Below are 124,594 nucleotides of genomic sequence, written 5' to 3' on the forward strand. Positions count from 1 at the left end.
ACTGAGTGACTGGGTGATAATAACAATATAACATGTCATTATACTGTGTGACTGTGGGAGGTAATAACAATATAACATTTTACACTGTGTGACTGGGAGGTAATAACAATATAACATGTCATTATACTGTGTGACTGTGGGTGGGAATAATAATATAACATGTTATTATACTGTGTGACTGTGGGAGGTAATAACAATATAACACGTCATTATACTGTGTGACAGTGGGAGGTAATAACAATATAACACATCATTATACTATGTGACTGTGGGAGGTAATAACAATATAACACGTCATTATACTGAGTGACTGTGGGTGGGAACAATAATATAACATGTCATTATACTGTGTAACTGTGGGAGGTAATAACAATATAACATGTCATTATACTGTGTGACTGTGGGAGGTGATAACAATATAACACGTCATTATACTGTGTGACTGTGGGTGGGAATAATAATATAACATGTCATTATACTGTGTGACTGTGGGAGGTAATAACAATATAACACGTCATTATACTGTGTGACTGTGGGAGGTAATAACAATATAACACGTCATTATACTGTGTGACTGTGGGAGGTAATAACAATATAACGTCATTATACTGTGTGACTGTGGGTGGTAATAACAATATAACATGTCATTATACTGTGTGACTGTGGGAGGTAATAACAATATAACACGTCATTATACTGAGTGACTGTGGGTGGGAATAATAATATATCATGTCATTATACTGTGTGACTGTGGGAGGTAATAACAATATCACACGTCATTATACTGTGTGACTGTGGGAGGTAATAACAATAGAACACATCATTATACTGTGTGACTGGGAGGTAATAACAATATAACACGTCATTATACTGTGTAACTGTGGATGTGAATAATAATATAACATGTCATTATACTGTGTAACTGTGGGTGTGAATAATAATATAACATGTCATTATACTGTGTAACTGTGGGTGGGAATAATAATATAACATGTCATTATACTGTGTAACTGTGGGAGGTAATAACAATATAACATGTCATTATACTGTGTGACTGTGGGAGGTAATAATATAACACGTCATTATACTGTGTGACTGTGGGAGGTAATAACAATATAACACGTCATTATACTGTATGACTCTGGGAGGTAATAACAATATAACACATCATTATACTGAGTGACTGTGTAATAACAATATAACACATCATTATACTGTGTGACTGTGGGTGGTAATAACACTATAACATGTCATTATACTGTGACTGTGGGTGGTAATAACTATATAACACATCATTATACTGTGTGACTGTGGGTGGTAATAACTATATAACACATCATTATACTGTGTGACTGTGGATGGTAATAACAATATAACACGTCATTATACTGTGTGACTGTGGGAGGTAATAACAATATAACATCATTATACTGTGTGACTGTGGGTGGTAATAACAATATAACACGTCATTATACTGTGTGACTGTGGGAGGTAATAACAATATAACACGTCATTATACTGTATGAATCTGGGAGGTAATAACAATATAACACATCATTATACTGAGTGACTGTGTAATAACAATATAACACATCATTATACTGTGTGACTGTGGGTGGTAATAACACTATAACATGTCATTATACTGTGACTGTGGGTGGTAATAACTATATAACACATCATTATACTGTGTGACTGTGGGTGGTAATAACTATATAACACATCATTATACTGTGTGACTGTGGATGGTAATAACAATATAACACGTCATTATACTGTGTGACTGTGGGAGGTAATAACAATATAACGTCATTATACTGTGTGACTGTGGGTGGTAATAACAATATAACACGTCATTATACTGTGTGACTGTGGGAGGTAATAACAATATAACACGTCATTATACTGAGTGACTGTGTAATAACAATATAACACGTCAAAATACTGTGTGACTGTGGGAGGTAATAACAATATAACATGTCATTATACTGTGTGACTGTGGGAGGTAATAACAATATAATATGTTATACTGTGTGACTGGGAGGAAATAACAATATAACATGTCATTATACTGTGTGACTGTGGGAGGTAATAACAATATAACATGTTATTATACTGAGTGACTGTGTAATAACAATATAACATGTCATTATACTGTGTGACTGTGGGAGGTAATAACAATATAACATGTCATTATACTGTGTGACTGTGGGAGGTAATAACAATATAACATGTCATTATACTGAGTGACTGTGTAATAACAATATAACACATCATTATACTGTGTGACTGTGGGTGGTAATAACAATATAACACATCATTATACTGTGTGACTGTGGGTGGTAATAACAATATAACATGTCATTATACTGTGTGACTGTGGGTGGTAATAACAATATAACATGTTATTATACTGTGTGACTGTGGGTGGTAATAACAATATAACACGTCATTATACTGTGTGACTGTGGGAGGTAATAACAATATAACACATCATTATACTGTGTGACTGTGGGAGGTAATAACTATATAACATGTCATTATACTGTGTGACTGTGGGAGGTAATAACAATATAACATGTTATACTGTGTGACTGGGAGGTAATAACAATATAACATGTCATTATACTGTGTGACTGTGGGAGGTAATAACAATATAACATGTTATTATACTGAGTGACTGTGTAATAACAATATAACACGTCATTATACTGTGTGACTGTGGGAGGTAATAACAATATAACATGTCATTATACTGTGTGACTGTGGGAGGTAATAACAATATAACATGTCATTATACTGAGTGACTGTGTAATAACAATATAACACATCATTATACTGTGTGACTGTGGGTGGTAATAACAATATAACACATCATTATACTGTGTGACTGTGGGTGGTAATAACAATATAACATGTCATTATACTGTGTGACTGTGGGTGGTAATAACAATATAACATGTTATTATACTGTGTGACTGTGGGTGGTAATAACAATATAACACGTCATTATACTGTGTGACAGTGGGAGGTAATAACAATATAACACATCATTATACTGTGTGACTGTGGGCGGTAATAACAATATAACACGTCATTATACTGTGTGACTGTGGGAGGTAATAACAATATAACACATCATTATACTGTGTGACTGTGGGTGGTAATAACAATATAACATGTCATTATACTGTGTGACTGTGGGTGGTAATAACAATATAACATGTTATTATACTGTGTGACTGTGGGAGGTAATAACAATATAACGTCATTATACTGTGTGACTGTGGGTGGTAATAACAATATAACATGTCATTATACTGTGTGACTGTGGGAGGTAATAACAATATAACACGTCATTATACTGAGTGACTGTGGGTGGGAATAATAATATAACATGTCATTATACTGTGTGACTGTGGGAGGTAATAACAATATAACATGTCATTATACTGTGTGACTGTGGGAGGTAATAACAATATAACACATCATTATACTGTGTGACTGTGGGAGGTAATAACAATATAACACGTCATTATACTGTGTAACTGTGGATGTGAATAATAATATAACATGTCATTATACTGTGTAACTGTGGGTGTGAATAATAATATAACATGTCATTATACTGTGTAACTGTGGGTGGGAATAATAATATAACATGTCATTATACTGTGTAACTGTGGGAGGTAATAACAATATAACATGTCATTATACTGTGTGACTGTGGGAGGTAATAACAATATAACACGTCATTATACTGTGTGACTGTGGGAGGTAATAACAATATAACACGTCATTATACTGTATGACTCTGGGAGGTAATAACAATATAACACATCATTATACTGAGTGACTGTGTAATAACAATATAACACATCATTATACTGTGTGACTGTGGGTGGTAATAACACTATAACATGTCATTATACTGTGACTGTGGGTGGTAATAACTATATAACACATCATTATACTGTGTGACTGTGGGTGGTAATAACTATATAACACATCATTATACTGTGTGACTGTGGATGGTAATAACAATATAACACGTCATTATACTGTGTGACTGTGGGAGGTAATAACAATATAACGTCATTATACTGTGTGACTGTGGGTGGTAATAACAATATAACACGTCATTATACTGTGTGACTGTGGGAGGTAATAACAATATAACACGTCATTATACTGAGTGACTGTGTAATAACAATATAACACGTCATTATACTGTGTGACTGTGGGAGGTAATAACAATATAACATGTCATTATACTGTGTGACTGTGGGAGGTAATAACAATATAATATGTTATACTGTGTGACTGGGAGGAAATAACAATATAACATGTCATTATACTGTGTGACTGTGGGAGGTAATAACAATATAACATGTTATTATACTGAGTGACTGTGTAATAACAATATAACATGTCATTATACTGTGTGACTGTGGGTGGTAATAACAATATAACACATCATTATACTGTGTGACTGTGGGTGGTAATAACAATATAACATGTCATTATACTGTGTGACTGTGGGTGGTAATAACAATATAACATGTTATTATACTGTGTGACTGTGGGTGGTAATAACAATATAACACGTCATTATACTGTGTGACTGTGGGAGGTAATAACAATATAACACATCATTATACTGTGTGACTGTGGGTGGTAATAACAATATAACACGTCATTATACTGTGTGACTGTGGGAGGTAATAACAATATAACACATCATTATACTGTGTGACTGTGGGTGGTAATAACAATATAACACATCATTATACTGTGTGACTGTGGGAGGTAATAACAATATAACATGTCATTATACTGTGTGACTGTGGGAGGTAATAACAATATAACATGTTATACTGTGTGACTGTGGGAGGTAATAACAATATAACATGTCATTATACTGTGTGACTGTGGGAGGTAATAACAATATAACATGTCATTATACTGAGTGACTGTGTAATAACAATATAACACATCATTATACTGTGTGACTGTGGGTGGTAATAACAATATAACACATCATTATACTGTGTGACTGTGGGTGGTAATAAGAATATAACATGTCATTATACTGTGTGACTGTGGGTTGTAATAACAATATAACATGTTATTATACTGTGTGACTGTGGGTGGTAATAACAATATAACACGTCATTATACTGTGTGACTGTGGGAGGTAATAACAATATAACACATCATTATACTGTGTAACTGTGGGTGGTAATAACAATATAACACATCATTATACTGTGTGACTGTGGGAGGTAATAACAATATAACACATCATTATACTGTGTGACTGTGGGTGGTAATAACAATATAACACATCATTATACTGAGTGACTGTGTAATAACAATATAACACGTCATTATACTGTGTGACTGTGGGAGGTAATAACAATATAACACATCATTATACTGTGTGACTGTCGGAGATAATAACAATATAACACATCATTATACTGAGTGACTGTGTAATAACAATATAACATGTTATTATACTGTGTGACTGTGGGAGGTATTAACAATATAACACGTCATTATACTGAGTGACTGTGTAATAACAATATAACATGTCATTATACTGAGTGACTGTGGGAGGTAATAACAATATAACATGTTATTATACTGAGTGACTGTGGGAGGTAATAACAATATAACACATCATTATACTGAGTGACTGTGTACTAACAATATAACATGTCATTATACTGAGTGACTGTGGGAGGTAATAACAATATAACACGTCATTATACTGAGTGACTGTGGGAGGTAATAACAATATAACACATCATTATACTGAGTGACTGTGGGAGGTAATAATAATATAACATGTTATTATACTGTGTGACTGTGGGTGGTAATAACAATATAACACGTCTTTATACTGAGTGACTGTGTAATAACAATATAACATGTCATTATACTGAGTGACTGTGGGAGGTAATAACAATATAACATGTTATTATACTGTGTGACTGTGGGAGGTAATAACAATATAACACGTCATTATACTGAGTGACTGTGTAATAACAATATAACATGTCATTATACTGAGTGACTGTGGGAGGAAATAACAATATAACATGTTATTATACTGTGTAACTGTGGGAGGTAATAACAATATAACACATCATTATACTGAGTGACTGTGTAATAACAATATAACACGTCATTATACTGACTGACTGTGGGAGGTAATAACAATATAACACATCATTATACTGAGTGACTGTGTAATAACAATATAACACGTCATTATACTGAGTGACTGTGGGAGGTAATAACAATATAACATGTCATTATACTGTGTGACTGTGGGAGGTAATAACAATATAACACGTCATTATACTGTGTGACAGTGTAATAACAATATAACATGTCATTATACTGTGTGACTGTGGGTGGTAATAACACTATAACACATCATTATACTGTGTGACTGTGGGTGGTAATAACAATATAACATGTCATTATACTGAGTGACTGTGGGAGGTAATAACAATATAACATGTTATTATACTGTGTGACTGTGGGAGGTAATAACAATATAACACGTCATTATACTGTGTGACTGTGGGAGGTAATAACAATATAACGTCGTTATACTGAGTTACTGGGTGATAATAACAATATAACATGTCATTATACTGTGTGACTGTGGGAGGTAATAACAATATAACATTTTACACTGTGTGACTGGGAGGTAATAACAATATAACATGTCATTATACTGTGTGACTGTGGGAGATAATAACAATATAACACGTCATTATACTGTGTGACTGTGTAATAACAATATAACATGTCATTATGCTGAGTGACTGTGGGAGGTAATAACAATATAACGTCATTATACTGTGTGACTGTGGGTGGTAATAACAATATAACATGTCATTATACTGTGACTGTGGGTGGTAATAACTATATAACACATCATTATACTGTGTGACTGTGGGTGGTAATAACTATATAACACATCATTATACTGTGTGACTGTGGGTGGTAGTAACAATATAACACGTCATTATACTGTGTGACTGTGGGAGGTAATAACAATATAACATATTATACTGTGTGACTGTGGGTGGTAATAACAATATAACATGTCATTATACTGTGTGACTGTGGGAAGTAATAACAATATAACGTCATTATACTGAGTGACTGTGGGAGGTAATAACAATATAACACGTCATTATACTGTGTGACTGTGGGTGGTAATAACAATATAACACGTCATCATACTGTGTGACTGTGGGTGGTAATAACAATATAACATGTCATTATACTGAGTGACTGTGGGAGGTAATAACAATATAACGTCATTATACTGTGTGACTGTGGGTGGGAATAATAATATAATATGTTATTATACTGTGTGACTGTTGGAGGTAATAACAATATAACACGTCATTATACTGTGTGACAGTGGGAGGTAATAACAATATAACACATCATTATACTATGTGACTGTGGGAGGTAATAACAATATAACACGTCATTATACTGAGTGACTGTGGGTGGGAACAATAATATAACATGTCATTATACTGTGTAACTGTGGGAGGTAATAACAATATAACATGTCATTATACTGTGTGACTGTGGGAGGTGATAACAATATAACACGTCATTATACTGTGTGACTGTGGGAGGTAATAACAATATAACACGTCATTATACTGTGTGACTGTGGGAGGTAATAACAATATAACGTCATTATACTGTGTGACTGTGGGTGGTAATAACAATATAACATGTCATTATACTGTGTGACTGTGGGAGGTAATAACAATATAACACGTCATTATACTGAGTGACTGTGGGTGGGAATAATACTAAAACATGTCATTATACTGTGTGACTGTGGGAGGTAATAACAATATAACACATCATTATACTGTGTGCCTGTGGGAGGTAATAACAATATAACACATCATTATACTGAGTGACTGTGTATTAACAATATAACACGTCATTATACCGAGTGACTGTGGGAGGTAATAACAATATAACATGTCATTATACTGTGTGACTGTGGGAAGTAATAACAATATAACACGTCATTATACTGTGTGACAGTGTAATAACAATATAACATGTCATTATACTGTGTGACTGTGGGTGGTAATAACACTATAACACATCATTATACTGTGTAACTGTGGGTGGTAATAACTATATAACACATCATTATACTGTGTGACTGTGGGTGGTAATAACAATATAACACGTCATTATACTGTGTGACTGTGGGTGGTAATAACAATATAACATGTCATTATACTGAGTGACTGTGGGAGGTAATAACAATATAACATGTTATTATACTGTGTGACTGTGGGAGGTAATAACAATATAACACATCATTATACTGTGTAACTGTGGGTGGTAATAACTATATAACACATCATTATACTGTGTGACTGTGGGTGGTAATAACAATATAACACGTCATTATACTGTGTGACTGTGGGAGGTAATAACAATATAACACGTCATTATACTATGTGACTGTGGGAGGTAATAACAATATAACGTCATTATACTGAGTGACTGGGTGATAATAACAATATAACATGTCATTATGCTGTGTGACTGTGGGAGGTAATAACAATATAACATTTTACACTGTGTGACTGGGAGGTAATAACAATATAACATGTCATTATACTGTGTGGCTGTGGGTGGGAATAATAATATAACATGTTATTATACTGTGTGACTGTGGGAGGTAATAACAATATAACACGTCATTATACTGTGTGACAGTGGGAGGTAATAACAATATAACACATCATTATACTATGTGACTGTGGGAGGTAATAACAATATAACACGTCATTATACTGAGTGACTGTGGGTGGGAACAATAATATAACATGTCATTATACTGTGTAACTGTGGGAGGTAATAACAATATAACATGTCATTATACTGAGTGACTGTGTAATAACAATATAACACATCATTATACTGTGTGACTGTGGGTGGTAATAACAATATAACACATCATTATACTGTGTGACTGTGGGTGGTAATAAGAATATAACATGTCATTATACTGTGTGACTGTGGGTGGTAATAACAATATAACATGTTATTATACTGTGTGACTGTGGGTGGTAATAACAATATAACACGTCATTATACTGTGTGACTGTGGGAGGTAATAACAATATAACACATCATTATACTGTGTGACTGTGGGTGGTAATAACAATATAACACATCATTATACTGTGTGACTGTGGGAGGTAATAACAATATAACACATCATTATACTGTGTGACTGTGGGTGGTAATAACAATATAACACATCATTATACTGAGTGACTGTGTAATAACAATATAACACGTCATTATACTGTGTGACTGTGGGAGGTAATAACAATATAACACATCATTATACTGTGTGACTGTCGGAGATAATAACAATATAACACATCATTATACTGAGTGACTGTGTAATAACAATATAAAATGTTATTATACTGTGTGACTGTGGGAGGTATTAACAATATAACACGTCATTATACTGAGTGACTGTGTAATAACAATATAACATGTCATTATACTGAGTGACTGTGGCAGGTAATAACAATATAACATGTTATTATACTGAGTGACTGTGGGAGGTAATAACAATATAACACATCATTATACTGAGTGACTGTGTACTAACAATATAACATGTCATTATACTGAGTGACTGTGGGAGGTAATAACAATATAACACGTCATTATACTGAGTGACTGTGGGAGGTAATAACAATATAACACATCATTATACTGAGTGACTGTGGGAGGTAATAACAATATAACATGTTATTATACTGTGTGACTGTGGGTGGTAATAACAATATAACACGTCTTTATACTGAGTGACTGTGTAATAACAATATAACATGTCATTATACTGAGTGACTGTGGGAGGTAATAACAATATAACATGTTATTATACTGTGTGACTGTGGGAGGTAATAACAATATAACACGTCATTATACTGAGTGACTGTGTAATAACAATATAACATGTCATTATACTGAGTGACTGTGGGAGGAAATAACAATATAACATGTTATTATACTGTGTAACTGTGGGAGGTAATAACAATATAACACATCATTATACTGAGTGACTGTGTAATAACAATATAACACATCATTATACTGTGTGACTGTGGGAGGTAATAACAATATAACACATCATTATACTGAGTGACTGTGTAATAACAATATAACACGTCATTATACTGAGTGACTGTGGGAGGTAATAACAATATAACATGTCATTATACTGTGTGACTGTGGGAGGTAATAACAATATAACACGTCATTATACTGTGTGACAGTGTAATAACAATATAACATGTCATTATACTGTGTGACTGTGGGTGGTAATAACACTATAACACATCATTATACTGTGTGACTGTGGGTGGTAATAACAATATAACATGTCATTATACTGAGTGACTGTGGGAGGTAATAACAATATAACATGTTATTATACTGTGTGACTGTGGGAGGTAATAACAATATAACACATCATTAAACTGTGTAACTGTGGGTGGTAATAACTATATAACACATCATTATACTGTGTGACTGTGGGTGGTAATAACAATATAACACGTCATTATACTGTGTGACTGTGGGAGGTAATAACAATATAACACGTCATTATACTGTGTGACTGTGGGAGGTAATAACAATATAACGTCATTATACTGAGTGACTGGGTGATAATAACAATATAACATGTCATTATACTGTGTGACTGTGGGAGGTAATAACAATATAACATTTTACACTGTGTGACTGGGAGGTAATAACAATATAACATGTCATTATACTGTGTGACTGTGGGAGATAATAACAATATAACACGTCATTATACTGTGTGACTGTGTAATAACAATATAACATGTCATTATGCTGAGTGACTGTGGGAGGTAATAACAATATAACGTCATTATACTGTGTGACTGTGGGTGGTAATAACAATATAACATGTCATTATACTGTGACTGTGGGTGGTAATAACTATATAACACATCATTATACTGTGTGACTGTGGGTGGTAATAACTATATAACACATCATTATACTGTGTGACTGTGGGTGGTAGTAACAATATAACACGTCATTATACTGTGTGACTGTGGGAGGTAATAACAATATAACATATTATACTGTGTGACTGTGGGTGGTAATAACAATATAACATGTCATTATACTGTGTGACTGTGGGAAGTAATAACAATATAACGTCATTATACTGAGTGACTGTGGGAGGTAATAACAATATAACACGTCATTATACTGTGTGACTGTGGGTGGTAATAACAATATAACACGTCATCATACTGTGTGACTGTGGGTGGTAATAACAATATAACATGTCATTATACTGAGTGACTGTGGGAGGTAATAACAATATAACGTCATTATACTGTGTGACTGTGGGTGGGAATAATAATATAACATGTTATTATACTGTGTGACTGTTGGAGGTAATAACAATATAACACGTCATTATACTGAGTGACTGTGTATTAACAATATAACACGTCATTATACTGAGTGACTGTGGGAGGTAATAACAATATAACATGTCATTATACTGTGTGACTGTGGGAAGTAATAACAATATAACACGTCATTATACTGTGTGACAGTGTAATAACAATATAACATGTCATTATACTGTGTGACTGTGGGTGGTAATAACACTATAACACATCATTATACTGTGTAACTGTGGGTGGTAATAACTATATAACACATCATTATACTGTGTGACTGTGGGTGGTAATAACAATATAACACGTCATTATACTGTGTGACTGTGGGTGGTAATAACAATATAACATGTCATTATACTGAGTGACTGTGGGAGGTAATAACAATATAACATGTTATTATACTGTGTGACTGTGGGAGGTAATAACAATATAACACATCATTATACTGTGTAACTGTGGGTGGTAATAACTATATAACACATCATTATACTGTGTGACTGTGGGTGGTAATAACAATATAACACGTCATTATACTGTGTGACTGTGGGAGGTAATAACAATATAACACGTCATTATACTATGTGACTGTGGGAGGTAATAACAATATAACGTCATTATACTGAGTGACTGGGTGATAATAACAATATAACATGTCATTATACTGTGTGACTGTGGGAGGTAATAACAATATAACATTTTACACTGTGTGACTGGGAGGTAATAACAATATAACACGTCATTATACTGAGTGACTGTGGGTGGGAACAATAATATAACATGTCATTATACTGTGTAACTGTGGGAGGTAATAACAATATAACATGTCATTATACTGTGTGACTGTGGGAGGTGATAACAATATAACACGTCATTATACTGTGTGACTGTGGGTGGGAATAATAATATAACATGTCATTATACTGTGTGACTGTGGGAGGTAATAACAATATAACACGTCATTATACTGTGTGACTGTGGGAGGTAATAACAATATAACACGTCATTATACTGTGTGACTGTGGGAGGTAATAACAATATAACGTCATTATACTGTGTGACTGTGGGTGGTAATAACAATATAACATGTCATTATACTGTGTGACTGTGGGAGGTAATAACAATATAACACGTCAGTATACTGAGTGACTGTGGGTGGGAATAAAAATATAACATGTCATTATACTGTGTGACTGTGGGAGGTAATAACAATATAACACGTCATTATACTGTGTGACTGTGGGAGGTAATAACAATATAACACATCATTATACTGTGTGACTGTGGGAGGTAATAACAATATAACACGTCATTATACTGTGTAACTGTGGATGTGAATAATAATATAACATGTCATTATACTGTGTAACTGTGGGTGTGAATAATAATATAACATGTCATTATACTGTGTAACTGTGGGTGGGAATAATAATATAACATGTCATTATACTGTGTAACTGTGGGAGGTAATAACAATATAACATGTCATTATACTGTGTGACGGTAGGAGGTAATAACAATATAACACGTCATTATACTGTGTGACTGTGGGAGGTAATAACAATATAACACGTCATTATACTGTATGACTCTGGGAGGTAATAACAATATAACACATAATTATACTGAGTGACTGTGTAATAACAATATAACACATCATTATACTGTGTGACTGTGGGTGGTAATAACAATATAACACATCATTATACTGTGTGACTGTGGGAGGTAATAACAATATAACATGTCATTATACTGTGTGACTGTGGGAGGTAATAACAATATAACATGTTATACTGTGTGACTGGGAGGTAATAACAATATAACATGTCATTATACTGTGTGACTGTGGGAGGTAATAACAATATAACATGTTATTATACTGAGTGACTGTGTAATAACAATATAACACGTCATTATACTGTGTGACTGTGGGAGGTAATAACAATATAACATGTCATTATACTGAGTGACTGTGTAATAACAATATAACACATCATTATACTGTGTGACTGTGGGTGGTAATAACAATATAACACAAAATTATACTGTGTGACTGTGGGTGGTAATAACAATATAACATGTCATTATACTGTGTGACTGTGGGTGGTAATAACAATATAACATGTTATTATACTGTGTGACTGTGGGTGGTAATAACAATATAACACGTCATTATACTGTGTGACAGTGGGAGGTAATAACAATATAACACATCATTATACTGTGTGACTGTGGGCGGTAATAACAATATAACACGTCATTATACTGTGTGACTGTGGGAGGTAATAACAATATAACACATCATTATACTGTGTGACTGTGGGTGGTAATAACAATATAACATGTCATTATACTGTGTGACTGTGGGTGGTAATAACAATATAACATGTTATTATACTGTGTGACTGTGGGTGGTAATAACAATATAACACATCATTATACTGTGTGACTGTGGGAGGTAATAACAATATAACACATCATTATACTGTGTGACTGTGGGTGGTAATAACAATATAACACGTCATTATACTGTGTGACTGTGGGAGGTAATAACAATATAACACATCATTATACTGTGTGACTGTGGGTGGTAATAACAATATAACACATCATTATACTGAGTGACTGTGTAATAACAATATAACACGTCATTATACTGTGTGACTGTGGGAGGTAATAACAATATAACACATCATTATACTGTGTGACTGTCGGAGATAATAACAATATAACACATCATTATACTGAGTGACTGTGTAATAACAATATAACATGTTATTATACTGTGTGACTGTGGGAGGTATTAACAATATAACACGTCATTATACTGAGTGACTGTGTAATAACAATATAACATGTCATTATACTGAGTGACTGTGGGAGGTAATAACAATATAACATGTTATTATACTGAGTGACTGTGGGAGGTAATAACAATATAACACATCATTATACTGAGTGACTGTGTACTAACAATATAACACGTCATTATACTGAGTGACTGTGGGAGGTAATAACAATATAACACATCATTATACTGAGTGACTGTGTAATAACAATATAACATGTCATTATACTGAGTGACTGTGGGAGGTAATAACAATATAACATGTTATTATACTGTGGGAGGTAATAACAATATAACACGTCATTATACTGAGTGACTGTGTAATAACAATATAACACATCATTATACTGTGTGACTGTGGGAGGTAATAACAATATAACACATCATTATACTGAGTGACTGTGTAATAACAAAATAACACGTCATTATACTGAGTGACTCTGGGAGGTAATAACAATATAACATGTCATTATACTGTGTGACTGTGGGAGGTAATAACAATATAACACGTCATTATACTGTGTGACAGTGTAATAACAATATAACATGTCATTATACTGTGTGACTGTGGGTGGTAATAACACTATAACACATCATTATACTGTGTAACTGTGGGTGGTAATAACTATATAACACATCATTATACTGTGTGACTGTGGGTGGTAATAACAATATAACACGTCATTATACTGTGTGACTGTGGGTGGTAATAACAATATAACATGTCATTATACTGAGTGACTGTGGGAGGTAATAACAATATAACATGTTATTATACTGTGTGACTGTGGGAGGTAATAACAATATAACACATCATTAAACTGTGTAACTGTGGGTGGTAATAACTATATAACACATCATTATGCTGTGTGACTGTGGGTGGTAATAACAATATAACACGTCATTATACTGTGTGACTGTGGGAGGTAATAACAATATAACACGTTATTATACTGTGTGACTGTGGGAGGTAATAACAATATAACGTCATTATACTGAGTGACTGGGTGATAATAACAATATAACATGTCATTATACTGTGTGACTGTGGGAGGTAATAACAATATAACATTTTACACTGTGTGACTGGGAGGTAATAACAATATAACATGTCATTATACTGTGTGACTGTGGGAGATAATAACAATATAACACGTCATTATACTGTGTGACTGTGTAATAACAATATAACATGTCATTATGCTGAGTGACTGTGGGAGGTAATAACAATATAACGTCATTATACTGTGTGACTGTGGGTGGTAATAACAATATAACATGTCATTATACTGTGACTGTGGGTGGTAATAACTATATAACACATCATTATACTGTGTGACTGTGGGTGGTAATAACTATATAACACATCATTATACTGTGTGACTGTGGGTGGTAGTAACAATATAACACGTCATTATACTGTGTGACTGTGGGAGGTAATAACAATATAACATATTATACTGTGTGACTGTGGGTGGTAATAACAATATAACATGTCATTATACTGTGTGACTGTGGGAAGTAATAACAATATAACGTCATTATACTGAGTGACTGTGGGAGGTAATAACAATATAACACGTCATTATACTGTGTGACTGTGGGTGGTAATAACAATATAACACGTCATCATACTGTGTGACTGTGGGTGGTAATAACAATATAACATGTCATTATACTGAGTGACTGTGGGAGGTAATAACAATATAACATGTCATTATACTGTGTGACTGTGGGTGGGAATAATAATATAACATGTTATTATACTGTGTGACTGTGGGAGGTAATAACAATATAACACGTCATTATACTGAGTGACTGTGGGAGGTAATAACAATATAACACATCATTATACTGTGTGACTGTGGGAGGTAATAACAATATAACACGTCATTATACTGTGTAACTGTGGATGTGAATAATAATATAACATGTCATTATACTGTGTAACTGTGGGTGGGAAAAATAATATAACATGTCATTATACTGTGTAACTGTGGGAGGTAATAACAATATAACATGTCATTATACTGTGTGACTGTGGGAGGTAATAACAATATAACACGTCATTATACTGTGTGACTGTGGGAGGTAATAACAATATAACACGTCATTATACTGTATGACTCTGGGAGGTAATAACAATATAACACATCATTATACTGAGTGACTGTGTAATAACAATATAACACATCATTATACTGTGTGACTGTGGGTGGTAATAACACTATAACATGTCATTATACTGTGACTGTGGGTGGTAATAACTACATAACACATCATTATACTGTGTGACTGTGAGTGGTAATAACTATATAACACATCATTATACTGTGTGACTGTGGGTGGTAATAACAATATAACACGTCATTATACTGTGTGACTGTGGGAGGTAATAACAATATAACGTCATTATACTGTGTGACTGTGGGTGGTAATAACAATATAACACGTCATTATACTGTGTGACTGTGGGAGGTAATAACATTATAACACGTCATTATACTGAGTGACTGTGTAATAACAATATAACACGTCATTATACTGTGTGACTGTGGGAGGTAATAACAATATAACATGTCATTATACTGTGTGACTGTGGGAGGTAATAACAATATAACATGTTATACTGTGTGACTGGGAGGAAATAACAGTATAACATGTCATTATACTGTGTGACTGTGGGAGGTAATAACAATATAACATGTTATTATACTGAGTGACTGTGTAATAACAATATAACATGTCATTATACTGTGTGACTGTAGGAGGTAATAACAATATAACATGTCATTATACTGTGTGACTGTGGGAGGTAATAACAATATAACATGTCATTATACTGAGTGACTGTGTAATAACAATATAACACATCATTATACTGTGTGACTGTGGGTGGTAATAACAATATAACACATCATTATACTGTGTGACTGTGGGTGGTAATAACAATATAACATGTCATTATACTGTGTGACTGTGGGTGGTAATAATAATATAACATGTTATTATACTGTGTGACTGTGGGAGGTAATAACAATATAACACGTCATTATACTGTGTGACAGTGGGAGGTAATAACAATATAACACATCATTATACTATGTGACTGTGGGAGGTAATAACAATATAACACGTCATTATACTGAGTGACTGTGGGTGGGAACAATAATATAACATGTCATTATACTGTGTAACTGTGGGAGGTAATAACAATATAACATGTCATTATACTGTGTGACTGTGGGAGGTGATAACAATATAACACGTCATTATACTGTGTGACTGTGGGTGGGAATAATAATATAACATGTCATTATACTGTGTGACTGTGGGAGGTAATAACAATATAACACGTCATTATACTGTGTGACTGTGGGAGGTAATAACAATATAACGTCATTATACTGTGTGACTGTGGGTGGTAATAACAATATAACATGTCATTATACTGTGTGACTGTGGGAGGTAATAACAATATAACACGTCATTATACTGAGTGACTGTGGGTGGGAATAATAATATAACATGTCATTATACTGTGTGACAGTGGGAGGTAATAACAATATAACACATCATTATACTGTGTGCCTGTGGGAGGTAATAACAATATAACACATCATTATACTGAGTGACTGTGTAATAACAATATAACACGTCATTATACTGAGTGACTGTGGGAGGTAATAACAATATAACATGTCATTATACTGTGTGACTGTGGGAGGTAATAACAATATAACACGTCATTATACTGTGTGACAGTGTAATAACAATATAACATGTCATTATACTGTGTGACTGTGGGTGGTAATAACACTATAACACATCATTATACTGTGTAACTGTGGGTGGTAATAACTATATAACACATCATTATACTGTGTGACTGTGGGTGGTAATAACAATATAACACGTCATTATACTGTGTGACTGTGGGTGGTAATAACAATATAACATGTCATTATACTGAGTGACTGTGGGAGGTAATAACAATATAACATGTTATTATACTGTGTGACTGTGGGAGGTAATAATAATATAACACATCATTATACTGTGTAACTGTGGGTGGTAATAACTATATAACACATCATTATACTGTGTGACTGTGGGTGGTAATAACAATATAACACGTCATTATACTGTGTGACTGTGGGAGGTAATAACAATATAACACGTCATTATACTGTGTGACTGTGGGAGGTAATAACAATAAAACGTCATTATACTGAGTGACTGGGTGATAATAACAATATAACATGTCATTATACTGTGTGACTGTGGGAGGTAATAACAATATAACATTTTACACTGTGTGACTGGGAGGTAATAACAATATAACATGTCATTATACTGTGTGACTGTGGGTGGGAATAATAATATAACATGTTATTATACTGTGTGACTGTGGGAGGTAATAACAATATAACACGTCATTATACTGTGTGACAGTGGGAGGTAATAACAATATAAAACATCATTATACTATGTGACTGTGGGTGGGAACAATAATATAACATGTCATTATACTGTGTAACTGTGGGAGGTAATAACAATATAACATGTCATTATACTGTGTGACTGTGGGAGGTGATAACAATATAACACATCATTATACTGAGTGACTGTGTACTAACAATATAACATGTCATTATACTGAGTGACTGTGGGAGGTAATAACAATATAACACGTCATTATACTGAGTGACTGTGGGAGGTAATAACAATATAACACATCATTATACTGAGTGACTGTGTAATAACAATATAACATGTCATTATACTGAGTGACTGTGGGAGGTAATAACAATATAACACGTCATTATACTGTGTGACAGTGTAATAACAATATAACATGTCATTATACTGTGTGACTGTGGGTGGTAATAACACTATAACACATCATTATACTGTGTAACTGTGGGTGGTAATAACTATATAACACATCATTATACTGTGTGACTGTGGGTGGTAATAACAATATAACACGTCACTATACTGTGTGACTGTGGGTGGTAATAACAATATAACATGTCATTATACTGAGTGACTGTGGGAGGTAATAACAATATAACATGTTATTATACTGTGTGACTGTGGGAGGTAATAACAATATAACACATCATTAAACTGTGTAACTGTGGGTGGTAATAACTATATAACACATCATTATGCTGTGTGACTGTGGGTGGTAATAACAATATAACACGTCATTATACTGTGTGACTGTGGGAGGTAATAACAATATAACACGTTATTATACTGTGTGACTGTGGGAGGTAATAACAATATAACGTCATTATACTGAGTGACTGGGTGATAATAACAATATAACATGTCATTATACTGTGTGACTGTGGGAGGTAATAACAATATAACATTTTACACTGTGTGACTGGGAGGTAATAACAATATAACATGTCATTATACTCTGTGACTGTGGGAGATAATAACAATATAACACGTCATTATACTGTGTGACTGTGTAATAACAATATAACATGTCATTATGCTGAGTGACTGTGGGAGGTAATAACAATATAACGTCATTATACTGTGTGACTGTGGGTGGTAATAACAATATAACATGTCATTATACTGTGACTGTGGGTGGTAATAACTATATAACACATCATTATACTGTGTGACTGTGGGTGGTAATAACTATATAACACATCATTATACTGTGTGACTGTGGGTGGTAGTAACAATATAACACGTCATTATACTGTGTGACTGTGGGAGGTAATAACAATATAACATATTATACTGTGTGACTGTGGGTGGTAATAACAATATAACATGTCATTATACTGTGTGACTGTGGGAAGTAATAACAATATAACGTCATTATACTGAGTGACTGTGGGAGGTAATAACAATATAACACGTCATTATACTGTGTGACTGTGGGTGGTAATAACAATATAACACGTCATCATACTGTGTGACTGTGGGTGGTAATAACAATATAACATGTCATTATACTGAGTGACTGTGGGAGGTAATAACAATATAACATGTCATTATACTGTGTGACTGTGGGTGGGAATAATAATATAACATGTTATTATACTGTGTGACTGTGGGAGGTAATAACAATATAACACGTCATTATACTGTGTGACTGTGGGAGGTAATAACAATATAACACATCATTATACTGTGTGACTGTGGGAGGTAATAACAATATAACACGTCATTATACTGTGTAACTGTGGATGTGAATAATAATATAACATGTCATTATACTGTGTAACTGTGGGTGGGAATAATAATATAACATGTCATTATACTGTGTAACTGTGGGAGGTAATAACAATATAACATGTCATTATACTGTGTGACTGTGGGAGGTAATAACAATATAACACGTCATTATACTGTGTGACTGTGGGAGGTAATAACAATATAACACGTCATTATACTGTATGACTCTGGGAGGTAATAACAATATAACACATCATTATACTGAGTGACTGTGTAATAACAATATAACACATCATTATACTGTGTGACTGTGGGCGGTAATAACACTATAACATGTCATTATACTGTGACTGTGGGTGGTAATAACTATATAACACATAATTATACTGTGTGACTGTGGGTGGTAATAACAATATCACACGTCATTATACTGTGTGACTGTGGGAGGTAATAACAATATAACGTCATTATACTGTGTGACTGTGGGTGGTAATAACAATATAACACGTCATTATACTGTGTGACTGTGGGAGGTAATAACATTATAACACGTCATTATACTGAGTGACTGTGTAATAACAATATAACACGTCATTATACTGTGTGACTGTGGGAGGTAATAACAATATAACATGTTATACTGTGTGACTGGGAGGAAATAACAGTATAACATGTCATTATACTGTGTGACTGTGGGAGGTAATAACAATATAACATGTTATTATACTGAGTGACTGTGTAATAACAATATAACATGTCATTATACTGTGTGACTGTGGGAGGTAATAACAATATAACATGTCATTATACTGTGTGACTGTGGGAGGTAATAACAATATAACATGTCATTATACTGAGTGACTGTGGGTGGGAATAATAATATAACATGTCATTATACTGTGTGACAGTGGGAGGTAATAACAATATAACACATCATTATACTGTGTGCCTGTGGGAGGTAATAACAATATAACACATCATTATACTGAGTGACTGTGTAATAACAATATAACACGTCATTATACTGTATGACTGTGGGTGGTAATAACAATATAACACATCATTATACTGTGTGACTGTGGGTGGTAATAACAATATAACATGTCATTATACTGTGTGACTGTGGGTGGTAATAATAATATAACATGTTATTATACTGTGTGACTGTGGGAGGTAATAACAATATAACACGTCATTATACTGTGTGACAGTGGGAGGTAATAACAATATAACACATCATTATACTATGTGACTGTGGGAGGTAATAACAATATAACACGTCATTATACTGAGTGACTGTGGGTGGGAACAATAATATAACATGTCATTATACTGTGTAACTGTGGGAGGTAATAACAATATAACATGTCATTATACTGTGTGACTGTGGGAGGTGATAACAATATAACACGTCATTATACTGTGTGACTGTGGGTGGGAATAATAATATAAAATGTCATTATACTGTGTGACTGTGGGAGGTAATAACAATATAACACGTCATTATACTGTGTGACTGTGGGAGGTAATAACAATATAACGTCATTATACTGTGTGACTGTGGGTGGTAATAACAATATAACATGTCATTATACTGTGTGACTGTGGGAGGTAATAACAATATAACACGTCATTATACTGAGTGACTGTGGGTGGGAATAATAATATAACATGTCATTATACTGTGTGACAGTGGGAGGTAATAACAATATAACACATCATTATACTGTGTGCCTGTGGGAGGTAATAACAATATAACACATCATTATACTGAGTGACTGTGTAATAACAATATAACACGTCATTATACTGAGTGACTGTGGGAGGTAATAACAATATAACATGTCATTATACTGTGTGACTGTGGGAGGTAATAACAATATAACACGTCATTATACTGTGTGACAGTGTAATAACAATATAACATGTCATTATACTGTGTGACTGTGGGTGGTAATAACACTATAACACATCATTATACTGTGTAACTGTGGGTGGTAATAACTATATAACACATCATTATACTGTGTGACTGTGGGTGGTAATAACAATATAACACGTCATTATACTGTGTGACTGTGGGTGGTAATAACAATATAACATGTCATTATACTGAGTGACTGTGGGAGGTAATAACAATATAACATGTTATTATACTGTGTGACTGTGGGAGGTAATAATAATATAACACATCATTATACTGTGTAACTGTGGGTGGTAATAACTATATAACACATCATTATACTGTGTGACTGTGGGAGGTAATAACAATATAACACGTCATTATACTGTGTGACTGTGGGAGGTAATAACAATAAAACGTCATTATACTGAGTGACTGGGTGATAATAACAATATAACATGTCATTATACTGTATGACTGTGGGAGGTAATAACAATATAACATTTTACACTGTGTGACTGGGAGGTAATAACAATATAACATGTCATTATACTGTGTGACTGTGGGTGGGAATAATAATATAACATGTTATTATACTGTGTGACTGTGGGAGGTAATAACAATATAACACGTCATTATACTGTGTGACAGTGGGAGGTAATAACAATATAACACATCATTATACTATGTGACTGTGGGAGGTAATAACAATATAACACGTCATTATACTGAGTGACTGTGGGTGGGAACAATAATATAACATGTCATTATACTGTGTAACTGTGGGAGGTAATAACAATATAACATGTCATTATACTGTGTGACTGTGGGAGGTGATAACAATATAACACGTCATTATACTGTGTGACTGTGGGTGGGAATAATAATATAACATGTCATTATACTGTGTGACTGTGGGAGGTAATAACAATATAACACGTCATTATACTGTGTGACTGTGGGAGGTAATAACAATATAACACCTCATTATACTGTGTGACTGTGGGAGGTAATAACAATATAACGTCATTATACTGTGTGACTGTGGGTGGTAATAACAATATAACATGTCATTATACTGTGTGACTGTGGGAGGTAATAACAATATAACACGTCATTATACTGAGTGACTGTGGGTGGGAATAATAATATAACATGTCATTATACTGTGTGACAGTGGGAGGTAATAACAATATAACACGTCATTATACTGTGTGACTGTGGGAGGTAATAACAATATAACACATCATTATACTGTGTGACTGTGGGAGGTAATAACAATATAACACGTCATTATACTGTGTAACTGTGGATGTGAATAATAATATAGCATGTCATTATACTGTGTAACTGTGGGTGTGAATAATAATATAACATGTCATTATACTGTGTAACTGTGGGTGGGAATAATAATATAACATGTCATTATACTGTGTAACTGTGGGAGGTAATAACAATATAACATGTCATTATACTGTGTGACTGTGGGAGGTAATAACAATATAACACGTCATTATACTGTGTGACTGTGGGAGGTAATAACAATATAACACGTCATTATACTGTATGACTCTGGGAGGTAATAACAATATAACACATCATTATACTGAGTGACTGTGTAATAACAATATAACACATCATTATACTGTGTGACTGTGGGTGGTAATAACACTATAACATGTCATTATACTGTGACTGTGGGTGGTAATAACTATATAACACATCATTATACTGTGTGACTGTGGGTGGTAATAACAATATAACACATCATTATACTTTGTGACTGTGGGAGGTAATAACAATATAACGTCATTATACTGTGTGACTGGGAGGTAATAACAATATAACATGTCATTATACTGTGTGACTGTGGGAGGTAATAACAATATAACATTTTACACTGTGTGACTGGGAGGTAATAACAATATAACATGTCATTATACTGTGTGACTGTGGGTGGGAATAATAATATAACATGTTATTATACTGTGTGACTGTGGGAGGTAATAACAATATAACACGTCATTATACTGTGTGACAGTGGGAGGTAATAACAATATAACACATCATTATACTATGTGACTGTGGGAGGTAATAACAATATAACACGTCATTATACTGAGTGACTGTGGGTGGGAACAATAATATAACATGTCATTATACTGTGTAACTGTGGGAGGTAATAACAATATAACATGTCATTATACTGTGTGACTGTGGGAGGTGATAACAATATAACACGTCATTATACTGTGTGACTGTGGGTGGGAATAATAATATAACATGTCATTATACTGTGTGACTGTGGGAGGTAATAACAATATAACACGTCATTATACTGTGTGACTGTGGGAGGTAATAACAATATAACACGTCATTATACTGTGTGACTGTGGGAGGTAATAACAATATAACGTCATTATACTGTGTGACTGTGGGTGGTAATAACAATATAACATGTCATTAAACTGTGTGACTGTGGGAGGTAATAACAATATAACACGTCATTATACTGAGTGACTGTGGGTGGGAATAATAATATAACATGTCATTATACTGTGTGACTGTGGGAGGTAATAACAATATAACACGTCATTATACTGTGTGACTGTGGGAGGTAATAACAATATAACACATCATTATACTGTGTGACTGTGGGAGGTAATAACAATATAACACGTCATTATACTGTGTAACTGTGGATGTGAATAATAATATAACATGTCATTATACTGTGTAACTGTGGGTGTGAATAATAATATAACATGTCATTATACTGTGTAACTGTGGGTGGGAATAATAATATAACATGTCATTATACTGTGTAATTGTGGGAGGTAATAACAATATAACATGTCATTATACTGTGTGACTGTGGGAGGTAATAACAATATAACACGTCATTATACTGTGTGACTGTGGGAGGTAATAACAATATAACACGTCATTATACTGTATGACTCTGGGAGGTAATAACAATATAACACATCATTATACTGAGTGACTGTGTAATAACAATATAACACATCATTATACTGTGTGACTGTGGGTGGTAATAACACTATAACATGTGATTATACTGTGACTGTGGGTGGTAATAACTATATAACACATCATTATACTGTGTGACTGTGGGTGGTAATAACTATATAACACATCATTATACTGTGTGACTGTGGGTGGTAATAACAATATAACACGTCATTATACTGTGTGACAGTGGGAGGTAATAACAATATAACATCATTATACTGTGTGACTGTGGGTGGTAATAACAATATAACACGTTATTATACTGTGTGACTGTGGGAGGTAATAACAATATAACACGTCATTATACTGAGTGACTGTGTAATAACAATATAACACGTCATTATACTGTGTGACTGTGGGAGGTAATAACAATATAACATGTCATTATACTGTGTGACTGTGGGAGGTAATAACAATATAATATGTTATACTGTGTGACTGGGAGGAAATAACAATATAACATGTCATTATACTGTGTGACTGTGGGAGGTAATAACAATATAACATGTTATTATACTGAGTGACTGAGTAATAACAATATAACATGTCATTATACTGTGTGACTGTGGGAGGTAATAACAATATAACATGTCATTATACTGTGTGACTGTGGGAGGTAATAACAATATAACATGTCATTATACTGAGTGACTGTGTAATAACAATATAACACATCATTATACTGTGTGACTGTGGGTGGTAATAACAATATAACACATCATTATACTGTGTGACTGTGGGTGGTAATAACAATATAACATGTCATTATACTGTGTGACTGTGGGTGGTAATAACAATATAACATGCTATTATACTGTGTGACTGTGGGTGGTAATAACAATATAACACGTCATTATACTGTGTGACTGTGGGAGGTAATAACAATATAACACATCATTATACTGTGTGACTGTGGGTGGTAAAAACAATATAACACGTCATTATACTGTGTGACTGTGGGAGGTAATAACAATATAACACATCATTATACTGTGTGACTGTGGGTGGTAATAACAATATAACACATCATTATACTGTGTGACTGTGGGAGGTAATAACAATATAACATGTCATTATACTGTGTGACTGTGGGAGGTAATAACAATATAACATGTTATACTGTGTGACTGGGAGGTAATAACAATATAACATGTCATTATACTGTGTGACTGTGGGAGGTAATAACAATATAACATGTTATTATACTGAGTGACTGTGTAATAACAATATAACACGTCATTATACTGTGTGACTGTGGGAGGTATTAACAATATAACACGTCATTATACTGAGTGACTGTGTAATAACAATATAACATGTCATTATACTGAGTGACTGTGGGAGGTAATAACAATATAACATGTTATTATACTGAGTGACTGTGGGAGGTAATAACAATATAACACATCATTATACTGAGTGACTGTGTACTAACAATATAACATGTCATTATACTGAGTGACTGTGGGAGGTAATAACAATATAACACGTCATTATACTGAGTGACTGTGGGAGGTAATAACTATATAACACATCATTATACTGAGTGACTGTGTAATAACAATATAACATGTCATTATACTGAGTGACTGTGGGAGGTAATAACAATATAACATGTTATTATACTGTGTGACTGTGGGAGGTAATAACAATATAACACGTCATTATACTGAGTGACTGTGTAATAACAATATAACATGTCATTATACTGAGTGACTGTGGGAGGAAATAACAATATAACATGTTATTATACTGTGTAACTGTGGGAGGTAATAACAATATAACACATCATTATACTGAGTGACTGTGTAATAACAATATAACACATCATTATACTGTGTGACTGTGGTAGGTAATAACAATATAACACATCATTATACTGAGTGACTGTGTAATAACAATATAACACGTCATTATACTGAGTGACTGTGGGAGGTAATAACAATATAACATGTCATTATACTGTGTGACTATGGGAGATAATAACAATATAACACGTCATTATACTGTGTGACAGTGTAATAACAATATAACACATCATTATACTGTGTGACTGTGGGTGGTAATAACAATATAACACGTCATTATACTGTGTGACTGTGGGTGGTAATAACAATATAACATGTCATTATACTGAGTGACTGTGGGAGGTAATAACAATATAACATGTTATTATACTGTGTGACTGTGGGAGGTAATAACAATATAACACATCATTAAACTGTGTAACTGTGGGTGGTAATAACTATATAACACATCATTATACTGTGTGACTGTGGGTGGTAATAACAATATAACACGTCATTATACTGTGTGACTGTGGGAGGTAATAACAAAATAACACGTCATTATACTGTGTGACTGTGGGAGGTAATAACAATATAACGTCATTATACTGAGTGACAGGGTGATAATAACAATATAACATGTCATTATACTGTGTGACTGTGGGAGGTAATAACAATATAACATTTTACACTGTGTGACTGGGAGGTAATAACAATATAACATGTCATTATACTGTGTGACTGTGGGAGATAACAACAATATAACACGTCATTATACTGTGTGACTGTGTAATAACAATATAACATGTCATTATGCTGAGTGACTGTGGGAGGTAATAACAATATAACGTCATTATACTGTGTGACTGTGGGTGGTAATAACAATATAACATGTCATTATACTGTGACTGTGGGTGGTAATAACTATATAACACATCATTATACTGTGTGACTGTGGGTGGTAATAACTATATAACACATCATTATACTGTGTGACTGTGGGTGGTAGTAACAATATAACACGTCATTATACTGTGTGACTGTGGGAGGTAATAACAATATAACATATTATACTGTGTGACTGTGGGTGGTAATAACAATATAACATGTCATTATACTGTGTGACTGTGGGAAGTAATAACAATATAACGTCATTATACTGAGTGACTGTGGGAGGTAATAACAATATAACACGTCATTATACTGTGTGACTGTGGGTGGTAATAACAATATAACACGTCATCATACTGTGTGACTGTGGGTGGTAATAACAATATAACATGTCATAATACTGAGTGACTGTGGGAGGTAATAACAATATAACGTCATTATACTGTGTGACTGTGGGTGGGAATAATAATATAACATGTTATTATACTGTGTGACTGTGGGAGGTAATAACAATATAACACGTCATTATACTGTGTGACAGTGGGAGGTAATAACAATACAACACATCATTATACTATGTGACAGTGGGAGGTAATAACAATATAACACGTCATTATACTGAGTGACTGTGGGTGGGAACAATAATATAACATGTCATTATACTGTGTAACTGTGGGAGGTAATAACAATATAACATGTCATTATACTGTGTGACTGTGGGAGGTGATAACGATATAACACGTCATTATACTGTGTGACTGTGGGTGGGAATAATAATATAACATGTCATTATACTGAGTGACTGTGTACTAACTATATAACATGTCATTATACTGAGTGACTGTGGGAGGTAATAACAATATAACACGTCATTATACTGAGTGACTGTGGGAGGTAATAACAATATAACACATCATTATACTGAGTGACTGTGTAATAACAATATAACATGTCATTATACTGAGTGACTGTGGGAGGTAATAACAATATAACATGTTATTATACTGTGTGACTGTGGGAGGTAATAACAATATAACACGTCATTATACTGAGTGACTGTGTAATAACAATATAACATGTCATTATACTGAGTGACTGTGGGAGGAAATAACAATATAACATGTTATTATACTGTGTAACTGTGGGAGGTAATAACAATATAACACATCATTATACTGAGTGACTGTGTAATAACAATATAACACATCATTATACTGTGTGACTGTGGGAGGTAATAACAATATAACACATCATTATACTGTGTGCCTGTGGGAGGTAATAACAATATAACACGTCATTATACTGAGTGACTATGGGTGGGAACAATAATATAACATGTCATTATACTGTGTAACTGTGGGAGGTATTAACAATATAACATGTCATTATACTGTGTGACTGTGGGAGGTGATAACAATATAACACGTCATTATACTGTGTGACTGTGGGTGGGAATAATAATATAACATGTCATTATACTGTGTGACTGTGGGAGGTAATAACAATATAACACGTCATTATACTGTGTGACTGTGGGAGGTAATAACAATATAACGTCATTATACTGTGTGACTGTGGGTGGTAATAACAATATAACATGTCATTATACTGTGTGACTGTGGGAGGTAATAACAATATAACACGTCATTATACTGAGTGACTGTGGGTGGGAATAATAATATAACATGTCATTATACTGTGTGACTGTGGGAGGTAATAACAATATAACACATCATTATACTGTGTGCCTGTGGGAGGTAATAACAATATAACACATCATTATACTGAGTGACTGTGTAATAACAATATAACACGTCATTATACTGAGTGACTGTGGGAGGTAATAACAATATAACATGTCATTATACTGTGTGACTGTGGGAGGTAATAACAATATAACACGTCATTATACTGTGTGACAGTGTAATAACAATATAACATGTCATTATACTGTGTGACTGTGGGTGGTAATAACACTATAACACATCATTATACTGTGTAACTGTGGGTGGTAATAACTATATAACACATCATTATACTGTGTGACTGTGGGTGGTAATAAAAATATAACACGTCATTATACTGTGTGACTGTGGGTGGTAATAACAATATAACATGTCATTATACTGAGTGACTGTGGGAGGTAATAACAATATAACATGTTATTATACTGTGTGACTGTGGGAGGTAATAACAATATAACACATCATTATACTGTGTAACTGTGGGTGGTAATAACTATATAACACATCATTATACTGTGTGACTGTGGGTGGTAATAACAATATAACACGTCATTATACTGTGTGACTGTGGGAGGTAATAACAATATAACACGTCATTATACTGTGTGACTGTGGGAGGTAATAACAATATAACGTCATTGTACTGAGTGACTGGGTGATAATAACAATATAACATGTCATTATACTGTGTGACTGTGGGAGGTAATAACAATATAACATGTCATTATACTGTGTGACTGTGGGTGGGAATAATAATATAACATGTTATTATACTGTGTGACTGTGGGAGGTAATAACAATATAAAACGTCATTATACTGTGTGACAGTGGGAGGTAATAACAATATAACACATCATTATACTATGTGACTGTGGGAGGTAATAACAATATAACACGTCATTATACTGAGTGACTGTGGGTGGGAACAATAATATAACATGTCATTATACTGTGTAACTGTGGGAGGTAATAACAATATAACATGTCATTATACTGTGTGACTGTGGGAGGTGATAACAATATAACACGTCATTATACTGTGTGACTGTGGGTGGGAATAATAATATAACACATCATTATACTGTGTGACTGTGGGAGGTAATAACAATATAACACGTCATTATACTGTGTGACTGTGGGAGGTAATAACAATATAACGTCATTATACTGTGTGACTGTGGGTGGTAATAACAATATAACACATCATTATACTGTGTGACTGTGGGAGGTAATAACAATATAACACGTCATTATACTGTGTAACTGTGGATGTGAATAATAATATAACATGTCATTATACTGTGTAACTGTGGGTGTGAATAATAATATAACATGTCATTATACTGTGTTACTGTGGGTGGGAATAATAATATAACATGTCATTATACTGTGTAACTGTGGGAGGTAATAACAATATAACATGTCATTATACTGTGTGACTGTGGGAGGTAATAACAATATAACACGTCATTATACTGTGTGACTGTGGGAGGTAATAACAATATAACACGTCATTATACTGTATGACTCTGGGAGGTAATAACAATATAACACATCATTATACTGAGTGACTGTGTAATAACAATATAACACATCATTATACTGTGTGACTGTGGGTGGTAATAACACTATAACATGTCATTATACTGTGACTGTGGGTGGTAATAACTATATAACACATCATTATACTGTGTGACTGTGGGTGGTAATAACTATATAACACATCATTATACTGTGTGACTGTGGGTGGTAATAACAATATAACACGTCATTATACTGTGTGACTGTGGGAGGTAATAACAATATAACGTCATTATACTGTGTGACTGTGGGTGGTAATAACAATATAACACGTCATTATACTGTGTGACTGTGGGAGGTAATAACAATATAACGTCATTATACTGTGTGACTGTGGGTGGTAATAACAATATAACACATCATTATACTGTGTGACTGTGGGAGGTAATAACAATATAACACGTCATTATACTGTGTAACTGTGGATGTGAATAATAATATAACATGTCATTATACTGTGTAACTGTGGGTGTGAATAATAATATAACATGTCATTATACTGTGTTACTGTGGGTGGGAATAATAATATAACATGTCATTATACTGTGTAACTGTGGGTGGTAATAACAATATAACACGTCATTATACTGAGTGACTGTGTAATAACAATATAACACGTCATTATACTGTGTGACTGTGGGAGGTAATAACAATATAACATGTCATTATACTGTGTGACTGTGGGAGGTAATAACAATATAATATGTTATACTGTGTGACTGGGAGGAAATAACAATATAACATGTCATTATACTGTGTGACTGTGGGAGGTAATAACAATATAACATGTTATTATACTGAGTGACTGTGTAATAACAATATAACATGTCATTATACTGTGTGACTGTGGGAGGTAATAACAATATAACATGTCATTATACTGTGTGACTGTGGGAGGTAATAACAATATAACATGTCATTATACTGAGTGACTGTGTAATAACAATATAACACATCATTATACTGTGTGACTGTGGGTGGTAATAACAATATAACACATTATTATACTGTGTGACTGTGGGTGGTAATAACAATATAACATGTCATTATACTGTGTGACTGTGGGTGGTAATAACAATATAACATGTTATTATACTGTGTGACTGTGGGTGGTAATAACAATATAACACGTCATTATACTGTGTGACTGTGGGAGGTAATAACAATATAACACATCATTATACTGTGTGACTGTGGGTGGTAATAACAATATAACACGTCATTATACTGTGTGACTGTGGGAGGTAATAACAATATAACACATCATTATACTGTGTGACTGTGGGTGGTAATAACAATATAACACATCATTATACTGTGTGACTGAGGGAGGTAATAACAATATAACATGTCATTATACTGTGTGACTGTGGGAGGTAATAACAATATAACATGTTATACTGTGTGACTGGGAGGTAATAACAATATAACATGTCATTATACTGTGTGACTGTGGGAGGTAATAACAATATAACACATCATTATACTGTGTGACTGTGGGTGGTAATAACAATATAACACATCATTATACTGAGTGACTGTGTATTAACAATTATACTGTGTGACTGTGGGAGGTAATAACAATATAACACATCATTATACTGTGTGACTGTCGGAGATAATAACAATATAACACATCATTATACTGAGTGACTATGTAATAACAATATAACATGTTATTATACTGTGTGACTGTGGGAGGTATTAACAATATAACACGTCATTATACTGAGTGACTGTGTAATAACAATATAACATGTCATTATACTGAGTGACTGTGGGTGGTAATAACAATATAACATGTTATTATACTGTGTGACTGTGGGTGGTAATAACAATATAACACGTCATTATACTGTGTGACAGTGGGAGGTAATAACAATATAACACATCATTATACTGTGTGACTGTGGGCGGTAATAACAATATAACACGTCATTATACTGTGTGACTGTGGGAGGTAATAACAATATAACACATCATTATACTGTGTGACTGTGGGTGGTAATAACAATATAACATGTCATTATACTGTGTGACTGTGGGTGGTAATAACAATATAACATGTTATTATACTGTGTGACTGTGGGTGGTAATAACAATATAACACGTCATTATACTGTGTGACTGTGGGAGGTAATAACAATATAACACATCATTATACTGTGTGACTGTGGGTGGTAATAACAATATAACACGTCATTATACTGTGTGACTGTGGGAGGTAATAACAATATAACACATCATTATACTGTGTGACTGTGGGTGGTAATAACAATATAACACATCATTATACTGAGTGACTGTGTAATAACAATATAACACGTCATTATACTGTGTGACTGTGGGAGGTAATAACAATATAACACATCATTATACTGTGTGACTGTCGGAGATAATAACAATATAACACATCATTATACTGAGTGACTATGTAATAACAATATAACATGTTATTATACTGTGTGACTGTGGGAGGTATTAACAATATAACACGTCATTATACTGAGTGACTGTGTAATAACAATATAACATGTCATTATACTGAGTGACTGTGGGAGGTAATAACAATATAACATGTTATTATACTGAGTGACTGTGGGAGGTAATAACAATATAACACATCATTATACTGAGTGACTGTGTACTAACAATATAACATGTCATTATACTGAGTGACTGTGGGAGGTAATAACAATATAACACGTCATTATACTGAGTGACTGTGGGAGGTAATAACAATATAACACATCATTATACTGAGTGACTGTGTAATAACAATATAACATGTCATTATACTGAGTGACTGTGGGAGGTAATAACAATATAACATGTTATTATACTGTGTGACTGTGGGAGGTAATAACAATATAACACGTCATTATACTGAGTGACTGTGTAATAACAATATAACATGTCATTATACTGAGTGACTGTGGGAGGAAATAACAATATAACATGTTATTATACTGTGTAACTGTGGGAGGTAATAACAATATAACACATCATTATACTGAGTGACTGTGTAATAACAATATAACACATCATTATACTGTGTGACTGTGGGAGGTAATAACAATATAACACATCATTATACTGAGTGACTGTGTAATAACAATATAACACGTCATTATACTGAGTGACTGTGGGAGGTAATAACAATATAACATGTCATTATACTGTGTGACTGTGGGAGGTAATAACAATATAACACGTCATTATACTGTGTGACAGTGTAATAACAATATAACATGTCATTATACTGTGTGACTGTGGGTGGTAATAACACTATAACACATCATTATACTGTGTAACTGTGGGTGGTAATAACTATATAACATGTCATTATACTGAGTGACTGTGGGTGGTAATAACAATATAACATGTCATTATACTGAGTGACTGTGGGAGGTAATAACAATATAACATGTTATTATACTGTGTGACTGTGGGAGGTAATAACAATATAACACATCATTAAACTGTGTAACTGTGGGTGGTAATAACTATATAACACATCATTATACTGTGTGACTGTGGGTGGTAATAACAATATAACACGTCATTATACTGTGTGACTGTGGGAGGTAATAACAATATAACACGTCATTATACTGTGTGACTGTGGGAGGTAATAACAATATAACGTCATTATACTGAGTGACTGGGTGATAATAACAATATAACATGTCATTATACTGTGTGACTGTGGGAGGTAATAACAATATAACATTTTACACTGTGTGACTGGGAGGTAATAACAATATAACATGTCATTATACTGTGTGACTGTGGGAGATAATAACAATATAACACGTCATTATACTGTGTGACTGTGTAATAACAATATAACATGTCATTATGCTGAGTGACTGTGGGAGGTAATAACAATATAACGTCATTATACTGTGTGACTGTGGGTGGTAATAACAATATAACATGTCATTATACTGTGACTGTGGGTGGTAATAACTATATAACACATCATTATACTGTGTGACTGTGGGTGGTAATAACTATATAACACATCATTATACTGTGTGACTGTGGGTGGTAGTAACAATATAACACGTCATTATACTGTGTGACTGTGGGAGGTAATAACAATATAACATATTATACTGTGTGACTGTGGGTGGTAATAACAATATAACATGTCATTATACTGTGTGACTGTGGGAAGTAATAACAATATAACGTCATTATACTGAGTGACTGTGGGAGGTAATAACAATATAACACGTCATTATACTGTGTGACTGTGGGTGGTAATAACAATATAACACGTCATCATACTGTGTGACTGTGGGTGGTAATAACAATATAACATGTCATTATACTGAGTGACTGTGGGAGGTAATAACAATATAACGTCATTATACTGTGTGACTGTGGGTGGGAATAATAATATAACATGTTATTATACTGTGTGACTGTGGGAGGTAATAACAATATAACACGTCATTATACTGTGTGACAGTGGGAGGTAATAACAATATAACACATCATTATACTATGTGACTGTGGGAGGTAATAACAATATAACACGTCATTATACTGAGTGACTGTGGGTGGGAACAATAATATAACATGTAATTATACTGTGTAACTGTGGGAGGTAATAACAATATAACATGTCATTATACTGAGTGACTGTGGGAGGTAATAACAATATAACGTCATTATACTGTGTGACTGTGGGTGGGAATAATAATATAACATGTTATTATACTGTGTGACTGTGGGAGGTAATAACAATATAACACGTCATTATACTGTGTGACAGTGGGAGGTAATAACAATATAACACATCATTATACTATGTGACTGTGGGAGGTAATAACAATATAACACGTCATTATACTGAGTGACTGTGGGTGGGAACAATAATATAACATGTCATTATACTGTGTAACTGTGGGAGGTAATAACAATATAACATGTCATTATACTGTGTGACTGTGGGAGGTGATAACAATATAACACGTCATTATACTGTGTGACTGTGGGTGGGAATAATAATATAACATGTCATTATACTGTGTGACTGTGGGAGGTAATAACAATATAACACGTCATTATACTGTGTGACTGTGGGAGGTAATAACAATATAACACGTCATTATACTGTGTGACTGTGGGAGGTAATAACAATATAACGTCATTATACTGTGTGACTGTGGGTGGTAATAACAATATAACATGTCATTATACTGTGTGACTGTGGGAGGTAATAACAATATAACACGTCATTATACTGAGTGACTGTGGGTGGGAATAATAATATAACATGTCATTATACTGTGTGACTGTGGGAGGTAATAACAATATAACACGTCATTATACTGTGTGACTGTGGGAGGTAATAACAATATAACACATCATTATACTGTGTGACTGTGGGAGGTAATAACAATATAACACGTCATTATACTGTGTAACTGTGGGTGTGAATAATAATATAACATGTCATTATACTGTGTAACTGTGGGTGTGAATAATAATATAACATGTCATTATACTGTGTAACTGTGGGTGGGAATAATAATATAACATGTCATTATACTGTGTAACTGTGGGAGGTAATAACAATATAACATGTCATTATACTGTGTGACTGTGGGAGGTAATAACAATATAACACGTCATTATACTGTATGACTCTGGGAGGTAATAACAATATAACACATCATTATACTGAGTGACTGTGTAATAACAATATAACACATCATTATACTGTGTGACTGTGGGTGGTAATAACACTATAACATGTCATTAGACTGTGACTGTGGGTGGTAATAACTATATAACACATCATTATACTGTGTGACTGTGGGTGGTAATAACTATATAACACATCATTATACTGTGTGACTGTGGGTGGTAATAACAATATAACACGTCATTATACTGTGTGACTGTGGGAGGTAATAACAATATAACGTCATTATACTGTGTGACTGTGGGTGGGAATAACAATATAACACGTCATTATACTGTGTGACTGTGGGAGGTAATAACAATATAACACGTCATTATACTGAGTGACTGTGTAATAACAATATAACATGTCATTATACTGTGTGACTGTGGGAGGTAATAACAATATAACATGTCATTATACTGTGTGACTGTGGGAGGTAATAACAATATAACATGTTATACTGTGTGACTGGGAGGTAATAACAATATAACATGTCATTATACTGTGTGACTGTGGGAGGTAATAACAATATAACATGTTATTATACTGAGTGACTGTGTAATAACAATATAACACGTCATTATACTGTGTGACTGTGGGAGGTAATAACAATATAACACATCATTATACTGTATGACTGTGGGTGGTAATAACAATATAACACATCATTATACTGTGTGACTGTCGGAGATAATAACAATATAACACATCATTATACTGTGTGACTGTGGGTGGTAATAACAATATAACATGTCATTATACTGTGTGACTGTGGGTGGTAATAACAATATAACATGTTATTATACTGAGTGACTGTGTAATAACAATATAACACGTCATTATACTGTGTGACTGTGGGAGGTAATAACAATATAACACGTCATTATACTGTGTGACTGTGGGTGGTAATAACAATATAACACATCATTATACTGTGTGACTGTGGGTGGTAATAACAATATAACATGTCATTATACTGTGTGACTGTGGGTGGTAATAACAATATAACATGTTATTATACTGTGTGACTGTGGGTGGTAATAACAATATAACACGTCATTATACTGTGTGACTGTGGGAGGTAATAACAATATAACAAATCATTATACTGTGTGACTGTGGGTGGTAATAACAATATAACACGTCATTATACTGTGTGACTGTGGGAGGTAATAACAATATAACAAATCATTATACTGTGTGACTGTGGGTGGTAATAACAATATAACACGTCATTATACTGTGTGACTGTGGGAGGTAATAACAATATAACACATCATTATACTGTGTGACTGTGGGTGGTAATAACAATATAACACATCATTATACTGAGTGACTGTGTAATAACAATATAACACGTCATTATACTGTGTGACTGTGGGAGGTAATAACAATATAACACATCATTATACTGTGTGACTGTCGGAGATAATAACAATATAACACATCATTATACTGAGTGACTATGTAATAACAATATAACATGTTATTATACTGTGTGACTGTGGGAGGTATTAACAATATAACACGTCATTATACTGAGTGACTGTGTAATAACAATATAACATGTCATTATACTGAGTGACTGTGGGAGGTAATAACAATATAACATGTTATTATACTGAGTGACTGTGGGAGGTAATAACAATATAACACATCATTATACTGAGTGACTGTGTACTAACAATATAACATGTCATTATACTGAGTGACTGTGGGAGGTAATAACAATATAACACGTCATTATACTGAGTGACTGTGGGAGGTAATAACAATATAACACATCATTATACTGAGTGACTGTGTAATAACAATATAACATGTCATTATACTGAGTGACTGTGGGAGGTAATAACAATATAACATGTTATTATACTGTGTGACTGTGGGAGGTAATAACAATATAACACGTCATTATACTGAGTGACTGTGTAATAACAATATAACATGTCATTATACTGAGTGACTGTGGGAGGAAATAACAATATAACATGTTATTATACTGTGTAACTGTAGGAGGTAATAACAATATAACACATCATTATACTGAGTGACTGTGTAATAACAATATAACACATCATTATACTGTGTGACTGTGGGAGGTAATAACAATATAACACATCATTATACTGAGTGACTGTGTAATAACAATATAACACGTCATTATACTGAGTGACTGTGGGAGGTAATAACAATATAACATGTCATTATACTGTGTGACTGTGGGAGGTAATAACAATATAACACGTCATTATACTGTGTGACAGTGTAATAACAATATAACATGTCATTATACTGTGTGACTGTGGGTGGTAATAACACTATAACACATCATTATACTGTGTAACTGTGGGTGGTAATAACTATATAACACATCATTATACTGTGTGACTGTGGGTGGTAATAACAATATAACACGTCATTATACTGTGTGACTGTGGGTGGTAATAACAATATAACATGTCATTATACTGAGTGACTGTGGGAGGTAATAACAATATAACATGTTATTATACTGTGTGACTGTGGGAGGTAATAACAATATAACACATCATTAAACTGTGTAACTGTGGGTGGTAATAACTATATAACACATCATTATACTGTGTGACTGTGGGTGGTAATAACAATATAACACGTCATTATACTGTGTGACTGTGGGAGGTAATAACAATATAACACGTCATTATACTGTGTGACTGTGGGAGGTAATAACAATATAACGTCATTATACTGAGTGACTGGGTGATAATAACAATATAACATGTCATTATACTGTGTGACTGTGGGAGGTAATAACAATATAACATTTTACACTGTGTGACTGGGAGGTAATAACAATATAACATGTCATTATACTGTGTGACTGTGGGAGATAATAACAATATAACACGTCATTATACTGTGTGACTGTGTAATAACAATATAACATGTCATTATGCTGAGTGACTGTGGGAGGTAATAACAATATAACGTCATTATACTGTGTGACTGTGGGTGGTAATAACAATATAACATGTCATTATACTGTGACTGTGGGTGGTAATAACTATATAACACATCATTATACTGTGTGACTGTGGGTGGTAATAACTATATAACACATCATTATACTGTGTGACTGTGGATGGTAGTAACAATATAACACGTCATTATACTGTGTGACTGTGGGAGGTAATAACAATATAACATATTATACTGTGTGACTGTGGGTGGTAATAACAATATAACATGTCATTATACTGTGTGACTGTGGGAAGTAATAACAATATAACGTCATTATACTGAGTGACTGTGGGAGGTAATAACAATATAACACGTCATTATACTGTGTGACTGTGGGTGGTAATAACAATATAACACGTCATCATACTGTGTGACTGTGGGTGGTAATAACAATATAACATGTCATTATACTGAGTGACTGTGGGAGGTAATAACAATATAACGTCATTATACTGTGTGACTGTGGGTGGGAATAATAATATAACATGTTATTATACTGTGTGACTGTGGGAGGTAATAACAATATAACACGTCATTATACTGTGTGACAGTGGTAGGTAATAACAATATAACACATCATTATACTATGTGACTGTGGGAGGTAATAACAATATAACACGTCATTATACTGAGTGACTGTGGGTGGGAACAATAATATAACATGTAATTATACTGTGTAACTGTGGGAGGTAATAACAATATAACATGTCATTATACTGAGTGACTGTGGGAGGTAATAACAATATAACGTCATTATACTGTGTGACTGTGGGTGGGAATAATAATATAACATGTTATTATACTGTGTGACTGTGGGAGGTAATAACAATATAACACGTCATTATACTGTGTGACAGTGGGAGGTAATAACAATATAACACATCATTATACTATGTGACTGTGGGAGGTAATAACAATATAACACGTCATTATACTGAGTGACTGTGGGTGGGAACAATAATATAACATGTCATTATACTGTGTAACTGTGGGAGGTAATAACAATATAACATGTCATTATACTGTGTGACTGTGGGAGGTGATAACAATATAACACGTCATTATACTGTGTGACTGTGGGTGGGAATAATAATATAACATGTCATTATACTGTGTGACTGTGGGAGGTAATAACAATATAACACGTCATTATACTGTGTGACTGTGGGAGGTAATAACAATATAACACGTCATTATACTGTGTGACTGTGGGAGGTAATAACAATATAACGTCATTATACTGTGTGACTGTGGGTGGTAATAACAATATAACATGTCATTATACTGTGTGACTGTGGGAGGTAATAACAATATAACACGTCATTATACTGAGTGACTGTGGGTGGGAATAATAATATAACATGTCATTATACTGTGTGACTGTGGGAGGTAATAACAATATAACACGTCATTATACTGTGTGACTGTGGGAGGTAATAACAATATAACACATCATTATACTGTGTGACTGTGGGAGGTAATAACAATATAACACGTCATTATACTGTGTAACTGTGGGTGTGAATAATAATATAACATGTCATTATACTGTGTAACTGTGGGTGTGAATAATAATATAACATGTCATTATACTATGTAACTGTGGGTGGGAATAATAATATAACATGTCATTATACTGTGTAACTGTGGGAGGTAATAACAATATAACATGTTATTATACTGTGTGACTGTGGGAGGTAATAACAATATAACACGTCATTATACTGTGTGACTGTGGGAGGTAATAACAATATAACACGTCATTATACTGTATGACTCTGGGAGGTAATAACAATATAACACATCATTATACTGAGTGACTGTGTAATAACAATATAACACATCATTATACTGTGTGACTGTGGGTGGTAATAACACTATAACATGTCATTAGACTGTGACTGTGGGTGGTAATAACTATATAACACATCATTATACTGTGTGACTGTGGGTGGTAATAACTATATAACACATCATTATACTGTGTGACTGTGGGTGGTAATAACAATATAACACGTCATTATACTGTGTGACTGTGGGAGGTAATAACAATATAACGTCATTATACTGTGTGACTGTGGGTGGGAATAACAATATAACACGTCATTATACTGTGTGACTGTGGGAGGTAATAACAATATAACACGTCATTATACTGAGTGACTGTGTAATAACAATATAACATGTCATTATACTGTGTGACTGTGGGAGGTAATAACAATATAACATGTCATTATACTGTGTGACTGTGGGAGGTAATAACAATATAACATGTTATACTGTGTGACTGGGAGGTAATAACAATATAACATGTCATTATACTGTGTGACTGTGGGAGGTAATAACAATATAACATGTTATTATACTGAGTGACTGTAATAACAATATAACACGTCATTATACTGTGTGACTGTGGGAGGTAATAACAATATAACATGTCATTATACTGTGTGACTGTGGGAGGTAATAACAATATAACATGTCATTATACTGAGTGACTGTGTAATAACAATATAACACATCATTATACTGTGTGACTGTGGGTGGTAATAACAATATAACACATCATTATACTGTGTGACTGTGGGTGGTAATAACAATATAACATGTCATTATACTGTGTGACTGTGGGTGGTAATAACAATATAACATGTTATTATACTGTGTGACTGTGGGTGGTAATAACAATATAACACGTCATTATACTGTGTGACTGTGGGAGGTAATAACAATATAACACATCATTATACTGTGTGACTGTGGGTGGTAATAACAATATAACACGTCATTATACTGTGTGACTGTGGGAGGTAATAACAATATAACACATCATTATACTGTGTGACTGTGGGTGGTAATAACAATATAACACATCATTATACTGTGTGACTGTGGGTGGTAATAACAATATAACACGTCATTATACTGTGTGACTGTGGGAGGTAATAACAATATAACACATCATTATACTGTGTGACTGTGGGTGGTAATAACAATATAACACATCATTATACTGTGTGACTGTGGGAGGTAATAACAATATAACATGTCATTATACTGTGTGACTGTGGGAGGTAATAACAATATAACATGTTATACTGTGTGACTGGGAGGTAATAACAATATAACATGTCATTATACTGTGTGACTGTGGGAGGTAATAACAATATAACATGTTATTATACTGAGTGACTGTGTAATAACAATATAACACGTCATTATACTGTGTGACTGTGGGTGGTAATAACAATATAACACATCATTATACTGTGTGACTGTGGGTGGTAATAACAATATAACATGTCATTATACTGTGTGACTGTGGGTGGTAATAACAATATAACATGTTATTATACTGTGTGACTGTGGGTGGTAATAACAATATAACACGTCATTATACTGTGTGACTGTGGGAGGTAATAACAATATAACACATCATTATACTGTGTGACTGTGGGTGGTAATAACAATATAACACGTCATTATACTGTGTGACTGTGGGAGGTAATAACAATATAACACATCATTATACTGTGTGACTGTGGGTGGTAATAACAATATAACACATCATTATACTGTGTGACTGTGGGAGGTAATAACAATATAACATGTCATTATACTGTGTGACTGTGGGAGGTAATAACAATATAACACATCATTATACTGTGTGACTGTGGGTGGTAGTAACAATATAACACATCATTATACTGTGTGACTGTGGGAGGTAATAACAATATAACATGTTATTATACTGTGTGACTGTGGGAGGTAATAACAATATAACACGTCATTATACTGTGGGACAGATTATTAAGCAGCTGATTTACATGCGGCTGAGTCTCTGTAGTTGTCACACCGAAATCTCTAACTGCAGTAAATATAAATACAGAACCAATGTGTGTGTTACATTTATTATAAGTAATTCCAGCCCTGGAGCTGGAACAGCCTCAATAACTCTTTTTATTTCATCATGTTACTTTTTGTTGGAGACTTTTCTACATATTATAAACAGTTTGCAAAAAACATGTGTTACCAGCAAAAACACATCAATAAATAACAAAATATACATTCAGGGGGTTATCAGTGATAAGATGAACCCGGAAATACAGATATAGCATATAAACACCTCACGCATGGAGGTAAAAAGAAAACAACCAAATGAAAAGGAAAAGGGGTAAACTAAGGAGACAAGGAGAGGGAAGATAGAAGGGGATAGATTACACAGAGGGATCTCACACAGGTCTACGAAGGCCCAGTGAGGAAAGAGCCCGTCTATCCCATAGCTTGTGGCATTTGGGAAGGGCCTTACGACTAGTATAAACTATAAACATAACATTCATGGTCAGTGGTATCATTAACCACTTGTGTATGTCGGGAGGATCTGGAGCACACCAGCAGCGGGCAGTAATTACTATTGCCAAGGTGGATAAGCCTAAAACAGAACGATAAATATTTGTATTAAACAATTCCTCACTATCCAATGCGAATAGATAACGTTTTGCTTCTGGGAGGAGGTAATGATGGGAAAGTAAATTGCATATCCGACCACACTAATTTCCAAAACTCATTAACCCTAGGGCAATCCCATAACAAATGGCAAAAATCACAGCCAAGAGCACGACATTTGTGGCAATTAGTTGGAATATTAGTATCAATATGTGCAATAGAAACGGGAACGGTAGGATCTGTGAAAAATAAATTAATGGATTTGTTGGAAATGAACACAAGGGGAAGTATACCTTATAGAACCCTACAACTGAGACCATTGCTCATCTTGAAGAGAACACAAGGGGAAGAATACCTTATAGATCCCTACAAATGAGACCATTGCTCATCTTGAAGAGAACACAAGGGGAAGAATACCTTATAGATCCCTACAACTGAGACCATTGCTCATCTTGAAGAGAACACAAGAGGAAGTATACCTCAGTGATCGCGGTGAGTGACAAAATATGTGGGTCCCAGGGACCCTCCACTTTAAAAAAATGGGGTCCTTCCTGACAGTTTCTGGGTCCCATCATAATTTATGCTTTAGAGCTCTCCAAATAACTCTCAGTCCTCCCCTAACCTCTTACAAATGATGCCACACAGCCATGCCTGGCCTTTACACATTAATGGCCTTTACACATTATGCCATGCAGTAATGCCCAGTCTTTACACATTTTGCCACACAGCCATGCCCGATCTTTAACATTAGGCCGCACATTAATGCCACGCAGTAATGCCCCTTACAAATGATGCCACACAGCCATCCCCAGCCTTTACACATTATGCTGCACATTAATGCCCTTTAGTCCCCCTATGCATTGCCCCCAGTAGATGACCCCCTATGCATTGCCATTAGCAGTAGTCTGCCTATGCATTGCCCCCAGTAGTAATCCCCCTATGCATTACCCCTAGTAGTTATCAACCCCTATGAATTGCCCCCAGTAGTCATCCCCCCTCTGCAGTGCCCCCAGTAGTAATCCCCCCTCTGCAGTGCCCCCAGTAGTAATCCGCCTCTTAAGGGCCCCCAGTAGTAATCCCCCCTCTGCAGGGCCCCCAGTAGTCATCCCCCTATGCAGTGCCCCCAGTAGTGATCCCCCCTCTGCAGTGCCCCCAGTAGTCATCCCCCCTCTGCAGTGCCCCCAGTAGTAATGCGCCTCTTAAGGGCCCCCAGTAGTAATCCCCCCTCTGCAGGGCCCCCAGTAGTAATCCCCCCTCTGCAGGGCCCCCAGTAGTAATCCCCCCTCTGCATTGCCCCTCAGTGGCCTGGGCCTAATGCCCAGGTCACTCACCTATTTGTGGGGCAAATACCTTCATTTGGGCCTAATGCCCCCTATGTAGCCCGGGCCTTGTGCTCACCTATATACCAACAGGCCTAGTGCCCGACAACCCTGGTGGTCTAGGGAGGGGTAAATAATGGTGGCCCAAGGCGCCTACCCGCACAGTGGAAGAGGCTGCGGGGGGGTGGATCTTCGATAGCTCTTTTTCTTCCCACCCCCACAGTCCTCTTCGGTCCTCAGCTTCAGTCTTCTGCCGCTGGCCCGTCCAGGCCAGCGGCGCCGCCTCTTCCTTTCTTCCCTCTTGATCACGCCGTCTTCTGGCCTCTTGCGCGGCTGCCGGAACTGTTGCTGCGCCGCTCTTCGGGAGGTCTTCTCTCCTCCCCTCCGACGTCGGTACTGAAGTTTCCCGCTCAGCCGCGTCTAATTCAAGACTCCGTGAGTGGGCGGGGCTATGACGCGGCGAGCCGCAATTGGCTCATCGCGTCTGCCTCCTATTGGACCGCGAGCGTGTTTGGCTCGTGGCCAGTGCCAAACAACCGCCGCCGACCGCCGCTACTTGGCTTCCGGGCAGCGAGCTCCGCTTAGCTTGCGCCCGGAGCCAAGCTACTCCCGCCGATGCTGGTGGAAGGGACCAGGCGGTCCCTTCACCAGGTACCCGTCGTGGTGGCTTACCCGGCGCTGGGAACAAACACACTGTCCCAGCGCCTGGCACGGATGCTGTGCCGATGCTGGGATCAGACACTTGATCCCAGCATGGCTTTACACAGCAGCAGACCATGAGAGTCTATCTGACTCTCATTGGCTGCTCTAACAGACAGCATTGTGTCTGTTACTGCAGGGGGATGCGCTATGCTGCAGCCAGCTGTCAGGTATTGGCCACAGCATAGCGCGTCCCCGGGGACCCGGCTTCTTTAGAAAAGTGGGTCCCCGGTGCCCAATAGCGGGTAAAATACGCGCTGTAGCGCGTATTTGCGAACACTTACCTTATGGATCCCACAACTGAGACCATTGATCATCTTGAAGAGAACACAAGGGGAAGTATACCTTATAGAACCCAACAACTGAGACCATTGATCATCTTGAAGAGAACACAAGTTTAATTCCCATTAATTCCTAAGGGGAAGAAAGGCATCTGGAAAATTACGAGATGTAAGATCACTATAAAGATAGGAGACCGTCTTATGAACAGGTACTTGAAGGAGTGCAAATTTAAGAAGAGAAGGTGATAATAAAATAGGATCAGATCCAAACTGAGTGTGCATGGTGCAACGGAGCTGAAGGTATCTATATAAAGCTGTACAAGGAAGGCCAAACTCCATACGTAAATGGTCAAAGGAGTGGAGCCCCCCATTATGAAACAAATGACCAGTAGTTTTGATACCGTAAGACATCCAAAAGGTCTCCGATCCCAGCACACCCAAAACCATCATTAAACCACAGGCAGATATCAAGATCCACACCCTCATCCCCAAACAATCCCTGAGTAAAGAGCCAAACCAGTTGAACTTGTCGAAGTAAGGGTAGAGATCTACCCGGCATTATTATGGAGAATAACATTTGTAAAGGAGCTAAAGGGGACCCTGTTTGCTCACCAAGAAATCCCGCCAGAGTGGTGTCAGTACCAACAGATAACCGGGTCACCAAATGCGACAGTTGTGATGCCATATAGTAAATACGTAAATGATAAAGGGCCAATCCACCTGCAGATTTAGAACTACATAGGTTACGGAGAGCAGTCAGATGTGTCCCCCCCCCCCAACACACAAAAACAGATAAAATAGAATCAATATGGGAGAAAACTATTTTAGGAATAAATACAGGTGAATGCTGTAGGACAAAGGTATTTAGGCTAAATAGACATTAATGGTAATGGGCACCACATTAAGTTCTACAAAATCAGCAGGATTAGGCGAGATGGAGACACCCAAATACCGAAAGGAGAGAGTCCATTATAGAGGGCAGTAGAGAGAAGGGGAAAGGCAGGAGCCAATCAAAGGAAAAATACCAAACGTGGACCAATTAATCAGCAACCCTGAAAAACAATAAAAATATAACGTCCATCAAACATTCTAAAGATGGGCCCGCGTCCGCCAGAAACAGCAGCTTATCATAAAGAGCTTTTGTGTCCATTGCACGGCCAACCCGCAGGCCCTGAATAGCTGAATCCAGGGCCAGGTTAAGGTTTGTGGAGCCCTTGGGGCAACAACCTTGTGGGGCCCTTTTCAATATAATTGTATTAAAAGTATATACATATGTATATTTGTGCAGGAGAGCTGCATGGGCAGGCAGGACAAGGAATGGGTGTGCTTGGGAAGGAGCGCAGATACTGCCCCGACACACCAGGATACAGGGGAGCACTGAGTGGCCGGGACCTCCATCACCATGCTGCAGTCATCCCGGAGCACGGATACAGTCAGCAGGGGCAAACGCAGGATTTTACCGGGAAGCGGGGAGTTCCGTATATATAAATATATATATTTACACACACACACCACACATACATATATTTATATACTTACACACACTGTGCTTATAGATATACACACATACTGTACATATATACACAAATATACATACATATATTCACACAGAAAAACATATACACCATAGATGCATGTGTCACACATACATTACACACACACACACATACTTACCTTGCAGCATCTGCAGACTGCATGTTATGGAAGGGATGGGGACGAGACCTGGCAGGCTGGCACCATGTTATTAAGTTCAGCCCCCTCGTGGCAAAATGCAGCAATTTGCTGGTCAGAAAAGGGCGGGGCCAAATGACAATTTTAACGCAATCACATCAGATTGGCTCCGCCTCCAACCGACTGACCTGCGAATTGCAGCATTTTGCTGCAAGGTGGACGGGGCTTAATAAAATATTGCCTGTTTTGGGGGCCCCGGGACAACTGCTTTTGTCCTCCTCCCTTTAATCTGGCCCTGGCTGAATTTGCACAAATGAGACACGCCAGGGGCTCGATAGGCAGTGCAAACAATGCAGGGGATAAAGGACACCCCTGGCGTGTGCCACACCCGAGCTTAAAAGGAAGAGGAGATACAACCATTCACCACCACTCCTAGTTAATAAAACGGGAACCAAAACCAAACCTAGGCAAGACCTCCCATAAATACTCCCACTCCATGGAATCTAAGGCCTTGTCTGCATCTAAGGAGACCACCACAGCTTCAGAGGCATCCCTATGGGACATCTGCCTATGATAGGAAAGGAGCCTAAGATTTTGAGTAGTGGATTTACCTGACATGAAGCCGGTTTGATCAGGATGTATAATAGAATTAATAACAGAATTAAGATGAATAGCTAAAAGTTTAGCCAATATTTTAATGTCAATAATAAGAAGAGAAATAGGTCTCTAAGCAGTGTACGCTTAGATTTATCAAACAGGTGATCCGACCACTCCCGCTGGGCATGAAGCATAACCTCCCAATCTGAGATCTCTTTAGACAAGAGGTACTGGGCCTCAGCGTCCTAATAAGCTTTTTTCAAAACAGTTTCCCGCTGCCCATGAAATATTAAGCGTATTGATAACATTAAATTATAAGTACCCCTTAGAAATGCCTTAAAGGAATCCCAAAGGAGAGAAACATCAGTACATGAGGCATTATCCACACAATAGAAATCCCAAGCAGCTTCCAACTCAGAGCCGGCACCCACTAGGTCTAACCAGAATGGGTTAAGTCTCCAAAAGCGGGCACCTTCCGAAAGGGAGGAACCAATACTAATGCACAGCGGAGAGTGGTCGGAGACACCCCTCAACAAATAATCAACTACAGAAACTCTGGGAACCTAAATAGGTGAAATAAAAACCATATCAATATGTGACAAAGAGCGATGAGTGGAGGACTGACAGGAAAAGGTAGAGGGATAGCGGACACATCAGACATCCAACCAGCCCAATACAGCAATCAGCACTCTCAATGCGGGATTCCAATGAAAAATATGAACACAGTGTTAAAATATATCTCTGATCCTAGGTCGGACTCCTTCCACTATATCCAAGGTTTTGAGATTTCAAGCAGCCATATGAATAGTCAGTACAATTGGTTTCAACACAGTCTTTAGCATCCAGAGTGCAAATTGAATAAGCTGTTAATAATCCACCTATATTTTGTTCCGGCGCTGCACTCAGTCCTGGAAAGGTTGTGGGGGTCCAAAGTAAAGTCCAATGTTAGCAGGATTCCCAGAGCAATCACCTCAACGCGTTTCACTAGGCAAGAGGCACCTAGCTTCCTCAGGAGTATGTGTGTTGGTTCATATTGTTGGGGTAGTTAAATACCCAGGAGTAATTGGTTAATTGATAACATATGTGGTGGCAATAAAATTAATAAAGGAAAAGAAAAACCATCCATCAAACACATGTAAATAAAAAGGCTTAAACAAAGCTAAGATTAGGCAATCCCACTTACCCGTAAATGGTGTAGGGAAAATTTATCTTGAGCAGAATCTATATTGTACAATTAACGGCAATGCGATCATGTGATAACCTAGTGTCACGTGATCGCATGCCGTATTCTCATTGGTTAGACAGAAATGACACCCATAGACCACATATTTCTAAATTCCTGGGCTCCATCATATAGTGTATACCCAGGGGTAATTATCCGGAACAAGTCACCTTATTGGTGGGGATATACACTATCTGATGGAGTCCAGGAATTTAGAAATGTGTGGTCTATGGGTGTCATTTCTGTCTAACCAATGAGAATACAGTACGCGGAACAAAATATAGGTGGATTATTAACAGCTTATTCAATTTGCACTTTGGATGCTAAAGACTGTGTTGAAACCAATTGTACCGACTATTCATATGGCTGCTTGAAATCTCAAAACCTTGGATATAGTGGAAGGAGTCCTAGGTCCTATACCATCTGCTCAATATACAGAATCAGAGATATATTTTAACACTGTGTTCATATCTTTCATTGGAATCCCGCATTGAGAGTGCTGATCATTCATTCAACCATTATCATGTGTGGCATTTACTGTTTTATTCTTGTTTTTTTATAATAAATGACATTTTCATTATTTAAAGATCACCGTCCATCTTTTTTAGCGCTGGTTCTTTTGTGTTTTACTGTGATTGATTTCAGGGTGTGACTATCCCTGTACCAGCCGCTTTTGTGTTAGAGCATCCCAACCAATTTTTTCTTGGTGTATGCAATTCAGCAATCAATTTAGAAAAAGGGGATTGGGAAGGGGGTAAAGAAATAATTAACTTTCTCCAACGGTCTATGGAAGGATCCATTACATTATTAAAGTCACCCAAGCAAATAACAGTTGTAGAGGGAGAAAGTGCAATAAAGGCAGCAGCCTTACGTAAGACCTCAGTGAAGTCCACACACAATGGAGTATACACGCTGTAAATGTATTCATGCTGGCTTTTATTATTTACATTATAATATACACAGCTTTTTCAATAATTATTATTGAAGCCCGTTTCATGTATATTAGCTGACTGAAATTGTATTTCTCGTGTGTGACATCTCTGATGTGTAACAATATGCGATTTCTGTGTAAAACATTTCCCACACTCAGAACATGGAAATGGTTTCTTACCTGTGTGACTTCTCTGATGTGTAACAAGAGCTGATTTCTGTGTAAAACGTTTCCCACACTCAGAACATGAAAATGGTTTCTCACCTGTGTGACTTTTCTGATGTGTAACAAGATTTGATTGCTGTGTAAAACATTTCCCACACTCAGAACATGGAAATGGTTTCTCACCTGTGTGACGTCTCTGATGTGTAACAAGATCAGATTTCTGTGCAAAACATTTCCCACACTCAGGACATGGAAATGGTTTCTCACCTGTGTGACATCTCTGATGTGTAACAAGATGTGATTTCTGTGTAAAACATTTTCCACACTCAGAACATGGAAATGGTTTCTCACCTGTGTGATGTCTCTGATGTCTAACAAGTTCTGATTTCTGTGCAAAACATTTCCCACACTCAGCACATGGAAATGGTTTCTCACCTGTGTGAATTTTTTGATGTCTAACAAAAACTGAGTGACGTATAGAACTTTTACAAGATTCAGAACAAGATAATAGCGTATCACCTTTATGAGCTGTACTGTGTGTAACTAGATCTGAATTATCAGGAGAATGTTCCTCATGATTAGAGGGATCAGATGACATATCCGTACTGTGAAGTGTTGGATGTATATTTAGGGTAATGGGAGTTTCTCCTGGAGAATCTTGTGTGATGTTCTCATCTTCTATTGTAAAATCTGGCGACAAGATGAGATCTTCCTCCGAGATATTCCTGCTTGTGTGTTCATCTACTGGAAACAAATGAGAATAAACAAAAATGTTTACATTGAGGAGCAAATGTTCAAGGATGTTTCAGTGCTTTCTTATACTTAACATGTCTAAGACTGAGCTGATCGTCTTCCTATCATGTGGAGTTCCCTCACCTCCCTCAATTTTACTATCCATCGACAACCTTTCCATCTCTTCTATCCCACAAGTCTGAAGTCTTGGAGATATCCTTTAGTGCCAACATTAAGTTCCTTTTCCAGTCTTGCCACTTCTATCTTTAAAATATCTCCAGGATCAGCCCCTCTCTCACCCTAGAAGCACCTAAGGCCCTCATCCACTCACTGTTCATCTTTAGACTCTTCTACTGCAACTTCCTCCCATGTGGCCTCCCCAACTCCCACCTCTCTCCCCTCCAATCTGTCCCGGTTCATCATCTCCAAAATAACTGCTTCTGTCTCCCCTACAGGCCCAACACTTGTTCCCTACCCATGTGAGAACCCACTTCAAACTCACCTAAAATGCCCTCAACCAATCATCTCCCCCCTACTTCTCCATTTCCCTCCAGACTACCACCGCCCACTTTGTTTTGCCAAGAACTGGAGCCTCTCCTCTCAACTAATTACATCCTCCCATTCCTGCCTCCAGGACTTTACCTGTGCTGCTCCCCACCCCTGGAAGTCTCACCTACTGACTCTACTAAGCTTCACAGATTCTGCAGATCCACTTCTTTACTAAAGCTTTCCTGCTCTCATCTTTACCCACCTCTGTATGCTCCTTGCTCACTATGTCTCCTCTATGTGTCACTCGTCTGCCAGCCCCTCCACCTATAGACTGTAAGCTCTAATGAGCAGGGCCCTCTTCCATGACCTATACTATCGCCTCCTCCCCAATACTAACAGCAGCACAGAACCATTGGGCTCAGCCCGTGCTGCTTCTGTGGTTACTGTGACTGTATAAGCTGCAGTGTTGTTATCGCTGGTAAAAAATGAGGGAAAAGGGGATTGAGGGGAGACCCCAAGCACTGGTATCAATATTGGTTAGATATATGAAAGCAGAGAAAAACTCCTTAATCAAATAGTCATAAATGGGAAATAATACCCAATACTAATAGGTAATGGGAGGTGCACCCAAAAGAGTAAACTACAAGGTCAAAGAAAAGAAAAAGAAAGTACTCTCTATTGTAGGGGCACAATTCTCTGCTATAGCGAAGTAAAACTTAACGTTTATTAGAAATATCAATAAAAATAAAATACAGGACAGACAAAAGAGAAGACAAACAACATTTATATATATATATATATATATATATATATATAACACAGCAGGGTGTTTGAGAATAAACCAAATCAGTCGGAGAATTACATAACCATCCGATGGTGACCTGCTGATATTTGAGTATGTAAACAAAGTCTCTTCTATCAGGAAATGAGACCATCCAATGAGATAAATATGGGTCTCATGCAAGGATATACAAAATGCAAGAGATCAAAGACAGTCAAAATGATACATAGTTTGTAACCAAGTACAAGAAAAATGGGTCCCTATGACATCATGTTTGGTCTCTAATGATTGCAAAACATAATACATTATAACATACCCATAATAAAATCTGAAAATAGCCTGGGTGAAAAATCTTAATGCCAAAAAAATCTCATGATAGTACAATAAGTGTGATAATCAGAATAATATCTATCAGATACTGAAACAAAACGCTGCTACATCTGAGCACTGTGGTAGAGTATGTCCACCAACCAAGTACCCTCTGCGTGTCCCTAAATCAAAATGCTCAGAAACATTTATAACCCAAAGTAATTGCGGCATAATACATCATACATGTCCAGGTTAAATGAATCGTACGCACAATGATTAATCATAAAGACCACAACACATAGATATTTGAGTAATGTAAATAAAAATCGTGAAGATATTGTGGTGGTTAAAGACAAAAGGGAACATACAAAGAATCAGGTATTATATAAAATAGAAACAGAAAAGTAACCACTCACTTATTGTCACAATCCGGTGAAAGTGATCCTCTGTGGAGGACGGTGAGCCAGGGGGTTCAGGTGACTATCGGAGTGACTGTGGCTAGGTCTCCTATTTGCAGCGGAACCCAGGTTTGGCTAGACCTGCCCAGAGGCGCGGAGTCTAACTCACTTGGTGGTTTTCTCCAGTGACCCCTCCAATTGGGATTTGGTTTTCCGCTGCACCAAGTGAGCAAGTCGCTGCCCCCTGGACAGGTACCTGGGAATGGCAGAAGACCGGAACTATATTACGTTAAGTTTATTGCTAGAACACTGGAGATACACTGGAACACAGTTAGAAATCCTGATCACCGGCTTGCATGAGATTACTGAGAATGTACCAAGAATCACTAAGAAATCCAGGAGCTGACTAGCTCAGCAGCTCAGGGAGATGTGGACACAGGCAGGTACTGGAGTTTGCTAAATATGCAGGAAAACACAAACATATACTGGGGATTGCACATACAAGAGTAGAGTGGACTCAAGGAATATATTGGGAATGCTAGAAATGTGGTACTGGACAAAGGCCAAATAGTGGGAGAGCTAGAAATGCTGGTACTGGGCAAAGGCAAAATACTGGGAATAATTATATATGCAGGTGCAGATTGCACAGACAAGACATATAGAGAAGATAGGCATACACTGGGAGAGTGCTAACTGCAAATGCAGATTTGCACTGACAAGACACAGAGCAGATTGACACAGACATGTGCTGGGAGGACCAGCTGTGAGCTAATTAATACCAGCAGGTAATCTGACACTTCAGTGATACAGGGTAATAGCCACAGGAAAGCTGTAATAAAATTAGCAGCACATATACAAAGACACACAGGGAAGGGACATGAAACACTGAAGTACTGTGAGAAAGCTGAAGTCTCAGAGTAAGGTTTAGCATGGAAGCTAATACAGGAAACTGGGAAACTGTGAGCAGGCTGAAGCAACACGCTGAAGGATTTAGCACAGAGCAACAGTGGGAATAACACAGGCACTTGGAATAACGAAGTTGAACAGCGTCTTCCTGGAGTTCTGGAGGCGGATTTATACCCAGGGGTAGCAGATTACTGGAGCACAGCATCAGCTGACTGAAATCATGCTACCATAGGTTAGGAGTACTGTCACATGAGAGGAACTGTCATGGCGGCGCCCATGATGGGAACTCCGATCCACAGCACACACAGCCGACCATGGAAGCTCGCAAAAAGCACCTAAGGCAGAATACTCAGCCCCACATCCATCACTGCACCAAACGTCTGACCGCAAGGAAGTCAGGGGAAGCCGGCAAGGAGGTGAGAGAGGCCAATCCTAGGCTGAACCCTGACACTTATCAGTAAGGGGTAGGTGGCTGCTGTGTTCCATGTACATAATGTAGTGAATGGAGCATGAGCGGACCTATCACATATACCATGAGGGTATGAAATATAGTCAGGTAGGTATCCAAAAAACTCCTCTGTCTACTCCATAGGTAGCCTGCTAAATAAAACGCAGGCTAACCGAACAGTGAGAGAATATGAATCACCTGAAAACAGGTTGGAGTGTTCAGTGGTAATAATAGGGTGATATGGTGCTCCTGGTGCCAAAATAAATGAGAAGGATTTCCCAGTTGTGGGCTCACTCGCTGGTGTCTAAAATATTTTGTACTGTAAGTCTTCTGCACTATTCCCTTGGTAGGCTTGCAATGTGTTCTGTCTATATACAGCGTAAGGCAAAGCAGACTCCGTATAAATAATGATTAATAATAATACTAATATTAGTCCACGATGTATAATTTGAATTTGCAACCTACTGTACAGCTACTTTATTACAATAACTGTACATACAGCAGATATGGCTCCTGCTGCACAGATAAAATACAACACAACGGGGTTACCAAGCAGACGGCATAGACCCAGCCACGGTGACATGTGGTGAGTAACATTCCCCAAGCTTACACATTGCCCAGCTACTATCATGGGACAGGAAACCACATAAGCCAGTGACACTGGGCAACCAGTCACTTCTCTCTCACACACACACTGGAGACGTGGAAGCACAATAGCTGTGTACACTAGCAGCATGTCCTGGCCACCGGTTACACTACTCACAGGTCTCCAGGTGGACACAAAGGTAGCAAACGGCAATAGTGCAACAGCCACTATATGTCCCTCTGGTCACACTCAGGTGCCACAGTCCCACTACTATTATAGGCTTAATTATTCATTGTAGACAAGCATTGGTGGAAGCACTGTGCAATAATAAGTGTGTGCTTATAGCTTTGTGTGTGTGTGTGTATACATGGTGTTCGTTGTAATGTGTGAGTATATGAATTTACAGTGCAGGGAAGAGACTGGTCAGATCTCTGGGCTGGTAACACACAGTGACATAATGTGAGGAGGAGAGCAGGAGTATAATAGGGGCTGATGGCTCCTGATGTATGAGATACACCAGAGAGTGTGGGGAGGAGACTGGTCAGATCTCTGGGCTGGTAACACACAGTGACATAATGTGAGGAGGAGAGCAGGAGTATAATAGGGGCTGATGGCTCCTGATGTATGAGATACACCAGAGAGGGTGGGGAGGAGACTGGTCAGATCTCTGGGCTGGTAACACACAGTGACATGATGTGAGGGGGAGAGCAGGAGTATAATAGGGGTTGATGGCTCCTGATGTATGAGATACACCAGAGAGCGTGGGGAGGAGACTGGTCAGATCGCTGGGCTGGTAACACAGTGACATGATGTGAGGGGGAGAGCAGGAGTATAATAGAGGCTGATGGCTCCTGATGTATGAGATACACCAGAGAGTGTGGGGAGGAGACTGGTCAGATCTCTATGCCGGTAACACACAGTGAAATGAGGGGAGAGAGTAGAAGTATATTAGAGGCCGATGGCTCCTGACTCCCCCACTGAGCAGATACATTTCCCTCATTATTCTGTTCTGACAGAGGAGGGTGTATAATAAGGACGTGTTGTAGAGACTGAGGCCCTGATTCAGAGCCGGACACTCTGACCAGAGCGCTCGCTCTGAATCAGGGCCCTTAAAATGGAGCGTCCTCCTGGACGCTCGTATAGCTGTGGGTCACCACCCACAGCATATACGAGCGTCCAAAAAGATGGTCGCGATGGTCTTGACCATCGCGACCATCGGACTTGCGACGGAAACCCTGCGGTAGGGTTTCCCAGCCACAAGCCCTGGAGTGATTTTGGCTCTATCAGAGCCAAAATCACTCCCACTAATATCACTAGTGATGTCAGTGGGGCCGGTTTCAGACGGTAGGCGTTCCCATGGGAACGCCTCCGTCTGGCAGGCACGCCCACCAAAGGGGGCGTGCTGTCAGTCACCATCGACAGCACGCCCCCTTTGGTGCAAGACCCGGAGCGACAGCTTGGCTGTCGCAGTCCGGGTCTCGCGCATGCGCACGACGGAGCACCCTCCGTCGTGCGCATGCGCAGTGGGGAACATCGACCCACTTGCGAGCGTACTGCCGCTTGCGAGTGGGTCTGAATGACCCCCTGAGAAAGGATAATATATAACTCTTTTCTTTAATAAGTGTTTATTATTCACCTGTGCTGATATCTGTAGGGATTTCCTCCTCCTTACACTGCTGATCACTCCTCACATACGTCTCTTCTTCTCCCTCTATATCTTCTGCCTTATTATCAGTCACATACGTCTCTTCTTCTATGTCTTCTGTCTGCATATCAGTCACATACGTCTCTTCTTCTCCCTCTGTATCTTCTACCTTCATATCAGTCACATATGTCTCTTCTTCTTCTATGTATTCTGTCTTCAGGTCAGTCACATATGTCTCTTCTTCTCCCACTTTTATATCTTCTACCTTTATATTAGTCACATTTGTCTGTTGTTCTCCCTTATTATCAGCCAGACCTTCACCCTAAGAAACCCCAAAATATTAAAAGCAAATAAGTTTAAAAATGTCTGATTTCATTAATTCACATTAAGTAGAAGAATCACAGAAAATAATACACACACAGCTTCTCTACAGATCATATAATGAGAGTCACTATAGTGTATTGGTGAGACCCTAAATCCCATCTACCTGATGCTCCTGTGGGGTCCTGTGATTCTCCTCTGTACAATCCTGTGAATAAAGAGGACGGGGACATCTCTCTGGGGTATTTCTGTTACTGGGTCCATCTGTAGGAGACACACAGTGACTGAGTACATTGTATATATGTGATTATGTGTATATAGGGGCCCCCCATTCCTGCTCTCTCCTGTACAATAAATGACAGTCTCCTCTTACCCAGTGATGTGAGGGGCCGGTGATTCTCCATCATCACATCCTTGTACAGACCCTTGTGTTCCTCTATATACTCCCCCTCCTGCATGGAGACATAGACAGTGACATCCTGACACCTTATAGGAACCTGACACACAGAATGATACAGTCATCACCCAGACACATCCCCTGGTGTTACTGTATAATGTCCCATTCCCAGCAGTCACCTTTCCAGTCATCCCCTGGTGTTACTGTATAATGTCCCATTCCCAGCAGTCACCTTTCCAGTCATCACCCAGACATATCCCCTGGTGTTACTGTATAATGCCCCATTCCCAGCAGTCACCTCTCCAGTCATCACCCAGACATATCCCCTGGTGTTACTGTATAATGCCCCATTCCCAGCAGTCACCTCTCCAGTCATCACCCAGACACATCCCCTGGTGTTAAGGTATAATGTCCCATTCCCAGCAGTCACCTCTCCTGTCATCACCCAAACACATCCCCTGGTGTTACTGTATAATGTCCCATTCCCAGCAGTCACCTCTCCAGTCATCACCCAGACACATCCCCTGGTGTTACTGTATAATGTCCCATTCCCAGCAGTCACCTCTCCAGTCATCACCCAGACACATCCCTTGGTGTTACTGTATAATGTCCCATTCCCAGCAGTTACCTCTCCAGTCATCACCCAGACACATCCCCTGGTGTTACTGTATAATGTCCCATTCCCAGCAGTCACCTCTCCAGTCATCACCCAGACACATCCCCTGGTGTTACTGTATAATGCCCCATTCCCAGCAGTCACCTCTCCAGTCATCACCCACACATCCCCTGGTGTTACTGTATAATGTCCCCTTCCCAGCAGTCACCTCTCCTTTCAGCAGTAGAATGATCTTGTTGGTGAGGTCCAGGATCTTGTGTCTCTCATGTATCAGTGAGTGAGGTGGAGGCACCATGATGAGGTTCTGGGTCCTGCTCAGTCCTCCTGACACATGGGGATGGCTGTTGCGTGTCTCACACTCACCAAATGTCTTCTTTACTACTGTGTAACCCTGTGTTTTGGGGAAAACACCAAATATCACTGCATACACTCCCAGATCCTCTCACCTCCCCAGTCATGTCCCTGTATTATTATTACTATAGATATAAGTGATGTCACTGTGACACTACCAGATGCCCTCACCTCCCCAGTCAAGTCCCTGTATTATTACTACAGATATGTGATGTCACTGTGACACTCCCAGATCCCATCACCTCCCCAATCACGTCCCTGTATTATTACTATAGATATAAGTGATGTCACTGTGACACTCCCAGACCCCCTCACCCCCCCAGTCATGTCCCTGTATTATTACTATAGATATAAGTGATGTCACTGTGACACTCCCAGATCCCCTCACCTCCCCAGTCATGTCCCTGTATTATTACTATAGATATAAGTGATGTCACTGTGACACTCCGAGATCCCCTCACCTCCCCGCTAATGTCCCTGTATTATTACTATAGATATAAGTGATGTCACTGTGACACTCCCAGATCATCTCACCTCCCCAGTCATGTCCCTGTATTATTACTATATATATAAGTGATGTCACTGTGACACTCTCAGATCCCCTCACCTCTCCAGTCAGCAGGTAGATGATCTCCAGGGTGAGATTTAGTATCCTCTCATTCATGTGATTCCTGTCCGTGTCCATCCTCAGTGATCTGTGACTTATACAGGACACGTCTCACCCTCACTTGACTTCTAGTAAAGATTTTCTGGTCCTTTACTTGTCTAGGAATACATATATTATAATAAATATCACAGAGTATATGTAACATATTCAAGTAAATCTTAAGCCCTCCTCTTCCACAAGCTATATCACACACCTGATACACACTGATCACTATACACAGGTCACACTGATAGCACACACCTGATACACACTGTTCATTATACACAGGTCACACTGATGTCATACACCTGATACACACTGATCACTATACAGGTCACACTGATGTCATACACCTGATACACACTGATCACTATACAGGTCACACTGATAGGACACACCTGATACACACAGGGCCTGATTCAGAGCCGGACGCTCTGACTAGAGCGCTCGCTTTGAATCAGGGCCCTCCTCCATGAAAATGGAGCGTCCTCCTGGACGCTCGTATAGCTGTGGGTGACCACCCACAGCTATAGCGAGCGTCCAAGATGATGGTCGCGATGGTCAAAGACCATCGGGCTTGCGACGGAGACCCTGCGGTAGGGTCTCGCTGCCGCAAGCCCTGGAGTGATTTTGGCTCTATCAGAGCCAAAATCACTCCCACTGACATCACTAGTGAAGTCAGTGGAGCCGGCTTCAGACGGTAGGCGTTCCCATGGGAACGCCTCCGTCTGGCCGCCATGCCCACCAAAGGGGGCGTGCTGTCAATCAATATCGACAGCACGCCCCCTTTGGTGCGAGACCCGGAGCGACAGCTTGGCTGTCGCAGTCCGGGTCCTGCGCACGATGGAGCTCCCTCCGTCGTGCGCATGCGCAGTGGGGCAACATCGACCCGTTTGCGAGCGTCCTTTGCTCGCGAACGGGTCTGAATGACCCCCACTGTTCACTATACACAGGTCACACTGATATCACACACCTGATACACACTGATCATCACTATACACAGGTCACACTGATAGCACACACCTTCCCTTCACACCATGGTGCTATCACATGTAACATACATAGAATAATCCCATCTATCTGACATGGTGCATTCACATATAACATACATAGAATAATCCCATATATCTGTCATGCTGCTATGTATGTTACATGTGAATGCACCATGTCAGATAGATGGGATTATTCTATGTATGTTACATGTAATAGCACCATGTCAGATATATGGGATTATTCTATGTATGTTACATGTGACTTCCCCATGTCAGCTATATGGGATTATTCTATGTATGTTACATGTGAGAGCACCATGACTGATATATGGGATTATTCTAAGTATGTTACATGTAATAGCACCATGACAGATAGATGGGATTATTCTATGTATGTTACATGCGACTGCACCATGTCAGATATATGGGATTACTCTATGTATGTTACATGTGACTGCACCATGTCAGATATATGGGATTACTCTATTTATGTTATATATGATAGAATAATCCCATATACCTGTCAAGGTGCTATGTATGTTACATGTGAATGCACCATGACAGGTATATGGGATTATTCTATGTATGTTACATGTGAATGCACTGTGTCAGATAGTTGGGAGTATCCTATGTATGTTACATGTGAATGCACCATGTCAGATAGATGGGATTATTATATGTATGTTATATGTGAATGCACCATGTCAGATATATGAGATTACTATATGTATGTTACATGTGACAGCACCATGTCAGATATGTGGGATTATTCTATGTATGTTACATGTGAATGCACCATGATAGATATGAGCACTTGGGTAAATCAGACAATAGCATATTAATCAGGTGGTTACCGACGCTTTATTATACAGATGGAATCTTCCTCCTTACACTTACTGTGATTACCTGTATATATATATATTCCCCATACCTCTGAGCACTGGGTGATGATGTATATGTCTGACCATAAATGATAGATAATCACTATATAGGTCTCCCATCACACAGCTGGTCAGTGCTGAGGGGTTATTGGCCCTGGTTAGACCAGGCTTTATATTATTACAAAGTTATTTATGTAGCGCACACATATTCCGCAGCGCTTTACAGAGAGAATATATGGCCATTCACATCTGTCCCTGCCCCAGTGGAGTTTACAATCTATGGCCCACATTCAAAGCCGTTCGCTCTGAGCAGAGCGCACGCTCTGACTGAGGGCCGGGCTCCATTTTCATGGAGCGTCCTCCTGGACGCTCGTATAGCTGTGGGTCACCACCCACAGGCTATACGAGCGTGCATTGTGATGGTCGCGATGGTCGAGACCATCGAATTTGCGAGCCGAAGCCTGTGGTTGAGGTTTTCAACCGCAAGCTCCGGAGTGATTTTGGCTCTATCAGAGCCAAAATCACTCCCACTGACATCACTAGTGATGTCAGTGGGCCGGCTTCTGACGGGAGGCGTTCCCGTGGGAACGCCCCCGTCAGGGAGGCACGCCCCCGGCACGCCCACCGAAGGGGGCGTGCTGTCAATCAACATTGACAGCACGCCCCCTTTGATCGGACACAACGAGCGAAGGACTTTCCTTCGCTCGTCGCGTCTGGCGCATGCTCAGTCCATAACATCGACCCACTTGCGAGCGGACAGCCGCTCGCGAGTGGGTCTGAATGAGGGCCTATATTCCCTAACACATGCTCACACACATACACACTTATGGTCAATTTTTTTGAGGGGAGCCAATTAACCTACCAGTATATTTATGGAGTGTGGGAGGAAACCGGAGTACCCGGAGGAAACCCACGCAAGCACAGGGAGAATATACAAACTCCACACAGTTAGGGCCATGGTGGGAATTGAACCCATGACCTCATTCGTCTTTCTGTTACGTTCTGTGTATTCCCTGACTTATTGCGCTATACAGATAACACCTCGGTCATTTCTTACTGACACTATTACAGGTTATGTTATATTATTAGTAGGGTGAGTGCCCCAAAATATAGACAAAACTTCCTGCTTCTGTTGTTGTTACCTGTATAATGATAATGCAGTACCAGAGTCTGCTCCAGCTGTATTATAGAAACAAAAGGATCTGTTCCACCTTTATCATGCCAATACTGGGGTCTGCTCCACCTGTATTAGACCAACACTGGGGTCTGCTCCACCTGTATAATGGTGATGCAGCACCAGAGTCTGCTACAGCTGTATTATAGTAACAGAATGTTGTGCTCCATCTGTATTATACCAACCCTAGCGTCTACTCTACCTGTATATACATAGTGCAGCACTAAAGGCTGCTCCAGCTGTATTGTAGTAACACCAGGGTCTATTACTTCTGTATTATATAGAACACTGATGTCTGATATACCTGTATGATAATAATGAGGCACCACAGTCTGCTCCCCCTGTCTAATAACAATAAATACCATCACCTGCTGCTTATTCCTGCTGGGACCGTCACCCGGAAGCTGCAGTTATACAAGAAGACACGCCCCTCTATATAGCCACGCCCCTATCTCCTCCGTGTAGCTATGGCTACTGTCTGCCCCGCCTCTTTTATCATAGTGACCGCCCTTCTATAATTCCCCTCAGTGCGGTGATTGGCAGCAGCGAGTAGCCAATCAGGCGGCATAAAGTAGGAAGGACGTCCTGTAACTAAGCAGCCACCTGCATCTGCCGTTCACAGCTTCATCACTAGAGTAACAGCAGTATAGTATAATGGTGTCCTCATGTAAGGTGACCGGCGGCCATATTCTTATAGTTTTCCAGTCACAGAGCAGAGGGGGTGGAGCCACAGGGTCTTTAGCTGCCATTTTGTCATAGACATTCCTGATAACTGGAGCCAGGTAACGTGTCCGGTATATATTATATTATTATTATATAGGGGGGAGGGGACCGTACAGTGATATATGAGGGGGAATAACACAGCTCCCAGCACACACTGATATGTGGTATTATTATTATATAGGGGGGAGGGGACTGTACAGTGATATATGAGGGGGAATAACACAGCTCCCAGCACACACTGATATTTGGTATTATTATTATTATATAGGGGAGAGGGGACCGTACAGTGATATATGAGGGGGAATTACACAACTCCCAGCACACACTGATATGTGATATTATTATTATATAGGGGGGAGGGGACCGTACAGTGATATATGAGGAGGAATAACACAGCTCCTAGCACACACTAATATGTGGAGGTATTATTATATAGGGGGGAGGGGACTGTTCAGTGATATATGAGGGGGAATAACACAGCTCCCAGCACACACTGATATGTGGTATTATTATTATATAGGGGAGAGGGGACCGTACAGTGATATATGAGGGGGAATTACACAACTCCCAGCACACACTGATATGTGATATTATTATTATATAGGGGGGAGGGGAACGTACAGTGATATATGAGGGGGAATAACACATCTCCCAGCACACACTGATATGTTTTATTATTATTATATAGGGGAGAGGGGACCGTACAGTGATATATGAGGACGAATAACACAGCTCCTAGCACACACTGATATGTGGAGGTATTATTATATAGGGGGGAGGGGACTGTACAGTGATATATGAGGGGGAATAACACAGCTCCCAGCACACACTGATATGTGGTATTATTATTATATAGGGGAGAGGGGACCGTAGAGTGATATATGAGGGGGAATTACACAACTCCCAGCACACACTGATATGTGATATTATTATTATATAGGGGGGAGGGGAACGTACAGTGATATATGAGGGGGAATAACACATCTCCCAGCACACACTGATATGTTTTATTATTATTATATAGGGGAGAGGGGACCGTACAGTGATATATGAGGAGGAATAACACAGCTCCCAGCACACACTGATATGTGGAGGTATTATTATTATATAGGGGAGAGGGGACTGTACAGTGATATATGAGGGGGAATTACACAGCTCCCAGCACACACTATGTGATATTTTTATTATATAGGGGGAGGGGACTGTACAGTGATATATGAGGGGGAATAACACAGCTCCCAGCACACACTGATATTTGGTATTATTATTATATTGGGGGGAGGGGACCGTACAGTGATATATGAGGGGGAATTACACAGCTCCCAGCACACCCTATGTGATATTATTATTATATAGGGGGAGGGGACCATACAGTGATATATGAGGGGGAATAACACATCTCCAAGCACACTAGCAGGGCTTCAGGACCTCCCACGACTGCAGCCGGATCGCCGGGGACAGGTAAGCCACGAGCATCGCTAACTTGCGCTGCTCGCGGGTATATGCAATCTTGAGCCGCCGGTCTCTGGGGACAGACCAGCGGCGCTAGTAGTGGCGGCGAGCTCTCCCTCTCCAGGTATACCCCGCGCGTCCGCTAGACCACCAGGGAGTAATGGCTGGAGGGGAACCAGCATCCCTGGGGTTAATCACTAACCAGGGGAGAGAGCCTTCCCTGGTTTAGTGGCTACTCCCCTCAGCTCAGCGCGCCTTTTCCCACATGTACTGGCAACGCTGAGCTGCTCTCCTCATGCGGCCACTCCTCCTCTGAGGTCTCCGGCAGCCATCTTCTACTGGCAGCGTCGCATATCTCCCAGGCGGTGCGTGGACCGGTCCTCCTGCGTACCTCTCCCCTGCAAAAGGACAGCGTACACAGTACTATAGCCCTCCCAGACACTGAATCAGGGCAGGTTGATTGTAGTGAAAGGTGCAGTGAGTATTGACTTTTCTGAATGGTATGTGACTTTTGCTAGTGCAGCCTGTCTGTGCTGATTTCTACTTACTGTCAGCTTATACCTATCCCTTTCCTTCTCCTACGGCCCGGCAGGTGGGTGGGGGAAGGGTGTTTTTCTGTGGACCTCACGTGTGTATATATATCAAGTATTTGTGAGGTCAGTCACATACAGTTGGGTTATACACAGTACCATATTGTGGGCTGTTGTGTTGCATTCTGGTGACTGCGCAGGTGTTACACACCATACTTCTCTATTGTGCTATATATATATATATATATATATATATATATATTCTGTCATGTCAGATGAGCAGATTGAGCGCTCTGTGGCTCCTGTGTTGTCCTCCTGCAGACGCTGTTCTGCAGGAGTGGAGAGGGAGAATTTATCACAGGATGGTCTGTGCGGGCGATGCCAGCTATTGCCTGGGCCCTCTCAACTCCCTATATCGCAGGACAATGTGGGCGATGTTTTCTCAGGTGCTGGTGTCAATCGCGGACCGTCTAGCGGTCCCGACTGCTGTCCCTACTAGGGCGTTGCCCCAGTCGAACATCCCCCATTCACCGGGTATTCTGCAGTTATTGCAGGCTACCCCCGGGTCTCAGACTGTTGGGCAGTATTCGGGGTTGCCTATGTATGTTCAGTCTACCCCTGTGTCGCAACAGTCTGTGGTGCCCTTTCAGGGTTTTCCTCAGGCGGCTCCACCACCCTGGGTGGATGTACTCTCCAGCTCTGTCCAGAGTTTGGCGGCCTCGTCGTCGGCTTTTCAGTCAATGTTACAGGGTGACATGCCTCCAAAGGCGTCTAAGCGCCCAGTGTTGGCTGCCCAGGCTACACATTTAACGGACACGGACGTCTCTTCAGATGATGGGGAGGTACATGAGGACACTGACTCTGATGCCACGGCTCAGGAGATAGAGACTAAGGGCCTGATTCAGATCAGGGTCGATGTTAGGCCACTGCGCATGCGCACGCCGGACCCGGCTCCGATGTGCGCATGCGCGAGACCCAGCTAACGGCGGGCGCTCCGTCGCTTCGGGTCTCGCAACAAAATTGACGGTCTCGCGACTGTCAATTTTGATCGACAGCTCGCACCGTTTTGGAGGCGTGGCGTGGGGGTGGCTTCACAAACTGAGGCGTTCCCATGCGAACGCCTGCCGTTTGTGGGCGGCCCCACTGACACCACCAGTGATGTCAGTAGGAGAGCTTCCGGCTCTATTAGAGCCAGAAGCTCTCTGGGGCTTGCGGCCACGAGACCCTACCACAAGGGTCTCGTTGCAAGCCCGATGGGTTTGACCATTGCGACCATTATCCTGGCCGCTCGCAATAGCTGTGGGTGGTCCGCTCCAAAAAAAAAAAAAAAAACGCCCTGATTCAGAGCGTCCGGCTCTGAATCAGGCCTAAAGTCCTCCATTAATGTGCCGGCGTTGGTTAGGGTGGTGTGGGCCATCCTGCACATAGAGGATGATGCACCGTCCCCTAGGTCTAAGTATCCTAATTTTAAGAAGGCTAAGGTGACTTCGACGGTTTTTCCCGTCTGATCAGTTGAAGGATCATATGTCGGGGGCCTGGCAGTTGCCTAGTAAGAGATTCCAGCCACAAAAACGGCTGACATCCAATTATCCGTTTCCTGAGGATCATTGCAGGAAATGGGATTCCCATGTCACCCGCTTAATCAAAAGCACTACATTGCCTTTACCGTCTATCTCCACCCTCAAGGATCCCACGGACAGGAAGGTGGAGAGTTGTTTAAAGTCTATCTACTCTCTCTCAGGGGCAGTGGCCCGTCTGTCTACGGCCATCTCCTGGGTGGCTAAAGCCATTGAGAGCTGGGCCAATGCGTTAGAGGATAGCTTTCCAGACGATGCTCCGGATGTCCAGAGAGCGTTAATTGGACAGATGAGGGATGCGGCGTCCTATACTGGGGAAGCGTCATTGGATACAAGCCTGCTGACCTCTAGAGTTGTCGGTCCTTGTGGCTGAGGTCCTGGAGATCTGACGCAGATTCTAAGAAGGGCCTGGAGGCCTTACCCTTTAATGGGGAGTTGTTATTTGGTCCAGACCTGGATAAAATAGTGGATACGCTGGCTAAATCCAAGTCAGCATTCCTCCCTTCGAGTACATCACATCCTAAGGTCAGGAGCTCTGCCCTTCGGTCCTTTCGAGGCAGTCGGCGACCAAGGCCGCCTCTAAGCCCAAGAAGCAGGCATTGGAGTGCCAGGCGCCCTTCTTCCAAGCAGTAAGATAAACCTTCTGCCTGATGGGACGGGCCTCCCTCTGGAGGACCCCAGAGTGGGAGGCCGACTTCTTCAATTTGCCCAGTGCTGGCACAATACCACCACTGATGCCTGGGTTCGAGAAGTGGTCTCCCAGGGGTACGCCCTGTCCTTTCGGCACAGACCACCCCACCGTGTTTTCTGCATGAGTCCTCAGGACAAAACCAAATTTTTGCAGATTCAAGAAGCTATATAGTCCTTGCTGAAAGCAGGGGTCATTGTTCCAATTCCTCAGTCACAACAGGGAACGGGGTACTACTCTACTCTGTTTCTGGTGCAGAAACCAAATGGTTCTCATTGCCCTAGCCTCAATTTGAAGTCTCTGAACAAGTTCCTCAGAGTTCCCAAATTCAGGATGGAAACATTACGTTCCATCATTCTGGCGATGGAACCGGGGGATTACATGGTCTCCCTGGATATCCAGGACGCCTACCTCCATGTTCCTATAGTTCCTTCACACCAGTGGTATCTGAGGTTTGCTATACTGCAACATCACTACCAATTTCGGGCGCTACCCTTTGGCCTCTCTACGGCACCAAGGGTTTTCACCAAAGTGATGGCGGTCATGGCCACCCCCCTTCGGAGCCAGAATGTACGGCCCTTTTGGATCCGGACTGGGTTCTGCTCACAACAGATGCCAGTCTCCGGGGTTGGGGGGCAGTGACTGGCTCGTTGTCGCTTCACTTCAGAACCGCTTCCCCAAGAAGCGGTTCTCCCCATCAACATTCTGGAGCTGCGGGCCATGTAGAGGGTCCTGCAGTCGTCCGGCACCGCTCTTCTAGGAAAGACAGTACAGGTTCAATCCGACAACGCCACCACAGTGGCATACATCAACCACCAGGGAGGAACTCGCAGTCGTGCTGCGATGTTGGAGGTGTCTCGCATCCTGGCTTGGCCGGAGTGCCACATTCCAGCAATCTCGGCAGTCTTCAACCCCGCAGTCCTCATTTGGAAGGCGTACTTCCTCAGCCGTCACGACGTGCATCCCGGGGAATGGTTGCTTCACCCAGAGGTATTTCAGCTACTCGTGGACTGATGGGGGCTGCCGGAGCTGGACCTGATGGCCTCCCGTCAGAATCACAAGTTGCCTGTGTACGGGTCAAGGACAAAGACGCAGGCGCAAGTCTGGTAGATGCACTGTCGGTGAAATGGACGTTTCAACTGGCGTATCTATTTCCTCCGATATCCCTGCTGCCTCGGGTACTACGGAAATTCAAGCAGGACGGCGGCACGCTTCTGCTGGTGGCTCCTGCGTGGCCCAGACGTCCTTAGTATTCCGATCTGCGGAGCCTCTCCATCTACACTCCGTACCTTCTTCCTCAGCGTCAGGGACCTGTTGTCTCAAGGGACCTGCCTTTGCCTGGATCTGGGTCGGCTGTCTTTGATGGCGTGGCTCTTGAGACAGCCGTCCTAAGGTCTTGGGGCTTCTCAAGCTCTGTTATCAGTACCATGCTGAGGGCATGCAAGCCGGCTTCCGCACGGATTTACCACAGAGTGTGGCACACTTACTTTCAGTGGTGTGAGTCCAGAAACTGTGATCCTCAGGTGTTCCGAGTTTCTAGGATTTTGGCTTTTCTTCAGTCAGGGATTGGACCTAGGCTTACGTTTTGCCTCCCTGAAGGTTAATGTGTCCGCGCTGTCTGTGTGGTTCCAACATAGGATCGCTACACTGCCAGATGTTGACACTTTTTTCCAAGGTGTTCTTCGAATCCAGCCTCCATTTGTGCCTCCAGTGGCTCCTTGGGACTTGGCAGTGGTTCTTCGGGCCCTGCATGGTCCTCATTTTGAGCCTCTTGAGTCGGTGGAACTCAAGTGGTTAATGTTTAAGACTGTTTGTTTTTCTCCTGGCGATTGCTTCTGCCAGGAGGGTATCAGAATTGGGGGGCGCTCTCCTGTCGTCCCCCTTTTCTGATTTTTCACCAGGACATGGCGGTGCTTCGCACTCATCCTGAGTTTCTGCCTAAAGTGGTTTCTAAGTTCCACATTAATTAGGAACTTGTTGTACCAGCTTTTCAGTCACCTGATCTTTCAGCTGGTGAGGCTTCCATGGATGTAGTTCGTGCTCTCAGAATTTATGTGGACCGGACTGATTCCGTTAGGAAGTCTGATTCTTTGTTTGTCCTCTTTGGTTTTCACAGGAGGGGTTGGCCTGCCAACAAACAAACGTTAGCCCGTAGGCTTTGTTCTGTTATTTGTGAGGCTTATGCACAGGAGGTTTTACCTGTTCCACCCTCCATTAAGGCTCATTCCACTCGGTCTGTGGGTCCCTTTTGGGCTGCTAGACGTGGCGCCTCTGCTGTTCAGCTATGTAAGGCAGCCACCTGGTCTTCCATTCAGACATTTTTGAGATTCTATGCGTTTGACACCTTTGCCTCTCAGGTTGCATCCTTCGGGTGCTGGGTTCTCCTTTCTGCACAGGAGCGTCCCCGCTTCGGTGGTGGCACATGTTTCTTCCAGTACTTATCTTCTCTACAGTATCTTCTCTCAGTTGTCGGGGTTCCTTCTCTCTCTATGTTCCCATTGGTCCCGTCTGTGTTCCTCACAGCTGCTTTGAGCGATCCAGGTCCTGTCTGTGTTCCTCACAGCTGCTGTGAAAAAATTCCAGGGTGCTGAATTCCTTCTGTCTTTTGCTTTGGAAAACAGATCATTTATTGGTGGCATATTCAGGCGCAATAAGAAGTATATAGTGGTAATGCTCAGCCACTGGAAGTCTTTATAATGGTATAATGTATCATATATATGTGCGAGGAATGTTTACGTATTGGTCATGTCCCAGGAGGGTTATGGGGGACTTCAGGAATCACCCAGAGCTTCTGACAAAACTTGGCATGTAACTGGATACTTGTAATGACAGCTGTGGAGTTAGGAGCGGAATACATAGGAATTACGCCGGACACAAGTCCGGTGGTTTAAATCCCGACAGCGGCAGGCCGACATGGCTGAAAATACCAATCGTCCCCAGGTAAGTATGAACTAACCCCCCTAACACTAACCCTCCTTAGAGGTGCCTAACCCTAACCTTCCCCCCAGTGCCTAACCCTAATCCCCCCTCTAAGTGCCTAAACCTAACCCCCCCTTCCCCACCGCCTAAACCTAAGTCCCCCGGGGGGGTGCCTAACCCTAATTCCCCCCCCAGGAGCCCTAAACCTAACATCCCCCCCCCGCAGCTGTCTGCAGCGGCGCTCGGCATCACTTCGATCGGGATGCCGGGCGCTGGTCTCCCGGCGTCGGTAAAATGACAGGCGTCTAGAATTAGACGCCTGTCATTTAACCCTCGCTGGGATAAAGCAGTCGGGAAGCCGGCTGTCGGACTTACGTGCGCCGGCTTCCCAATTGCATACTGTCAGGAGCATAGAGAAATATAAAATGTTGAATGACACAAAAGCATAGTGCAGGCAATGCAGAGAAGCCAGGAGTGATACATGAACTGGTGGTAACAGAAACTTGAAGGTCTGCAAAACTGGATACAAACAAGAACCATATGCTGCAGAGTGGATGAGTCAGAGTCACATGCAGTAATAGGAGGGACAGCTTGCAGAGGCCCAGCTGGCTTTAGCTGCACATATTATGGGCTGGGGATATACAGACTGGATATAAGCAAAGGCAAAAAGCTGCAGAGTAGATGAGACAAACTCACAGACAGCAGTGGAGATGCAGTTTGCAAAAGTCCAGTAGGCAGAAGCGCAGGTTCAGGCCACAGAATACAATCCAGGGAAAACATTCAATGACCAGCAGGGGGCGTGGTGAGGGGCAGGAATAAATAGTCTGGGAGGCAGGGGCAGGTGGTTAAACAGGGGAGTGATAATAACTCCTGCATGTGAGGAGACAATGTCATAATACATCAGCAGCACCTCTGGTGGCACAGAGGTACTACAGGCCAGATACAAACTAAAGGACAGTGTCCTCACATCGATGTAACTTATTTTCACTGGTGCAAAGAGCATTTGATATGTGTCTTGGAGAAATAAGATCCCTGGCCAGGAGCATTGGTGTAACCTTATGCAGTACAGCGTTGTGTGACGGCCTCTAATGGAGCGTACACACGGTCAGATTTGTCAGACTTGTCAGATTTGTCAGATGAACGATTAAACGATCTGAACGATTTGAACGATTTTACCAAAGTTTTGAACGATTTGAACGATTTGAACGATTGAACGATTTTTGACTGCATTAAAATGAATGGAATCGTCCAAGTCTGACTGCAAACCCATCAGATGTCAGATATCGTTATCTGACAAACGGGAACGCGCATCGTTGATCGTCCATCGTTCAGGCATGTCAGATATGAACGATTTTCCTTCAGATATGAACGACTGAACGATTTTTAAATCGTTATCGTTCATATCTGAAGGAAAAATCTGATCGTGTGTATGCACCATTAGGAGTCTTATGGGGCTGGGTCACAGCAACCTCTGTCAGACACTGACCAGGGCTCTATGGCTGGGGGGAAAGGGGAGACATACTGGTCACTCAGTGTTACATGTCTGACTGTGTTATGTGTGTTCTCTGTGATGTCTATTATATTTTTTTTCTAGAGAGTTCTGCTGTGAGGATCCAGCGTCTTTATTACACATCATACATTCTGTATTCTCACTGATTCACTGAGGATGGACAAGGACGGGAGTAACAGGACTGAGAGGATCTTACATCTCACCCTGGAGATCATCTATCTGCTGACAGGGGAGGTGAGGGATCTGGGGGTGTCACAGTGACATCACTTATATCTATAGTAATAATACAGGGACATGACTGGGGAGGTGAGAGGGTCTGTGAGTGGCACAGTGACATCACTTATATCTATAGTAATAATACAGGGACATAACTGGGGAGGTGAGAGGGTCTGGGAGTGGCACAGTGACATCACTTATATCTATAGTAATAATACAAGGACATGACTGGGGAGGTGAGAGGGTCTGTGAGTGGCACAGTGACATCACTTATATCTATAGTAATAATACAGGGACATAACTGGGGAGGTGAGAGGGTCTGGGAGTGGCACAGTGACATCACTTATATCTATAGTAATAATACAGGGACATGACTGGGAAGGTGAAGGGATCTGGGAGTGTCACAGTGACATCACTTATATATATAGTAATAATACAGGAACATGACTAGGGAGGTGAGGGGATCTGGGAGTATCACAGTGACATCACTTATATCTATAGTAATAATACAGGGACATGACTGGGAAGGTGAAGGGATCTGGGAGTGTCACAGTGACATCACTTATATATATAGTAATAATACAAGGACATGACTGGGGAGGTTAGGGGATCTGGGAGTGTCACAGTGACATCACTTATATCTATAGTAATAATACAGGGACATGACTGAGGAGGTGAGGGGATCTAGGAGTGTTACAGTGACATCACTTATATCTATAGTAATAATACAGGGACATGACTGGGAAGGTGAAGGGATCTGGGAGTGTCACAGTGACATCACTTATATCTATAGTAATAATACAGGGACATGACTGGGGAGGTGAAGGGATCTGGGAGTGTCACAGTGACATCACTTATATATATAGTAATAATACAGGGACATGACTGGGGAGGTGAGGGGATCTGGGAGTGTCACAGTGACATCACTTATATCTATAGTAATAATACAGGGGCATGACTGGGGAGGTAAGGGCATCTGGGAGTGTCACAGTGACATCACTTATATCTATAGTAATAATACAGGGACATGACTGGGGAGGTAAGGGCATCTGGGAGTGTCACAGTCACATCACTTATATCTATAGTAATAATACAGGGACATGACTGGGGAGGTGAAGGGATCTGGGAGTGTCACAGTGACATCACTTATATCTATAGTAATAATACAGGGACATGACTGGGGAGGTGAAGGGATCTGGGAGTGTCACAGTGACATCACTTATATCTATAGTAATAATACAGGGACATGACTGGGGAGGTGAGGGGATCTGGGAGTGTCACAGTGACATCACTTATATATATAGTAATAATACAAGGACATGACTGGGGAGGTGAGGTGATCTGGGAGTGTCACAGTAACATCACTTATATTTATAGTAATAACCTAGCAGCAGGGAGTCAGTCTCAGATACTAGTATCGGTCCCACAGTCCTTTCTGGAGTTGGGAGTTAGTACATTGCTCTCATTATTTTCTTTTTGTCATTGACACATATATGTCAGAGCTGAAGCAGATACTGTATACTCTACTTTTTCCTGTATATAGGAGATTGTTACAGGACTTACTACTTCTTGTATATTATAAAGTTATCACCTGAATAAACTGCCCCATTTAGCTGGAGTTTAATTTACCTTCTCATTTATATTTCCCCAATACACAGGATTACACAGTAGTGAAGAAGACATCCGGTGAGTTTGAGACACCTAGCAGCCGTCCCTGTGTGTCAGGAGGACTAAGCAGGACCCAGGGCCCCATCACGGTGCCTCCACCTCACTCACTGATACATGAGAGACACAGTGACCAGAAGATCCTGGAATTCACCAACAAGATCATTCAGCTGCTGACTGGAGAGGTGACTGCTGGGAATGGGACATTATACAGTAACACCAGGGGATGTGTCTGGGTGATGACTGGAGAGGTGACTGCTGGAAATGGGACATTATACAGTAACACCAGGGGATGTGTCTGGGTGACGACTGGAGAGGTGACTACTGGGAATGGGACATTATACAGTAACACCAGGGGATGTGTCTGGGTGATGACTGGAGAGGTGACTGCTGGGAACGGGACATTACACAGTAACACCAGGGGATGTGTCTGGGTGATGACTGGAGAGGTGACTGCTGGGAATGGGACATGATACAGTAACACCAGGGGATGTGTCTGGGTGATGACTGGAGAGATGACTACTGGGAATGGGACATTATACAGTAACACCAGGGGATGTGTCTGGGTGATGACTGGAGAGGTGACTGCTGGGAATGGGACATTATACAGCAACACCAGGGGATGTTTTTGGGTGATGACTGTATCATTGTGTATATCAGGTTCCTATAAGTTGTCAGGATGTCACTGTCTATGTCTCCATGCAGGAGGGGGAGTATATAGAGGAACACAGGGGTCTGTACAAGGACGTGATGATGAAGAATCACCGGCCTCTCACATCACTGTGTAAGAGGAGACCATCATTTATTGTACAGAGGAGAGTAGGTATGGGGCACCCTATATACACACATCACCTGATAATCACATATATACAATGTACTCAGTCACGGTGTGTCTCTTACAGATGGATCCAGTAACATAAATAACCCAGAGAGATGTCCCCGTCCTCTTTATTCACAGGATTGTACAGAGAAGAATCACAGGACCCCACAGGAGCATCAGGTAGATGGGATTTAGGGTCTCACCAATATACCACAATTACTGTAACTATATGATCTGTAGAGAAGCTGTGTGTGTCTTATACACTGATATTGTACTGTGTAATCTCAAGTAATAACATCAGACACTATGCAAATTTTTATTATTTAATTAGGGTGAAGATCTCACTAATATTAAGATAAATTATATAGAAGGAGAAGAAGAAGAGACGTATGTGACTGATATGAAGGCAGAAGATATAGAGGGAGAAGAAGAGACGTATGTGACTAATATAAAGACAGAAGATACAGAGGGAGAAGAAGAGACGTATGTGACTAATATGAAGTCAGAAGATATAGACAGAGAAGAAGAGACGTATGTGAGGGGTGATCAGCAGTGTAAGGAGGAGGAAATCCCTACAGATATCAGCAGAGGTGAGTAATAAACACATTACAGAATAGAGTTACATATTCTCCTTATTCAGTAACTACAACAGTATCTTACCCTACACCCTTCTCTGTTAGTGCAAATTAATAAAGGAAATGTATCTGTCCAGTGGGGGAGTCAGCAACTATCAGCCCCTATTATACTCCTGCTCTCCCCCTCACATCATGTCACTGTGTGTTACCAGCCCAGAGATCTGACCAGTCTCCTCCCCACACTCTCTGGTGCTCATACATCAGGAGCCATCAGCCCCTATTATACTCCTGCTCTCCTCCTCACATCATGTCACTGTGTGTTACCAGCCCAGAGATCTGATCAGTCTCCTCCCCACACTCTCTGGTGTATCTCATACATCAGGAGCCATCAGCCTCTATTATACTCCTGCTCTCCTCCTCACATCATGTCACTGTGTGTTACCAGCCCAGAGATCTGACCAGTCTCCACCCCACACTCTCTGGTGTATCTCATACATCAGGACCCTATTATACTCCTCTCCCCCTCACATCATTTCACTGTGTTTTACCAGCCCAGTGACCTGACCAGTCTCAACCTCACATTCTCTGGTGTATTTCATACATCTGGAGCCATCAGCCCTTATTATACTCCTGCTCTCCCCCTCACATCATGTCACTGTAAGTTTCCTACTTAGAGATCTGACCAGTCTCCTTCCCACACTCTCTGGTGTATCTCATACATCAGGAGCCATCAGTCCCCATTATACTCCTGCTCTCCCCCTCACATCATGTCGTTGTGTGTTACCAGCCCAGAGATCTGACCTGTCTCCTCTTCACAATATCTGGTGTATCTCATACATCAGGAGCCATAAGTCCCCATTATACTCCTCCTCTCCCCCTCACATCATGTCACTGTGTGTTACCAGCCCAGAGATCTGACCAGTCTCCACCCCACACTCTCTGGTGTATCTCATACATCAGGACCCTATTATACTCCTCTCCCCCTCACATCATGTCACTGTGTGTTACCAGCCCAGAGATCTGACCAGTCTCCTCCCCACACTCTCTGGTGTATCTCATACATCAGGTGCCATCAGCCTGTATTAAGACTCCTGCTCTCCCCCTCACATCATGTCACTGTGTGTTACCATCCCAGAGATCTGATCAGTCTCCACCCCACACTCTCTGGTGTATCTCATACATCAGGTGCCATCAGCCTGTATTAAGACTCCTGCTCTCCCCCTCACATCATGTCACTGTGTGTTACCATCCCAGAGATCTGATCAGTCTCCTCCCCACACTCTCTGGTGTATCTCATACATCAGGACCCTATTATACTCCTGCTCTCCCCCTCACATCATGTCATTGCGTGTTACAAGCCTAGAGGTCTGACCAGTCTCCTCCCCACACTCTCTGGTGTATCTCTTACATTATACTCCTGCTCTCCCCCACACATCATGTCACTGTGTGTTACCAGCCCAGAGATCTGACCAGTCTCCTTCTCACACTCTCTGGTGTATCTCATACATAAGGAACCATCAGCCCCTATTATACTCCTGCTTTCTCCCTCACATCATGTCACTGTGTGTTACCAGCCCAGAGATCTGACCAGTCTCCTCCACACACTCTCTGGTGTATCTCATACATCAGGAGCCATCAGCACCTATTATACTCCTGCTTTCTCCCTCACATCATGTCATTGTGTGTTACCAGCCCAGAGATCTGACCAGTCTCCTCCCCACACTCTCTGGTGTATCTCATACATCAGTGCAAGTGATATAGCTATACTAAATAAATCACTGGTCAATGTGATGAAACCCCATATAACAGCCATGATTCTGGCTTGTGCACTACCACATGTGACAATACCCACTATGTTTTTTGAATAATATGTGATTGTCAGTATACTGTGTACTACCCATCACACACAGACACACAACCACACTCCCGTCATTGCACAGTTGCTTCTCCACTTTCTGTGCTTAGATGCTCTGTCATGCTGCCTCCCCCGCTCTGTGCCCTGCTCCATTCCCCTACCCTGTACTGCTGCCTCCCCCGCTCTGTGCCCTGCACCATTCCCCTACCCTGTCCTGCTGCCTCCCCCGCTCTGTGTCCTGCACTATTCCCCCATCCTGTCCTGCTGCCTCCCCCGCTCTGTGCCCTGCACTATTCCCCCATCTTGTCATGCTGCCTCCCCCGCCCTGTGCCCTGCTCCATTCCCCTACCCTGTACTGCTGCCTCCCCCCGCTGTGTGCCCTGCACCATTCCCCTACCCTATCCTGCTCCCTCCCCCGCTCTGTGCCCTGCACCATTCCCCTACCCTGTCCTGCTGCCTACCCCGCCTTGTGCCCTGCTCCATTCCCCTACCCTGTACTGCTGCCTCCCCCGCTGTGTGCCCTGCACCATTCCCCTACCCTGTCCTGCTGCCTCCCCTGTGCCATTCCCCTACCTTGCTGCTTCCCCCGCTCTGTGCCCTGCACCATTCCCCTACCCTGTCCTGCTGCCTCCCCCACTCTGTGCCCTGCACCATTCCCCCATCCTGTCCTGCTGCCTACCCTGCTCTGTGCCCTGCTCCATTCCCCTACCCCTGTACTGCTGCCTCCCCCGCTCTGTGCTCTGCACCATTCCCCTACCCTGTCCTGCTGCCTCCCCCACTCTGTGCCCTGCACCATTCCCCCATCCTGTCCTGCTGCCTACCCTGCTCTGTGCCCTGCTCCATTCCCCTACCCCGTACTGCTGCCTCCCCCGCTCTGTGCTCTGCACCATTCCCCTACCCTGTCCTGCTGCCTCCCCCGCCCCTGTGCCCTGCTCTATTCCCCTACCCTGTCCTGCTGCCTCCCCCGCTGTGTGCCCTGAACCATTCCCCTACCCTGTCCTGCTGCCTCCCCCACTCTGTGCCCTGCACCATTCCCCCATCCTATCCTGCTGCCTCTCCTGCTCTGTGCCCTACACCATTCCCCTACCCTGTCCTGCTGCCTCCTCCGCTCTGTGCTTTGCACCATTCCCCTACCTTGTCCTGCTGCCTCCCCCACTCTGTGCCCTGCTCCATTCCCCTACCCTGTCCTGCTGCCTCCCCCGCTCTGTGCTTTGCACCATTCCCCTACCCTGTCCTGCTGCCTCCCCCACTCTGCGCCCTGCACCATTCCCCTACCCTGTCCTGCTGCCTCCCCCGCTCTGTGCTTTGCACCATTCCCCTACCCTGTCCTGCTGCCTCTGTGCCGTTCCCCTACCCTGTCCTGCTGCCTCCCCCGCTCTGTACCCTTGGGCATTCCCCTGCCATGTGCCATTTCCCTCTCCTGCTACCTCCTCGGCTTTGTGCCTTTCCTCTACTCTGTCCTGCTGCCTCCCCCGCTCTGTGCTTTGCACCATTCCCCTACCCTGTCCTGCTGCCTCCCCCACTCTGTGCCCTGCACCATTCCCCTACCCTGTCCTGCTGCCTCCCCCGCTCTGTGCTTTGCACCATTCCCCTACCCTGTCCTGCTGCCTCTGTGCCGTTCCCCTACCCTGTCCTGCTGCCTCCCCCGCTCTGTACCCTTGGGCATTCCCCTGCCATGTGCCATTTCCCTCTCCTGCTACCTCCTCGGCTTTGTGCCTTTCCTCTACTCTGTCCTGCTGCCTCCCCCGCTCTGTGCTTTGCACCATTCCCCTACCCTGTCCTGCTGCCTCCCCCACTCTGTGCCCTGCTCCATTCCCCTACCCTGTCCTGCTGCCTCCCCCGCTCTGTGCCCTACACCATTCCCCTACCCTGTCCTGCTGCCTCCCCCGCTCTGTGCTTTGCACCATTCCCCTACCCTGTCCTGCTGCCTCTGTGCCGTTCCCCTACCCTGACCTGCTGCCTCCCCCGCTCTGTACCCTTGGGCATTCCCCTGCCATGTGCCATTTCCCTCTCCTGCTACCTCCTCGGCTTTGTGCCTTTCCTCTACTGTGTCCTGCTGCCTCCCTCACTCTGCCCTTGGACATTCCCTACCCTGTCCTGCTGCCTCCTCAGCTCTGTGCCCTGTGCCATTCCCCTACCCTGTACTGCTGTCTCCCCAGCTTTGTGCCATTCCCCTACCCGTCCTGCTGCCTCCCCTACTCTGTGCCCTCTGATGTTCTCCTACCTTGTCCTGCTGCCTCCCCTACTCTGTACACTGCGCGCGTTCCCCTACCCTGTCCTGCTGCCTCCCCCACTCTGTGCCCTGCACCATTCCCCTACCCTATCCTGCTGCCTCCCCCACTCTGTGCCCTGCACCATTCCCCTACCCTATCCTGCCTCCCCCACTTTGTGCCCTGCACCATTCCCCTGCCCTATCCTGCTACCTCCCCCACTCTGTGCCCTGCACCATTCCCCTACCCTGTCCTGCTGCCTCCCCCACTCTGTGCCCTGCACCATTCCCCTACCCTATCCTGCTGATGACCAGAAGACCATATAGAGGCTGCTTTTGCTACTTATGTATCCACTTGGAGAACTTTGTGTAGTGTGGACGCAGCTGTTAGTAATTATCCCACAAGTTTCCCATGTGTATGTGTGAGGGCGGTCTAGATGGATATTGTTGTTCACCAACATCAGAGGATGTCCTTGTGGCTGGATCTATGACTTGTGCAGATAATGTGCTTGTGTCATTTTATCTGTTCAATGAGAGTCTTGTTTCTTGTTGGTTCATTTGTTAATGTAATAATGTGGTCACTGTTTGTACCTGCAAATTAAACAGCTAAACCTCTTCATTTATAATAATATGGTGGTGTAGTGGGGTTAGGATTGCTGCCTCACAGCACTAAGTTCATGAGTTTAATTTTCAACCAAAGTGATGTGTGAAGTTTGTATGTGTTCCCTGCAAAAATCATACTGGTAGGTTAATTGACCTCTGACCCAAATTAAGCATATTGTGTGTGCTAGTAGATATGGTTGTGAATATAGATTGTAAGCCTATTGGCCAAATATTCTTTGTAAAGCGCTGTGAAATGTGTGGGCTTTATGAAGAGCTCTGAAAAATAATAATACAGTTATTGTATTTCAAGCAGATGGACTCACAAGCAGGAATGACTTAGAGGGAGATCTCATCTTGTCTACAGATATTAAAATAGAAGATAACATCACACAGGAATCTCCAGGAGATAATCCCGTTATGCTAAATATACATCCAGTACCTCACAGTGCAGCTATATCATCTGATCCCTCTAATTGTGACCAATGTTCTCCTGATACCTCAGCTTTTGTTACACATAGTGCAGCTCATACACCTGATAAAATATTTCCCTGTTCTGTGTGTGGGAAATGTTTTACATATAAATCAGCTCTTGTTAGACATCAGAGATATCACACAGGTGATAAACCATTCCCATGCTCTGAGTGTGGGAAATATTTTACACGGAAATCATATCTTGTTGTGCATCAGAGAAGTCACACAGGTGAGAAGCCATTTCCATGTTTTGAGTGTGGGAAATGTTTTACATATAAATCAGATCTTGCTATTCATCAGAGACGTCACACAGGTGAGAAACCATTTCCATGCTCTGAGTGTAGTAAATGTTTTACACAGAAATCAGATCTTCTTACACATCAGAGATGTCACACAGGTGAGAAACCATTTCCATGCTCTGAGTGTGGGAAATATTTTAAACTGAAATCACATCTTGTTACACATCAGAGAAGTCACACAGGTGAGAAACCATTTCCATGTTCTGAGTGTGGGAAATATTTTACACGGAAATCATATCTTGTTGTGCATCAGAAAAGTCACACAGGTGAGAGGCCATTTCCATGTTCTGAATGTGAGAAATGTTTTACATATAAATCAGATCTTGTTATTCATCAGAGATGTCACACAGGTGAGAAACCATTTCCATGTTCTGAGTGTGGGAAATGTTTTACACGGAAAACGAACCTTGTTACACATCAGATGTCACACATGAGGAAAGTATTTCTATGAACTAATAGAAAACAGGGTTTTAGTAACACTCCACTCACAGTATTTTAAGTTCTTCATCCGCAGATAATTGGTATATTTGTCATTAATATAAAAAGAGGAGGAATGTACAGCGCTAGAGAAATCTCAACAACAATAAATAATATAGGGCTTGGTAAAGATGCATTAAAATGTATAATATCTTATTTGAATACACGCAGGGAATTTTATTTATATATATATATATATATATATCAGTATTATTCCAGTATCAGAATATACCGTGATACTTTCCATGTGGTTCTCATTATGCCTAAATCTAAGCTCTTCATATTCTATATATTTGCAGAATAAGTCTCCATTAGGGACCTAGGATGAATATTAATTTGCTTAGATATATATATTATATCAGCCCTTATTAGTGTAATTGGGTGCTTGGGTATGACCATATCATGTGACTCACTAGAGGACACTATCGCACGTTATTACTAATATTATCAACATTATAACTATGCAATATGGTATCATAATGTGTTTATAACGTGACCTTGATCCCAGTGATGCTGCCTCTATACAGATCACTAATCCGTTATCTTTACTATATCATGTATGTAAATTATACCTTATGGTGTTATAACTTAGGAGAATCGCTATGATATATATAACATGTGATGATTGGGATTGGTCAGCTCCATCACGTGACATTGTACTCATGCTATGTGCGCGGAGACCTGTATTTCTATATCTTCACCATGACAACTCTTACTCAATGTTACTGGTGTAACCGGTCACGTGATTGCGGTTTACCATGTGACTGGGTGGAACAAATCATCCAAGCCTCTTGCTGGTTTTTCTACAGATAGCTCCTTGATTGGTACATTCCAGTCATGTGTGTGTGTTTATACCACATGACCGGGTGGATCTGATTATCCAGACTCCCTTTCTAGTTCATTCTGGAACTCTGCAGAGATCGACATGATTGGTTCGTTCCAATCATGTGCTGTTGAATACATCATGTGACACGGACTTGGGCCCGGCTGCTGTGCTGCATTAATGGGTAAATGGAACTTTTTATTCTTGATTATACATTCGGTGATGATTCCCTTCTATGTAATACATTTATTATTCTTATATATGACATGACTAATTATGGTTCCCCTCCTGATGCTTGTTTGATCTGCTCCTTGGGTATATAAGGCAGACATATTATACTGTATGATACGCGCTTCTGAACAGATTGTTGGTCTAATTCTACACCGAAACGCGTTAGTCACTTTATCCACTGCTCACGTTTGGGCCCCTTATCCTTCCTTATCCAGACCAGGAGTGAAAGCAGGAATATGAGGACTCCCAGCGATTACACCTGCCAGCCATCACCCACTGCGAGCTTTCCTGCTAAAGACTGGATGGACTTCTGTTACAGCAACCTGGTAATATAACTATCTGCCAACTGGCAATTACCCGGATGCACCAAACTTCTTTCCATCACCTATTAGCTTGTGACGTCACCATTTACATCTGGTTCTCTATTTACTATTATTGGTGCCCACTTATTTGTAATCAGAATTAGCCTGAATATCAGTGACCTCTGTTTTATATGATTTCTATGTATTATGTTTGTAATTTCGATCATTGATATTTTCATATTAAATACTGTACATTTAATTTATGATGCATCTTTATTAAGCCACATGTGAATTAATTATTGTTTTTAGATTTCCCTAGCGCTGTACAACGCTCCTCTTTGTATAATGTGTTATATCTTATTAGAGGATGAACCCCATCTATGTATAGCTGCTATATAACTCCTCAGACATCACCTATCAGATCTAATCTTTCCTAATCCTCCATGTGTCAGTAATATAAGACTGGGATAGATCACTCAGGTGACACCTTTAGTACTGTCTTTATTCTATTAGATATCTGCACCAGTCTCCGCAGTAATAACAGACCACGTCGTTATATAGGGGCTACATTTTATGTATATCAGTCATACACAGAGAAGATAAAATACATTATTATACTATTAGATATCAGCACCACTCTCTGCAGTACTAACAGACCACGTCATTGTTATATAGGGGATACATATTATGTATATCAGTCATACACGGAGAAGATAAATACATTATTAGTCTATTAGATATCAGCACCACTCTCTGCAGTAATAACAGACCACGTCATTGTTATATAGGGGATACATTTTATGTATATCATTCACACAGAGAGAAGATAAATACATTATTAGTCTATTAGATATCAGCACCACTCCCTGCAGTAATAACAGACCACGTCATTGTTATATAGGGGCTACATTTTATGTATATCAGTCATACACGGAGAAGATAAAATACATCATTTTTGAAAACAGAGTTTATTATGGAAACTTATGGGTAGAATCCAGCTGTTTGCTGCTTTGGAATGGTGGATTTATGGTGATGCACAAACCACAAAGAATTTCATGGAGGTCGTTACAGAAAATAAATAAAAACATTCACTTTTTATCACTTGCAATCCAATGAAAAATGTTTTTGCCTGTTTTGGGGAGATTATTTTGGCCTCTTTAGGAGAAATAAAGAAACTAATGGTATCTCTAATAAACAAGGTAATAATTGTGTGCGTTCTGCATAAATAATACCAGAGACAATTATTGTCAGCACCACAAATCTACACTACAAGGGCCGGAAATAAAGGCCTCAGTGATCTGGCTGCTGTCTCCTAACAACAGTACAAGATCCATCCCGCAGACCTTCATAGACTATGTGATATAATGTGTATAGCGCTGAAGAGCGGCGCTGCCAAGGTGGTCACTGGTGAGGGTACATAGACTATGTGATGTATATTATGGTGTTACAGATAATGACTGTAACTGTACGTTCCTTATATATATTACTCATCCCGAGGTCATTATTCCCCATTTCTCTCCCATGGATGGATTATACTGATCACCGTGTGCTCGTCACAGATACATGTAATATATAAGAGGATCCAGCAATGTGTAGTGTTTTATGATGATCACAGTAAGCTCAGTTCTTCATTTGGGGTATTATACAGGTGACATGTACCACCCACAAGGTGCAAATTATAATGTGCACCATACTCACCACTATGCATACTCTGCCTCTCATATACAGGTATCATTAGCTGGTATAAGTAATGTTACTGGTATTAGCAGTCAGTGATGATGGCGTACCTCACACTGACAGTAGTGACACCAAACATGTATGTGTGTCTATGCAAATGGGAGACGGAAATCACGTGTACAGTACTCACCACTATGCATACTCTGCCTCTCATATACAGGTATCATTAGCTGGTATAAGAAATGTTACTGGTATTAGCAGTCAGTGATGATGGCGTACCTCACTTACACTGACAGTAGTGATACCAAACATGTATGTGTGTCTATGCAAATGGGAGATGGAAATCACATGTGTACTGTACTCACCACTATGCATACTCTGCCTCTCATATAAAGGTTTCTTGTAGTACCAATAGATTTCCTCTTTGTTTAAAAACAGGTTTTTATTAAAACAAAGGTAAGATTAAAGTGAATAGATATGCTTGACACATTATATAGAAACAGAATGTATTACAATGTGGGTTTCATGCTCCCCCTGGAGTGAGGTTACCAGTGATGCTGTTAGGAATCAAACTAGATGGTGCAAACAAGGGTGTTACCGCCATCCAGGGTATCGGTATGCAGCTCACCCGGGCAGTTCCTCCTACAGCCAACATGTTTCCAGATATTATATCTCTTTATGAAGGCATGGAGGGTAACTTCCAAAGTGTCCACTTATATAGTAACAGTAATAGTTTTCTCTTTAAAATGGTGTCATTTCCGGTTCCGGTGCTGAGGAGTCTTAATATTTAAAATAAGTATCTTCAGGGGAGGGGGACAGTAGTGGCTGGTATCATAGTGAAGGTCTCCAGATAAAAAAAAGCGATCTCCGGATCTTCAGGTAATGAAATATCTTGAGTGGGATGGCGGAAGTGATGTCACCACGATCCCGGAAATGAATAGGTCCGATATCGGAAGCATCTTCAGGGAATTGTGTGATACGTAGTCCATTGTGCCTGAGAATTGGGTCCAGCCGCCATCTTTAGGGTGCTTTGTGTTTGAAAGAAAACTGGAAGGAATTGACGGCGTCCGGTGGACAGGAAGTGGTGTTACTTGTCCTCCAGGGATCATGGGAAATGTAGGTCAATGGGACATTTCTTTTGGAATCTTACTGAAATTAGATCTGAGAGACAACTGAGGTATCTTTTTTTTCAATATTAAATTTTTATGGTTTCACAAATGTAAACTGTAAAACAAAAGACATAAGAAAAAACAAAGTGGGAAGGGAGAGGATACACATAAAGAAATGATCCCTATATCTATTCATAACAATAAAGAATCACCAGTCCATTTACAATATAGTATTCTAAATTCAATCAGAATTGAGAAATAATAAAATATTAAAGTTATATAACAATAGAACCGAGATGGGGAATGACTATTTCTTGGCCAACTATCAATTATCTGTGATTCCAATACACACTCCAGCTAAATCAGCGAGTCGGGGTTGGAGTAAGAGCACCCAGCTGTCTCACATTCATAACATGGGCTTGTATCTTGGTTTCAATAGTATATACAGTATACTCGGAATAAAGCTGGGCATCCACTATCCAATTTTCTGTCAGATATCTGATACCTAGCTGGGATGCCGCGGCTGTAGTCTACTTTTATACCTAGCCGGGACACCGCAGCTGTAGTCTATTTTTATACCTAGCCAGGACGCAGTGGCTGTAGACTACTTTTATACCTAGCCGGGACGCCGCAGCTGTAGTCTACTTTTATACCTAGCCGGGACGCCGCGGCTGTAGACTACTTTTACACCTAGCCGGGACGCAGTGGCTGTAGTCTACTTTTATACCTAGCCGGGACGCCGCGGCTGTAGACTACTTTTACACCTAGCCGGGACGCAGTGGCTGTAGACTACTTTTATACCTACCCGGTACGCCGCGGCTGTAGACTACTTTTATACCTAGCCAGGATGCCGCGGCTCTAGACTACTTTTATACCTAGCTGGGATGCTGCGGCTGTAGACTACTTTTATACCTAGCTGGGACGCCGTGGCTGTAGACTACTTTTACACCTAGCCGGGATGCTGCGGCTGTAGACTACTTTTATACCTAGCTGGGACGCCGTGGCTGTAGACTACTTTTACACCTAGCTGGGACGCCGTGGCTGTAGACTACTTTTACACCTAGCCGGGACACCGCGGTTGTAGACTACTTTTACACCTAGCCGGGACGCCATGGCTGTAGACTACTTTTATACCTAGCTGGGATGCTGTGGCTGTAGACTACTTTTATACCTAGCTGGGACGCAGTGGCTGTAGACTACTTTTATACCTAGCTGGGACGCAGTGGCTGTAGACTACTTTTATACCTAGCTGGGACGCAGTGGCTGTAGACTACTTTTATACCTAGCTGGGACGCAGTGGCTGTAGACTACTTTTATACCTAGCTGGGACGCAGTGGCTGTAGACTACTTTTATACCTAGCTGGGACGCAGTGGCTGTAGACTACTTTTATACCTAGCTGGGATGCTGCGGCTGTAGACTACTTTTATACCTAGCCAGGACACCACGGCTATAGACTACTTTTACACCTAGTCAGGACGCCGCAGTTGTAGACTACTTTTACACCTAGCCGGGACGCCATGTCTGTAGATGACTTTTATTCACAGTTATGAAGTGTAGGTATAAATCAACAGTGCAGGGGTAACGTATGACATCTCTCCATATGGTAAAGGTCCTTCATTAAGGTCTCCACCACCCCGATCAAAGCACACATAATAACTGAACACAGGTGATATAGACACATAGTGACCATACAGTACGTAGCCCCCACAAAGGGCATACTTATTACTATTCACTATCTATGTGGAAGAAGTTTATACGGGTGGAATGAGTAACTTATGCACGGCAGGTGCTCATGGTGAACACGTAGTTAGAGGTACTACGGATAGTAGCACCCTAGGGAGCTTAGTAAACACCTATACCAATACCCCCTTCAAAGGACATACCATAAATATTTTAATTGATTTGTTTCATTACCATCTACAGGAAGGCCTTAAAAACTCTTGGAGCACTGTGACTCCATATAATTAAATAACAGCCTAATTTTATATGTGCAACAGTGTGATCATTTCATTAGAAAGAATTCCACTCAACATAATACAACACTTCATAGAGGTGTAACCCTAACCATAGTTCCTTTTACCAACATATATGACATGAGAGGGGATAACTCACCTGCTAATAAATCCTTATAGTGTTCTATTACAGTTTATATTCTACCTTACAGCTAGTTTGTTGCAAAAGTAGTTTGCCACATGAATCCAAACTAGATTCTTTCTGTAACATGGATATAGCCACTTATACAGCTTCACTTGCTGCTAGTTATGCCGACAGTCATTTGTTTGTAAATTCACATGAAAGTGTTAAAAACCAGAAAAAATTGCTGCCTTTGTGCAGGGGGCCAGCCACTTACTCTGAGGGAAACTGATCCTGAACTTTATTCCCAATCCAAGATGCTCTGGAGTGAAGCCGGCGTTAACGGTAAATGGACCTGGAAAATTGTTACACCTGCAGTCAAGTGGGTCAAAATTACCCTGAAATGTTTAACCCCACATTTTTAATTTATTTGCAAAGATTTGTAAATCCATCGGTATATTTTAGTTAAAAGACTCATAAAAAAGTGTGAAATAAAAGACCTTAGAAGTTATATTAGGAACTTTAATTTACTATTATGAAAAACTATGAAATTAACAAAAATAGACATCCTTAGTCTCACTTATTAAACTAGATAAAAGTTAACTTTTTGACATAAATTTTACATTTTGGTATAAGTGAATACGAGATCTTAATAAATAATAATCGCTGCCAGAAGCCTCCTGCTCTGTGTCACTCTGCTGGCTGCGTATACTAACGTGATCTTCATTTACCTCACTTTCTGTCCAATGGTCACTTTGGGCCTGATTCAGAAGCACTCGCAAAAAGCGAGCGCTTGCTCTAAATCAGGGCGGCCGCTTTTTTTTAATTCGGCCTCTTGGCCGCTCGCTAAGCTGTGGGTGACCACCCACAGTTTTAGCTGGTGGCCAGATGATGGTCGCGACCATCGGGCTTGCGACGAGACCCTTGTGGTAGGGTCTCAACTGCTGCAAGCCCTAGTGAGCTTCTGGCTCTAATAGAGCTGGAAGCTCACTACTGACATCACGTGTGATGTCAGTAGGGCCGCCCACAAACGGCAGGTGTTCCTTTGGGAATGCCTCCGTTTGGGAATTCCACCTACAAAACGGGGCGAGCTGCCGATCAACATCGACAGCTGCCCCGTTTGTAGCAAGCCCCGGAGCGAGAGAATTTCTCTCTCGCTACGGGGCTTGCGCGCGTGCACAATGCACAAACATCGACCTGCTTGTGAGCGCATAGCGCTTGCGAGCGGGTCTGAATCAGGCCCTTTGTTCTGAATCAGATTCCTCTGAAAAAGATAAAATACGTTGCCGTTCACGTTCCTCACGATCCATTTTGAAGAAAAACCTATAAATAACAAAAAACATACAATAAATACTACACTAATTTGGCACAAATTGTAACATGGACTGTAAGGTTGGGTCATATTTACCTTTTTGACGTTTGCACGCGTCTATCTCCCTGCGCAGTCGCACGTCAACTAAGCTGTGGTGAAAACCAAGAAGTGGTCTTATCTCCAGCTACTGAGAAGTTTGGCAACATCTCATTACATTACACAAAAATACACACAAGTGAAAACTGCCCAGGTCATAATAACCCAGCCTGACTGACGCCGGGTTAAATCCGCAGCACATACTTTGCATGAGAGCAGTATAGGTGCAGATGCTTGGTTGCTTCTCTTGCCTTTGCTAGACAGATGCAGAGTAGTATAGCACACAATATGGCACTGAGTAATATGCAACCACTGGGTACGTGATAGTACAAATACAAGTGGGTCTGCATTATAGTGATCCTGCCTATGCTCAGATAAGCTGCAGGAGAGCACAACACAGAGTATGGCACTGTGCAGTGACCAACAGTATGTGACAGTCCTCACAAATACCAGCAATGTGAATGTACAGACACACCCTGTATACACCAGTATGTTAGGGCAATAGTGAGAAAAATGGTAAAGGCATAAGTTGACAGTATAGAGAAAATATGCAGACAGACAGCGCTAGCATAAGTCACATACAATGCAGAAATAGTGTAACTGTAATAGGGCACTACCATCAACTACTCAAACATTAAATCTGGTAGGCTATAGTGCTACAACAAACCTGGCTGTATGTAGGGGAACCGGACCCAGCATTTCCCAGAGAGCTGTGGCTGAGCCTGTAGAAGATGACCAACAGAGACCTGATGGGGCGGAGCCGAAGGAGAGCAGCTCAGTGAGGCTAGGCCATGACTGAATGGTGCCTTGAGCTGGGGGAGGGGCTGCTGTAATAAGGAAGCTGAGTTCCCCTGCTGATTGTTAACCACCAGGAAGCTGGATCTCGCTCCATATATACCCTGGTGGTCTAGTGGATTAAGCGGACGGCGCCAGTGTTCACACTCAGCACCTCCAGTCTGTCCCCTGAGACCAGAGGTAAGACTGCCCAACCACAGGTTACCGCGAGCGTTAACCAGCCTTACCTTCTCCTGTGTCCGAGTTGCAATCTTGGGTACTCCCGCAGGGCCAGCTAGCAAGGTCCCCAGAAGCCCAGCCAAAAGTGCCAAGCGAGGATATGGAGTTGCCCGGTACCCGGAGGGTTGATAAAGCGGCAGCACAGATGTCCCGTGTTTTGTCTGATGCTGCACGCTCGTGAGTACAAAAAAGTTAAATAAAATAACTCATAAAATAAAGCTTTGGGGTGCATAAGGAAGCCCACTGTGACAAAGGTGAACCGACTCCTGCTGTCCACCAACGAAACTTATTGATTGGCCTCAGGCTCCGTGGCGGGGTATAGGGGGGAAGGACTATTGCATCCTGGGATGGCAAAAGCTTTAACTGTGTGTTTGGTCCCAGCTACACCCCAAGGTCTCTCTGTAGAGCCCTATGGACCCTGAAGAAGAAATTGGAGTTTTGCACTTTTTTCACCTATTCTGGAAGTGGGGAAAACTTTTTGCAGCTTTTTCCTATGAAGAATTTGCACCTGTGAAAAGCGGCTCATTGAATTTCTTTAGTTATAAAGGTTTTGGGGAATTACCGCACAGATTCTCCTACGTTTGTGTTTATTATTATCCCTTTTCTCCCCAAATTCTCCAAATCATGCTGTGTTTAATACACAGTATACATTCCGTTATTTATTCATGATTTCTGAGTAGGGGCTGCTGCTACCCTGCTCACTAAATACAACTGGAATCAAGAACCGAGAAAAAATGGCGTGAGACTACCAGGGTGCACGCCGGGGCCTTCTCAATAGTTACTATTTAGCTGAATTCTAATCATAAAACATAACCTTTATTGATGATTTCGTTTAAGATCTCATACAATACAATTAAAATAAAGATAGTAAGACTGTGCTCAAAGACGAGAAATAATGTTTCATTTAAAAAAGAAATGATTCATTCCGTTGAATCACAGTTATATTTGTATTTATTGTTCTCATGTTTTCTAATGGTTTACGTGTCTCCTCAATGGGACAATCTGCAGAATCATTTACTTTTTAATATACTCATATATGTACATAGAATTGGATGGTATGTATGGTTGTACAGTTTTACCTTCTCAGGACACATTTATTTTCAAATGACAGGAGAGCATTTGTAACACTGTAAGCTAATTTGTTACTTCAATGTTACTCTGGTCCACAGCTGGAATTACTGTTACTTTTTCTTTTTCAGCTGTTTAGTTATAGGTAGAGACTCATAAAGGAGGAGAAAAAGGAGGGGGGATGGGGGAAAAGGAGGGGGAGGGGAAAAAGGAGGGAGGGAGGGGAAAAGGAGGGGGAGGGGAAAAAGGAGGGAGGGGAAAAGGAGGGGGAGGGGAAAAAGGGAGGGAGGGGAAAAGGAGGGGGAGGGGAAAAAGGAGGGAGGGGAAAAAGGAGGGGGGATGGGGGAAAAGGAGGGGGAGGGGAAAAAGGAGGGAGGGAGGGGAAAAGGAGGGGGAGGGGAAAAAGAAAGGGGTTTCGTTGATGCGCGGAATCCTTGGATTTTGTAGTAACGGTGTGTAGAGAGGATATCATACCCTTTCTATTCTACCGAACAATCCCTTTGTTTTCAGGGTATTGTAATTATTATTCCCCTTATTTGCAGTTAATGCAATTGTTGTTATTAAGCGGGATCTCTGCACCATGCATTATTGTCCCCGTCTCAAACACCAACAGCTTTATTCATTCTTATAGATGCGGTTATTAGAATGTGAGATCTGCGCTCCGCGTTTCTCTTTTTATCCTCAACAGCCGTCACAGTGTAAATGTGTAGCCCCGTGGATCTTACATTGTCCACAACGGGTCTGACACTGCCGGTTACCGTGTGATCAGGACTCAGGCGCTGTTGCTGCATACATATAACACTGTGCTAATGGACCACCTATGATTCAGCGGTCTGAGGCAACTAAATCCCAGCAGGTCTGACACGTCCTAATCCTACGTCCCTATTGGAACCTTATTCTGTAATTATATGGAATATGGATAACTTAGATTTAGGCTTAATGAGAACCACATGTAAGATCTCTCAGTATATTCTGATACTGGAATCATACTGATATATAATATAAACACACAATGGTTAGCATTACTGCCTCACAGCACTGAGGTTGTGGGTTCAATTCCCACTACGGCCCTAACTGTGTGGAGTTTGTATATTTTCCCTTTGCTTGCGTGGGGTTCTTCCCACACTCCAAAAATATACTTTTAGGCTAATTGGCCCCCAACAAAAATGACCCTAGTGTGTGTGTGTGAGCATGTGATAGGGAATATAGAGTGTAAGCTCCACTGGGACAGGAACTGATATGAATGGACAAATATTCTCTGTAAAGCGCTGCAGAATATATGTGCGCTATATAAATAACGTAATCAATAAATAAAAATAATATACACACACATATAAACAAAGAGGTAGAAATTTACATAAGGTCACACAGAGGATTATAACAAATATCTAGATGGTTGGTAGGACCAGATGAAGGGGTTCTTGACTATCTAGTCTCAAAGATCAGAGTATCAGATAATAGTGATGAGTTTGACTGAGTAGTTTAAACCATCTGGGTGGAGTGAATTCAGTTAGAACATCCACATCACCTCCTGACGGCACAGATGGCGAAATCTGTCACCTCCCCTGGGAGTCTTCATATTAAATACTATACATTTTAATGCTGCTTTATCAAGCCCTATATTATTTATTGTTTAGATTTCCCTAGCGCTGTACATTTCTCCTCTTTTTATATTAATGACACATCCCAATTATCTGCAGATGTATAATTTAAAATGTTACAATACTGTGTCACTGGAGTGTTGCTACATCCCTGTTTTGTATCATAGAAATGCTTTTCGCCTGTGTGAGAGATGTTTAACAAGGCTCGATCTATATGTAAAACATTTCCCACACTCTGAACATGGAAATGGTCTCTCACCTGTGTGACATTTCTGATGTGTAACAAGATGTGATTTCTGTGTAAAACATTTCCTACACTCAGAGCATGGAAATGGTTTCTCCCCTGTGTGACTTCTCTGATGTATAATTAGATGTGATTTTTGAGTAAAACATTTCCCACACTCAGAACATGGAAATAGTTTCTCACCTCTGTGACTTCTCTCATGTCTAACAAGAAACAATTTACATGTAAAAGACTTCCCACACCCAGAATAGGAAAATATTGTAGCAGGTATATGAACTGCACTATGTTTAATAAAAGTGGTGGTATCAATAGAATAGTCCTTGTGATTGGAGGGATCAGATGATATATCTGGATGTATATTTAGCATAATGGATCTGTCTCCTGGAGATTCCTGTGTGATATTATCTTCTAATTTAATATCTGTAGACAAGATGAGATCTTCTTCCAAGTCATTCCTGCTTGTGCGTCCATCTGCTGGAAATACAATAAATGTTGTATTATTATTATTTATAGCTCTTTATACAGTGCATACACATTACACAGCACCTTACAGAGAATATTTAGTCATTCACATCAGTCCCTGCCCCAGTGGAGCTTACACTCTATATTCCCTACCACATGGATACACATATACACGCACTAGGTTTATTGTGTGTCAGGAGCCAATCAACCTACTACTATGATTTTTGGAGGGTTGGAGAAAACACATACAAACTCCACATTGATGGCACCTTAGATTAGAATTAAACTCATGACTTCAGTGTAGTGAGAAAGTAATGTTAACCACTACACCACTGTGTTACTATAATGAATGAAGATATTTGTTTAATTTGCAGGTACAAACTATGACCACATTATTACATTTACAAGTGTACAAATAAGACTCTAAATGAACATATTAAATATTGGCTTATAAAGCCACACCCACACTAACAGCAATTTCATACATGCAGATGGCACATCACCAATGTATATATCTTCCCTTAAATGCACTTTGCTGGGTAACGTTCCCTAGCCATCACAGAGCAGGAAGCCTCATTAGCCAGTGACGTTGGTGAACCACAATACCCATCTAGACCGCCCTCACACATACACACGGGAAACTTGTGGGCTAATTTCCAACAACTGCGTCCACACTACACAAAGTTCTCCAGGTGGATATATATGTAGCAGAAGCAGCTTCTATATGGTCCTCTGGTCATCCTCAGGGAGAGTAGCCCCACCAGAATCATGCTACTAAATTAGGGTAATGAGTCACTGTATATAACCACTGAGAGGGAAGGAGAGCGATAGGACAGAGCAACACAGAATGATGGTGGCACAGAGCGGGGGAGGCAGCAGGACAGGGTAGGGGAATGGTGCAGGGCACAGAGCAGGGGGCAGCAGCACATGGTAGGGGAATAGCACAGGGCACAGAGTGGGGGAGGCAGCAGGACAGGGTAGGGGAATGGTGCAGGGCACAGAGCAGGGGAGGCAGCAGGACAGCGTAGGGGAATGGTGCAGGGTACAGAGCGGGGGAGGCAGGACAGGGTAGGGGAATGGTGCTGGGAACAGAGTGGGGAGGCAGCAGGACAGGGTAGGGGAATGGTGCAGGGCACAGAGTGGGGGAGGCAGCAGGACAGGTTAGGGGAATGGAGCAGGGCACAGAGTGGGGGAAGCAGCAGGAGAGGATGGGGGAATGGTGCAGGACACAGAGTGTGGAAGGCAGCAGGACAGGGTAGGGGAATGGTGCAGGGCACAGAGCGGGGGAGGCAGCAGGACAGGGTAGGGGAATGGTGCAGGGCACAGAGCGGGGGAGGCAGCCCCTACAGGGTAGGGGAATGGTGCAGAGCAGGGGAGGCAGTAGGACAGGGTAGGGGAATGGAGCAGGGCACAGAGTGGGGGAAGCAGCAGGAGAGGATGGGGGAATGGTGCAGGACACAGAGTGGGGGAGGCAGCAGGACAGGGTAGGGGAATGGCGCAGGGCACAGACTGGCAACAGTAGAGTGATGAAGACAGCAAAAGGGCAGAGCGGGATACAGAGACAGGTCAGCAGATAAAGCGCAACAGTACAGAGCATCCAAGCATCAAGACTGGAGGGAGCCATTGAGCAATGACGGGTGTGTGGTTATAGCTCTGTGTGTGTGTGAGAAGGTGGAGTTCGTGTGATGTATAGTGTACTGTAAATCAGTCAGTCACATAATATTACTCAAGGAAGATAATGGCTATTATCACATGTAGTAGTGCTGGAAAAGGATCATGGGTAATGTCACATGGGGTCTCATTACCTTAACCAGTGATTTAATCATTATAGTGACATCCCTTGTACTGATGTATGAGATACACCAGAGAGTGTGTGGAGGAGACTGGTAAGATCTCTGGGCTGGTAATACACAGTGACATGATGTGAGGGGGAGAGCAGGAGTATAATAGGGGCTGATGGCTCCTGATGTATGAGATACACCAGAGAGTGTGAAGAGGAGACTGATCAGATCTCTGGGCTGGTAACATACAATGACATGATGTGAGGGGAGAGCAGGAGTGTAATAGGGGCTCATTTAACATACTAGAACATTTTTTATTGGAGAAGGAAATCCACTCAAAACTAGTAGAACATACAAATACCACACATATAATACACTGCTTAAAATCTACCTGAACAGAGAGAATATATGTCTCTTTCTGTAATAAGTGTTTATTACTCACCTGTACCGATATCTGTAGGGATTTCCTCCTCCTTACACTGCTGATCACCCCTCACATACGTCTCTTCTTCTCCCTCTTTACCTTCTGCCTTATTATCAGTCACATACGTCTCTTCTTCTCCCTCTAGATCTTCTGCCTTTATATCAGTCACATACGTCTCTTCTCCCTCTGTAACTTCTGCCTTTGTATCAGTCACATACGTCTCTTCTTCTCCCTCTGCCTTTGTATCAGTCACATACGTCTCTTCTTCTCCCTCTGCCTTTGTATCAGTCACATACGTCTCTTCTTCTCCCTCTGCCTTTATATCAGTCACATACGTCTCTTCTCCCTCTATATCTTCTGGTTTATCAGTCACATACGTCACTTCTTCTCCCTCTGTATCTTCTACCTTAATATCATTCAGATCTTCACTCTAAATAACCCGTAAAATAAAATAACACTTGAATAATTTCTGTTACATTAATTGAGATTACACAGAAGAATATTAGTGTATTAGATGCACACAGGTCATATAATGAAATATTGGATTTCTGTACTTGCATTATTAATCCTTCTCTATCAGTCCTCTTAGTGACACTGGATACTATGAGGTACAGAGTGTGGTGACAGGAGAAAGGTCACTTTATATTACCCGGAAACCCTCATACTCCTGCTGGTGTCTCTACTCCGCACTCTCTGCCCCAGAGTATCCAGTGTCTCCAAACTAGATTTCAGAGAAAACAGCAAATTATGTACCTGAAAATTACTTTTATTTAATTTTCTCCATGGTAGCTCTTAGAGTGGGTTAAATTCCTCTTAACTAACGAGTTACAGGTTTATAAAAACACATCCAAGAGGATGGTATATAATACGTCTCCTCCTCTTTCCAGCATTGCGGAAGTTCATCAGTGGATGTGCAAGATGTCTGCAAAACCTAATGCCCTTGTATCCTCATCCTTTGACATTGTAAAGATGGGGCAAACCTAGCAGTTGCAGCTAGGTGATTAGTAGTGCTATCCAGACTGTTTGCACACTATGATAGGTGATACAGTATACTTGTGTTTGACTACCTGCTTCTGCTCTTCCTGCTGATACAGTGTACAGATCCCAGCTGGTGTGTAACTACCTGTAACTACCTTCTGCTGTTCCTGCAGATACAGGGCCTGGTTCAGCTTGGATCGCAAAATTGCAAACGAGTGCACCCGATCGATTGTTGTGTTCTGGTCATGCATCGCAGTGCGTGTGCATGAACACTTTACTGCGATCGGGAAAGTGATCGCAGTGAGTGCAGAGACCCACCGCATAGTGATTGAAAGGAAGTGCCATTTGAGGGTGGTGATCGGCGAAACGCAGGCATGCCATTGCGTTAGAACGCCGCTGCAGGGGCGTGCATAATTTAGCCATTGCAATGGCATTGCGCAGCCTGAGCTTTAGATGCATGCAAGAAGTTTAGCAATTTCAGAGTAAGGTCTAATCTTATGCAAGTGTGTGGGAGGCTCCAATGTTACTGATGTTTTAGCAGACTTGCAAGGTATTATGGATGTGTGTAAGGGGAAGTGGGCGTATTTATATTGTACTGCAGAGGCATTGCAATCGCATTAATTTGCATAATTTTGCAGCAGGACAGCATGCGCGATTGCTAAAGTGCGATCTCTGCTGTATCAGGCCCACAGTCTACAGATCCCAACTGGTGTGTTGCTACCCGCTTCTGCTCCTCCTGCTGATACAGTGTACAGATCCCAGCTGGTGTGCGACTACCCGCTTCTGCTCTTCCTGCTGATACAGTGTACAGATCCCAGCTGGTGTGCGACTACCCGCTTCTGCTCTTCCTGCTGATACAGTGTACAGATCCCAGCTGGTGTGCGACTACCCGCTTCTGCTCCTTCTGCTGATACAGTGTACAGATCCCAGCTGGTGTGCGACTACCCGCTTCTGCTCCTTCTGCTGATACAGTGTACAGATCCCAGCTGGTGTGCGACTACCCGCTTCTGCTCTTCCTGCTGATAGTGTACAGATCCCAGCTGGTGTGCGACTACCCGCTTCTGCTCCTTCTGCTGATACAGTGTACAGATCCCAGCTGGTGTGCGACTACCCGCTTCTGCTCCTTCTGCTGATACAGTATACAGATCCCAGCTGGTGTGCGACTACCCGCTTCTGCTCCTCCTGCTGATACAGTGTACAGATCCCAGCTGGTGTGCGACTACCCGCTTCTGCTCTTCCTGCTGATACAGTGTACAGATCCCAGCTGGTGTGTGACTACCCGCTTCTGCTCTTCCTGCTGATACAGTGTACAGATCCCAGCTGGTGTGTGACTACCCGCTTCTGCTCTTCCTGCTGATACAGTGTACAGATCCCAGCTGGTGTGTGACTACCCGTTTTTGATCCTCCTGCTGATACAGTGTACAGATCCCAGCTGGTGTGTGACTACCCGCTTCTGCTCTTCCTGCTGATACAGTGTACAGATCCCAGCTGGTGTGCGACTACCCGCTTCTGCTCTTCCTGCTGATACAGTGTACAGATCCCAGCTGGTGTGCGACTACCCGCTTCTGCTCTTCCTGCTGATACAGTGTACAGATCCCAGCTGGTGTGCGACTACCCACTTCTGCTCCTTCTGCTGATACAGTGTACAGATCCCAGCTGGTGTGCGACTACCCGCTTCTGCTCCTTCTGCTGATACAGTATACAGATCCCAGCTGGTGTGCGACTACCCGCTTCTGCTCCTCCTGCTGATACAGTGTACAGATCCCAGCTGGTGTGCGACTACCCGCTTCTGCTCTTCCTGCTGATACAGTGTACAGATCCCAGCTGGTATGTGACTACCCACTTCTGCTGATACAGTGTACAGATCCCAGCTGGTGTGTGACTACCCGCTTCTGCTCCTCCTGCTGATACAGTGTACAGATCCCATCATCCCGTCCTTGTACAGACCCGTGTTCCTCTTTATACTCCCCCTCCTGCAAGGAGACATAGACAGTGACATCCTGACACCTTATAGGAACCTGACACACACAATGATACAGTCATCACCCAAACACATCCCCTGGTGTTACTGTATAATGTCCCATTCCCAGCAGTCACCTCTCCAGTCATCACCCAGACACATCCCCAGGTGTTACTGTATAATGTCCCATTCCCAGCAGTCACCTCTCCAGTCATCACCCAGACACATCCCCTGATGTTACTGTATAATATCCCATTCCCAGCAGTCACCTCTCCAGTCAGCAGCTGAATGATCTTGTTGGCGAGTTCCTGGATCTTCTGGTCATTGTCTCTCTCATGTATCAGTGAGCAAGGTGGAGGCACCATGATGGAGGCATAGCTAGTCTCACACTCACCAGATGTCTTACTGACCAATGTGTAATCCTGTGTTTTGAGGGAGACATCAATAGAAAGATACAGTCAGGTGCATAAATATTGGGACATTGACAGAATTCTCATATTTTGGCCTCTATTCACCACCACAATGGCTTTGAAATGAAACAAACAGGATGTGCTTTACCTGCAGACTTTAAGATTTAATTTGAGGGTAATTACATCCAAATCAGGTGAACGGTGTAGGAATTACAACGGTTTCTATATGTACCTCCCACTTTTTAAGGGGCCAAAAGTCATGGGACTATCAACGCAAAAGCTATTTCATGGACAGGTGTGGGCTATTCCCTCGTTATTTCATTATCAATTAAGCAGGTAGAAGGTCTGGAGTTGATTCTAGGTGTGACTGTATATTAAACTAATCCTAGGTCCTGTAAGAACGGAGGGACTAATACTATTATTTGAAAGCATCTACATACTGCATGGTTACAGCTGTGCTGACGAAAGGACTGAGGCACTGACACTATACCTGAGAAAGGCTATAGATATAAGTGATGTCACTGACACTCCCCGATCCCCTTACCTCCCCAGTCATGTCCCTGTATTATTACTATAGATATAAGTGATGTCACTGTGACACTCCCAGATCCCCTTACCTCCCCAGTCATGTCCCTGTATTATTACTATAGATATAAGTGATGTCACTGTGACACTCCCAGATCCCCTTACCTCCCCAGTCATGTCCCTGTATTATTACTATAGATATAAGTGATGTCACTGTGACACTCCCAAACCCTCTCACCTCCCCAGTCATGTCCCTGTATTATTACTATAGATATAAGTGATGTCACTGTGACACTCCCAGATTCCCTCACCTCCGCAGTCATGTCCCTGTATTATTACTATAGATATAAGTGATGTCACTGTGATACTCCTAGACCCTCTCACCTCCCCAGTCAGCAGGTAGATGATATCCAGGGTGAGATATAGAATCATCTCAGCCATGTGACTCCAGTCCTTGTTCATCCTCAGTGATTTAAACAGGACACGTCTCACCCTCAAGTGACTTCTAGTAAAGACTCTGATTCCTCACGTGTCTAAAAGTAAATATAATAATTATAATAAATATCAAAGTACATGTAACATATTCAAACATGACATACTGAGTAACTATTAAGCACTCCTCTTCCCACGAAGCCATATCACACACCTGTTACACATTGATCACTATACACAGGTCACACTGATATCACACACCTGATACACACTGATCACCATACACAGGTCACACACCTGATAACCAGTGATTACTACACACAGTATAATATACACAAGTACACAACACCATATGACAAGATATTTCCCCAGGACAGATCCCTCACAGCCCACCCACCTTTTCCTCCTCATTCCACCCTCAGGTCATTCTCCCCAGTAACCTAGGATAAAGTCTCTGCACCCATCATCTTACCCTACTTCTCTGCTCCCCCTCCCCCATTATACGCCCTCCGATAGTGCACCACATCTCCCAGCCCAGCCTCTCTCCCCCACTACTGCCCTATTCCTCTGTCTCCTAATATCTGGGCGACTTGTGTACAATCACCCATCTTATCTTCTCTGCTCCCACATCTGCAATAATTACTGAGTGTCACCAGTGTTATACAGTCTGACTCTACAGCTGTAGTGGGAGCATAAGTCTCAGCATGCCCTGTCATGCTGGAATCCACAGTTAGCCTACCACTGTAGAATGTACGTTAAATGTGTGACAATCCTGCCGGCCATGTGTATGTAGCATAGGGTAAAGCAGGATAATCACTTACACACTGAAGATCTAACAGTGTTTCCCATCTCTGATCCCCAGGGATCCCTAATAGGTTATTTTTTCCATATCTCCTTGCTAAATTACTGCCTGACACATTCTAAACGATCCACAGGTGGTGATAATCTCTCACTGAGGATTCTGCAAGAAAACCTGGAAAACATGCACGGTCATGGTTCCCTAAGGACTGATGCTGGAAAGTGCGGGGAGCAGTGGGAACTCTAAACAGGTTGGTGATAATTAGAGGAATGAAAAGAAAGCTAAGAGATCCTCAGACAGGTGAGAACTCAGCAGGGCCTATTACAGAGGACGTCTGTGCATCTTATACATCACCCGGTGTACACTATGGTGTCTCTCTGTTTATTCTGTCACTTCCACACTAATAACCACCTACTGAGGGTACTGACCGCCAGCTACAGCTGATACGTTCTGTATGGGGGGTCTGAGTGCTCCGGACACCTCCCTTTCTCTATAGTCTGCTACCCACCGAGCAGTGACTGCTCCAGCTGTATTATATGTAACACCAGGGTCATATGTAACACTAATAACCACCTACTCAGAGTACTGACCGCCAGTTACAGCTGATACATTCTGTATGGGGGGTCTAAGTGCATCGGACACCTCCCTTTCTCTATAGTCTGTTACTCGAGCAGTGACTACTCCACCTGTATTATATGTAACACCAGGGTCTGCTCCATCTGTAATATGTAACACCAGGGTCTGCTCCACCTGTATTTGATAAGTTATAAAATGGTCTGCTCCACCTGTAGTATATGAAACACTGGAAGCTGATCCACCTGTATGATGGTAATGCAGCACATAGGTCTGCTCCAGTTGTACCTACCCTCCAACATGAGCCCTTCCATCTGGTACAAAATGCTCTGCTCCTGGTCGTCCTTCTTAACTGATGAATGCAGACACCTGTGTTGAACTATTTAATAGATGAGACGGGTGTTTCACCACAGGTGTCTGCAATCATCAATTAAGAAGGACGTCCAAGAGCAGAGCATTTTGTACCGGATGGAAAAAGTCATGTTGGAGGGTCTGGTTGTATTATATGTAACACTGGAGTCTGCTCCACCTGTAATATATGTAACACTGAAATCTAACCTACCTGTATAATGTTAATGCAAAGCTGTATTATAATAACAGTCTGCAGTGCATCACCTATCATATATAACATTGGAGTCTGCACCTCCTATATAACACAAATAAACACCATTACCTGCTGCCAGACACAACATTGGCCGCTCTCTGCCTCCTCCTGCTGAGACTGTTACACGTAACGTAAGATGCCGTTCTAGAAGAAACGCCCCTCTAGATAGCCACGCCCCTCTCATTTCCCTGTAGCTATGTCTACTGTCTGCCCCGCCCCTCTTATCATAGCAACCGTCCTCCACTCATTCGCCTCAGAGCAGTGATTGGCAGCAGCGAGTAGCCAATCAGGCGGCACACAGTAGGAAGGACGTCCTGTAACTAAACAGCCACCTGCACCTGCCGCTCACAGCTTCATCACTAGAGTAACAGCTACATAGTCTAATGGTGTCCTCATGTACGGTGACCGGCGGCCATATTCTTATAGTCTCCCAATCACAGAGCAGAGGGGGCGGGGCCACAGGGGCTCTAGCTGCCATTTTGTCATAGACATTCCTGACAGCCGGAGGCAGGTAACGTGTCCTGTATATATTATATTATTATTATATAGGGGGGAGGGGACCGTACAGTGATATATGAGGGGGAATAACACAGCTCCCAGCACACACTGATATGTGCTATTATTATATAGGGGGAGGGGACTGTACAGTGATATATGAGGGGGAATAACACAGCTCCCAGCACACACTGATATGTGGTATTATTATATAGGGGGAGGGGACTGTACAGTGATATATGAGGGGGAATAATACAGCTCCCAGCATACACTGATATGTGGTATTATTATAGGGGGAGAGGGGACCGTACAGTGATATATGAGGGGGAATAACACAGCTCCCAGCACACACTGATAAGTGGTATTATTATATAGGGGGAGGGGACTGTACAGTGATATATGAGGGGGAATAATACAGCTCCCAGCACACACTGATAAGTGGTATTATTATATAGGGGGAGGGGACTGTACAGTGATATATGAGGGGGAATAACACAGCTCCCAGCACACACTGATATGTTGTATTATTATTATCTAGGGGAGAGGAGACTGTACAGTGATATATGAGGGGGAATAATACAGCTCCCAGCATACACTATGTGGTATTATTATTATATAGGGGAGAGGGGACCGTACAGTGATATATGAGGGGGAATAACACAGCTCCCAGCACACACTGATATGTGGTATTATTATTATATAGGGGAGAGGAGACCGTAGTGATGTATGAAGGGTAATAACACAGCTCCAAGCACACACTGATATGTGGTATTATTATTATATAGGGAGGGGGGAACTTACAGTGATATATGAGGGGGAATAACACAACTCCCAGCACACACTGATATGTTGTATTATTATTATATAGGGGAGAGGAGACCGTAGTGATGTATGAAGGGGAATAACACAGCTCCCAGCACACACTGATATGTGATGTTATTATTATATAGGGGACTGTACAGTGATGTATGAGGGGAATAACACAGCTCTCAGCACACACTGATATGTGGTGTTATTATTATATAGGGGAGAGGGGACCGTACAGTGATATATGAGGGGGAATAACACAGCTCCCAGCACACACTGATATGTTGTATTATTATTATATAGGGGAGAGGAGACCGTAGTGATGTATGAAGGGGAATAACACAGCTCCCAGCACACACTGATATGTGGTATTATTATTATATAGGGGAGAGGAGACCGTAGTGATGTATGAAGGGTAATAACACAGCTCCAAGCACACACTGATATGTGGTATTATTATTATATAGGGAGGGGGGAACTTACAGTGATATATGAGGGGGAATAACACAACTCCCAGCACACACTGATATGTTGTATTATTATTATATAGGGGAGAGGAGACCGTAGTGATGTATGAAGGGGAATAACACAGCTCCCAGCACACACTGATATGTGATATTATTATTATATAGGGAGAGGGGACTGTACAGTGATATATGAGGGGGAATAACACAGCTCCCAGCACACACTGATATGTGGTATTATTATATAGGGGAGAGGGGACTGTACAGTGATATATGAGGGGGAATGACACAGCTCCCAGCACACACTGATATGTGGTATTATTATATAGGGTTGTTTAGGACAGAACAAGAAAGGAATCGGTATGACATACCGAAACTTGGGACCCAGGCAGTCAGAATCCCGGCGCCTGGATCCCGAAAGGGTTAACATATCGCACACTAAACCTAACCCTCCCCCTAGTGCCTAACCCCTAAACCTAACCCCCCCCCCCATATATATAGGGGACAAATTTCATATCAGCAGTACTGGATGGTAATTATATGTGCAATGGGACACCAGTGACATATATCAGTCTGAACTTGTTGCTCTATTTTTCATTAGCACATTGGATACACCTGACGGAACTTGAATAGTTATTGATATAGGATACGTATTTAGCTACACTATATTCATTGTTGCAGAATCCTGATGATACAGTGTCCTAGCTGATTGATTATTTTCTTGCACATTTTTCACAAGGATCTAAGGCCCTCATTCAGAGCTGTACGCTCTGAATGAGGGCCGTCCTCCATAACTATGGAGCGTCCTCCTGGACGCTCGTATAGCTGTGGGTCACCACCCACAGCCTATACGAGCGTGCAGTTTGATGGCTACGATGGTCCTGACCATCGCGACCATTGAAACTGCGAGCCGGAGCCTGCGGTTGAGGTTTTCAACCGCAAGGCCCGGAGTGATTTTGGCTCTATCAGAGCCAAAATCACTCCCACTGACATCATTAGTGATGTCAGTGGGCCGGCTTCTGACGGTAGGCGTTCCCATGGGAACGCCCCCGTCAGGTAGGCACGCCCCAGGCATGCCCACCAAAGGGGGGCGTGCTGTCAATCAACATCGACAGCACGCCCCCTTTGATCAGACACAACGAGCGAAGGAAAGTCCTTCGCTCGTCGCGTCTGGCGCATGCGCACGACGGAGCTCCCTCCGTCGTGCGCATGCTCAGTACAGACCATCGACCCACTTGCGAGCGGACAGCCGCTCGCAAGTGGGTCTGAATCAGGCCCTAAATCCATATCGCTATCCATTTACTTGAGATTGTTGCTGCTATATGTGCAATGTGTGATATGTTTATTAGCTCGTAGGTCTATTGACCAGTTTAAGTCATTTATGACATTGTTCTTATGTATTGTTGGATAAAACCTTCAAACAGATTTTTATTTATTATTTTTATTGCTGTTCTAAATGTGTATATTTCTACTTCAGGGTCCATAGGGTATCCACAGGATACCTTGGGGTATAGGTGTGACGTCAGTCGCAGGGCACCAAAGAGTTAAGCTTTCAGCCTCCCAGGATGCACTAGGTCCCCCTCCTATACCACGCCCCCGGGCCAAGGCACCTCAGTTTAGTTTGGTGCCCGGCCGGAGTCGGGTGCACCTGTTGGAGTGGGGGCTAGAAGAGCCCCTGAAGCTTTTTCTTCATGCAGCTGTGGCTGCACATCTGGATGAACAGCATGGACAGTCAGTCCTGACGTCCATGCTGTCTTCCCTACACCCCGCCGGTACCAGAACGCCGGTACTGATCCGGGGATGCTGGTGGGCGTCTGGGGTCACAGCTAGCGGTGACCCCAGATGCTCCGGACCATGGCCGGATTCAAGGGGGACAGAGGTAAGCAGCGGGGTCCCGCGGTGGGTCCCCGCTGATCACATGGTCCTAAGTCCCCGGGCTCCCTGGGGACTGGCTGCAGCGTGGAGCCAGGCGACCAACCTGCGCTTCCACTACCCCCTGGGACAGCGGACCGCAGCAGAGCGGTAGCGCTGCGGCGTCCCAGGGGTTAAATGCATGCCAGGGGAGCGCGCCTTCCCTGTCCCACAGCCGGCGCCTCCCCCGCTGCACACAGCCCTCTCTGCATGCTGCCGACTGGTCCTGTGGCAGCGCTCCTCCCCCAGGCCAGCCTCCTCTCTGCTCCTCGGCGGCCATCTTCTCCAGAACGCATGGTGAACGCTGCTGGAAGCGCTGGACGGAAGCATCGTGGTCTGGGTCCCCCCGCATACCTCTCCTCCGCTGTGGCTCAGGTCTGTGTATGCAGCGCTGTGTCCTACCAGGCCCTGTGTCTGTGTAGTTGAGTAATCAGCGCTGTTAGTGCAGGAATTGTTATTTCTCTGCATTGTATGTGACTGTGCTAGCGCTGCTGCCTGTAACTTTTCTTCTCTAAACTGTCAGCTTTATTACTGTCCCTGTTCTTCTGCTAAAGCCCTTGCGGTGCGGTGCTGCAGGGTGGTCTCTCGCCTATTTAATACTTAATTGGTGAGAGAGGTCACATACGTGGTGCCATCATGTCTGAAAGTGATTTTCCCCTCCGGCTACAGTGTACCACGTGCAAAGTACCGTTAGCGGAGGGGGAGGGTAGCGCGGAGGGCCTTTGCCGGCAGTGTTTGTCCATGGCGCGGCCTATTACGGTTACAGCACCGGTACAGGAGCCGCCCTGGGCTTGTTTCGCTCAGGCGTTAACAGCTTTAGTGGGCCAGTTAGCTCCGCAGCCCGCGTTTACTCCGAGGGGTTTGTCCCAGCAGTGTGTGGTGTCGTCACCCATGCAGGGGTTCCCACGACAATTGGTGGTACCCCACAGTCTCCCTATTTCCCCGCTCCCGGGTTCTCAGGAGCCAGCGTGGGTTAACTCCCTGACGAGTTCTGTACAGCACTTGTCGGATGTGTTGCAAGGGGAGTCTGTGATGCGGCCTCATAAAAGGCCGGTGGCGTCTCTGTCCGCTCCTTATGAGGATGACGAAGGGACGTCTGATGATGGGGAGATTCTGGATCCTTACGATCAGGAACCTCTCCATACTAAGGACGCTGATGCTAAGTCCAAAGTATATATTCCTGGACTTATTCGGGCGGTCCGCACAGCCTTGGTGATTGAGGACGAAGTTCCCCCAGCGGCTAAATCTAAGTATGCCTTTTTCAAAGATGTGAAGGGCGATGCCACAGTCTTTCCTCTTTCGGGTCAGTTGGTGGACCATTTAGAGGAGGCGTGGAAACAACCTGGCAAAAGATACCAGCCGCAGAGACGCCTGGCGGTGGCTTATCCGTTCGCGGATAATTATTTTGCTAAGTGGGAATCCCCTCCACAGGTGGATTCTCACGTGACCCGTCTTGTCCGTAGTGCCACATTGCCGATGCCATCCATGTCCTCCCTTAAGGATGCTACGGACCGCAAGGTAGAAATCTGCCTGAAGTCCGCTTATTCCCTTGCAGGGGGGGCAGCACGGCCGGCTATGGCCATTTGCTGGGTTGCCAGAGCGATGGAGCGCTGGGCGGATTCATTAGAGGCTTCTTTTGAATCCGACTGTCCGGCCGAACAGGCGGAGTTGATTGGCAATCTCCGTGATTCGGCCACCTACATCAACGAGGCGGCTCTAGACATTAGTACTCTGGTGTCTAGAATTTCTTTAGCAGCGGTAGCTGCTCGTCGCACCTTGTGGCTGCGATCCTGGAAGGCGGACGCAGATTCCAAGAAAGGTCTGGAAGCGTTGCCGTTTACCGGAGAAGTTCTCTTCGGTCCGGATCTGGATAAGATTGTGGCCACGCTGGCGGCAGCCAAATCTGCTTGTCTCCCGTCGGCCGCTGCTCCTTCTGGTTCGGGACCATCGTCCTTTCGGTCATCTAGGGCCCAGGGCAGGCCCAAACCACAGTCGTTTCCTCGACAGGCTGGCCCTAAGAAATCGGTCAAGCCCCGGAAGCAGGCATGGAGTACCAGACGTCCGGCCCCCAAGCCAGATGACAAGCCTGCGGCCTGACGGTCCGGGCCTCCCTTTGGGGGATCCCAGGGTGGGAGGCCGCCTGCTACAGTTCGCCCAGTGTTGGTCGACCACTACGACAGACACTTGGGTTCTGGAGGTGGTTTCCCACGGATACGCCCTCTCCTTCCGGCACAGACCCCCGGCTCGCTTCTTCACCACGGGTCTCCCATCAGACCGGAACAAGGCTACGGAGCTGCGGAAGGTATTGCACACTATGCTCCAGGCTGGAGTTATAGTGGCTGTTCCATTCTCCCAGAGGGGCCAGGGTTTCTATTCAAATCTATTTTTGGTACAGAAACCCAATGGGTCATATCGTCCGATTCTCAACCTCAAAGCACTCAACAAGTCTTTGCGGGTCCCGAAGTTTCGGATGGAGACCCTACGGTCCATCATTCTGGCGCTGGAACCTGGGGACTACTTGGTGTCATTGGACATACAGGACGCTTACCTGCATGTCCCTATTCTTTGGCGCCATCAACAGTTCCTCAGGTTTGCAATCCGCAGCGACCACTTCCAGTTTCGGGCGTTACCTTTTGGCCTGGCAACAGCACCACGTGTTTTCACCAAGGTGATGGCGGTCATGGCGGCTTCTCTGCGGCTGCAGGGAGTCCGCATGTTGCGGTATTTGGACGACCTGTTATTGGTGGCAGGATCTCCAGAGCTCCTGTTACGCCACTTGGACCTGACCATTGCACTGCTGCAACGGCACGGCTGGCTAATCAACTGGCAGAAGTCCACTCTAATCCCGTCTCGGAGGATTCTGCATCTTGGAGCCTTATTGGACTCGGGACAGCAAAGGATCTTCGTGACGGAGGACAAGATCTCTGCTTTACAGTCAAGGGTGCGCAGTTGCCTGCACAGCCGCCGGGTGTCCTTACACTCGGCGATGAGGTTACTGGGCTCCATGGTGTCGGTGTTCGACATGGTGGAATACGCCCAGTTTCACTCCAGACCTCTGCAGCACCTGATCCTGTCCAAGTGGAACGGGCTGACTCAGTCTTTGAAGTCCCAGACGATTGTGCTCACCCAGGAGGTTCGCCTGTCCCTTGCGTGGTGGTTACAGACGACCCACCTCAACAAGGGACGTCCGTTCTGGGTTCCAAATTGGGTCCTGTTGACAACGGACGCCAGTCTTCGGGGCTGGGGAGCAGTTTCGGGTCCACACTTGTTCCAGGGCAGGTGGACGCCGACAGAAGCGGAGCTTCCAATAAATATCTTGGAACTCCGTGCGGTCTTCAATGCTCTCCAGCAGGCACAGCGGTTTCTCCAGGGTCGCCCGGTGCTGGTCCAGTCGGACAACGCTACCACCGTGGCCTACATAAACAGGCAAGGAGGAACTCGCAGTCGGGCGGCTCTCGTAGAGGTCTCTCGGATCCTGGTTTGGGCGGAGCGCAATCTTCCGGCCATATCAGCGGTCTTCATCCCGGGAGTGCTAAATTGGGAGGCGGACTTTCTAAGTCGCCAGGACGTTCATCCGGGGGAATGGTCCCTGCACCCGGACGTTTTTCAACTACTGGTGGACAGGTGGGGTCTTCCAGAAATCGACCTCATGGCGTCCCGGCACAACAACAAGTTGCCGGTGTACGGGTCTCGCACAAGAGACGAAGGGGCGTCTCTGGTGGATGCTCTGTCCGTCCGGTGGACGTTCCGGTTCGCATACCTGTTCCCTCCGGTCTCCCTTCTTCCACGGGTAATCCGGAAATTCAAACAGGAAGGAGGGACGCTCCTGTTGATAGCTCCCGCGTGGCCCAGACGGCACTGGTTCTCAGACCTTCAGGGTCTGTCCGTGGACAGTCCTCTGCGGTTGCCGCTACGACCGGACCTTCTGTCTCAGGGTCCTTGCCTTCACCCGGACCTGACTCGGCTGTCTTTGACGGCGTGGCTGTTGAGACGGCCATGCTGAGGTCCCGGGGGTTTTCCAGCTCTGTGGTGCGTACCATGTTACGAGCTCGGAAACCGTCTTCCGCGAGGATATACCATCGCGTGTGGCATACGTTCTTCCAGTGGTGTCAACCGAGAGGTTATGCACCGCGGGAGTTTTGTCTGTCTCGGATTCTCGCCTTCCTGCAAGCGGGACTAGATCATGGGCTTCGCTTTGCTTATTTGAAGGTACAGGTTTCGGACCTATCTGTCTGGTTTCACCGTAGGATTGCTACAATCCCGGATGTGTGCACCTTTATGCAGGGTGTTCTCCGCATTCAGCCGCCCTTTGTTCCACCTGTGGCGCCTTGGGATTTGGCTGTAGTCCTGAGGGCTCTCCAAGGACCGCCGTTTGAACCACTGGGCTCAGTGGATCTTAAATGGCTAACAGCTAAGACTGTTTTCCTTCTGGCCATTGCTTCGGCCAGACGTGTTTCTGAGTTAGGGGCTCTTTCTTGTAGACCCCCTTTCTTGGTTTTTTATGGGAACAGGGCAGTGCTCCGCACTCGGCCCGAGTTTCTTCCCAAGGTTGTTTCCCGGTTTCATGTTAACGAGGAAATAGTTGTTCCAGCCTTTAACTCACCGGGTCTTTCCGTGGGTGAGGCCTCTTTGGATGTTGTGCGGGCCTTAAGGACTTATGTTGACCGCACTTCTTCGTTTAGGAAGTCGGACGCTTTGTTTGTCCTCTATGGCTTCCGTAAAAAGGGTTGGCCTGCTTCAAAGCAAACTTTGGCAGCCTGGATCCGTATGGCTATTTCTGAAGCTTATCTTCATGAAGGCCTACCGGTCCCTCCTTCTCTGAAGGCTCATTCCACTAGGTCTGTGGGTCCTTCGTGGGCAGCTCGACGTGGTGCCTCGGCAGTTCAGATCTGCAAGGCTGCTACGTGGTCTTCTGTCCATACCTTCGTGAGGTATTACAGGTTTGACACCTTCGCCTCTCAGGATGCTTCCTTCGGGCGGCGGATTCTCCTTTCTGCACAGGAGCGTCCCCACCCTTAAAGGATACTGCTTTGGGACATCCCCAAGGTATCCTGTGGATACCCTATGGACCCTGAAGTAGAAAATATGAGATATGGTAAGAACTTACCCTTGTTATCTCTATTTCTACGAAGTCCATAGGGTTCCACAGGACTCCCGCCCTGTCGCACCTGTGCTGCAGATGGGCTTTGCTCTGGTCACCGGTTTTCCGTCTCCCTCTGGTGAGAATGTGATTCTTGTATGTGTCCAGATCTTTGTTCTCTCTCTTCCTTCTCCTCCTCCGGCCTATGGCTTGGTAACTAACTGAGGTGCCTTGGCCCGGGGGCGGGGTATAGGAGGGGGACCTAGTGCATCCTGGGAGGCTGAAAGCTTAACTCTTTGGTGCCCTGCGACTGACGTCACACCTATACCCCAAGGTATCCTGTGGAACCCTATGGACTTCGTAGAAATAGAGATAACAAGGGTAAGTTCTTACCATATCTCATATTTTTTTATGTGTATGCAATAAACCATATTGGATATATTAAACAAGCCTCCTCGTCTATAATACAGAGCACAACCTTTCACCATATGTATTTTTGTACCAGCGCAATCATTTTTGTTTATCTATAATTGTTTTTGAGATCAATGATCTTTGGGTTTACTAGACCCTATTATTATCTGCAGCAGGTACAGATTTCAAAAGTAATTTTGTATATCACAAACAGCGCCAGGTTTAGTAGTTTACTACTTATATTGAGTATAGATTAGTGCTACTGGGAAACTCACGTGGAGTCTAGTAGTGGAGGAAACGTTTAATTGAAATCTATGGGATTCAGGGCCTGATCCAGCACAGATCCCTGATGCTATCACGCACGCATCCGCTCACGCAGTTCAGCTGCAAAAATATGCTAATGAATCCAATCACAATGCACCACAATATAAGGACGCCCACTTCCCCTCTCTCACATCCGTAATACCTTGCAAGTCTGCAAAAACATCGGTAACATCGAGAAACATCGGAGCCTCATGCAGCATTACGGCACGTCAGGCCTTACACACACATTGCTAATCTTCCGGCACGCTATGAGACTTCAGGCTGCGTATGCTGTTGCAATAGTTAATTTATGCACGCCCCTGCAATGGCGTTCAAATGCACTGGCACGCCTGCATTTGGCAGACCCCCACCGTTACCACCCACAAACGATACTTCCTGTCAATCATCGAGCCATGGGTCTGCATGCTCCCTGCGATCGCTTTCCCGATTGCAGTGACCAGTTTGCACGCTGCATGTGCAGAGCTCAAACATCGTGCGACTGCGTGCAAATTCGCATCTGCGTTCCTTGCTCAATCAGGCCCTCAGTGCAATATTTATATGATCAATCCAGTGAAATCTTCACATTGTATTTGTGATTATATGCAATTGCTTTATTCATATATATGTGTATATCATTTTTGATGCTTATAAGAAATGTATTAATCGACTCATCGACTGATTCAGGTTAAGCGCTTCACTTCTCTTCCTTTCTATAGTGCAGGCAATGCAGAGAAGCCAGGAGTGATACATGAACCGGACGGGAACTGGTGGTAACAGAAACTTGAAGGTCTGCAAAGCTGGATACTAACAAGAACCATATGCTGCAGAGTGGGTGAGTCAGAGTCACATGTAGCAATAGGAGGGACAGCTTGCAGAGGCCCAGCTGGCTTTATCTGCACATATTATAGGCTGGGGATATACAGACTGGATACAAGCAAAGGCAAAAAGCTGTAGAATAGATGAGTCAGACTCACAGACATCAGTGGAGCTGCAGGAATAAATAGTATGTGAGACAGGTGCAAGTGGTTAAACAGGGGAGTGATATTAACTCCTGCATGTGAGGAAACAGTGTCAGAATACATCAGCAGCACCTCTGGTGGCACAGAGGTACTGAAGGCCAAATACAAAATAAAAGACAGTGTCCTAACACCGATGTAACTTATTTCTAATGGTGCAAAGAGCATTTGATATATGTCTTGGAAGAATAAGACCCCCAGCCAGGAGCATTGGTGTAACCTTATGCAGTACAGTGTTGTGTGACAGCCTCTGAGTCTTATAGAGCTGGGTCACAGAAACCTCTCACAGACACAAAACATGGCTCTATGGCTGGGGGGAGAGGGGGAGACTTACTGGTCACTCAGTGTTACATGTCTGACTGTTACATGTGTTCTCTGTGATGTGTATTATATTTATTCTATTTATTTCTAGACAGTCCTGCTGTGAGGAACCAGAGTCTTTATTACACATCACACGTTCCGTATTTTCTCTGATTCACTGAGGATGGACAAGGACAGGAGTAACAGGACTGAGAGGATCTTACATCTCACCCTGGAGATCATCTACGTGCTGACTGGGGAGGTGAGAGGGTCGGTGGGTGTCACAGTGACATCACTTATATCTATAGTAATAATACAGGGACATGACTGGGGAGGTGAGGGGATCTGGGAGTGTCACAGTGACATCACTTATATCTATAGTAATAATACAGGGACATGACTGGGGAGGTGAGAGGGTCTGGGGGTGTCACAGTGACATCACATATCTATAGTAATAATACAGGGACATGACTGGGGAGGTGAGGGGATCTGGGAGTGTCACAGTGACATCACTTATATCTTTAGTAATAATACAGGGACATGACTGGGGAGGTGAGGGGATCTGGGAGTGTCACAGTGACATCACTTATATCTATACTAATAATACAGGGACATGACTGGAGAGGTGAGGGGATCTGGGAGTGTCACAGTGACATCACTTATATCTATAGTAATAATACATGGACATGACTGGGGAAGTGAGGGGATCTGGGACTGTCACAGTGATATCACTTATATCTATAGTAATAATACATGGACATGACTGGGGAGGTGAAGAGATCTGGGACTGTAATGCAAAGTTACCACCTGAATAAACACCTACTTTTAGGTGGAGTTTCATTGACATTTTCATTGATGTCTCCTCAATACACAGGATTACACAGTAGTGAAGAAGACATCCGGTGACTGTGAGACACACATGCAGCCATCCCCGTGTGTCAGGAGGGCTAAGCAGGACCCAGAGCCCCATCACAGTGCCTCCACCTCACTCACTGATACATGGGAGACTCAATGACCAGAAGATCCTGGAACTTAGCAACAAGATAATTCAGCCGCTGACTGGAGAGGTGACTGTTGGGAATGGGACATTATACACTAACACCAGGGGATGTGTCTGGGTGATGATTGGAGAGGTGACTGCAGGGAGTGGGATATTATACAGTAACAGCAGGGGATGTGTCTGGGTGGTGACTGCTGAGAATGGGACATTATACAGTAACACCAGGGGATGTGTCTGGGTGGTGACTGCTGGGAATGGGACATTATACAGTAACACCAGGGTATGTGTCTGGGTGATGACTGGAGATGTGACTGCAGGGAGTGGGATATTATACAGTAACAGCAGGGGATGTGTCTGGGTGGTGACTGCTGAGAATGGGACATTATACAGTAACACCAGGGGATGTGTCTGGGTGGTGACTGCTGGGAATGGGACATTATACAGTAACACCAGGGTATGTGTCTGGGTGATGACTGGAGATGTGACTGCTGGGAATGGGACATTATACAGTAACACCAGGGGATGTGTCTGGGTGATGATTGGGGAGGTGACTGCTGGGAATGGGACATTATACAGTAACACCAGGGTATGTGTCTAGGTGATGACTGGAGAAGTGACTGCTGGGAATGGGACATTATACAGTAACACCAGGGGATGTGTCTGGGTGATGACTGGAGAGGTGACTGCTGGGAATGGGACATTATACAGTAACACCAGGGATGTGTCTGGGTGATGACTGTATCATTGTGTGTGTCAGATTCCTATAAGGTGTCAGGATGTCACTGTCTATGTCTCCATGCAGGAGGGGGAGTATATAGAAGAAGACAATGGTCTGTACAAGGACGTGATGATGGAGAAGAACCAGCCCCTCACATCACTGGGTAAGAGTAGAATGTCATTTATTTTACAGGGGAGAGCAGGTATGGGGACCATACACATCATCTGATAATCACATATATACAATGTACTCAGTCATTGTGTGTCTCCTACAGATGGACCCAGAAATACACCAGAGAGAGGTCCCTGTCCTCTTTATTTCCAGGATTGTACAGATAACAATCACAGGAGTCCACAGGAGCATCAGGTAGCTGAGATTTAGGGTCTCATCAATATACTGTCACTAGAGCAGCTGTGTGTGTTTTATACACTGATATTATACTGTATAATCTCAAATAATGATATCAGACTTTATGTATTTTTTTTCTCTGATTTAATTAGGATGAAGATCTGATATATAGTAAGATAAATTATATAAAAGGAGAAGAAGAGATGTATGTGACTGATAAGGCAAAAGCTATAGAGGGAGAAGCAGAGACTTATATGACTGATATGAAGGTGGAATATATAGAGGGAGAAGAAGAGATGTATGTGACTGATATAGAGGTAGAAGATATTGAGCGAGAAGAGACGTATGTGTCTGATATGAAGGCAGAAGATATAGAGGGAGAAGAAGAGACGTATGTGACTGATATAAATGGAGAAGATATAGAGGGAGAAGAAGAGACGTATGTGACTGATATAAATGGAGAAGATATAGAGGGAGAAGAAGAGACGTATGTGACTGCTATGAAGGCAGAAGATGTAGAGGGAGAAAAAGAGACTTATATGACTGATATGAAGGCAGAAGACAAAGGGGGGGAAGAAGAGACGTATATGATGGGTGATCAGCAGTTTACGGAGGAGGAAATACCTCCTCCGTATGTCAGCACAAGTGAGTAATGAACACTTATTACCTAAAATAGTCACATACTGTATTGTCCTTGCTCAGTCACTGCTACATTCTTTTTGGTCAGTACAAACTAATGAGAGAAATGTATCTGCCTAGTGTGGAGTTAGGAGCCATCAGTTCCTATTATACTTTTACTCTCCCCCCTCATTTCTTGTCACTGTGTGTTACCAGCCCAGAGATCTGACCAGTCTCCTCCCCACAGTATCTGGTGTGTCTCATACATCAGGAGCCATCAGCCCCTATTATATTCCTGCTCTCCCCCTCACATCATGTAACTGTGTGTTACCAGCCCAGAGATCTGACCAGTCTCCTCCCCACACTCTCTGGTGTATCTCATACATCAGGAGCCATCAGCCCCTATTATACTCTTGCTCTCCTCCTCACATGTCACTGTGTGTTACCAGCCCAGAAATCTGACCAGTCTCCTCCCCACACTCTCTGGTGTATCGCATACATCAGGAGCCATCAGCTATTAGGCTCCTGCTCTCCCTCTCATATCATGTCACTTTGTGTTACCAGCCTAAACATGCTGTATAGTGCACATCACAACACACGTCACATGAACTCCACCTTCTCACACCCACACAGAGCTAATGACACCTGTCATTGCACAATGGCTCCCTCCAGACTCTGTGCTTGGATGAAATGTTGTGCTTTATCTGCTGACTTGTCTCTGTATACTGCTCTGCCTTCTGCTTTCTTCCTATGTTTACTGTTGCCTGTCTGTGCCCTGCGCCATTCCCCTACCCTGTCCTGCTGCCTCCCTCCGCTCTGTGCCGCCATCATTCTGTGTTGCTCTGTCCTATCGCTCTCCTTCCCTCTCAGTGGTTATATACAGTGACTCATTACCCTGTTAGTAACATGACTCTGGTGGGGCTACTCTCCCTGAGGATGACCAGAGGACCATATAGAAGCTGCTTTTGCTACATATATATCCACATGGGGAACTTTGTGTAGTGTGGACGCAGTTGTTGGTAATTACCCCACAAGTTTCCCGTGTGTATGTGTGAGGGAGGTCTAGATGGGTATTATGGTTCACCAACGTCACTGGCTAATGAGCCTTCCTGCTCTGTGATGATTGCTAGGGAACTTTACCCAGCAAATTCTGCAGTTGGGGCGAGATATCCCGTGGTGATGTGCCATCTGCCTGTCCCTGGGGCTGGGTCTATGACATTAATTTATCTGTTCATTTGTAGTCTTATTTGTAGATTGTACATTTGTAAATGTAATAATGTGGTCATAGTTTGTACCTGCAAATTAAACAACGAAACAACTTCATTCATAATAGTTACACGGTGGTGTAGTGTTTAGCATTGCTGTCTTTTCACACTAAAGTCATGAGTTCAATTCAAAGCTATGGTGCTCTGTGTAGTTTGTATGTGTTTCCTCCAACCCTCCAAAAATCATACTAGTATGTTGATTGGCTTCTAATACACGTTAACTCTAGTGTGTTTATTTATGTGTCCCTGTGGTAGGGAATATAGATTGTAAGCTCCACTGGGGCATGGACTGATGTGAATGACTAAATATTGTTTGTAAAGCTCTTCTCAGTATGTCTGTGCTATATAAAGTGCTTCTCAGTGTGTCTGTGCTATATAAAGTGCTTCTCAGTGTGTCTGTGCTATATAAAGTGCTTCTCAGTATGTCTGTGCTATATAACGTGCTTCTCAGTGTGTCTGTGCTATATAAAGTGCTGCTCAGTGTGTCTGTGCTATATAAAGAGCCTCTCAGTATGTATGTGCTATATAAAGAGCCTCTCAGTATGTCTGTGCTATATGTCTGTGCTATATAAAGTGCTTCTCAGTATGTCTGTGCTATATATAGTGCTTCTCAGTGTGTCTGTGCTATATATAGTGCTTCTCAGTGTGTCTGTGCTATATAAAGTGCTTCTCAGTGTGTCTGTGCTATGTAAAGTGTTTCTCAGTCTGTCTGTGCTATATAAAGTGCTTCTCAGTATGTCTGTGCTATATAAAGTGCTTTTCAGTATGTCTGTGCTATATAAAGTGCTTCTCAGTATGTCTGTGCTATGTAAAGTGTTTCTCAGTCTGTCTGTGCTATATAAAGTGCTTCTCAGTCTGTCTGTGCTATATAAAGTGCTTCTCAGTATGTCTGTGCTATATAAAGTGCTTCTCAGTATGTCTGTGCTATATAAAGTTCTTCTCAGTGTGTCTGTGCTATATAAAGTGCTTCTCAGTGTGTCTGTGCTATATAAAGTGCTTCTCAGGATGTCTGTGCTATATAAAGAGCTGTGAGTAATAATAATACAGTTATTGTATTTTCAGCAGATGGACGCACAAGCAGGAATGACTTGGAGGGAGATCCCGTCTTGTCTACAGATATTAAAACAGAAGATAACATCACATAGGAATCTCTAGGAGATAATCCTGTTACACTAAATTTACATCCAGTACCTCCCAGTGCAGCTATATCATCTGATCCCTCTAATTGTGACCAATGTTCTCCTGATAACCCAATTGTTACACATAGTGCAGCTTATACACCTATTAAAATATTTCCCTGTTCTGTGTGTGGGAAATGTTTTACGCAGAAATCAGCTCTTGTTATACATCAGAGAAGTCACACAGGTGAGAAACCATTTCCATGCTCTGAGTGTGGGAAATGTTTTACAAACAAATCACATCTTGTTACACATTGGAAATGTCACACAGGAGAGAAACCATTTCCATGTTCTGTGTGAGAAATATTTTACACGAAAATCATCTCTTGTTACACATCAGAGAAGTCACACAGGTGTGAAGCCATTTCCATGCTCTGAGTGTGGGAAATGTTTTACACAGAAATCAGATCTTGTTACACATCAGAGATGTCACACAGGTGAGAAACCATTTTCATGCTCTGAGTGTGGGAAATGTTTTACAATGAAATCAGAACTTTTTAGACATCAGAGAAGACACACAGGTGAGAAACCATTTCCATGCTCTGAGTGGGAAATGTTTTACATGGAAATCACAACTTGTTATACATGAGAGAAGTCACACAGGTGAGAAGCCATTTCCATGCTCTGAGTGTGGGAAATGTTTTATACAGAAATCACAACTTGTTAGACATCAGAGATGTCACACAGGTGAAAGGTCATTTCCAGAGTGTGGGAAATAATTTACACGGAAATCACAACTTGTTAGACACAGGTGACAAGAGTGGGGGAAATATAGTACATGGAAATCAGATCTTGTTACACATAAGAGACACCACACAGGTGAGAAACTATTTCTATGCTCTGAGTGTGGAAAACGTTTTACACATAAATCAAACCTTGTTTGACATTAGCTGTGACACTGGAGAAAAGTATTTCTATGAGCTTATACAAAATAGGGCGGTAGTAATACGCCAATCACACAGTACATTAACATTTGAAGTTATTCATCTGCAGATAATTGGGATGTGTGTCATTAATATAAAAAGAGGAGGGTGTACAGCATTAGGGAAATTTAAACTACAAATTATTATTGGGCTTAATAAAGATGCATTAAAACGTACAATATTTAATATGAACACTCCCAGAGGCGATGACAGATTTCGCCATCTGTGCCCTCAGGAGGTGATCTGGATAGACAAGAACAACTTCACCTGGTTCTACCGACCACCTAGATATGTTATAATCCTCTGCATGACTTCACTCATATGATTTTCAACCTTTTGTTTATCCATGTGCGTGTGTGTATATATGTACCCTTCAGCTAGTGTGTGTGTGTATATATATATATATGTTTTATTATGTGATGTCATCCAAATACATCCAGTGGCATACTGAGAACAGGCTCCCTGAGTCAATGTTCTGCCCAGCGTACACCAACGGGAGGCCCGACCGGGACCCTAACCCCCTAGTATGTCTTCTGGGATCCAAAGTTACCACTCTGTGAAGTTTTCATCCAAATTATGTGATGTCGTCCAAATCCATGCAGTGGAAGGTCCAGAACAGGCTCCCTTGGTTTAAGGTGTTCCTGTCACACTCCGCTGTCACCAGGACCCTAATTTAGAGGTTGGGGTATGGAGATTAGAATCTCCCCTCTTTCAGCCCCTGCTTCCATCACACCCTTTGCACCGTTCACACCCACACTTCTCCCTGCCTGCTTCCCTCTATCACCCCCTGCCTTCTCACTGATTCCCTCTCACACCCTACACCACTAACTGCCTGTTTGCCTCTCTCATCCCCTGCCGCTCTCTCTAACAGATTCCCTCTCACACCCTCCCCTTTCTCTGTTTTACTCTGACCTCTCCATGCTGAAACAAATCCTGGAGCATTGTGTCCCAGCTGCTGTGCAGTTTAAAGTCAGGACCGGCCATCAGCCAATCCTGGCTCGTGGACCGGCTCTGGCTGCCAATCAAAAGAAGGGGAGGCTTTTTAAATCCAGTGCCGACAGTAAGCCAATAAGAAGCTGCCACTTAAACTGCATTGCCGCTGGAACCCGATGCTCCCAGCTCCGTACCAGCACCACCACCAATTGAGGTGTCCCCAGCGGGACACATCTCCAGACAATGCCACTGCTGTTCCAGGGCTGGGATCCCATACTCCATCCCAGGGCCGGTACATTCTCTACTGTGGCAAACAGGAAGTGGCGGAATGTCATACCACCCCACTTCCACCACTGTGTGTGTATATATTGTGATAGGATCACTGGTAAAGTGGTCAGTGGTAGATACATTTGTCCTAGGTTTTTGACCTGTGTTCTAAAAGCCCCCAGGAGAAAAGTCTGCAGTGAAGCAGATTTGAGTGTCGGCTTTTTGAAAAACCGGTTTGGGTCATGGGGGTGTGGATGTGTAGAGAGGGAGGGCTCCATCCACAGGCCACTCCAGGTTTTGGCCTTTTTGGCATGTTACTAGGCTCATTACGGACTGCACCTAGAACTGGCTGATATAGGCTGTGTGAGATTGTAAGCTAGTGTCTCATACCTGGGAGAGCAAGCAGACTGGCTGGCTCAGACACACTTGGTAAAAACTACGTGTAAGTTTTGTGCATGTGCTTGTGTTGATGGTGGAGGCAGTAGGCCCCACTATTTCATTAGAGAGGGAACCTCTTGTCTAGTTAGCGCCCAGACAGGCTAACGTTTACTTTTATGTTTTGTTTCTCCTTTTACGTTGCACAATAAAGACGTGCCAACCAGCTAGTACGAGACCCCAGACTGGTGTACTATTTTTCCTGCTGCTGTGTGTGTGAAGAGGGAGTCCATCTACCCTAGGAGAGGGACCCCTAATCCGGTCGTATTACAATATATATATATATATATATATATATATATATATATATATAAAGAGAAAAGGTTCTGCACAAGTTGAGGCCAGGGAGACTGCTCTGTACAGTATTTTCCAGTGCTCTGCTGAATCTATGCAACATTGATAGTGTATTCTGATGTCACTGCCATGACAAAACTCCCGGGAGGGACAGAAACATTGGGGCATGATATGTACATGTGATTTTGTTTTTTGTTTGGACAATAAATGCACTGTTATGCTTCACATATTAGTCTGGTGAGTGCCATCATTTCTGTACAGAATCTATGTGTGTGTGTATCTATATATATATATATATATATATATATATTTCTACTTCAGGGTCCATAGGGGGTCCACAGGGTTGACCTTGGGGTATAGGTTGGGAAACAAATCCGGGCACCACGCAGTTAAAGCTTTTAGCTCCCAGGATGCACTTGGGTCCACTCTCCCTATAACCCCGCCCCCCAGCCAGAGGCACCTCAGTTTAAGTTGGTGCCCGGCCGGAGTCGGGTCACCGTTACTGCAGGGGGGCTGCTTAGCAGCCCCTAAGCTTAAAAGAGTTTTATTTTATTATTTTTTTTTACTACTCTTCAGAGCGGCAGCATCAGACTGTCCAATGGACGTCTGAGCTGCCGCTCCTACACCCCGCCGGCGCTGCGACGCCAGTACAGATCTGGGGATCGCAGCGGGACCCCAGAGTCTGTACTAGCCGGGCTCTGGAGGAATCCCTGGGCTGCTGCCGGATCGACGGGGACAGGTAAGTCGCGTGGTCACCGCTTGCGGTGACCCGCGTGTACATGCAGCCTTATGCCTCCGGTCTCTGGGGACAGACCGGAGGCGCTAGCGGTGGCGGCGGGCTCCCCCTCCATGGAGGCATACCCCGCGTGTCCACAGCCCACCAGGGATTATAGCGGCAGCGGGAGCCGGCATCCCGGGGGGTTAATTGCTAGCCAGGGGAGGAAGCCTTCCCTGTCTAGCGGCTCCTCCCCTCAGCTCAGCGCGCCTTTCAATAATACAGTCTGGCATCGCTGAGCTGCTTCCTCCGCGGGCCACGCTTCTTCTGAGGTCTCCAGCGGCCATTTTCTCTCTCTGGTGCTGCAGAACTCTTAGGATGTCAGTGAGCCCAGTCCCCCTGCGTACCTGGCCATTTTGGGTGAGTGTACACAGCGCTATAGCCTTCCCAGACACTGAATCTGGGCAGTTGAATGTAGCGACATTGTGCAGTATATTATATGTCATGCTTATGTATGTATATATATTTTTCTGCATTGTATGTGACTTATGCTAGTGCTGACTGTCTGCTTTTTCTCTCACCTGTCAGTGTATATCTATCCCTTTTCTTTATCTGCCCTAATACAGGTGTACCTGGGGTGGTTCTGAGACCTCACATATATATATTTGTTAATATCTGTGAGGTTTGTCACATACTGTTGCGTGCTGCACGTTGCCATATTTTAGATGGAACTGTGAGTTGCGTACGCTGATAATGGGTTCCTGCAGCTAATCTTAGCGTCAGTCAGGACCGGTATGGCGCTGCTTAATATTTCCGTCAAGATAGTCAGATATATCTGACCAGGAGATTGCACACGATACTGCACCCATTATTGCTATCCTGCAAGTCATAGCCTGCAGGAATTAGTGCGGAGGATTTTAACTCAGAAAGGTTTTCGTATGCGGCACCATCTGGTGCCGGGCCCCTTGCACGACCCCCTTAAAGGGCGTTGTTTCTCAGGATCCTCTCCTTTGAGGATCGCCGGGCGGGCCCCATTGTCGTCACTCGCTTGGAGTTACTTCACCATACTGCCCTTTTGAACTCGGGGTATCTCGCAATTTCTTGCAATTTACCCCTGTGTCACAGACTATCGCTCCCTGCCGGGGTTTTTCACAGTACATGAATTACCTCCGATACCACATCGGTCTGTCATTCCCCTTGCAGGGATTACCACAACGGCCACCCTGGTGGATGTCGTTTTATACGAAATACTAATTGGCGTGATATACGCCCTGTGGTTACTGACCAGTGGCTCTGCCGTGAACTGGATGGTATATTCGGCTCTTTCCCTCTCACATGGGGGGGAGCCGATCTCAAGTATTATTATCCCTGCTTTGGGGCTGGTAGCCAGGCTCATTCTGGATATAGAGAATGTCGATCCTGCACCAGTATCATACATCTCCCGTTTTCTGCCCAGCGGGTGGATCTCATAGCGGGAGTCTGGCTGTCCCCAGATACGAGGAGTCACAAAGGCCTCCTGTTTCCCATTCCCTGAGGGTCCTCACAAGTAATGGAAATCCCCTTCTGGGATGGATTTGTATGTTAATCATCGGGTTACAGGCATTAATACGCCTCCCATCCCGGCCTGGACGAATTTTACGGATCCGTAGGTGGTAACTTTGCCTGAAATCAATGTACTCGTTTTCAGGGCCTGTTGCCCGTCCTACCATGGCCATCGCATGGTGATGCTTTTGTGACGTTTTTCCCCTCCAACACGTCTGAGGTTCAAATATCTTTTTGCCGCTCACAAAATATGCAGTGGTCATATGTGGGATTACCTCATGGGATGCCGGTCTTCTAACTTTCAGGGTTTCGGCGGCGTCTGTATCCGCCGCAGTACCCTATGGCTGCGTTATGGGAAAGCAGAGGTGCACACTCCTTCTAGGGGGAAGTTCTTGTTTGGTCCTGACCTTGACAAGATCGTTGCATCATTGGCAGTATCACTAATGGGGAGATACCGTCTTTAGCTACTCCCACTACATTCGGACTAACTCTGTTAAGTCTTTTTGTCCTCAGGGTCAGCCTAAAGGCCTGTTTTTTCCTAGGCTGTCGGCCTCCACGGGGGCCACCTTATCCAGTACCGAGCAGTCCTGGACTTCCGGACGACCCTGTTTCTACACCTGAGGATATACCCTCAGCCTGACGGGACAGGTCTACATCTGGGGAATTTCCAGAGTGAGGTACTGATTCTCAACGGCCTCTCATTGCTCATGCAGCCTCCTCACAGGCATTGTTACACGGGCCCTTCTTCAGAACTGATCAGGGCCTTACAATCCCAGAAAGCTATACAGTCTTTGTGGTAAGCAGAGCTATTTCGGCCAACCTCACTATCTCAGTGAGGGACTGGTTGTTCTACTTTCTTTTTGGGGCGGTGACCGACTGGTCCTCCTTTGCCTATACTCTGTCTCAAATCCCTGAATCAGATTCCAACGGTGCCTTGACTCAGGTGGAATCGTCCATGCTCCATCATCCGATGTTTGGAACCTGGGGATTTTATGGTATATCCGAGTATTCAGGATACGTACCTACGGGTACATACAGAGCCCTCTCATCAGCATGGGTTCAGGTTTGCTGTGCCACAGCAACACTTGTAAGTTTCGGGCTCTGCCTTTTGGGGCTGTCCTCAACTCCACCGGGGTTTACCAGCTTTATGGATTTTCTGACAGTTCACCTGTTCAGTGTATCCGAATGCTCCTTTCTCTGGACGGTCTCCTACTTTT

The 124,594-nt window shown here is 42.1% G+C and overlaps 3 protein-coding genes and 1 pseudogene across 10 annotated transcripts; 2 read left to right on the plus strand and 2 right to left on the minus strand.

Moving 5' to 3' along the window:
• Positions 1–51,433: 51,433 nt before the first annotated feature.
• On the minus strand, positions 51,434–63,698 carry LOC148453578 (uncharacterized). 4 transcript variants are annotated; one of them, XM_088461969.1, is made up of 7 exons: positions 63,635–63,698; positions 60,181–60,338; positions 59,431–59,613; positions 58,583–58,661; positions 58,376–58,473; positions 57,880–58,210; positions 51,434–52,335 (listed from the first exon to the last, which is right to left on the minus strand). In XM_088461969.1, exons 2-7 carry the CDS (start codon positions 60,256–60,258, stop codon positions 51,467–51,469), a joined length of 1,638 nt encoding a protein of 545 aa, XP_088318095.1. In that variant the 5' UTR covers positions 60,259–60,338; positions 63,635–63,698; the 3' UTR covers positions 51,434–51,466. The 4 variants fall into 4 exon arrangements, with proteins under 4 accessions (XP_088318095.1, XP_088318092.1, XP_088318093.1 ...); XM_088461966.1 differs by having other exon boundaries at positions 51,434–52,338; XM_088461967.1 differs by having other exon boundaries at positions 51,434–52,338; positions 63,571–63,635.
• A 300-nt stretch (positions 63,699–63,998) lies between these two features.
• LOC148453579 (uncharacterized) lies at positions 63,999–118,987 on the plus strand (annotated as a pseudogene). The gene is made up of 8 exons (XR_015874904.1): positions 63,999–64,060; positions 72,750–72,899; positions 74,540–74,731; positions 75,252–75,369; positions 75,449–75,546; positions 75,698–75,956; positions 80,919–81,817; positions 118,449–118,987. The product of XR_015874904.1 is annotated as an uncharacterized LOC148453579 (transcript).
• LOC148453580 (uncharacterized) lies at positions 91,879–102,536 on the minus strand. 3 transcript variants are annotated; one of them, XM_088461973.1, is made up of 5 exons: positions 102,424–102,536; positions 100,331–100,479; positions 99,281–99,433; positions 96,092–96,503; positions 91,879–93,877 (listed from the first exon to the last, which is right to left on the minus strand). In XM_088461973.1, exons 2-5 carry the CDS (start codon positions 100,406–100,408, stop codon positions 93,324–93,326), a joined length of 1,197 nt encoding a protein of 398 aa, XP_088318099.1. In that variant the 5' UTR covers positions 100,409–100,479; positions 102,424–102,536; the 3' UTR covers positions 91,879–93,323. The 3 variants fall into 3 exon arrangements, with proteins under 3 accessions (XP_088318099.1, XP_088318097.1, XP_088318098.1); XM_088461971.1 differs by having other exon boundaries at positions 91,880–93,880; XM_088461972.1 differs by lacking the exon at positions 102,424–102,536 and adding an exon at positions 102,043–102,113 and having other exon boundaries at positions 91,880–93,880.
• LOC148453581 (uncharacterized) lies at positions 102,790–118,420 on the plus strand. Of its 2 annotated transcripts, none has more exons than XM_088461975.1 (8): positions 102,790–102,865; positions 112,542–112,657; positions 113,254–113,403; positions 114,016–114,208; positions 114,944–115,022; positions 115,134–115,225; positions 115,360–115,852; positions 118,153–118,420. In XM_088461975.1, the coding sequence occupies exons 5-8, from the start codon at positions 114,989–114,991 to the stop codon at positions 118,233–118,235; spliced, it is 702 nt and encodes a 233-aa protein (XP_088318101.1). In that variant the 5' UTR covers positions 102,790–102,865; positions 112,542–112,657; positions 113,254–113,403; positions 114,016–114,208; positions 114,944–114,988; the 3' UTR covers positions 118,236–118,420. The 2 variants fall into 2 exon arrangements, with proteins under 2 accessions (XP_088318101.1, XP_088318102.1); XM_088461976.1 differs by having other exon boundaries at positions 118,156–118,420.
• Positions 118,988–124,594: the final 5,607 nt, after the last annotated feature.

This window comes from Taudactylus pleione, unplaced genomic scaffold (genome assembly GCF_031769625.1).
Source record: "Taudactylus pleione unplaced genomic scaffold, aTauple2 ptg001127l, whole genome shotgun sequence".
Classification (NCBI taxonomy): domain Eukaryota; kingdom Metazoa; phylum Chordata; class Amphibia; order Anura; family Myobatrachidae; genus Taudactylus; species Taudactylus pleione.

Bases quoted from the DNA above. Each gene is read 5' to 3' on its own strand.
- LOC148453578 (XM_088461966.1), bottom strand. From the start codon at position 60,258: ATGGACACGGACAGGAATCACATGAATGAGAGGATACTAAATCTCACC. The intron at 59,614-60,180 runs GTGAGGGGATCT...CCCAAAACACAG, and splicing joins TCTACCTGCTGACTGGAGAG to GGTTACACAGTAGTAAAGAA. The intron at 58,474-58,582 runs GTAAGAGGAGAC...TGTCTCCTACAG, and splicing joins CCGGCCCCTCACATCACTGG to ATGGACCCAGTAACAGAAAT.
- LOC148453580 (XM_088461971.1), bottom strand. From the start codon at position 100,408: ATGAACAAGGACTGGAGTCACATGGCTGAGATGATTCTATATCTCACC. The intron at 99,434-100,330 runs GTGAGAGGGTCT...CTCAAAACACAG, and splicing joins TCTACCTGCTGACTGGGGAG to GATTACACATTGGTCAGTAA. The intron at 93,881-96,091 runs GTGAGTAATAAA...TTGTATTTCCAG, and splicing joins CCCTACAGATATCGGTACAG to CAGATGGACGCACAAGCAGG.
- LOC148453581 (XM_088461975.1), top strand. From the start codon at position 114,989: ATGATGGAGAAGAACCAGCCCCTCACATCACTGG. The intron at 115,226-115,359 runs GTAGCTGAGATT...TGATTTAATTAG, and splicing joins GGAGTCCACAGGAGCATCAG to GATGAAGATCTGATATATAG. The intron at 115,853-118,152 runs GTGAGTAATGAA...TTGTATTTTCAG, and splicing joins TCCTCCGTATGTCAGCACAA to CAGATGGACGCACAAGCAGG.